The sequence below is a fragment of the Vigna angularis genome, chromosome 7, assembly GCF_016808095.1.
Source record: "Vigna angularis cultivar LongXiaoDou No.4 chromosome 7, ASM1680809v1, whole genome shotgun sequence".
Classification (NCBI taxonomy): Eukaryota; Viridiplantae; Streptophyta; class Magnoliopsida; order Fabales; family Fabaceae; genus Vigna; species Vigna angularis.
The window spans coordinates 10,358,747-10,502,925 of record NC_068976.1 but is presented as its reverse complement, the minus strand read 5'-3'; the positions used below and the strand labels follow the sequence as shown (position 1 = coordinate 10,502,925).

General features: G+C 33.0%; 10 protein-coding genes across 26 annotated transcripts in view; 5 read left to right on the top strand and 5 right to left on the bottom strand.

Moving 5' to 3' along the window:
• LOC108319293 (transcriptional corepressor LEUNIG) overlaps nucleotides 1–338 on the top strand; it is a 16,209-nt gene extending 15,871 nt beyond the window's left edge. For all 7 annotated transcript variants that reach the window (XM_052880300.1, XM_052880301.1, XM_052880299.1 and 4 more), the window contains one exon: nucleotides 1–338. This exon is cut by the window's left edge and continues 117 nt beyond it. In XM_052880300.1, the coding sequence (XP_052736260.1) occupies nucleotides 1–27 (27 nt within the window). In that variant the 3' untranslated portion in view covers nucleotides 28–338.
• Nucleotides 339–29,048: 28,710 nt separating this feature from the next.
• On the top strand, nucleotides 29,049–31,072 carry LOC108319278 (gibberellin 3-beta-dioxygenase 1). The gene is made up of 2 exons (XM_017550352.2): nucleotides 29,049–29,763; nucleotides 30,496–31,072. The coding sequence occupies exons 1-2, from the start codon at nucleotides 29,276–29,278 to the stop codon at nucleotides 31,055–31,057; spliced, it is 1,050 nt and encodes a 349-aa protein (XP_017405841.1). The 5' UTR covers nucleotides 29,049–29,275; the 3' UTR covers nucleotides 31,058–31,072.
• Nucleotides 31,073–39,450: 8,378 nt separating this feature from the next.
• Nucleotides 39,451–43,340, bottom strand: LOC108319287 (protein TIFY 8). Its single transcript, XM_017550361.2, has 6 exons — nucleotides 42,960–43,340; nucleotides 41,815–42,002; nucleotides 41,288–41,712; nucleotides 41,098–41,185; nucleotides 40,361–40,517; nucleotides 39,451–39,673 (listed from the first exon to the last, which is right to left on the bottom strand). Exons 1-6 carry the CDS (start codon nucleotides 43,174–43,176, stop codon nucleotides 39,633–39,635), a joined length of 1,116 nt encoding a protein of 371 aa, XP_017405850.1. The 5' UTR covers nucleotides 43,177–43,340; the 3' UTR covers nucleotides 39,451–39,632.
• A 9,438-nt stretch (nucleotides 43,341–52,778) lies between these two features.
• On the bottom strand, nucleotides 52,779–59,364 carry LOC108319299 (pentatricopeptide repeat-containing protein At5g11310, mitochondrial). Of its 8 annotated transcripts, none has more exons than XM_052880266.1 (6): nucleotides 58,680–59,364; nucleotides 56,798–58,269; nucleotides 56,576–56,643; nucleotides 55,813–56,053; nucleotides 54,657–55,055; nucleotides 52,779–53,021 (listed from the first exon to the last, which is right to left on the bottom strand). In XM_052880266.1, exons 1-2 carry the CDS (start codon nucleotides 59,308–59,310, stop codon nucleotides 57,053–57,055), a joined length of 1,848 nt encoding a protein of 615 aa, XP_052736226.1. In that variant the 5' UTR covers nucleotides 59,311–59,364; the 3' UTR covers nucleotides 52,779–53,021; nucleotides 54,657–55,055; nucleotides 55,813–56,053; nucleotides 56,576–56,643; nucleotides 56,798–57,052. The 8 variants fall into 8 exon arrangements, with proteins under 8 accessions (XP_052736226.1, XP_052736228.1, XP_052736222.1 ...); XM_052880268.1 differs by having other exon boundaries at nucleotides 56,851–58,269; XM_052880262.1 differs by having other exon boundaries at nucleotides 56,576–58,269.
• Nucleotides 59,365–62,068: 2,704 nt separating this feature from the next.
• LOC108319284 (photosynthetic NDH subunit of subcomplex B 3, chloroplastic) lies at nucleotides 62,069–65,656 on the top strand. The gene is made up of 6 exons (XM_017550357.2): nucleotides 62,069–62,362; nucleotides 62,519–62,632; nucleotides 64,079–64,132; nucleotides 64,384–64,446; nucleotides 64,835–64,897; nucleotides 65,306–65,656. Exons 1-6 carry the CDS (start codon nucleotides 62,213–62,215, stop codon nucleotides 65,339–65,341), a joined length of 480 nt encoding a protein of 159 aa, XP_017405846.1. The 5' UTR covers nucleotides 62,069–62,212; the 3' UTR covers nucleotides 65,342–65,656.
• A 6,941-nt stretch (nucleotides 65,657–72,597) lies between these two features.
• Nucleotides 72,598–79,114, top strand: LOC108319269 (cyclin-A2-2). Its single transcript, XM_017550344.2, has 12 exons — nucleotides 72,598–72,983; nucleotides 73,083–73,320; nucleotides 74,244–74,502; nucleotides 75,154–75,290; nucleotides 75,501–75,590; nucleotides 76,239–76,372; nucleotides 77,139–77,214; nucleotides 77,318–77,394; nucleotides 78,133–78,166; nucleotides 78,278–78,427; nucleotides 78,527–78,661; nucleotides 78,809–79,114. The coding sequence occupies exons 2-12, from the start codon at nucleotides 73,111–73,113 to the stop codon at nucleotides 78,899–78,901; spliced, it is 1,395 nt and encodes a 464-aa protein (XP_017405833.1). The 5' UTR covers nucleotides 72,598–72,983; nucleotides 73,083–73,110; the 3' UTR covers nucleotides 78,902–79,114.
• Nucleotides 79,115–79,457: 343 nt separating this feature from the next.
• Nucleotides 79,458–83,237, bottom strand: LOC108319303 (serine/threonine protein phosphatase 2A 57 kDa regulatory subunit B' kappa isoform). The gene is made up of 2 exons (XM_017550395.2): nucleotides 81,455–83,237; nucleotides 79,458–80,295 (listed from the first exon to the last, which is right to left on the bottom strand). The coding sequence occupies exons 1-2, from the start codon at nucleotides 82,595–82,597 to the stop codon at nucleotides 79,963–79,965; spliced, it is 1,476 nt and encodes a 491-aa protein (XP_017405884.1). The 5' UTR covers nucleotides 82,598–83,237; the 3' UTR covers nucleotides 79,458–79,962.
• A 6,954-nt stretch (nucleotides 83,238–90,191) lies between these two features.
• LOC108319292 (E3 ubiquitin-protein ligase At1g63170) lies at nucleotides 90,192–98,445 on the top strand. Of its 2 annotated transcripts, none has more exons than XM_017550369.2 (7): nucleotides 90,192–90,638; nucleotides 90,736–90,776; nucleotides 90,942–91,029; nucleotides 91,118–91,751; nucleotides 92,306–92,431; nucleotides 92,514–92,793; nucleotides 97,626–98,445. In XM_017550369.2, the coding sequence occupies exons 4-7, from the start codon at nucleotides 91,144–91,146 to the stop codon at nucleotides 97,857–97,859; spliced, it is 1,248 nt and encodes a 415-aa protein (XP_017405858.1). In that variant the 5' UTR covers nucleotides 90,192–90,638; nucleotides 90,736–90,776; nucleotides 90,942–91,029; nucleotides 91,118–91,143; the 3' UTR covers nucleotides 97,860–98,445. The 2 variants fall into 2 exon arrangements, with proteins under 2 accessions (XP_017405858.1, XP_017405860.1); XM_017550371.2 differs by having other exon boundaries at nucleotides 90,736–90,817.
• A 4,347-nt stretch (nucleotides 98,446–102,792) lies between these two features.
• LOC108319280 (polyadenylate-binding protein-interacting protein 5) lies at nucleotides 102,793–105,326 on the bottom strand. 3 transcript variants are annotated; one of them, XM_017550353.2, is made up of 3 exons: nucleotides 105,188–105,326; nucleotides 104,056–104,516; nucleotides 102,793–103,301 (listed from the first exon to the last, which is right to left on the bottom strand). In XM_017550353.2, exons 2-3 carry the CDS (start codon nucleotides 104,473–104,475, stop codon nucleotides 103,140–103,142), a joined length of 582 nt encoding a protein of 193 aa, XP_017405842.1. In that variant the 5' UTR covers nucleotides 104,476–104,516; nucleotides 105,188–105,326; the 3' UTR covers nucleotides 102,793–103,139. The 3 variants fall into 3 exon arrangements, with proteins under 3 accessions (XP_017405842.1, XP_017405844.1, XP_017405843.1); XM_017550355.2 differs by having other exon boundaries at nucleotides 104,056–104,520; nucleotides 105,188–105,324; XM_017550354.2 differs by having other exon boundaries at nucleotides 104,056–104,590; nucleotides 105,188–105,313.
• Nucleotides 105,327–114,470: 9,144 nt separating this feature from the next.
• Nucleotides 114,471–142,334, bottom strand: LOC108318769 (protein TIC236, chloroplastic). The gene is made up of 15 exons (XM_052880621.1): nucleotides 142,255–142,334; nucleotides 138,197–138,716; nucleotides 130,824–130,994; nucleotides 130,614–130,673; nucleotides 129,901–130,023; nucleotides 128,902–129,174; nucleotides 125,544–125,607; nucleotides 125,240–125,367; nucleotides 124,335–125,156; nucleotides 123,976–124,256; nucleotides 123,541–123,800; nucleotides 121,462–121,709; nucleotides 121,131–121,322; nucleotides 115,586–115,858; nucleotides 114,471–114,962 (listed from the first exon to the last, which is right to left on the bottom strand). Exons 1-15 carry the CDS (start codon nucleotides 142,332–142,334, stop codon nucleotides 114,816–114,818), a joined length of 3,642 nt encoding a protein of 1,213 aa, XP_052736581.1. The 3' UTR covers nucleotides 114,471–114,815.
• Nucleotides 142,335–144,179: the final 1,845 nt, after the last annotated feature.

Genomic DNA, 144,179 nt, shown 5'->3' with positions numbered 1-144,179 from the left:
GACAAGTTTGTGAAGCTATGGAAGTGACTTGGTTGTGTCTCATCAATACAGGTTGTTTTATCAGTGTTGATAATGAATGATGTTTGTAGTTTGTCCCCCTTTTTGTAGTTTGATCAACCAGCCCTCACAACATATTTGTAGTTTATGTTCCCTTATATAGCTTGATCATTAATTTATGTGCCCTTCTTTTATGATGTAGCTTGATCAGTCACCCTTCCTCTTTTGCCGTTTAATATAATCTGATTTTCTATGTAATCATAGATACTGACTTTGTAATATTGTCACCCCTGTTGTACTCTGTTTCATAATTGTTTTACTTGGAGATTTCTAATCTTGTTCATCCAGATTTGCTTTTATAATTATGACTGCTAACAGCACCTCACTTTTGATATTTCATTGTAATATACTTTATTATCGGTTAAAATTTTTAAGATGTATAAATTGAGTTGAAGTAATTAAAGTTATAATTTTTCGTTAAAAAATCTAATAATAAATAACATGTTTTTTTATAGTGGATTGCAAACATTTCTCTTATTATTAGACTAGAATGTTTTTGGTACCTGAAATATGACATGTTTTGTTTTTCATAATGTTTTTTCTTGACTTTCGCTCTTTGATTTTGCCTTGGTTTTGGTGTTTATAGTCCCTCTAAATATTTTGTTTGTCATTGTATAGATTATTTACTTTTTAGTTCTTATTGAATATTTTTATATGCACAATCTCAATAATCATAGTATTAGAAGGATTGAACCAAAGTAAATAATTTACTTGGTTTAAAACAAAATGACAGATTGAAAAGAAGTTTCACAGGAATCAATATTTAAGATTATTGCATACGAACCAAAAGCAAAATACAATTATAATTTAAGTATTGAAAACATATTGAAGTTTTATTATTTGGTACCCCTTTTTTCTTCTATTCATAATCCATATCTGCAGCAACTCAATGTTGATATGAAAAGGGAGCATTCAGAAATGCAAAGAGGCAATATGTACTGCATCTTTGTGCCAATTTAGATGTCAATAGTCATGTGTTGGTCACCATTAATGTTGAATGTATCATTGACAAGAAGTTAGCAATTTTAATTGTACTCTCATGTAGATATCAATGTTTTTCTTTCACATTTATCGAAAATTCTTAAAAACATTATTTTTAGATATCAAAATGTGTTGGGGTAGGTAGTATCAGAAGGGTTGTCAGAAGTTATGTCTTGAATATTATAATCTGTACTCTGTTGTGTCACAATCTCCTTGCATGTTTTGAGAAGAGATGAGATTTGTTGCCATGGAGTTTGAACCTTGATGTGTAGTTAATTAGGTGAGAAATGAATTTTGTTTCACAAGTGATTGAGGAAATGAATGCAATCAAGCAATGCATATAGTTAATATAAAACACTTGTGAGATAGTTGATCATTACTGAAGATTTTGATCACTTCACTGAATTGATTACCATTAGACATTTCAATTTACCATCATGTAACAATCCATATGTTTCTAATTGTATATGATCATGATCATTTTATCTATATTTAATCATCTGTGAAGATCAATAAATTTGTAACGTTATCAATCACTTTGGAGATATTTTTATAAGCTTACTTCTAAGTTTTAGATCCAAATTGTTATTACTTTTCCTTTCTCTGCCATCCTACACAAAACTAGAAGGGTAAAAGACAAATCAACAAACTCACGATAGTGGGTTAACCAGAAAATTTCTTGGATTCTTAGAGGTAGGTAGATGGAGGAACTGTTTATCTGTATTCCTTGGATTTTCAGAGGTAGATGAAAGAACTGTTTATCTGTATTCCAACATGAATAATAAGTTGAATTGGTTTCAATTTAGTTAATATGAATAAAGTTAAATAAATTTAGATTAAGCTTCATAACAAGCCAAAATTTAAAATATTAAAAAATAACGTAGATTATATGCTACAATAATGAAAGAATGAAAAGAACAACATTGAAACTAAGACAATAATTATATTCGAAAAATACACCTTTTGTAAGCATATCCATATTATATATAATGCCCCCAATGATTTTGGATTAATGAGTAAGCATATAAGTGAATAGTCCTATTTTAAAGTAACTTTCTTTTGAATAATTCATATCCACAATGTTTCTTTTTTATCTTTATTTAGTAATGATTAATGAGAAATCATGTTGTTTATACCAACTTTATTGGGTGCATATCATCATCTACTTTGTCTCACTATTTCATGTCATTTGTATCTCATGCCTACTTTTAGTAATTCTAAGGAAAAGCACGTGGCTTTAACATTTTACTTTTATGTTAACGAAGTTGTTCCTTAAATTTCACCATAGGATTACCATAATTCTAAATTTTTATCGATAAATTATATTTCATTGATCTTTAACATATTTTTTATTTTTATTTGAATATTTTCATTTAATTATTTTTGTTAAGGATTATTATTTTTATCTTCTTACTTTTAATTTATGGATTAATGTTTTTCTCAATCATAATTCATTGAGTTGATGGACGACATAAAAAATTTGAAAAAAAAGACACAAATTACCAACAAATTAATAGAAAAAAATAATAATTAACGACTATATCAACCTATTAATAATAATAAAAAAGAACATGGTATTTAAATAAAAGAAATATTTTGAACATTTCATAAAATAATTTTTTAATAAAAATATTTAAATTTACAAAACTGATTACAATTTGATTATTTTAATAATATTTATCCTTGTCATTGTTAATAGCTATTATTGTACGAAATATTTGTCTAATATTTCCATTTATTTTTCATCAAAAGTTTGTAGGTATTTAACACTTCCTTGGAAAAGAAAATTCAAACCTAATAATTTCCGAAAATTTCTTCAACTAGTTGTGTGATTTAATGAATGAAATGTTAAAGAACTAACATGATATGAGGTGAATTTGTTTTGTGTAATTGATTGGTTCACCATTTAGTTCAGTCTCAATAATTTGGTTTATTAGAGTCGGACAAAAAAAAGTTTAGTCTTTTCTCTTTTTGAGTCTACATATGTTATCTTCCTTTTGTTTCTTAACCTTTTTCGTTTTTTTCCATTTTGTTCATTCTTTGTCGTTTTATGAAAATATTGCAATTAAGTCCATTTCATGTGAAAAATTCAAGAGTGTGTGTCGGTCTACAATGTGAGTTTTGAATTTATTTCTACTTTTAGATTCTTTTTGTCCTTAGTTTGATTTTTGTACCTAAGTAAGTATGACTAAAACTATTGAAATCTAATTCTCTTAAATTCTTTCAAAGGAGTTTCAATTACTTATTTTATATTAGCTAGCCTTGCTTCTTGAAAAACACTTTAAAATAAAAAATTATTTTAATAAATTGGCATTTACTTATATATACAAGTTTAGACTCAAATTTTTAAAAATTAAAAACAAAATTACAAACTAAAGTATTCATAAAGTATCAATTGTCATAACTAATACACTTATTTATACAAAGTGACAACCTAAGTTATATATATAATCAATTAAAATAACTATGCTACATTAATGGTTGGGAATGAAGTAACTTGTAAATGATGTTTCAAACTTGTCGGAAATATTTTGTAATTTCAAATTCATAAATTAGAAAGCTATAGAACATTATTCAAAAGTATTAAACAAAGAGAAAAAATATATTATGTTTTTTGATAACGTAATATAGTTTGTCATTATTTTCCAATCATAAACTCTCATGTATGAGTTTGTTGACTTTTATGAGAATTCTCTTAAAAGTCATGTCAAGACTGATTTGTGATAAGATGCCAATGTAAAATAGTTCATGATCATTAAAGTCTTAAACAAACATTTATTAAGTTATGAAAAATAAATTATCTATGTAAAGGAAAAATCATGATAAACATATATGTCTCGTGACAAAATAATCACTCGTTATTGCATTTTATTACGATGTTATAGATGAACACAAAACAAACCAAGTTGAGAAAAAATAAAGGAAAAATAAAAATAAAAATAAAGGAAACAAGTGATTGAAAACTTGCATTTGGCCATAGCTATTTATTCGTCTTTGCCCCGTTTAAGTGCTTATTTGTAATCGTAGTTTAGTACGTAATTATATTTGATATGATCAAGTACATGTGTGGAAGAAGTTAGTGGAAAATTTCAAGAGAAGAATGTATTTTTTTAGATAAGATTTTCTAATGTTTTAGGTTTGAAAAGTTTATAAGTTGTATCACAATGATTTGTTATACGGGAATAATTTTGTTTTTATAATATTAGTGTTAGGAAACAATGATTGAGAGTCCATATCCCATTCTATATTTATCTTTTGACAATTTTGTGTATACGGATTGAGAGATATCTAATGTCTCAATTTTTTAATTTTATTATTAGTTATTATCAATAAAAAAAGTAAATGTAAAAATTATGTCATATATAAAAATAGTTCATATAAACATAAACAATACCTTTTTATCAATATTTTTATATTCTTTAAGGAATAATGGAATTGAGGGATAGGGGAGTGGAGATGGGAAAATAATAACAAAGAGACATAGGAAACTTTGTCAACACACGTAACCATGTTAACTTTCACTATGCAACATTGTTTGTCACATCCATCAAATGCTTAATTAATTGTTGGGTAACAAGGTCTTTATCTATTCATTAATAATGTATGGGGATCAAAATAATTATTTGAAACATTGACCAAATTTAATTTTGGATGAAAATTTTAAAAGTGAGAAACATATTTAGTCATATATTTTTATTATTATTAGAGTCACTAGTTTATCATAAGAATAATAATAGGTGTCGTATTTTAAGAATATGATGATAGATAACATCATATTAGATGAGATATATATTTTGTGAAATATATCTAGATGTAATATTTGATACCTCCATTTGGATAATAAATACAACAGAATTTTATTACATGAATATTAACTCAAATTTTGGTGAATTTGAAATTTCCAACGATACTTTTACTCACATTTTTCCTCGTAAAAAATAATGATGAATCATAAGTAGTGAGATTACATGAGTGAGATAATTGAATTTAGGGTTATGAGTTGAGATAATTGAATTTAGGATTATCAAAGTAGGCGACATGCATGAATATTGTGAATTAGGAAAAAAATATGTTAATACAAGTTATTTAAAAAATATTATATGGTCACACTTAGGAAACCCATTAAATTAACTAAACTTAAAATTATTCATTATCATCAAAATTGGGTGACCTTAAGGCAAACTTTTAGATGAAGACTTGACTCTAATCTTGAGAAAGCATTTTGTACCTTCAAAAAGATCATAATTGCATTATGCATATAATCATTATTCTATGATTGGACCTATATGTGAGGTTTCTGAACTAACACCCTCAACTTATTATGGACTTCATTGGAAATAGACAAACTTTAAGTCATTGATTGCTTTCTACTACAATGTTGTTAATTTGCATTTATTTGCCCTTTTCACTAGAAGAAAAAAAGGCTATTATGTACGGTCAAAATCCGTAGGTAAGAGCCAAAATCTGTAGGTAAGACAATGTTACCTATGGATAAAAATACGTAGGTAAAATGGTCGTAGGAAAGTTATTTATGAATTGAGAGTTTGATGCATCACTAGACCTAGAACTGCATAATAGTCATCTACAATAGTTTTAGTGGGAGAAATTGAAACTTCAGTTATAACTCTTACTCTAGCATACCTTCTTCGTTTACCACTTTTTGTCACAAGAGTGCAATGATTTGGAGTTTTTCAGTTGTATCCGCCATGAGCCTCTTGAACAAAAATTCAATGATGAGTTGTTGAGGCTTGTGGCTAACAAAGATAAATAGAGAAGAAATCCTAGGGTTTGAGTACAAAATAAACCGTATAGGTTTGAGTTATAGGATCTAGGGTTTCATACCTTCGGAAGCTTCGCTAGAGGTGAGAAGACATATAGGTGGTCAAACGTTGTAAAACCTGTGTGCCACCAATGTCCAAGAATTGCGAGTTCCAAACTAAAATCATAGCGTACCTTTGTTCCCACCATCAAAACCCTAATTGCGAATGAATACATCGCACCTCATCACCAAATGTAGATTTGAACAAATGAATCAACGCGAGAACCAGGACAATGATTGTTTTTTTATGGATTACCGACAACAAAAAATCCATTGATCACTATTGACAGATATCTCTCTCAATATCTATCAACAATAATTGTTGAGGGATATATTCATTTGTGATTTGCGTGACCTAATACAAAAAATCACATTACAAAAATTTATGAAATTACCAACGAAATTTTACTGACAGAAATAAATTTGCCAGTAAATTTGAATTAGCGACGAATTTTACTATAAATTTTGAAATTATAGTTACCGACAGATTTATTACTGACATAAAATTTTATCGGTAAATTTATCGATAACACATTTCATTTATCGATGAAAAAATTTATTGGAAAATTCGTCGGTAATACATATTTCATTTACTAACATAATAATACGTTAGTAAAACTTGCTGCAAAATTCCCACCTAAATCTTGCGTTTAGTGTCACCATAAAACAAAACACTCTCCAAATCAGAAACCCTTTTGCGTTTAAGTTAGATACTTGTTGCTGGATAATCCGTCGTACCTCTGATAGCCATACATCGTCACACCTCAGATAGCCAAACATTGTCGTGCCTCTCGAAGTCATCATCGATCCTAGTCGATTGTATCGACAATATCGTTGGCTCAAACGAGGAGCTTGTGACTTCTCTTCTCCCCGACTCCTCCTCCTTCCGTGGTTCCTTTGTTACTACTCATCTCATGGCCGCCTAAAAGCACCGCTGATGACATTTGTGGACCCCTCTTGACTTTCGTGATGGCATATCCCCTCTCGCACATGACAGAATCGTGTTACTCGAGCCCATCGGTCCGCCTCAACCTCCGTTTGAAACTTTGACTCACATGCGATATTTTGATTGAAATGTTACTTGAAACACCTTGGTTTTAAAGTGGTGATGGCTGAACAGACGAAGGGGAACTCAACGGGTGAAGGTGTGCGGAGGTGATCGTAAGTGAAGAGGAATATTGTAAATATTACCAATACAATTTTACCAATGGATTTGGATGTTGTTTCGGATGTGAGGGGCTGTGCTGGTCCCACGTCTCCACGTCACTCTCTTCTCGTATTCCGTACGTCGGATCCTCTGTACTCACTCCTAAGTTCGCCGGTGGGAGACCTGCAAAAGATTCTCCGATGCCAAAGTCAGTTGAGAGCTAAGGCGTTTTTCTCAGACAGTAATGAATGTGCAGTAAATGCAACCTATCTACCACTCACCCTGGATCTGTATTTATAGTTTTCGCTATGAGCTTGGGATTAGTGAAAAGTTAATCACAGCCCAATTCAGCCCAAATAGCTTTTAAACCCTACTTACCTTAAACTAAGATGATTAGTAACACGGCCGGCCGCCCTCGCGGGTCTTATCCTCGAGACCGGCCGGTCCTGACGGGTCCACGGCCTGGGCGACCGGCTTCGGGTGAGTTTTGAGTATGGGCGCACGGGTGTCCGCCCTGCCATACATAACCTTTCACAATAGTGTGATCACGGGGCACATGGGCGTCTGCCCTTCAATACCTAACCCTTCCCATCAGTAAGTAGAAGTGTAGTTTCCTGGGTCTCATACGCTAATGTGGGCGGCCGGTCCGTTTGGTAGTCCGATGACATGATGTCCTTCCGTACGGTGTCCGGTCCTTGGGTCTCATATGGTGATGTGGGCGGCCGGTCCGTTTGGCAGTCCAATGACGTGGATGTCCTTCCGTACGGCGTCCGGTCCCTGCTGGTACAGATGTTCTAACAGATTTTGACAGTTGCTAATACCTGTTTGTTTGTAGTGTTACTGACGGATTAATATACTTGTTTTACCACATAATGAAACCTGGACATAAGTGCAACCAATAACAACACTAAGAATGAACTCCAACATCTCATTAATATCGAGAGATGTTATAAAATATATGTTTATAAAGATAAAAAAAAAATCTAATAATCTACATAGTGAATAAAATTGTTTTGTTCTTGTTCATTATTCTGTTGTTGTTGTGAAGGTGACTGGACTGGTGTGGGATGGACTAGTGTGGGGTGGTTTAGGGTGGGCTTTGTTAGAGAGGGTCATTGTTGGGCCGGAGGGATGCTAGACTAAGGTTGTTGAATACCAAGAATGAGGTGATTGTGGCGTTGGGAATTATACTAAACCATTCCAATGTTTGTCATCCAAAGTTCTTGCAAATATCTTACAATGGATGGCACTAATACCCTTGTGATCAGCATCTATGCCCTAAAGGTCTTCAAGTGAACTTCTGGGTCATAATCTTTTGGGAAAGGAGGGACTATTGGAACCATGAAATTTTGGTATAATTGGTCGTCCATGATCTCTCTTGAAAAAGGATGACCATCCTTCAAATCTTGGTGAACAAGTCAGAAGTAGTGACGTCCCTCGAGATTAAAATCATCTTCCATCCACTATTGTAGCTCCTCATTGGTTCTTTGCAATTGCTCTTGCTAATTAAGAGCCATTTTAAGATGATGACGTAACTTCTTCATCTCCCTATGCAGTCGCTCACGCTCTTCCTCGGTTTCTTGCCGTTTGTGTTCACGTTCCTCCTCAACTTCCTGTTGTAGGTTTTTGTGTTCTTCCTCAACTTCTTGTTGTAGTTGTATACGCTACACTTCCACTCTGGTCCAATCTTCCTCCAAACATTGTTGTATCACATCATTCTCTCTTCTTAACTCCTTAATGTTATGCATGATCTACTATATGGACAGTCCCTTTCTGGTGGTCATTGATTCTTCGTCGAGTGGAGATGGGATCATTTTTTATTGAGACCCCACGGTGGCTGCCAATTTGTTTTGGTAAAAAAAGTTGAGAGCCTTAAGTCGAGGTGTTAATTTTTTGACTCAAAATGTTTAACTACCTTTAAACCAAAATCAATTCCATCCTTTAGCTATGGGAGTTTAGCATTTTATTTATAAGCAAATCAGTTACAAATTGTTCATTCCCCGAAATTGAAAAATATTTTAGTTACAAGATAAAAACTAAAGATTACAAAGATAATAACTTAAAATTACAAAGATAATAACTAAAAGATCTGCAGAGATCTTTGCTGAAATTCCTACCTTGACCCATAGATGATTTGTACCTTTACCAAACCTAGCCTAAACTTATGGTATATTCTTGAAGAACCTCGGCTATGATTAATCTATAATAAAGCTTGTTATTGAATGCTAACCTTCATTGACATATTATTTCCTTTTCATGCATAATTCTATTAAAATCCTTATTAAATCGATATTAATATAAATATAGTGAGATTAATCAACCTTACACGATATAATAACTAATAATTCAAACTTAATTTTAAATATTAATAATTTAAAGGCTTAATACCACTGTTGGTTCCAATTTTTGTCAGCTTTATTCGAAATGATCCTAATTTTTTTTACCTTCAATTTAGTCCTAAAGATCGTAATTTGTGTTCAATTTAGTCCTTTTTGCAAACGTCGTTTAAATAGTTAACGACCAAATGTCCAACTCAGCAATCAGTTAATGACATGTCATTTAACTGCTGACGTGGACAACACCTCACCACCATCAAACCCCACCTGACCCGCCGCCGTGAAGCTCAAATACGCCACCACTCTCCCTTCATTGCGGAGCACCACCGCGACACTACCTCACCACCATCAACACACACCTGTAGAGAGGAACCCAGAAACGTGACCCAACAACAACAACGATAAGCTATTTCTTCTTCATAGCATAAGCAGCGCCTACCTTGCAATCAATGCCTCAAGTCGCCGCCGCCATCAACACTGCAAGACCTTAGTGCCGCTACCACCATGCGAACCCTAAAATTGTAGAGTCGCAATCTCCTTCACAAAACCAGTTCAAAACCTGCACACAGAATTGCGACCACGCGAGAAGCATCAACATCGCGCCTTCAATCATCGCGCATCAAAACATCTTCGTCTTCTCCGTTCAATTGCAACCATGTCGCGACACCATGTGCAGCCGCAAGGATCACCGTCATCGACCTCTCCACCATCTCGCCAGCCACAACACCACCAAGCTTCTTCACATACCTTCAAATCCATCCCTAATTTGCACCGCAAGGAAGAAGAGAGAAGAGGCACATGAGATCCCTTTCCCCAATCTAAAACCCTAATTTTGGCTGGGTAAGAGGCTGACACGTGGGAATGCCTCATTAGCCACATCCACCTCACTATGCCTTAAATTGTCCACTCTAGCAGTTAAATGACATGTCATTCATTGATTGCATAGCTAAACATTTGGCTGTTAACTATTTAAACAATGTTTGAAAAAGGAATAAAATGAAAACAAATTACAATTTTTAGAACTACATTGAACGTAAAAAAAATTAAGATCATTTCGAATAAAAGTGACAAAAATTAGAATCAAAATTGATATTAAACCTAATTTAAATTAAACCCAATTTATTAGATTGAAATTTTCAATCCAATTGAGTTCATTTTGACAAACTTGACACACGTGGACAATATCCATTTTTACATATTAGGACAAATAAAAAAAGTTCTAATATATAATTTGGTCTCGAAATTAGACTTGAGATCCACCTAGGAAAAGAAATCCTTACTTTTGTCCATCTTACTTAGAAGACCTATCATCCCACTCTATCCAAACAATAGGATAAATATTAACGGTTTCTAGATGTATAAATATACGTGTATCCCCATCACTATAAGAAACTCACATTGAATGCTTTTTTTTTTTTTTTTCCGTAAATCACTATTTAACTTTTGCAGGAACATTGAACAAGGATTCATCTCAACCTTAAAGAAAAATATATAATAATTTGTCTTAGTAAAAATTATAAATGAGTGCCTTGAAAAAAATTATCCTAATATCACGATGAACGTAAAACATTCTTATTATAAAGCTTGACATTATGAAATAACTCTAATTTCGAATACTTTTATGCTGGTGGTACAAAATTAATATTTTCACAACTATATTTCAACAATAAATTATATTTAGTATTTTCTATACATGCTATCATCTTTGCGTAAGAGATATTATGTGACCATGCTCGTGAGTCAAGAGAGTCGGTACCGACTAGTTCTGGTGTTTGTAAGTAGGTTTAGTCAAATTGAAAGTGTAAAACTAAAAGTTATTTAGAAATAATAACACGATTTTCATTGAAAATTGAAATCATAAAAGTATAAATATGGAAAAAGTCGCATATACATACATAGTTGTGTTTCTAAGAGATGGACCAATGAGTAGAGACAGAGACAGAGCGTCGGTACCGACTTGCTTGCCGTCATTCTTATTATTTATTTATTAATTTATTAATGTATAAGGTTTGTTTAGATGAAGTATTCATAAACAAATAAGAAAACACAAAATAAAGGATGTATAATTTAAAACAATAGTTTATTTATGAGAGGACATTTAATCATACTCATAATAATTATTGGAATTTTTAAATATGTTCTTCGTAAAAAAAATTAAAAATGAAAAATGAAATAAGTTCACTATAAGATAAAATTAAATTATGCACAAATTATTTAATCCTTTAACATATAACATATCCTTAATCATAAATATATGTAGTGTCTTGAACACTCATTATCAAGACACTAGACAAAATCGTTTACAGAATAGACTGTCTAGCATCCTAAGTTTTGAATTTTAACAAACAACATTTAATAAAATATGGTTTAGAAAAGTATATTGTTTGGACAATGTTCACATAAAAACATTCTTATTAAACACTTATACACAGACCATGATGTATCAAGTATAAAATACTAAACAACATTTGTCAAAAACACGTCTAGAGAAAGAAGCCATAAAAGCTATATATATCTTATCAATTTATCAACTATCTCTACTTGAAAATCCTCAGACTTGCACTAAATACTTATTATACAAGACATGCTTCAACACTCTAACAATGTATAGATCATTAAATGAAATTATGCATTGTACCTTGTCTGCTCTGCTTTTCCTATCTTTATCTGTGCAAATATTGACGATACCAAAACACACAGACACAAATACAAACATACAAAGACACACACTCACACACACATGCACACACACACACATATGCACAAATACACACACACACACGCACACGTACACGCACATATACACCATGTACACACACATATATGAACACACACATACGCACACGCATATATGTATATATTTTCCTTACGTTTTATTAAAGTTATGTAAAACTAAAAATGATTTTGAATTAGAGTTTTCAAAATTTAGTCTAGATCCAATAAAATAGATGGGATTTAACAATATCAAGTAGATTTGCAATTTTTCTATATAATTTAAATTGGATTAAATATAGATTAAATTTACTATATCAATTAGATTAAAATTAGTTAGATAGATCTAATGTACCTTACTTTTAGGTCCCTTAGACACAGGTTAGACCGACTTAGTATGATATGAACTTAAATTGACTCTTGTCAACCAAGGTCTGGTTCCCTCAACTTAACTTGGGTTTAAGTCGCTTAACCTAATTAGCGTGATCGACTTGACTAACCTGGTCCTACTTCAACTTGCCTCCACTTAGGCCTTGGCAAACATGACTCAATTTGGGCCCGAGTCCAATCAGCTTGACCCTTTAATCTAGGTCAACTTACTTTGTCTTTCGGCTTAGACCAATTTACGTCGTCCTTTGGTTTAGATTAACTTAACTTGAACTTGAACTAAAACCGACTCAACCTGAATTTTGATTCGAAACCATGTCGGTCTATGTTGGCCTCATACATCTTAGCCTATGTTGGCTTGACACATCTCAATCTATGGTGGTATGGTACATCTTAGTCTATGATAGCCTAAAACATACGAGCCTATAATGACCTAGAACATTATGGCCTAAGATGGCTTGGAACATCTCGGCCTATGATGGCCATGTACATCTCGGTCTATGACAACCTAGAACATCTCAACCTATGATAGCCTAGAAGTTCTCAACCTAAGATGAGTGATATCATTTTGTTTAACTGGAAATATGACTTAGAGTTAAGGAGGAATACCCAAGTCGTTAATCAAGGTTAATTAAGGTAATTATTCTTAAGTCCAAGCTCAACCAGGTAAAGACCCATAAGTCTAGTATAAATAGCATTATTCACGAGGTAATTAGTTACGTACTCATTATTACAACATTTGCTGCTATCTAACGTACTTTACTAACTTGAACGTCAAAGTGTCTTCTACAAACACACCTACTCTCTGTCTTGAAGAGACATGGACTTAGAACATGTTGGGTTGAAGGCATGAAGTTGGAAGCACACTTTGTCTCGATCTAAGGCTACATCAAGGTCCTAGAACATTTCGGTTTGAAGGTGAGGAGTTTTTACTATAAAGAGTTTGTATGGTTTTCACATAGTGATTTTAGTCTTGTAAGAACAAAATCCTTGATTCACTTGTGGCATGAAAACTTAATGGCCAAACTAGGTTCTTTAAGTGCTAACTCGACCATAGAGTATTGCCCTCGTATAATTCTCCACCCTTAAATCATCCTTCCCAATGCCACTATTATTATCCTCAAATGTAACAACAATAATATATTCAAACTTAAATCAATTTCATAAAGTTTAGTTAAATTTAAATTTCAGTGCCTTATGTCAGGAGAGGTAAGTCAACATTCAAAATTTACTCATATAATCATAAATTTGGGAGACAATTTGTTATTCAAGTAGATAAAATGTGTTAGATTCATCAACTTTTAAAAATATAGTGTAAGTATAATGGAATCATACAAAGCTAAAATCAGTTAGGTAAGGAGATGTTTACATTTACTTGTATATTATGAGTTCTTAGTTAGATAAGGAGATGTTTACATTTACTTGTATATTATGAGTTCTTATTTTCAGTTGAGGTGGAATTTTTAACATATTTCTTTACATGGAAAGATATATATGTCTCAGATGTAGGACTATACATTAATGAATAGTTTGATAATTTTAATATAATAACAAATTTCACCAAAATAGTTTTCAAATAAATCTAATATCCTCTTAAAAATTTATACTTTTTTTTATACGTGAGATCTTCCATGCAAATGTAAAAAATTATATGTCATTATTGGTTGCAATCGTGGGAAGTTGTAACCACCAACCAGAAACAATTTATGTATACTTTTGAACAAATTGTACTTAATTAATTATATGAAGTTTATTTCCTCGTAGTGTTCTTCTTATTCTCGTTTACACACTTCACTATTGTAGTATCAACATCATTTAATTCAATATTGATTTCGAATGAAGAAATATATAATTACATTAATTATTTAGCTCATTTGTTTCAATTAAATAAAAAAAATATGTACCGTTAAATAATAATCTAATCCAAAATTTATACATATATATACATACATAATTTAATTTCTTTTTAAATAATCTTATTAAAAATGATTATAATATTCTTTTTTCTTAGCAGTCTATTTTTTTTCCAAATATTATATAATTTTTTTCTCAAAACTTCATTAGATTTGCATAACCAAACTTCAAAACTAATTATTGATTCAACTTTAAATCTCATCTTTCAATTAGATTTAATTTTTTATTCCATTATTTTAACATGATAATCAAATTTTTAACTCAAAATAAAATATTCGTTTAAAATATAAATGAAATTGTATCTTTTATTTTTTTTTTTAAAAAAAGTGTCCGATGAGAAATCCGTTTCCCAGTAACAAAAGATTTAAAAGAAAAGGTTGAGAAATAAATTTCTTCCAATTGATTTCTCAACATGAATTTAGTGGTTAATAAAAATGAGATGTGACATTAAGATAATTTTATGTTTTTAAATATTACTAAGAAGAAAATTTTTTAAATCTTATAAATAATTATATGATTAAAATAATATATATATATATATATATATTCAATTTTAAGAAGTTGAGTTAAATTTTAAATATATTTATCTAAAGTGGTACAGAAGTATATTGAAGATATTTTGTTTTTATCATGAATTGAGTTGTTTAGGATGGACCGAAAAATAATATAGCTGTTAAAGGTGGATTGAACAACAATAATCTTGTATTATATTTTATAATTGTTTTATGATCCGTGTATATTACTAATTATGTATATTAGTAATTTTATTTTTATAAATATTATAATGTTATTTAATAATATTTAAATAAGTTAAATATTTAATTTATTTTGTCAGTTATATAGATTGATATTTTGATTATCACTTATGTTATTTGATTGATGAAATATGTGAATATTTTGTTGTTATAATATGGAGTATCAATTTAATTCATGATTCATGGATCGATCAAATAGAGAGATTAAAGTTAGGTACCCCTAGTGGAGACAACATATCTTACAATGTGTTGATAAGGAGACCATGTTTGAACGCAATAGGTGCCATAGTCTCCACCCATCACTAATAAAGTTCCTGTCGGATATGCATAGTTTGTGCCAATTAAAAGACTGCAAGAGAATGTTATGTAACTGGACTCAAAATGATGTCATACTACCTACCTAGGAAAGAAAAACTATCGGAAGCAACAATGACTGACTCAGATCCAAGAATGAATATAGAGGACAAGATGAAGCCACAATACAAAACAAAAGAATGGAAGATAGATAGCAAAAAAGGGAAAAACACTTATATATGAGCTAATCTAAATCTCAAACTGGAGTAGTTAATAATGGTTTCCCTAGAAAGCATCAATGACTTGTTCACATGGACATCAATAGATATGCTTGGTATACACCCCTAGGTTATATCGCACAAGTTAGCCCTCTTCAAGAAAGTTAGGTCAGTCACTAGGAAGAATGAAACTTGGGGATGAAAGATGGAAGGCGGTCATGGCAGAAGTAAAGAATTTGCGAGAAGCTAGCTTCATACATGAGGTTGTGTAAACCACTTGGCTAGCAAATTTTGTACTCGTTAAAAAGCCGAATGGAAAATAGAAAATGTACACAAATTTCACTGACCTAAACAAAGCATACTCGAAGGATTCATTCATTTTTCCTAGCATCCATCGACTTGTCGATGTGGCGTTTAGTCACCATGTATTAAGCTTCTTGGATGCGTACTCCAAGTATAACCAGATACCCATGTACCACCCAAACAAAGACAAAATTGCTTTCATCACCAATTTGGCTAACTATTGTTATGAAGTCATGTCGTTTAGGTTGACAAACACTAGCGCTACATACCAAAGGCTCATGGAAAAGATCTTATAGCAAAAAATTAGCAAAAACCATGAGGTTTATGTAGCGGACATGATGTTGAAATCCAAAATAATTGGTAGTCAGGCTAGCGACTTTAAGGAGACATTTGATCAAATACGAAGATATAACATGCACTTAAACTCGATTAAATGCATTTTTGGTGTAGGAGGAGGAAAATTCCTGGGTTTCATGCTAACAACTAGGGACATTGAAGTCAATCCTGATAAGTGTCGAGCAATCATAAAAATAAGAAGTCTTGCTAACCTGAAGGAAGGGCAAAGACTAGTGGGAAGGTTAACCTCCCTGTTAAGATTTTTACCCCTATTAGTTGAAAAAATAAGGCCAATCGTTAGAAACATAAGAAAGCGAGCGAAAGTCAAGTGGGACGAGGAGTGTGAACATGCCTTTAGTAAGATTAAGACATCCTTGGGAACCTTGCCCATCTTAACCAAGTCGATTAAGTGCAAGGACATGAAACTATACTTGTTAGTTTCAGACGAGGCAATTAGTGTCACATTGATCCAAGAAACTCCTAAACAAAAGTCTATATATTTTATTAGTTGGACTTTGCAAGATGCAAAGACAAGGTATTAAATGATAGATAAGGTAGCCCTTGTATTGTTAATAGTGATAAGACAATTAAGAATGTACTTTCAAATCCATAAAGTGGTGGTGAGAAGCAATCACTTGATAGGCAAAATCTTAAGAAATCTTGACTTGGCAAGAAGGATGATAAGTTGGTCAGTTGAGTTGTCCGACTTTGACATATGATTCAAGCCATGAGGGACAATGAAGGCGCGACATCTTGCAAATTATGCGATCGAGTTATAAGGTGACCATCATCAAACGACTGAAAATTTTGACACTTTATGTCGACTAGTCATCAAACAAGAAAGAAGGAGGAGTAGGGATCGTCCTTGAATGTCTAGAAGGATAAAAAATGAGCAAGTGCTGATTTTCAAATTCAAGGTATCGAACAACCACGCAAAATACGAATCCCTAGCGAGTGGTCTTCACCTAGCAAAAGATATGTGAGCCACGAAAGTTTGTTGCAAAATCGACTCGCATTTGGTGGTCAGCCAAATCGAAGAAACATTCCAAGTGAAGGATGACTTGTTACTTCTATACTACCATAAAGTAAAGCAACTTATGAGCGAGTTTCAAGAAATGACCGTACGATACATCCAAAGAGTAGTGAATGCTAGAGCAGACATCTTGTCTAAGCTCGCCAATAATAATGAAAGAGGGTAGTTAAACTTCATAATACAACAGGTGATGACCAATCCATCAGTACGAGAATACACAAGTGTTGACACGATAGGTGAACATAACTGGAGCGAAGACATTCAAGCATTAATGAGACAAGTAAACGACAAATAAAAGGTGGTGCCAACGGTAGCACGAAAGGTCACTCAGGTCATTATGATTGAGGATGACCAATACAAAAGAGCATTCTCAACTTCTCTCCTAAATTGTATCTCAAAAGATGAAGTAGCTACGTTATGAACGAGCTACACAATGGTGTGTGTGACATGAATTTCAGACGACGTTTGATAAGGGCATGAATCCTAAGGACCAAATAATTCTAGCAAACAATAGAGGTTGATTGTAAAAGTTTTGTCAATAAGTGCATCTAGTGCCAAGAGCATGGTAATGATGTATGAGCGGCCACAACCATGTTGCATAACATACCCTCACCCTGATCATTTTCACAATGGGGTCGTTCCTAGTAGCCTAAACACAAAAATAGTTCTTCTTGGTGGCATTAGATGAAGGCTAAGAGAAGCAAAAGGAGCATGGTGGACAAGCTACCAGAGGTGTTATGGGAATATCAATGCTCACCACACTGCCAAACTATAGAAATCATGTTCAACTTCACCTGCAAGACAAATGTGATGATACTCGTTGAACTAGGAGAGCCCACCCTAAGGCAAATGCAGAATATGGACATCCATGTCGATCATAGGTGAGTTGAACTAGATAGCTTGGCTGAACGAAAGGAAAGTATATTTGTACTAGTAGAAGTCTGCAAAAAAATGATTGATCAAAGATACAACAACAAGGTCAAGTTGAGAAGTTTTGCTGAAGGAGACTTAGTGTGGAGGAAGACAAACGAAGCATAAAAGAAGACAACATAAGGCAAAGTCACACCTAACTGGGAAGGACCATTCAAAGTTACAAAAGACTTGAAAAAAATTATTCATACCAACTTGAGCACCTCGATGGAAAAGATACACCCAACACTTGGAACACTCTTCACCTCAAATTTTATTTCAGTTAATGTTGAATGTACTGAATTCCTACCACTAACATTTTTTTCCTATGGAGGGTTTTGGCTGGTGATAATTGTATTAAGACATGATATGACCCTAATTAGGTTGGTGATAAGTAAAATCTCATTATAAATAGTATAAATAGGAGGTCCAGGTAAGGTAGTTCGTTAAATTAATTACTGCATTAATACATATATATATATATGCTCAGACACCTACTCATTTAAATATTGGAGTGTCTTTTGTAGGTACCACTCAAACGGTTCAAGATGATTGAAACATTCTTCACAATGGATTAATAGAAGATAAGACTTATCCGAAGACTAAGACATTAAGGAGTTAAAAATATTCGTCAATCCTGTAAAATATATAAGATTTGAATAAAAAATACTATATAAAATTAGAAAATATTATAATTTTATTAATTAAATTTCGATTTTAAGTTTGAAATTTGTTTAAATGATTAACCTTAAAAGGATTCCTCTTAAAACAGTATACAAGCCATGAAATAGAACACGGCTACTTCGATTTTAAAAACATGAAACATTTGGTGAATAAAATAAAATAGTATTTCGAAATTAGCACATTATGAGGTTTAGTGACGGTCCTTGTACTAAGATATCAATATCTTTTCTCGTGATAATACTAAAGATTAAACAAAAAGTAACTTTTCTATTATTATTTTACGTTCATAGATTCTATTAAAGTATAGCACACACTCCACAATAAGTGATTAATTATCTCAATTGAATATAATATTAAAAGTGATGAAATATGGTCCACAATCCAATAATTCTCTTAATTTTTTGTTTACTCACAAATAATATGATACGATGTTTAGGTAAATATAATTATTATTTTGATAATCAAATATTTTTTTAGCTTTAAGTCTACTTTAATTAAGATATTTTTTTACAAGCAAAATTTCTAAATAAAGATGTTACATACTTTTGGTTCTTTTTTCAAAATTTTTATAATTATTTACAAAAGAAGTTACAATTCACGGTTTTATAATTTTATAAATATAAAATATAATAAATAATAGAAATTTTATAAATATAAAATATTTGTTTATGAGAATTTAAATATTAATATAAACGCCGAATAAATTTTAATTTATATAGAAAATAATTACTGTACCATTACAATTTTAATAGATATACAAGGTGATTGCCAACAAATTAAAAATGGCCACTTCTTTTACATTTTTTTATCTTCTCTCGCAAAGAGGAAGAGTTTGATATTCTCACTTTTATTGTATAGGAAACTTTTGTCCCATTTATATTCCTATCAGACAGTGGATATATTTGTAATTTTGTTAGTAGTCGTTTCTTTATTATTTTAAGTGTTAATTAAATATTTTCTATAAAAAAAATAAGAACTTTAACAAAGAAAATAAGATATTATTAAACTTTTATTGTCAAAAGAAGACACATTTTCTTTAGTATCAAATGTTAAAAAAGAAATAATAATTGTATAAACATCAAAATAGAGTATCAAATATTTGAACACTTAAAATTGAGATGCCACATACTCTCTCATATATGAAAAAAATAAATACTAAATACAAATATTAAAAAGGAGTAGATTTAATTAAATATATCTTAGAAGTTATTTGATTTAGTGAAATTATAGTTTGTATTTTCTTATATGCAATACATCATTTAAAAATAATTGTAGAAAGAAAGAAATGTATGATAAATGTTGTGATAAGAGAAAAAATAATTTAAGGAATTAGGTGAGCTTTGGATATTGATCAAACTAAACATTTGAGAGAGAGAATGAAAATTTGAGTAAGAAAAAAGAAATGAGGTTTTTTAAATGAAAAGAAACAATGACCCAAGAGTATAATGAAGATAAGTTACCTAATAAACAGACAGTTTACAAATTTAAAACGAAGATTAGTATGAGGACCAAGAGGAGAATAGAGACGAGATTAAAGCAGATGTATCCATATTCATCTAATAATTCTCAATCAAAACTAGAATTCAAGTATTCACGAAAATTCTACATAGAATAATATGAAAAAGAGAAATGTGTGAAAAATAACTATAAAAAGTGAAAAATTGATTTGAGAATTGTCACCACAAATGTATATGGAAAACTTTGATATTATGTATCATTGAAGTGTTTGTAATTTTTGTTAGAAAATTTTCATAAAAGGGTTTGTAACTTTGTTTAGAAAATTTGTACAAAAGGATTTGTCATTTTTATCAGGAAAATTGTAAACAAGTTTGTAGTTTTTGCTATAAAAATTGTATGATAAGCTTCATGGTTTTTGTCAGAAAAATTGTATTTTGAGTAATAATGTTTTGTGGAGAATTGATAAATATAGGTCTTGAGGTGTCAAAAGAAATAAATTTATTATGTTTTTTTTAAAATTTTTTGTGGACACGTGTTTTCACTTGAAAATATTGCTTTGTTATTATATGATTTCCAACAATAATATCATAGTTAAGGTTGTAATCAAGATAGCAAGAGTAGCAATATGGCATGACAGGAGCATGATCAATGTTGTATGTTGCATTTTTAAAAGAAGATTAGTGTTGATAATTTTTAGTATAAATGTCAAAACGGATAATCCGGCTCGACCCGGTCCGGCCCACCACGAGCTGGTCATTTAGCCAATCAATCCAACCCAGCTCACTTAATAGCAAGCTACAAAAATTCGAACCCAACTCGATCCATCACGGGTTGGGGGGTTAAACAGGTGGGTGTTGCTTCCTCCACCACCCCAAGTGCTCCTGCACTTCTCCACTATTTTTTTTATTCCAAAAATACTCTACACCTCCCCACTATTTTCTTTTATTCCAAAAATACCCTACACCTCCCCATTATATTCAACAATCTTTCTCTTTCTCTCTTCACATTAATGGAGCATTCACATGGCTCAGATTTAAACTTGTGATATATTGCAAAATTTTATTTACACTTTTCCTTAAATAAGTTTGATTCAATCTTATTTTTACTGTTTAATATTTTTTTTCTTCTTCAAATTACTTAATAAATGGTAAAATTTTGTTCTAGATTTCTAGAAAAATGTTTATATATATATATATATATATGTGTGTGTGTGTGTGTGTGTGTGTTTTTACATTTAATATCTATAATTTTTAATATTATATTATGTTTTAACTCATCGACATGTTTGACTCAAATAACTTGAATAAAATATTTAATTTATTAGATAAATAATATAAAAATATTATTAAATACTTAAAATATAAAAGAAAAGTTATTTGTTAAAGATTTAGAATTTATTTAGTTCTTTCATCATTATAAAGTTAGTATATAATAATAATAATAATAATAATAATAATATATTATTTACTATTAATATTATTATGGAAGTGGTAGAAGCACTAATATTGAAGTTTCCTCTAAATTTTATATTTTGCAATATATCACAAGTTTAGATCTAAGCCATATGAATGCTGCATTAATGCGGAGAGAGAAAGAGAAAGATTGTTGAGGATAGTTGGGAGATGTAGGGTATTTTTGAAATAAAAGAAAATAGTGGGGAAGTGTAGAGTATTTTTGGAATAAAAGAAAATAGTAGGGAGGTGCAGAAACACTTTGGGATGGTGGAAGGAGTAACACCTTAAACAGGTTGGCTCACTTAATTATAAGTTTTTTTTAAAATAAAAAAATTATAATTTTTTAAAATTCAAATCTAAATAAATTTCACTCTAAAATGATGTTAAACTTCAAAGATAATTAAAAATAAAAAGATATCATACAATTCAAGCGTAATCTAAAAACAAATACAAAAAAGCGAACAAATAAGTTTTTAATATTGATAATTTTTGTATCAGTTGTCTATCTATAATATTAGGGTCTTGAATAAATAAGTATGTAATATTTTTCTCTTTTGAAATATTTTTTTATCCCATCTACAATATAATAAAAAAATGTTAACTAATAATATTGAAACAAAAAATAATAAATAATTAAATTAAATTAGGTGGGTTGGTAAGCCAATCCGATTCACCATGGGTTCAACCCGAGTGATTCGGATTGAAAACTAACCCGTATAAAAAAATTATATTTTTTTCAAACCTAACTCGATTCAAACTCATAGTGAGTCAGATTGGCTCGCGGATTATAATCCATTTTCACAACACTAATTTTTGCAATGACCTCGTTGACACGTAAAATTTACTCTAATTACAATATATTTCACCTTTAAATATCAATGAATTACTAGCAACCAGAATGAAACTTGTCAACAATATAATAAGCAAAGCTAGATAAAATTAAAAATATAAATAAACATAAAGGTTTTAACATGTATAATATAAAATGTATAAAATATTATATAAAAATGTCTTATAACATACTTGATCGTGATCATGACCAAATTTTTATATATCTTTGTATTATATTTTTCTTTTCCATACATTAATAATAAATCATTTTCATCACTTTTAATTTATTTATTTTCTTGAAACATTTTTCTTAAATATTCAGCTTAATTAATTATTTTTTAAGTTGACTAAATATTTCTTCTAAATAGCAATTTTTGTAAGACCCATGAAAAAAAAATATTTATAGTACTAAATTTTAGCATTTTATTAGTAATAATAATTTTAATGGATAGAAAAATGAAAATTTTGGATATAAAATTATAGTAATTTAGAAAGAAAGGTTCAAATTTTGATAACTTATTTAGAAAATTCTTTTAAGAAAATTGAATAGTAAAAAGTGAATAGTGAATAGTAAAAAAAAAAGTGAAAAAAAAAGAAGATAAGAATTTCTTAGCATGGAAGGAATTAAGATAAGATTTGAAGACATTATTAAGGAATCCATTATGAATCCATTAAGTAAAGTAGTGATTAAGAAATTAATATAATAAAATAATATTAAAAAAATTAATGAATAGTAAATTTTTTACCTATAAATAGCCATGGGAGGGAAGGGCATTTTGCACCAAGAGAAGAGGAATCAAGTGAGAGCTTGAGAAATAGAGAAGAAAGAGTTAGGGAAAAAATTTTAATTGCAAGAAGAGTAGAGGTTCTGAAGAGTTTTCGGGGAAACAAATTCGGAGCAGGAGATTAAGTTTGGAATAGAGGTAGGGGAGCTAACCTTTCTATGCTTTTATAATATGATTTAGTATTGTTTTTATTACTATTCATGTCTTGAAATTCTGTGTGAATAGTGTTAATGCTTACTGTATATCTATCTATGTGGAATTTCGGTGTTAATATTATATGTTGCTGTTTTGAATCTGTAAATAAGAAATTTGTTAAAAACTAGTTGAGGAACACTTTGGCTAAGGAAAGACTTGGTACTTAAGTTGTCCATTTGTGACGCACCTCTCTTTCCTGGAAGTCTACTCGATATGTTTTTAACTTAAATCCTATTGAACAGATTATGTACTGTTAATTTATTTTGTGATATATTCAGTTTGTATAATTTCTAAAATGATTGGATTTTATTGCATTTGAATTATGCATCTGAACATGGTTGTGAACTATAATGATGTGATTTATGTGGAAAGTATGTTAATGCATGAGATATGTTGGATTCACTGTGATAATATGATAGTATCTAGTTATTCATGTCTTGGGTTAAGTTTCAAAGTGATAGTATGGTTCATATACGTAATTCCATGATCCTCAAGGAGAGGATACATGGTGGTGATTTGGGGGTGTATAGAATGATTGCATGGTAGCTCAGTTTTGGGGGTCATCCTGAAACTCCAATGGTCTTTCTTCTCATGTAGAGAGGATTGAACCATGTGGTGAGGAGTAGCAGGAGGTCCTAGTCTTGGGTGCTTCCATATGATCCAAGGTGAGTGATGACGGATTAACCTCGTGACTGTGGCCGGGCGGTAGTGCCCAAGTTTTATAAGGCGGTAGTGCCAGGCGGTAGTGCCCAAGTTTTATAAAGCCACCACGAGTGCAAGACCCGCCATAGCTCGGTAATCATTCTAGTCCGGACGAGTCGGGGTATAAAGTAACAAGTCTTGTGATGTCATTTTATCATGTATATCAAAGTAATAGATGAATATGTATATTGTGATTGTTGTATGATGGTATGAGTATGTCTGACATAATTATTATATGAGGTTTGCATGCATGTTTTATAAATGATTGGTTGCATGTTAGCTCACCCTACTTGTTTGTGTTTTTGTGTTTGGGTATGTGCGATGATCGTATAATTCGTTATACGGGAGCAGATGAAGGAATGTCGTCTCACACAGTGCCAAGGAAAGGGAGGAGTAGAAGAACTATAATTAGAACCTTTTTACATGTATAGACTTATATCAACTAGGAAATTTTAAAGGGTGAGATTACGGGATGTTACCGTAAATGTAATCTTAATTATCAAGTGTGAAAAATTGGGATGTTACATTAATGTGAGAATTTGGGATGTTACAATTTTCAGAAATGAAATAATTAAAATTTTGTAAGAAGATAAAGTTATTCATTATTCAATGATAAGTTCTAATAATTATAGAAGTACAATTTGATCTTTTCAAATACTGAATTACATAATAATGTCAATTATTCTATGTAAATTTATATATTTTTTTCATTTGAATTTGAATTGAAAATTTCATAAATTACCAGAATAAATAAGAAAAACTTAAGAAAATGAGTATAGTTTCTTTAAATAAATTCCCGGTTCGTTAACTTAGATACTTTTCATAAATTCTTTAGGATATTGATGTATTTAGGAATATAAAATGATTAAATATGTTTTTAATCTCTAAATTTAAAGTGGAATTAAAATTTATTCATATAAAAACTTTTAATATATTTTAATTTACAAATTTTAAAAATAAATAGTTATAATCTATGTTGGTCTTTTTTACGTGTTAAATGATACTAAAGATTGTTAATTGAATTAAAATATATCAAAGAACGTAAATAACTTAAATATTAATATGAATTTTTGCTTAACAAAATTTAAAATAATTGGATTAAAATGATAAGATCTATTTATTTTAAAGGTTAGGATTTTTAGAACAATGAATTTCAATTTCTCGATAAAATTTAACTGCTAAAAATATATTTCATCTTGTGTAAAATATGATGATTTGGAAAAGAAATTTCAACTCATTGAAATTAAAAAATTTAACTACAAAATTAGATGAAAATACTTCTACTTTTAGGAACTCAAACAACAGTGTAATTTGAACTAAAATTTATTATGATTACGTTAATACTAATTTTGTAAACTAATGCATCAAATAAGCAATAACACTAATATGTGTCAATCCCCTCTTTTAAAATTACAAGCACCGGTCAAAGTTGGTAGTTAGCTTTCTAACCTTGAAATTAAGGATGGAAATAGATAGACTTGAATTTGACTATCTCATATTTATCTTTAAAGTAAGAATTTATCTTTATTTTTACTATCTTTTTAGTATTGAGTAGTGAGTATAACCGTTACATGTCTTTATATTATTTTAAATATTAATTTAATAATATTATTTACAAAAAAGTTATATTATAAGTATTTAATATAAAAAAGTTCTATATTTTTTCTTCAACATCAAATATCAACAAATATAGGTATAATACTAAATAAGAGTATTAAATAATAATAAATAAAAATAAATAATTATAGAAAATAAAAAAATTAAGTATGTGATTTACAAGCTAGAAATTCAAGACAAAAACTTTAAGATAAATCTTTTAGATTACGTAATAAATAAAATGTATTTTGATAAATTAAAATGAAGAAAAATATAAAAACGAAAATGAATATTGAGAAGGACATAGAAACGAAAATGAGATGAATATCTTACCCGTATCCAATTTAAAAATTAAGTCTTAACCATATACATATATATACATTAATTTCCGATCAAAATCAATAAGTACAAAAATGCCCACATAAATGTTATTTCTAGTTCAACTTAACCCACCACTATATTTGATAATTTTATAAATAAAATTTATTGTAGCTTTGTATAAATTTATTAATATATATATATATATATATATATATATATATATATATTTGTTTGGTCAACCTTTTCGTACACCACTTAACTATTAATAATATTTTTATTGTTGCCCCAAAAATAATCTTTCCATTATCACAATTAATATGATTAGTATCAACATCACGTCTGTTATACCATCATTATTAATTATCGATAATCCTAATCACCACTATTATATTTAATTATCACCATCAAGTATTATCATTGTTTTTAGTGTCTTTTTTAGTACTACAACGGTTATTATTATTAGGCATTCCCTTTTTAAGTATTCACCATCATCAACCTTTTGCTAACCCTCCATCATAATTACCTTTCAAAAGTTTATTTTTTTTTACTATAATATAATTTCTATTACTAAGCTAAATTATTTTATGTTTGTCAATGGTTGAATACGATAAGATCATACTTTATCTTTTTCCACTCTTATGTTATATTCTTATCTTGATATACTATTATCTTCACCAAAGCAGTTTATCCTAAAAGTATTAAATATTTATAATTGAATGATTAGATCAATAATTTTTCTTTAAATGTTGAAGATAAAAAATAGAATTTAGATTCTCTGTTAAGTTTTTTCATGTTATTTATTTGATGTGCCTTCAGAATATATTGTTTGACATTTATTTTAATGTTTTAAAATATATTAAAAAAAAGTTTTAAATATCAACACGTGTATTTTTAATGCTCAGCAGAATAACACTAAAAAATCAGCAAAGAATTTAGACTCAAATAAATATCTATAAATAACCATATATCAACACTAAAAATCAGCAAAGAATTTAGACTCAATAAATATCTATAAATAACCATATATAAGATTGGTCCATTTAAACTATATATTTATTAATTACTTCTATTAAACAAATTTATTTTGAACTAATATTTTTTGTAGGACTTACATGCAATTAACATTGAATTCAAATATCAAAGTTTTGTGTTGACATAAATGTACAATGAAGAAAAACTCCAACGTGAAAAAACATTTCTAAAACTATAAAATTCATAGTGCGCACGAGAGACACACTTTTGAAATCAAACATTTCACCTCTTAATTGGTGAATGAAAGTGAGTAGACATAGATATGATTCCTCTTTATATAATTTCATCTCTAAAAAAAATTAAAATTTTTATTCATACCATTATGTGACATTTTTATTGTCTCAGTCTCCCAAAAATTGAAAAAAATCAACAAATTTGAGAAGAAAGTATAGAGAAATATTTTTTATAGAAAAGAATTAATTTTATGGAGACCAAAGTCATTTAAATAAATATAAGAAGTTATGTATAGTTATATGAATATAAAAAGATATTCAGAAATGTAATTATGGTAACACCCCTAAAGTCTTGTCTATAGAGTCTAATTGGCACCTTTTTCTTCATTCAAATGTCCGAGTCAATGTCTACACTATAAAATCTAAAAACGCTACATTTCTACACCATTAAACGTTAGAACATAGAAAGGTCAAGTTTGAAAGCTAGCTTAGTTTTTGTTTTTTTGTTTTTTTGTTTTTCCACTGAATTCATTTTGAATATATGAATTTGAATTATTTTGTCCTCATGATGTTCTTATTGGCTTCATCGTATTTTCCGTCAGATTACTCAGCATTCAAATGATTTCACTTTACTGAGCCTTTGAAAATGTTGTCAACTTCAGACACAAACAACAAATGGAAATGTCTTATTATGTATGTACTAATGTATGCATAATGATCTGAAATACAACCTCAAAAGTATTCCCATCTTAACTTGTATGTTTTGAACCCCATGTCATGCAAATGGGAATCATCCTTTCTTTTCAGGCAAAGGCTTATGTTGTAGTACAAAAGTTCTCCTTTGTGCTCCGCCAGTGGCTGCAGCCTTCAATAATATAAATAAGTATCAACATGGAGCACTTTCCATAGTTTTCCAAGATTTACTCAATCAATGAGATCTTTCATGCATGACATGGGGTTCAAAATATACCAATCATCAATTTCATTACTCACTATTTTCATACATTCAATAATATTAAAAAAAAAATTAAATACACGTTTCTCTTTTAATCCTCCAAAACACTCTGTAAAATCAGAGTTTTTAGTTTTAAAATGAATATATAATATTTTAAATGTAATGATTGACCCTAATAATAATACATTATAATATTAAAAAAAATCATTCATAGAATATTTTACAAATGAAAGAGGTAGGTTTTTATAAAAAAGTTGACTAATAATTTTTTTATAAAACTAGTGTGTTTCACACTTAAAAAAACAATATTATTGGTATACCGGCCATTTGCAATGGAAGAATTAAGAGATATATAGTTTGAACTATATATCATATTGCATGAAAATGAAATTGATTGCATATTTGAGTTTATCAAATTAGCAAATTAGCATGGAGCACATGTAAACTCTTTATTTGGTGGAACAAGACAACCTTGTTCATTTGGTTTTCGAACTAGAAGACAAAGCGTGTCCTATTTTTGTCCACAAAAGCTAAAGGGAAACAAAAAGGATCCTCTATCAAAATTTTCTGTTTCTTTTCTCCCTTTGCCGCATGAGTGAAACTTTATCATGGAATAAAGAAAAAGGTTTCTTTCTCCCATTCTTATTTTAATATTTAAGATCTTGAGATTCCACACTCACAAATTGTTTGTTCCTTCTTTTGTCTTACTCAAACCATATTCCTTCTTCATAACCCAAAATCCGACACAACATAGTCCAATAGCCAACCTCACCCAACTGTATAAGGTTTTAACCTAATCTCAAACATGTTCTTGCAACATTCTTTTTATATATTAAGGTTGTGAAAATCAATCCAACCAAATCCAACTTGCTTCCTTGCACTTTTGAAATGGCCTCTACTCTCTCTGAAGCCTACAGAGACTACCCTCTCCACCTCCATCATATTATCCCCTTAGACTTTTCTTCACTTAGGACCTTGCCTGAAACCCATGCATGGCCTCAATCTGAAGATGGTCATCATCACGATGATGATGATGATGGGGGTGGATCATGCATACCCATCATTGACCTCATGGATCCTAATGCCATGGAACTCATAGGCCTTGCTTGTGAGAAGTGGGGTGCCTTCCAATTGAAGAACCATGGCATACCCTTAAGTGTTGTTGAAGAGGTTGAAGAAGAAGCTAAGAGGCTCTTTGCCCTCCCCGCCGACAGGAAATTGAAGGCCCTACGATCCGCCGCCGGGGCCACCGGCTACGGCCGGGCACGGATATCATCATTCTTCCCCAAGCACATGTGGCATGAAGGATTCACCATCATGGGGTCTCCATGCGATGATGCCAAAAAGATTTGGCCTAATGACCATACACGGTTTTGGTAAGTACAGATGTTATGTATAGAATCTCATGCACTTCCATGCAACGTGGACATTCATATGCTAATAGCTACTCTCTTTTTGCTAACATCAAATTTTAATTTCAACATAATGGAATCCTTTACAACATCATCATCATCTTGGATTCGAGTTTGTCCTTGAGATTTGAAAGAGTCTCATCGAATATTAGTTTATGTTTTGGACAATTCTTCTTTGAAAAACGCATATTCAGCATTTCTCTTTCCAAGATACAATAATAAACGAAAGAATAAAGAAAAATAGATGTTTTTGTCCTCATTTGCTATATGATTACATTTTTTTTATGCCATCACATGAACATGATAAAATCAAATAACTTTTCCACAAAATGTTGGCATGATAAGTTTTTTCTAATATTAAATAACCTCTATAACCCATTGGAATCAACGGGTAAAAAATTCAGATAATTTAGTAGAAACCTTATTAAATTCAAACTCTATCTTCATAGCATTAAAAAATATCAAAGAACACGTATTATTATTATATATATATATAAACATGATCTGATTAAACTTGTCCATTACAAAACGTCTTTATATATACATACAAAGAATACAACTTAGGTGCAGCTTATATTATACGTGTACCATTATAAAAAATTATACTATAAAAAGTGGATATGAGTAATTTCAATTAGAAAACTAACACCAAAATACTTGATAAAGTAAAATGAAAGTATGTTTGTGTTTATGCAGCAACATAATGGAGAATTACCAGAAGCAAATGAAGCTGCTAGCAGAGAAGCTAACCCAGATGATATTGACATTGTTGAAGATTTCTGAAGATGGAAAGGGGTGGATTGGTTCAAGTGACCTGTGTGAAGCTGTTCAGCTGAACTTCTACCCTTGTTGCCCTGAGCCAAACCGAGCCATGGGTCTAGCCCCTCACACGGACACTTCGCTCTTCACAATCCTCCACCAGAGCCAAACGAATGGCCTGCAAATCTTCAAGGAGGGTGCAGGGTGGGTCTCCGTGCACCCTCACCCCGACACCCTTGTTGTTCACACCGGTGACATTCTTCACATCTTGTCCAACTCAAGGTTCCGTTGTGCATTGCATCGTGTCATGGTCAACAGTGCAAGACAAAGATACTCTGTGGCCTATTTCTATGGCCCCCCTTTGGATTATGTACTCTCTCCATTGCTTCTTCTCACTCCTTTCCCTCGTTTTCGTTCTTTGTCTATCAAGGAGTACATTGGCATCAAGGCCAAGAACCTTGGTGAAGCATTGTCTTTGATTAGTACCATTCAAAACTAATTAATCTTCATTACTTCTTTAACCTAAATATTCATATCTAACCTCTTGTTAACTTTATTATTGTTATATACTGATTACAAACTTATTCTAAAATTTGTTATTTCGATAAATTTATTAGTTAATTTATTAATTATGGGACAAACTATTAATATTTAATTTCTTTCTCAAAATAATAATACCTTGAATGTGTTGAAAGTTTCGTATCTATTAAATATAAAGTTAATTTATAATATATTAAATAAGTGAAAACCTTTTTTTAATCAAAAATAGACATTCGTGGAGATGTTTTAAAGATATTCAATTTAAACAAGTTAATATGATTAAGAATTATTTTTTAATCAAGATATATAAGGGTGTTGTTAACTTGTTACCCTAATAATTAATATCAACTATAATTAATGATTTTGTTGAGTATCTATTTCACATGGAAATAGATCACTACGGCCTATTTTGAATGAATTTAATCGTTACTTAGAAAATTAAAATTATTTTTACACAAGTTGAAAATAAAAATAAAAATAGAAAAATTAGATAAGAAAACTCAAATTAACTTAAACATGTTAATTGTAATTAATTTAATTTTCTTTTATGAAAACCTCGTTCAATGTCTGTAGAGAGATGGATCTTTTAAAAAAAAATCACGTTTCAAAAATTAAGTCTCGATTCTCATTGAGATATACTTGGTATCTGAAAATATAAATAATGCATTTTCTTAGTTGAAAGAAATACATTCTGAAAATTAGAAATTACTGACACTTTCCAATAAAATTCTCCACTATTGGACTTTGGTCAGCATATGTTTTAAAGGAAATCATTCTTCAATGTTAACCTTTAATTAGAATACTAATAGGGGAAATAAAAAAACAATAATAGAGGCAGGTCAATTGAGTCATTTTCAAATTATTGTTTCTTTTAGAATTTTTTTTCTTTGGTTAATTGGAAAACTAGGATGTTGAAAAGTCTAACGTGCTTCTCATTGTTTTTATATTTGTGGCTTAAATAGAAACATGGGAAAAGTTAATTCAATCATTAAAAATTTAAAAGCTTGAAAGTTTTTTTTTTATTCTTGAAATATATACTTTTAATAGTGATTATTGTTCGGAGGAAGAAAGAACTCAAAGCTCATTATTTTTAACTAAAATTAAAAATTGATTTTGATAAGATTAATTAATACAAAGTTAATGCCTCATGTTTGACTTTTGTTCTGAATTATTCTTTTAGTTTTTTAAGTATAAAGCAAACAATTTAATTTCAACATATACTCACATTATTTTTATTTTATTTTAATCACAATAATTGTTTCTAATTTTTTTGTCTTTACTATTTTATTATATTCTTTATCAATATTTGTTTTTTTCCCGTGGTATATATATATATATATATATATATATATATATATATATATATATATATATATATATATTGAAAGGATTAATACAAAATGACATGAATCGATAATTTTGTTTAGATTGGAAAAGTCAACTAATTTTTAAATATAAAATAAAACACTACTATATTTCAGCAAAATAAAATTAAATAAATAACACTTAACATGTTTTTTATTTTAGGTAAGTTTGGGTAATGATTTCGAGTATGTACTCAAAATAGTACATGTCACGACTCAATATAAAACTTTAAAGAAAATAAAAGATAAATTTTGAAATTAAAATTAATTTACAAAACTCTATATCTAAATTTTCAAACATAAGTTTTAAATTATACATACTTTTAATTTATATAAAAAATAATTCTTAATTTTCCAAAAACATTTATAGAAAAACTGGTGCAATATTATCCATACGTAATAAATTCACATAATATGAGTAGTTTGTGTCAAACATGACTTTAAAGGCGGTTCATACGAAACCTTTTACATGGTTATGTCTTTGAGTTCTCTGCAAACATCAATGCCTAATCCCTACACGTATGTGCTTCCTCAATAGTTGACATTCTTGGCACTTGAATGAGACTTTTGCTCTACTATTTGGTTTCTTAATAGTTTCTTAGTTTTTCTTTATAAAAGACAACTTTTTATTTCTTTTATCTAATACTTATTTTCAAAATTACAATATGGGATTTGCTAATCAAATTTTAGTTAACGAAAATATATTTATACATCATGGATTCTAAGTTTTAAGATTAAGAATATTTGAAGAATTTTTTATTTTTATTTTAAATGGAATTTTTTTATTAAAATATGTATTTAAAGTATCATTAGTACAAAAATCGCATACAACGTCGAATATTTTGGGTTTTTAACGGCGAAATCGCGAATGCGTTATATTAGGAGACGTTAAATTTATGTTTAAACTTAACGTCGAATTTTGTCAATATTCGACATTAAACTTAACTCGAATTTTGTCAATATTCGATGTTAATTAATTTTTTTTGTTTTTTTTAATTAATTGTGATCATTTTTTACAACTCTACGAGACCTGAAAAACAGAAAAACAATTTTAATCTTTAGTATTTTATAAAGCATGAACTATGAACGTGTAGTATCAACAACAAACAACAATAACCAACAACAAACAAGTTCAATCAAACAACAACAACAAATAAATTCAAAAAGAAAAAAATAACAAACAAGTTCTTCAAAACGAAAACGAAAACTAATCTTCAAAAGGTGGGTTCATCGTAATAAAGTTTCGTCACAGTGAGAGAGAAAGCAGAATGTGCCTATGAAGAACAAGAACACGAAAATAATCAGTTCAAACAAACAAAAATCATACATAAAGTAATTAATTAACATGTGATGCTCATAAACTTCGTTCGAGAAAAGTTTGAGAAGAGAAGAGGGTATCGCGCGCTAAGATAAAGTGAATGAATTTTCAATTTCCCGCTCAAATTTTTATTGAATTCACTAACCTTTTGACGTCGAATTTAAAAGTCATTCGACGTTTTATATCATTTTACGTAGAATTACAATTCTAAACGACGTTTAATAATTGCATTTATTTACAAAAATGTCACCGCTCATTTTTAACGTTGGTAATTCAGTGGTTAGACGTTAAACGCCTGATGTTATAAAATAATGTATGTCTTCTTTTATGAATATGGATTTTTTTGTCAACTAAAATTTGATACACTTTAATAGGTCACGTAAGTTAGCAAACATATATATATATATATATATATATATATATATATATATATATATATATATGTGTGTGTGTTTAATATTATATTATAGTTATAGGTTAGATGAAAATGTCGTTGTAATTTAAGAATTATTACACTGATTTATCCAAAATCAGTGAGAATTCTGTTTTTAACAATTGATCATGTATATTTGAATTTTGATAGGATTTTATTCTCTAAAATTACATATTATTTTACAGGAGATGGTATGCAATTGATCTGTTTTTTTATGTGAACTATACAACAAAGTTCATAAAAGAAAAGATGGTCAACATGTCTCCAATAAAGCAAAAGAAATTCATTGTACATATACATGTTTTAAAGATAAGATTTATTTAGTTATTTAATCTTATCTTACAAAATGATTGATTTATTACATAGGAATCATATATGAAAGTTCTATGGTAGAAAAACATGGAGAAAATGTACTAAAGCATCTTAACGTTGATCAAGATGTATGAGATCGGATGGTAAAATAAGAAAGGTAGAATTCATGGTATTGACCATAGCTTAGATCTTCTCATCATCAATATGAATGGTTCATTTTGATTAGTTATAGGTCCTTCCACAAATTCAAATAATGTAAAACAAAAGAAATCATTACAATAGCTCTACAAATGTCTCAAATGCAACAACAAATGCAAACAGAATTACATTTACAAACAGAATCTCAAAAGCAATTACGGATAGAATTACGAGCACAAATAGAGGTGCAAAGACATATAAAATGACATTTTAGAAGTGATAGTGATTTAAAAATAGTGAGACTCAATTATTTTAAAATTAAATGGTTTTAATATAAATAGTTTTGTTATAAACGAGTTTCATTATTTTAAAAGCTCTAGAAATCACTTTTCTAAAGCTCTCTCCGATTTTTCTATAAGGGTTCTTCCTCCCTATTCGTCTAATTGAATAATCGAGACCATAAGATTGATCTCTATGATGAGCTCTTCAATATAGACTGATTAGTTTCTCCATTTAAGTAAGTTGAGTTTTCAACATTTTTCTTAGTATTTTTTTTTTTGTATCTATTGCATATAGGTCTGCTCAGTTTGCATGTGTCCTTTGAATCTTTGATTTGAGTCTTTGTTGATCAATGATTCTAAAAGTGTATCCTGATAATGTTTATGTTGTTCGTATGAGCAAATAGAGCCTCCAGAGCTTATGGAGTTGTGTTAGAACTCCTAAAGTCGTTAGGTCATTTGTCAGGTACGGAGAGCTAGTTTCTTTGATTTTAATTGATAGAAAAGTTGTATTTAATGTTTGTATGATGATATGGTGGTTGATTTGTGAAATTGAATTGATTCGTGAGATTTGGTATATTGAGTTGCTTGTTAGAGTTGGGTATGTTGAGTTGAATTTCATGAATTAAGCTTACGTTAAGTTAAGTAGAGTTTAATCAATTGAGAAAATTAATGAGTGGTTGTATAGTAAGAACGAAATAGAATAAATTCATAGTTTAATCCTATGATATTGAGAATTTAGGACTATTAGAAGATATTTTTAAGGTAATGATAAATCATTCAAAGGAAGAACGTTGAGAGGAAGTAAGTGGAGAGGGTAAAGGGTTATGTTATGGAGTATTTTCGTGTTGTTGTGTTCATATATCTGAGCTTAGGTTATGTGGGATGGGCATCACATGAATAATGTTTTATGTGATGTATTATTTCATTGAGTAGCAATTGTGCATTTGATGTTATTTAGTGTGATTGTGAAGACGTGCAAATGTATGATTGGGTGGTGATAACTCAACAAAAAATGGACAGTTTGTCAATTTATGTGAGAGTAGTGGGGAGTGGTCTTTGCCCGTAAGTCTCTCAAGAAGAGTAGTGGGAAGGGTAACTTTGTGTACTAGAGATGAACTTCGTTAAGGAAGCTCTCGAGAAGAGTAATGAAAAGTTGCACCTGTGTATTTCATCGGGGAAGTTCTCAAGAAGAGTGGCGAAAAATGGACCATGTTTGTGAGGCTGGATACGGGTGATTGCTCTAGTGGTGAGCGATTGTTGGTAAACTGCATGCAAGAATTACGAATTGATTCCTAACATTGAGATCACTAGTGGTTATATTAATTGTTGTGATGACAAGTTTTGAACCTATTATGATGTGTTTAAACTATTGTTTGAGACAATAAACTTTGTGAATGGTTGTTGAGACAAATGATGAAATTGAATGGTGTTGCGAGACACCAGATTTATGAAAGATTTCGATGAGTTGTTATATGATTATTAATGTATATTATTGTTTATGATGTTTGATGTTCTTGTTAGTTCACCCTTATTTATGTGTGTTTGATTGTGATGATCGTATATATTTTTCAATATATATATATATATTTCAATATATGATTGTAGATGTTAATATGAATGCATAACATTGAGGAGCTTTGAATTTGCTCAAGTGAAAAACTTGTTTTTGTAAATGATTTTCTTTTAAGTAAATATTATTGTAAAGTAATGTACACCTTGATTTAGTTATAAATTATTATGGCTTACTTTTAAGTTGTTACAATTAAATAATTTAGTTAATCTTGCGATATTAAATTACAAAATAATTTTTCTTTTAAATTTACGAATTAATTTAACTTTATCTAGTCAGGTTGTTAAAAACAATACTTCTAAAACCAAAATATATTTTTTATATAATTTAAGATCTTTAAAATCTTAAATATTAGAATTTATGTTCTGCGGGGATACTTTAATATAAACATTTTACAAAAATTTAAATATTAAATCTATAATCCTGAAATTACTCCATCAATAGAAATTTCCTAACAAGATTATAAGTTCATTCCCTAACACATAAGTTTGCGTATTCATTCTAATATCATGCATGGAATCTTTCCACCACCTAAAATGCCGAACTTACTTGTTAAAATTAACTTGTTCTTTGACCATATATATATATATATATATATATATATATATATATATATATATATATATATATATATATATATATATATATATATATATATATATATATATATATATGATTATCACATCCAATATCAAAGCATATAATCTATAGAAGTAACTCTTACAAGACTCAATCCAAAATTTGTATTTTTTTTAACAAAAGCATTCTTAATTATAGGCCATTTTATTTTCAATTTACTAAATATTTAGAGAAATGTATTAATGTATTTGACCTTTGACTAGTTTAGTTTTGTTTTATACAAAGAGTTTGAAAATTTTAATTTTGGCTATCCTTATGTTTAATTTAAGACAATAATTGTATTGATGATAAAAAAACCTAAAAGAAGTAAAAATAAAATATTACTCTAAAATAGAATAAAAATATGCTAGATATAAATATTGAGAATTACTTTAACTACACAAAATTTAAGGTAAGTTTATTAATATCAATTATATTAATAAATTCTTCAATACGATAAATTAGTTGATTGAATTAGATGGAATATAAAAGATTTAATCCTTTTGAACATCCTTATTTGTGGAGGTTTGTCTCAAATAGCTTCTTGTATTCTAAATGGTCTCAATTAGGTTCTTTATTGTATAAAATTGAATCAATTTAGATCTCGCCGTTAATTAGGCTGGACGACGTTCAAAATTTTGATGCGTGGCTTGGAGACATGAGCAAGTTGTTCTGACGTGGCATACATTGGTCGTTGAGTTGGCTTTCTTTTAAATAAGTTAGTGGTCGACCACTCGGCCTAGTGGTCGACCACTCGGCCTAGTGGTCGGTCACTCAGCTTGGTGGGTGGTGGTCGGCCACCACCAGGCCGAGTAGTCGACCACCAAGCCAAGTGGTCGACCACCAACTTATTTAAAAGAAAGCCAACTCAGCAACCTATGTACCAGAACAACTTGCTTATGTCACCAAGCCACACATCAAAATTTTTAACGTCGTCCGACCTAATTAACGGCGATGTCTAAATTGATTCAATTTTATACAATAAAAAACCTAATTGAGACCATTTAGAATATGAAAAGATATTTGAGACAAACCTCCACAAATAGAAATGTTCAAAAAGATTAAACCAATATAGAATTAAGATGAATATATTTAAATTTTGTTCAACTTATTTCGCGATTAAACTAGTTGTTCTTTAACCTCTCAACGACTGTAATTTGGATTTATTTTTATCACATCAAACAATAAAACAATTTTTACATTGATTTTTTTAAAAATAAAAGTACAAAATAAATGAAACTGTTGTAATCTTAATCTCTTCAATTTGATCTTATTAGAGATAAAGCCAAAAGTAGGAGTATAATGATATGTGGATTATGCAGTTTGAATGCGTGTTTTTATTAAATTAGTTTGTTAGTAATTAAGTTAATTAATTATAATAAAATCATTTTCAATGATACTAAATCCATTTAACTAAGGACAAATTTTAGAATAGGATGAAATTAAACTTTTATATTGGGTGCACTTGAGGCACAAGATACCTATCTGTGTTTTTGAAGTTGGTCATTCAACTCATTAAGATATTAATATATGGTTAATAATGGTAGAATAACATTCAAACTACTATTAATAAAGCTATTTGAATAATTAAAAAAATATACACAGTAAGAAAATAATTAAATAATAATTAATTATTAAAAACAATTAGGTATTTATGATTAATTTAGATATCATTTTATAAATTTAAAATTAATTAATTATATTTAAAATAATTTTTATTATGAATGAAAAATTATAATTAATTTGTGAATTATAACTTTGATTTCTAATATTAACTATTAAATTAGGGTATAAATAATTTATAAAAAAGGTATCCAATTTAATTAGTATTGTAATTAATTATTTTGATTTTTAAAATTGAATGTTATTTAATGATTTTTTTAAAGACAATGATAATATAATATAATTATTTTAAAAATATAAATAAAATATAGAATGTATAAACTATTGACATTTGAAAGATTTTGAAAAAGATTTGTCTTTTATGTAACCCTTGTAACATTTAAACGATTAGATTGTCTGGTGTTCTGTTTTATGTGTAAAGTTCTGTTTGAAGAGAAATATATCTAACCACCATAGTAAAGATGTTATATGGTAGTTTTTTTTATCAAGGTTTCAGTAAAAACACAATAAAAGTGGTAATGGAGGTAGAAGGATGTCACAAAAATCGTGTTTTAAAACATAATCTTAACGTTCAAAATTATGTTTCTCAAACTATTTACCCATTTATTTATATATTTTAAATCTATCCATTTCTGTAAATTTGAAAAATATGTAAATTTTCCTTTGAAAGACCTTCATGCATTATATGATAAATATCCAATAGGCCCCCTTTAGGCAATAAACACTAAAAAAACATTGAAAACTCAACAAAATTACACAAAAGGAGAGGATTATTATACACAGTAATCATCAGAATTGTAGAAAGGTCTAAAGCATTCTAATAAATACAGAAAACCTTGTACACGAACTATATATCATTGTGTTCTTGTCTTCAGAACTAGGATTTGCAGCTTGAACCAGAATTTCTTGTATCTTCAGCTGAAAAGAAATCAAACTTCGATGTCAAAGAACAAAAGCTTATTTTAATGAAGGGTCATGCTAACTTGGACAGGATAGGAACACAAAAACAACAAAAAACAAATAGTGTTAAAAAAAAGTAATCTCTCCATTTTCACTTCATTTATCATCAAAGCTTTTTGATAATTTTTCAGAGACTGTCTTTATTTTTTTCAATCTAGTATTACTCAAATACATACTCACACAACAGTTCAACAATCATACGTATATCATGTATTTGCACAAAAACATGTGTTGTCAAGTATACTGATAGACAAATATAATCATTAAATACAATAGAAGTTTTACTTTTCAATGAAAAAGCTGATTTTAGTTCCTTAATAAGTGACTTCAGTGTTTGAGTTTAAGGAATCATGCCACAACAAAAATCATGAAATTTCAACCAGACTTTTAACCAATAAGAAATAAGACTTTGTATTCTGTCAACACCATTCCATTAAGTATAACATGAGTTCAAATTCTCTGCTGAGTTTTGGTATTGTTTTTCTACCGAGCCTTCAAAATACATTGATCTTGATATATTAAAAAAGTTTTTAATATATTTTAAAACATCAAAATCAGTATTTTGAAGGCACGGCAGAAGAATAGCACCGAAATCTCAACAGAGAATCCAAATTCATAATATGATATGATGCAATGCATGCATACCTGTTGTGGAAGTCAGTTGACCACCTGGTTCAGTGGCATGATGACTTGAATTTCTTTCCAAGTTACTATCATGGTGTAGCTTTACAGAAGATTTGGACGAGAATGCTGTGGTCCAAGATCCACCATTAGAGCCAGCTAAAGCCATTATAACATCAGCCTGCATTCATCAGAGAGCATGCAGAAGTTACAAAGCATAAAACATGCATAGATAACACTCTACACACTGCTAGTGTAAAAGATTACACTGTAATCCAATCAGAAACCACCACCATGCATAGTAAACTTATTGACTTTCATACTAATGACCTTAAATATCTTATAAACAATGATTTGATTGATCAACATACACAATGCATAAATATTAAACTCTATCAGAATTAGCCCTGCTTCATATTACAACCTTGCTATTTTCAATACTTATACACTCTTCATGGTTTACAACACAAGCCTGTTTAACAGCTGTTTAAGTGCGTGACAAACATCATCAAGTCTCCTCTATTGTCAAGGCAATGGTTGGTTACACAGATACAAAGAAGCAACACAAATACAACTGGCTTAACGAATTTGTCCTCCTAAAAACCTGCTATGACAAAATCGTTACATTGAAGTTAACAATAGTATTCCAAGATACAAGTTTTCATTCCCAGATGATTATAAATTATAAACAAAAACTAATCTCAGTCCACATTTCACTAAATTCAGAAAACAGATAAGCCTCACTAACATAAAAAGCTGACCTTATTAGGCTGTACATCATCAAACACATGAGCTTGACCTCCATAAAAGATAGTCATCTGACAGGTGGCAGATGATGAGCCACGTTGACTGCAGCCAAACCAAAATGTATAAAATCCATTTCCAAGGTAAAATCATAAAGGGCATGTAAAAAACACAAGGAAAATTGGGAAATTATATTAATAGATTTACTTCAGAATTGTGGAAGATTCAGGGTCTACTATGTTTGTCACAGGCTTTGCTCTGCTGCCACCAAGCATGGAAGAAGTCTTATCAGTGACTGCATTGATTGTGTTAATGGAACTGAAAAGCCCAGGACCCTTGATTCTGGTTCTAGACCCTTCATCAGCAGCTAACTGAGAGATAAATGAAGGAGCAGCACTAGTATCACCCATCTTGTTTGAAGTTCTTTGGTCCATAAGAGGAGCTAACTGCATGAAAGGACCAAAATTCATGAGAATTGATCTTTCCAATTTATTTGCATCAGACTTAGTTCCAGTGGGAGTCTGCAATATCTGAGAGCCACTGGTTGTTGGCTTCAGTGACTGCATAGGAAGAAACACATCATCACCATTAGACCTTCTAAGGCAATCAGAAGTAGCTGCATTCCGAAGCATCTGTATCAAAACCAGGTTCAAGAATTAACCAACAGAATGCAAAAGCAAAACGTGTTTCCATTTTGGTCATATGAATGAAACAGATGAAGAATTATGTGAGACCTTCATGGAATGTGAGTTTTGAAGGGAATGAGGGACCATTTGGAAGGAATCTCTGGAAGAAAAGATAAAAGTGGTATCAGAATTACTTCTCTTCTTTCTCACTACTCTGTTAGCTATCTCAATGCCACAAAATTCACTCTTCGGACCATAGAATGGAACTCCCTCAAGATGATTCCCAATCTGTTTTTCTATCAAATTGATGAAGAACAAACAGCATTACACTCAAAATTAAAAGTGGGAAACACTTCAAACTTTCATTTTTAATTTTCCTCAATACAGTTTAAATATTTTAAAAAGTACTAAAAACACCTATGTATTCAACGAAAAATCCAAGAATCAAAACAAAAAAAAAACAATAGAAATCGGCATCAGCATTATGAAAAGAAAACTAAAAGTTGATATCATCAGTTTTTATTATCCAGTGCACAAGCTCAAACAACAGAAACTCCTAGAGTAGATTCAAATATCTTGCTCAACTTTAGGTCAAAAGATTTTAATAGAAGCATGAACTATGATGCATAAAATATAACCAACATACACCCACTAAAAACTTAAAATAAGATAACAAAAAAGGTAAAAACCTACAAAAAGTTACCAGAAAATGATTCTACCAAATAAATACACACTGGGTGAATGGTTAACAGTGGAGAAGGAAATTTTCTAAATAAAAACAAATCCTCCCACACTCAAACAACTTTGTTGAGAAAAGAAAGAGCAACACAACCTGACAAATCCATCCAATTCATAAACTTCTCAATAACTCCGGGAGAAAAGAAAATAAGAATGTAAACAAAAACTAAATTACTTCAATGGATAAATTAATTTACGGAATCTCCACTATTTAGTTTTTTCCAAAAAAAACATTTTAATTTATGTATTGTGAAAGAAATTTAACGAAATTTAGTTTTGACATTCCCCTTCCCTCAAATAAATCCTTGCAAAAAAATATATATATATTTTTCCAAACTGAGGGTAGAGAACAACAAAAGTGTACAATGAAGACAGACACGTGAAACTAAAGTCACAAGTGAACAAGTGCCTTCCACTGAGAAATCCGAACTCGACCCTCGAAAATGCAGCACATGGGGTTTGCGGGGAGAAGAAAAGATGGAGTTTTGAAGCAAATGGGGGTGGAACCGGCTCACCGGAAGCGAGGTGGGAGGTGGCAGCGCCGCTGAACACGGTGGCGGAAGATAGGGAGGAGCGGGTGACGTAAAGATGAGAGGTTTGGGGGGCATAGAGCACATTGGAGTGAATGGGGTTGGTGCTCTTAGTGCCAAGAAAGTCATGGAACATGGGGTTCACAAGCTGTTGATGTTGTTGCTGGGTAACGTTGTTGTCGGCATTGTTTTGCTGAGCCATTCTCTCAATGAGGCCATTGCATATTCGTGTTGGTCTTCTTCATGGCTGCCTCTGGTTCTACTGTGCACTGAAGAGGGAGAAAGAAAAACAGAACAAAGAGAAGAACAGAAGAAAAGGAGAATGAGCGTGTGAGAGAGAGAGAGAAAGGAAGGGAAAAGAAGGGAGTACTTCGGTTCAGTGGAGAGCATGTCTTCTCTCGTTTTTATTTTTCTTACTTTTTTCATTAGTAAAATATAGGTATTGTATTTTGTAATGTTATAATTCTCCATTAAATTTGGAACAGTATAATTCATATTTAATTTTAATTTAATAAAATAATTTAAATTAAAGATGCTCTCATCTTTTAAATTTGTTATACGAATTTAAAATTTGTTTATAAAATTTTACATTAACTTATAACCTTAAAAATAAAAATAAATAATCATTCTAACTTAATTAAATTAGGTTTTCTTTTTTAAGTATTAATTGTGAATGTAAAATGAAATTTAAGAGATAAAAGAATTAATATTAAGTTTAATACATCATTTCGTCCTACCTTTTAAAAAAGTCCACTATTGTCCCATATTTCGTTCAAAACGGTTCAAGTTGGTCTTTTTGGCTTACGATGTTAAATAACGGTGCAATGATGTGAAAGTTGTGATCTGTCTAACTTTTTATTGACGTGGCAACTGCGATCCATTGATGTGGCAATGTTAATGTAAAAGGATAGGAGGACATCGTGAAACCCTAATTTTCCTATGATCACAAACATTTGTGCCACCATTGTGAAACCCTAGCCGTCGCTGCTGCCGCAGAACGAAACGCGCCACCAACAAACCCTTAGGCCATCATGCTATCGTCACCACCATTAACACATACATATAATTCGAAGCAGAGAAAAGCAATAGAAAAACCAGAAATCAAACCCTATCCATAATGAAACCCTAACCCGCGTCGCCAGTAATTAGGGCAAAATCTCCACCATGCGTCGCGCCTCGCCACCATTAAGCAAGAACCGAATCGAAATCCCTAACCTGCAAACCAGAAATTCCAACCCAAATATGAAAAAGAAAATCGCAATCGCGACACTTAGAAACCCAATTCACACCTGCAGCAAACCATAAACATACATAATCGCTACCCAAATCATAGAAACCCTAGTTCGCAAGCAGCATCCATGGGCACTAACATGCAAATTTTGTAAGATATGACAATTTTCTAAATATAGCTTTAAAACGCAAGTATTTCATTTAACGTAGGGATGGCAAAAAAATTCGTGCCCACGGATATCCGTGGATAAAACCCGCAACGGATAGTTAATATCCGTGGATATTTACTACTCACGGGTTGCATGTAGCGGATATTTTAGTACCCGCTTATAAACGGGTCGGGTGCGGGTATTATACTAACCGTACTTGCAGATATCCGCTACCCGCAAAAAATAAAAATAAAAATTTAATTTATATTTTATTAAGTTAAATTTAATTAAAATTAACATTAATTTATATTTTATAAGGTTAAATTTAATTAAAATTTAATTTTAATTTTATATTTAATTTATATTATATTTTATATATTTTTTGTAATTTTATTTAAATTTAATTTTAATATATTATAAAAATATTTTTTTTTAAATATTTGAAGGTATCCGCGGGTATCCACAGGTATCTGCGGGTTTTAAAATATTCGTGGATATTTTTTAAACGGGTATCCGTGAAGGTAATGGATCGGGTAGCGGGTCGATTTTTTTATCGGGTCGGGTTGCGGGTAGGAACTATCCGTACCCGACCTGTTGTCATCCCTAAATGTATACCTTTGTCTTTTGTCTTATTTGATAAACGAAGTTTAATCAAATAATACACACACGATCTTAAGTTAATGTTGTACTTTACAAAATTTTCCAAAATTTTCTGAATTTATTTTTATGTTGTAGAAAATATTTTTAGTTTCGTATATATCAAGTAGATATTGTAAAGCTCCTATCTACATCAAATAACTTTTGTAAGACGAGCTAAAGTTATTTTATGTCAACAAGCATCTTAGCACACCTTTTGTTAATCTTGAAAAGGTTATTTTTCATGTATGATCTTTAATTTTACTCTAATTTGGGTGAAAGTTATTTGACATTTAATTTTACTCTAATTTGGGTGAAAGTTATTTGTCCTTCGTAGGGCGAGGTGAGTGCAAAACTTAAATTATAATTATTATTGTTTATTTTGAATACAATTTATATTAAATAATACTGTTTAGAATCGAACGAAGATCAAGTTGATCTACCACGACAAAAAATTAAATAAATTAGGACCCTGCCACGAGGAAATTCAACAAACTGTGTTGAATTCGACTTTGGTGCCTGTCACGCACATTTCTTATGACAACACCCATAAGGGCTTATTGCTCGAATTCATTGAGAGATGACATTTTGAGACGAGTAGTTTTCATCTCCTTGTAAATGAGATGTTTGTTACTCTTGATGATGTCTCGACGTTCCTTCACCTCTCGGTCCTTTGACAATTCTATGATTTGGTGGAGTTGGACTTTAAAGATGCTCGTTCAGCCCTTGTCGAGCTTCTTAGCATTGATTGTGGCAGGACTGGTGCGGAGATGGAAGAATCACACGGGTTGAAAGTCAGGCTCGGCTGGCTTAGAGAGATTTATCATGAGTGGTGTGAGGCGCAATAATGGGAGTAGGTTGCTAGAGCATATATATTGCTTATAGTTAGATGCACAATATTCGCAAATAAGAGTGTCACTTTTATTCATGTGTCTTACTGTTGTTTAGAGACATACACGCATGTGACAGATATGCTTGGGGTGTTGCTGCACTCGCCCATTTATACGTGCATCTTGGGGATACGAGTCTGGCTTCCACCAAGCAGATGGCCGGATATTTGACTCTGTTACAAGTACACATATATCTTCCACTTTGATTTGATGTACTTGTTTCCATGTTCAAAGATGAAAGATGTTTTATTGAATATTTTTTTTTTTAGAATTGGGTATATGAGCATTTCCCTGACATAGGAAGAAGGTAGCTGGTGTCTTCTTATGATGATACCACACCACGTGCTATTAGGTGGCAGATCTCGACGCAAGGTTGCACTCTTCCAGAAATTCAATCACAGTTGCATGCCCTCACATACACTAGAGTTATATGGCACCCGTGTGAGGGGACATCAGGGCATTCGTCCTTTCTTCGGCATTTGTATGTATTCCGAATGGATTTGGATTGGTGACGTCCTTTGTCATATCTGCCTGAATGTGTGCTGAGGTAGTTTAGGTTTCAGTAGGTCATTCCACGATCGTCCACTACCGTTGCAGATGCGGATATAGTCACCATTGATTATGTCTGGTTGCACTTCACAGATCACACTGAGGGATGTGAGACTTGCAGCATCCCCTTCTGATCGTGTTAATGGATACATAAAGTGCTTCAGGAGGATTTCATATTCATATATTATTGTTGTTGTAGATTAGGAGCAACCAAGTGTTGATCCTAGAGGAAAAATAATATATGGATGTGAAACCCTCCTGAACCACTCTATGTATCCATCAACACAATCAGAAGGGAGTGTTGTGAGTCTCATATCCCTTAGAACGTGATATGTGAAATGCAACCAGACATAATCGATGGTGTCCGCATCTACAACGATAGTGGGCGATCGTGAAATGACCTGTTGAAACTCAAACTGCCTCAAAACAAGCTCAAATAGATGTTAGCAAAAGACGTCACCAATATGAATCCATCTGGAATACATACAAATGTCGAAGAAAGCACAGATGTCCCGATGTCCCTCACACGGGTGCCATATAACTCCAGTGTAAGTTAGGGCATCTAACTGTGACCGAATCTCTAGAAGAGTGCAACACCTGGCAGCACGTGATGTGGTATCATCGTAAGAAGACATCAACCACCTCCTTCCCATTCTAGGGAAATGCTTGTATATCCAAATAAAAAAAATTATTCAATGAAACATCTTTCATCTTCAAACATTAAAACAAGTACATCAAATCAAAGTGGAAGGTATATGTGTACCTGTAACAAAGTCAAATATTTGTCCATCTACTTGGTGGAAGTCGGGCTCGCATCCCCAAGTTGCTTGTATAAATGGGCAGGTGCAGCAACACCCCAAACATATTTGTCACATGCGTGTATGTCTTTAAAAAACAGTAAGTAAGACACGCGAATAGAAGTGACACTCTTATTTGCGAATATTGTGCATCTAACTAGATACAATAGATATGTTCTAGCAGCATACTCCCACTGTTGTGCTTCACACCATTCAAGATAAATCTCTCTAAGTCAACTAAGTCTGACTTTTGACCCTCGTGATTCTTCCCTCTACGCATCAACCCTGCCACGATCAACGCCAAGAAGCACAACAAAGCTGAACAAGCGTCTTTAAAGTCCAACTCCACTAAATCACAAAATTGTCCCAAAACTAGGAGGTGAAGCAATGTCGAGACATCATCAAGAGTAACAAATATCTCACCTACAGGGAGATGGAAACTAATCGTCTCAAAATATCATCTCTCATGAATCTGAGCAATAAACTCGTATCAGTGTAGCCATAAGAAATGCGTGTGAGAGGCATCAAAGCCGAATTCAATACAATATGTGGAATTCTCTCGTGATAGGGTCATAATTTACTTAATTTTTTGTCGTGGAAGATCAACTTGATCTCCTCCTCATTTTGTATTCAAAATAAACAATAATAATTATAATTTACGTTTTCCACTTACCTAGTCCTGGGAAATAGTATACGCAACATGCTAAACATAGTTCGTCAATAGCGAACAATCACGTGGACCTATAAAAAATCCACCAACATCCTCATCTATGTAAGGACCATCCTCATGCTCTTCCTCTTCAACATGGACCTTAAATACCTCCTCTCAATAACCTACTCCTCAACTACAAGGTCATCCTCTGCATGAGCATCAATAACAGCTTGGCGCCTTCTTCGAGTTGAAGTTGTAGGTCTACTTGCTTCACTTTGGAAAAACTCTCTCTTCGATAACTAGATGATACACCACGTGTTCTTATCATTTCTTACAAAAATTAAATTATTAAATAAACCAAATTAAATAATTAAACAACACAATAAATAAAAAAATGACTACAAAAGTAAGCAAATATCTTAAAAAACATATGTAAAGAAAAACAAAACAAACTTATTTTTTTTTTAAAAAAAGTTTACCTAAACAAATTACAAACATATCTAAAAAATAAATAAAATATTATATTAAATATAATTTAATTATATAAATTAAAAAACTGTAAAAACAAACACAATTATTTAAAAAAAATTAATTACAAATATATTTCATAAATTAATTAATTAACTATAAATAAAATAAAAACAATTTGAATTAACTATAATTAAATTAATAAAAATTAATTCATTAACTATAAATAAATAAAACAATTACATAATTAATTATAAATAAAATAATTAAAAATAATTTCAATTAACTATAATTAAATTAATAATAATTAATTCATTAACTATGAATAAATTAAAGGTTTAATACCTATTTTGATCCCTCGGTTTGTAAGGTGTGTTCAAAATTGTCCTCATTTTTTTAAAAGTTCACAAACATCCTATATTTTGCAAAAACGGTTCAAGTTGATCCTTTTTTCTTACGGCGTTAAAAACGCTAATGACCGAGTTGCTCCCCTGGCCAAAATGACCAATCAAGTTAGTTATTACGTGGCAAGCTCAACCATTAAGGGACTGCCATGTGGCAGTCTCTTCCCACTCAAAACTAGAAGCTTTATCACACTTCTCCTTCTTCTGTAATCACTCATTGTTAACCAGTCACTGTAATTCAGTTGCAAAGAAACAAAAAATTAAAGTGACAAAGAAACACCTTCAGAAGGTGAGGACTAGCTTTTGAGTACACGAGATTGTCATTCTTCGGTTTCTTTATTGCTTGAATCAAGTGCTAACGCCAATTGAGAAGAAGAATATAACGTTTGATGAGCGTTTTTAGGGTTATTAGCGTTGTTGTTCTCTGATTCCTTCTTCTTCGCTGTGAAATCCATAATCGCACGCTGCTTCCCAAACCCTAATCCCCTTTTCCCCTTTCTGAGATCAGAGAAATGAACTTCACTTTGGTTTTTTAAGCTTTTTATGTAACTTTAGTTCAAAAATAATTTAACTATTTTTTTATTTATGCTCACTCAATTTGTTTTACTGGGATAAAAAACAACACCCTCTCAAACCCCCTATTCCTCCTCTCATCGTGTGCCCCCTCTCAAACCCCCTTACACCATGTGCCACCCTTGCTGTAAACCAACATCGTCGTCACCCTGTGAACCTCCGCTCTCTCCACAACTACATTGTGCCCATCTCCCCGCCCTTCCGAACGATCACCACACATGCGCTGAGAGGGAGTGAACTGGGAAAGAGAGGAGTGTGGTATTGGTTATGGGTCTTGAGTCCTAATGAAGTGAAGTGATTGAGGACATAGCTAGTGACATTGGAGTCGAGTTTGGTTCTGGCGAGGTAAGGGTGTGGAGGTAAGAAGAAATTGTGGAGTTTGAGGAAGTGGAGAGAAAAAGATTTCAACCAGAGTTAGGTTTTCAGAGGAGGAGGAGGAAGGTGTCGAAGAGTGAGGGAAATGCAGAGCGTAGAAACTGAGAATGTCACGTAATGATAAATTAGACAACTCATTCAAGTTTTGCACGGAGGGCAACTCTACTGCTAATATTTTAACACCGTAAGCATAAAGGACTAACGTGAACTGTTTTTGCAAAATATATGACGGTTGTGAACTTTTGAAAAAAAAGATGACAACTTTGAACACACTCTACAAATCGAGAGACCAAAATAGATATTAAACCTAAATTAAATTAATAAAACAATTACGTAATTAATTATAAATGAAACAATTAAAAATAATTTCAATTAACTATAATTAAATTAATAATAATTAATTCATTAACTATAAATAAATAAAAGGTTTAATACTTTTTTTATCCCAAGTTTCGTTCGAAAATGTCAAATTAGTCCATCATTTAAAAAGTGCGTCAATTATGTCCTCACTTAATAAAATTTGCATCAATGAAATCTCTCCCGTTAAATCCGTACAAACGGCATTAACTATTTTTCTCTTTCTTCTACTTTTCTTCTATTTTTATGTGCAATGCAGGTTTTTATCAGCTTTTTTTTTCTCTTCTACTTTAAATACTCTCTTCTACTTTTTTTTCATACTCTTGTAATTATTTTGTATAAAAAATTAATGTGACTGACTAAGTTTGACTAACAAATACTAAGATCTGAATTGCAAATAATCATTTTTGCACTGTTTTTTCTTCTTTTACGAATCCATGGGACCACACAAATATATATTAAATGAAATAATATTTAGGAGACGTTTGAGTTAAGTTAATTTAATGCTATTAAATGTTTTGAAAGAAAATATAATTTTTTTAAATAAATATAAGTTGAAGTTAGAATTCATCATTTAATTTCATATTTAAAAAATTGAATTTACATTACTAGATGTATTTAATGAAGACTTAAATAATTAAAATTAATTTTATTTATAATCATTAGTATTACTTTTTTTATGACTTTATTATTAAGTAATATTTTACCAACTTATTTTATGTGTAATTAAAAGTTGTTTTTATAAATATAATAAAAAACCATTCCAATAAAATAGTATATTTTTTCTCTTACACATTTTTCTTCTTCTAATACATTAAATACATGTCTAAATTAAATAAATAAAGTTATTATAAGGGTAACAGGAAAAAAAAAAAGTAACAAATATATTAGAAAAGAGAAAGAACAATTTAAAATCAAGAACAGGAATAATAAACAAAATTTTCTTTTTTATCTGATTTTAATAACATTCATTATCTTTTTTATTATTAATTAAAATAATATATATTTACAAAAAGATAAAATTATTTAAATTTATGAACGATAAATATTTAATAAAAGTAAAAGTTATTAGAGAAATGAGTTATTGGGAAGTGAAATTAGAAATAGTATGAGAAGTATAAATGGTCTAGAGTGGCACACTATTCCACGCACCTAGGAATTTGTATTAAGAGAAAAAAATATATTTATAAAATAATATGTTAGTACTGTTTTCTGCCAAATCATCAAATCCTTAACGTCGTTCATTTATATTTAACGGAAAGGACTAATATGACTCAAAATTTTAAAAGTAAGATTCTATTTCAAACACTTTTAAAACGAGGGACTAAATTGAGATTTATCAACGAAACTAAGAACAAAATTGGCTATTAAACCTAAATAAAAAAATTACGTAATTAATTATAAATAAAACCCTTAATTTAAAAACTTTCAATAAATAAATTTATAAAACAATAAATTAATAAACTAAAAAATTAAAAACAAAATCGTTAAAGACATAAATAAAAATGGGTGATTCGTTGGACCTTCATCGTATATTGACATATATCGATATCCGTTCAATTACGAATATCAAGATTTGTTGAATAGATTTTCCATTTGTGTTTACACCTTCAACGATTTCTTTTTATTTCTTATAACAAAACAATTTTTATTATTGTAAATTTACAAAAATTATTAAATTAACTACATATAAAACAATTATATATTCTAAATAAATAAATCTAAAAAAAATTAATTAATAAACTAAAACTTTAAAAGAAATTCATTAGGCCTTCAATGGATCTCCATATCCGTTGAAAACTTGATAAATTTCTCATTTCCATTGAAGACTTAATAGATTTCTCATTTCCATTGAAGTCTTGCAGGTTTTCTTTTTCATTTCATTTTCACATAGCAGCACACCAAATTATACATATTTACCAACACGTGTTCACAAAGATTAATAGAACTTAAATATACATACAAATCAAACTAACAGGCAAACAAACATCCAAAACAAAGAGGAAAGAAAACCAACCTGGAACAAAACGAACCCACTCCTCCACAGCACGAACCAAGGACCAAACTCAATGGAAACAACGGAAATGGAAAAAGGAAAGAGAGAAGACGGAAATGAAAGAGAAAGAGAGAAAACAGAAATGGAAGAGGCGAGATGGGGAATTGAGATACTGAGATTGTGGTGATGGGGTGAGGTGTGCGGGTGAATAATAGGGGGAAAGCATTTAAGAGTTTAAATAAAAGTAGAAAAAGTAAATGTAAAAGTAACAATTTTTACCTAAGGTTATTTTAAAAAAATAAATTGGAGAGATGCATGGAGAAAGTATGGGATGATGAAAAGTCTGGGATAGTACAGGGAGAAATAGGACTGGGCAAAGTGTACTAAACTGAACTATAAATAAATAATTCCAGTTGACTATAAAACAATTCAAGTAAACTAAATTGAGCTAAAAAATAGTTAAAAAAAATTGAAGTGAACTATTTTTTAGTTCAATTAAACCGCAATAGTTCAGTTAACTATTTTTAGAACTATAATGCATTTTCGAAACTGCAATAGATCCATTTACAACTGAAATATCCATTTAAAACAATTCCAGAACAACGAGAACGCAATTGAGACCATTTATCAGCAAGGTAATTATAATTAAAAGATTTGGAAATTACAGAAATACAATCATTTGCAAATAAAGCTTCTGCAATTCCATAACAACATTGATAAAAGATATCTGATTCAAAAACATATAGATATAAAAAAAACAATACCATTAAAATGTATTGTCACTCTATTTATGAAGCTAAGATTAGTAATAAACAAAATAGTCAGTTCATCAAATTATCAATCTTGCCTGAACACCACAAGTTAATATCTGATAATGTTGGGTCAAAATTGCCTAATAATATTCTTTCTATTTGTTGCTCAACTCATCATGTATTTAGGAAGTGATTCCTTCATGACATATTTCTTCACTCCTGCAGGGATATTAAAGATTTGAATTTAGAAGTTGGGAATTCACACTCTCTACATTAGAATACGTACTCTCTACATGGAAAAATAATTATAGTGGAAAAATAATCCAACACAATCATATGCTCGGAAAATTTTCTTCGGTCAATTCTAACCCTAAACAACACCTAGCAATCAAGTAAAAATGCATTACATAAGTCACCAAAGAAAAACAAATAAAAACAAATTGTTACTCCCGCACAAATCCCGATTTCCCATGCAACAAATATTTCAGAACACAACAAAATACAATTTTCAACTACATTGCAAAAGCAGCACAAAAAAGCAATTTTATTTCTAAAGCAACTCCACACCACACAATTGTTGAATTGAAACAAGCTACACAGCAACGCAGTTTTCCGAGTAATCTATAAATTTTGTCAAAGATAGTTATTATGAGAGAAAAAAAAAACCAAAAAATTGATGAAAAGTAAAAGAAATTGAAGGATTGGAATTGATTGTATGAATCAGGCAAAATGATTTACAGTTTACAGAAAAGTCAATTTTTATTTATTTGAACTCAAACAGACATGATATTTGACACCACATAAAATGGTGGCCACCCTTTAGGTTACAGAGTCCAAACATCTAAATATTCCAATATAAGAACCTAACATTGACTTATGAAGAACAGAAAGAACATTTGTTTTTCTTGCATTCTCACTATTGTAGGTTCTCCATGGAAGAAGTCAGGAACCACCACAAAATACCCATGGTTTGCAACTTTGTCTGCAATTTTCCTATGCAACATAACAAACAATTCAATTTTCCTATGACACATATACTCTCTATGTTGGAACATCCCAATTAAGACAAAGAAACATGACTCATTTAGTTAAAACAATAAGGTTCACGTTGAATATACTCTTTTTATGCCTATCAACCATTATTCAATTAATTAACACCACATAGATGCAAATTCAAGATTTAAAACAATCGAAGATTATCCTCTGCGCAGATATATCCTCAAACTTTCGAACAAACATTTGAACCCATTTTTACTACACATCATACATCATTAACATTGTAGTTCAGCCACAACCATAACAACCTACACATGTTGATCTAAACAAAGGTTACAAGTTATTAACCACAACACAACTATTATCCACATGCATTTAATAGTTTATATCATCTAGTTCATTACATACCCAAAGTCTAACCATTTATATCACATTCTACTCTTCACAGCATCTGCTTTTTATCATCACCCAACTAGCACATACATAACAGTTTAATTTGCATATAACTAGATAACCAAAGCAACATCAATTATCAGGCTTATCAGTACCTAGTTAACATCCGATATTTAAATCAATAAGTTCAATAGATAATTACTAAGATGGAAAACAGAACGCGACCACTGAAAATGGCTTCTTCAGTTAATAAAAAATAAATCCTAAACATTCCAAAAAGAGCATATACCAGTTATCAAATTTCAGAACTCATTTTTACTCCAATGTAGAAACAAAATGCAGCTTAAATCACCGAATAATATTACAACTCGATAATGCTCAAATCAATGAATTTTCATTCTACATTGTATCAACAAATCCTGTTAACCATTCCAATATACCACAGAGTGAGAAAAGCATTCATACCACAAAATTCAGCTTTCATCCCAGCATCTCCCCTTTCCTTGCAGCTCTGACTTGGAGGTCAAACTGAACTCGTTTCTGAGGCCTGGACTCCCCAGAGTTATCCTTACTCTTCAAAAATGAACAAGGGTTAGTAGCATCTCTGCCACTGCCTACATCTGGTGTGGATTTCTCAGAGACATGTAGAGCATCAATCTTTTTAGCGGCTTCATCATCCTACTTCAGCCTAATCCTCGCAGCCAAATGATTTGCACATGGATCTCGCACAAAATCTCTAAACGAGGTATGGAAAACACTGCTAGAACTAATCTCAACTCCATCGTCCTTTACATCCTTCATGTACACACGATCACCTGAATCGTCTTTCCCAATAGCCTGCTCGTCATATTGGTCTTCCTCTTCCTACATAAAGTGTGATTCACTCAATTTTCTTTTCCAATCCAAACTTTGACAGTGAAAAACTGGTAACAAAAGCTGACAACAACAACAAGAATCACAGAGAAAAAACAGAGAGACCTTCCTTCTCAAGTTCAATTATATATTTGCTTAAACAAATGATAACAACAACAATAAAAGGAATTTGGTGCAGACTGCAAGTATCCTCTACAGTTGCTTGAACCGGGTAGGACTACTCTACAGGCAGGCATACCATGGGTTCAAACACAAAACCATTTGACTAAAATGAAACAACCCCATCCGATTCGATCCATGTGTTTCATTATATATGAAATTTAAGTATACAATCTTAGTCCATCACCTTCATAGTATACTCTTCAATAAACTCTTCAATAAACTCATATTCCTACACAATTTTTCACATTAAACCAAAAAAACCCTCAAATTTAGAGACCACTAGTTAAGGTGGAACAACAGTAAACCCATGGGGGGACTAAGTGGTAACAGTAACATACTCTTCAATATATTTAAATCTTTTTCCTACACAATTTCCTCACAAAAAAGAGGGGTAGTAAGACCAAATTAAAAGGAAAAAGCTTTCCTTCATCGCAGGTCTAAATGACTTTTTTTTTTTTCAAAAGGGAAAAAAAGAAGCAATTTTCATCATCAAATTGGTTGAATTAAAATTACAACTGCATAATGTGAGTTCATGATAACATATTATTGGGGGAAAAGAATAAAGAGGTACGAGCGGTATATATACCTCGTAATCGAGGATGCAATCTTGACCAATACCAGACCTAATTTGCCACTGTTCATCATCGTAATCAGGCGGTTTAGAAGGTCCACGTGGTGCTTCTTCTTTGTCGTCTTCAAGATCGTTGAGGTCCTCCAGTTGAACCCGCGAACTGGAAAAAGGGTAGGGTTGGGGTTGGAGGGTTCGCGCCCCTCAATCAACCCCTTTTGCAGTTTCAATCCTTTGTAGGCAGTTTGATCCACTAAATCTGCATTTTCACAAAGCAACAATGAAATTCTCTTCATTTCTCTCAACCCTCTCGAACCCTTTCAATTTGGAATGAAATTATCAATTAGAAGAAAAATTTGTGGTTCCAGTTAACTGTACTAAAACCTTGGAAAGTTCAATTTCTTTTAACTGAACTATACACTAGTTTAATTAGTTTTCAGTTAAAACAAATTTAGTTATTTTTAGTACAATATAGTATGGTTAATTGCAACTTATTGTTTTCCATTTCTTTTAGCAATTAGTTATTTTTAATACAATATAGTATGGTTAACTGCTGCTTATTGTTTTCCATTTCTTTTAGTTCAATTTCTTTTAGCAACAATGTAGTTTTAGTACAGTTTATTGAACTATGCCCAAGCCTAGGGACAAACCCTCCAATAATAGACTCTACAATATTGGGTAAAAGCATACATAATACATCGAACTTCATCCTAAATAAAATATTTTTGATAAATAAATCTAATATATCTATTCTGGATTGAAGCTTTTGAAGTCCGATGACCTTCTTCTGAGCAGACCCAGAGAGAGGCAGAGGAAAGCAATTGTCTGACTCAACAATTTGACACTTTCCTGCACAGAATAAAATAACCACAATTGCGAATTCTTAAAGCCATCAATTATCCTTCTTAAATAGTGTGTAATTGGGATAAGTCAAGTTCTTCCAAGAAACAATAATTTATGATATGTTAGCATTCAGTTGATGCCATCTCCATTGATAAATTACCCTCAATGTGGCTCCCAAGAAGTTATTTTCTGTATAACTAACTCAGATTGCACCTGTTAATGTAGTCATGACAGCAGTAAATCAGTTCACTGATCCCCGTATTAACCTCGTTGTCATGCCTGCAAATTGCATAGCGAAGCACAGCAGAACTTTTTGAACATGAATAAATGCAAACTGAATCCCATGTGTTTCAAACTTTCCATAATTGATCCCTGCTGAGTGATAAGCACTAATCATAGAAGTTTCTACTGAATTTCATTTTCCCTCAATCTCCACTATCATAGATTTTGCGCTTGAGACAGCATTTTCTGATGAATTTCTATACTGACGAAGTTCACTGGGATCCTTACAGTCCTTCAGCATATCAGAAAATGCTTTAGCTTTCCGAATTATAGATTTTCTCCGTGTAAGAGCATCTTCTCTGTCTCCACCATAAGTATTTGGCAAGTTCCCAGAATAGGGAACAGAAGACATTAATTTGCAAAGCTTTTGAGCCATTTCAGTCATACCTTGTCTCTTTAACTCAGCTTTCATTCTCTGGAAAGTGAGATACTGAGGAACTATACCCCTTCTTATCATGTCCTCAAATTCAGCAAAAGCCTCTTCCAACCTCTGCATTTTGCAGAGCAAATGAATTAACATGGTGCTGGTAGCCAAGTCCATATCATATCCATTATGCCTCATTTCCTTGCTAACTTGAACTGCCATGTCTAACTTCCCCTCTTCACATAACATCTTCACCAAAAGATGGTAAGTTAAGCGGTCTGGGGTATAACCAGACTCAATCAACTTTGCATACAGGTTCATCCCCTCCTCAACTTTTCCACATCTTGAAAAGTACCTAAAAAAGTAGTTATAGGTAGTGGGACTTGGGACGAAGCCCCTGCTTATCATCATTTTAAGAATCTTACTAGCACCAACAAGATCTGCAGCCTTGCAAAACCCCTTTATGAGAGAATTATATGTTGAATCAGTAGGGCCAATTTCCAAAACATGAAATCGTTCCAACATACCCAAAGCCTCTTTGAATCTTCCAGCTTCTGCTAGTGCATCAATTATTGGGTTGTATACAATTGCATTTGGTGCAATTCCTTCTCTGGTCATATCACCAACCGTTTCGAGTGCTTTTTCTACACGTCGCATCCGGCAATATCCTTCCACAAGGGTACCATATGTCACAACACTTGGTCTCACGTTCTCCTTCTTCATCTCTGCCCAAAGTCTCTCGCCCTGCTTAAGTTTCCTCGATCGAAACCATCCATTCAACATTATGTTATAAACCCGAATAGAAGGAACCCAACTTAAGTCCAACTCCTTTTTCCAAAGGAAATACTCTGAAGCTTCCCTCACCGACCCTTCTTTACAAAGTGAATCCATCAATATCTCAAACAAACTCATTTCTGAGCCAGAATCCACAATGGACTTGTTATCTTTAGCGAATTCATAAGTTCTGATTGCAAGTTTGGACATACCTGATTTTTTTTTTCAGAAAGAAAAAGCATCCATCGTTAGAGAAAGAAACAGAATACTTTTGAAAAAAACTACACACATAATTTGAGTTATGAAAATTCGTAAACAGATTGGCTGTAGTAGTATACCAACTTAAGATTCAACAATTTTAAACAAATTACAAAGATTCCGATCCCTTTTAAACAATTTTTTCTTTTACAGCAAATTCACTTTCTAAATTAAAAATTAAGAAGTTTATAAACCCATTTCTCAACTCATGAAAACCAACTTCAATAAACCCTACTTCGCAAATCCAACCCCAAACACACACAATGCACTCAATTTGAGTTCTGAAAACTCTCAAACACATTGGCAAAACCGAAACTGAAATTGAACAATCCGAAACGCTAAATCGCAGAACATAATCCGTTACCTGCACGAGCATAGCGTCGAATCATGATGGCAAAGGTCTTAACGGAAACCAAGCTTTCGTTTTCTTCTTCCCCATCTCCACCGACGTGATCGAGAACGAGTTTCCATGCGACGTCAAATTCCCTTGCCTTTGCGAGTGCATTGACGACGGCGTCAAAGAGGTTCGGGTCGGGCCTGAAGCCGGGTCGCGTCTGGGCCCAGAGGAAGAGCGAGTGTAGGAGCTTGGGGGACGAGCCAAAGTGGTCGAAGACGGCGAGCAGGGAAGCCGGGTCCGGTTCGATGGCGGAGCGGTCGAGTTGGGCGTGGAGGACCGGACCGGGCGAGACGGAGGGGTCCGTGAAGAGGTTGGAAATGAGGGAGAAGGCGTTTAGGTTTGGAGAGGTAGGGTCGGGTGCGGGGTTAGGGTTGGGGTTGGAATTTGGAGGAGGGTTTGGTTTGGGTAGTGAGGGCCATTGGATGATTGGATTTCCCGGTTCGGATAGCCATGAAGAAGAGAAGAGACGGTGTGGGGAGGGTCGGAAGGAAGGGTTTAGGTTAGGAATAGGGTTTGGGGTTGAGATTGGGTTTGGAGTACAGGGTAATGAACGGAGGGAGAAGAGGGAATGAGGGGATTTCAGAGAACGAGAGAGCATTGGGTTCAGTTTGGAAGATGGAATGATGGTCGAAGTGGTAACTGAAGTTCACAACTTTTAAGTAGTACTTTTATACACTTTCACACTCTTGTCTACAATAGGAAATAATTTTTTGAAACTCATTTTTTAAGTTAAAACTCATATTTTTAAAGTTAAAATAGTATTAAATAACTGTAAAATCAACTATATCAGAAAATAGTACTCTAGGAAGAAAATTCCAAAATTTCTCATATAAAATAATTATATATATATATATATATGGGTTTTATTGTTATTTCCATGATTGGTTGGCTTCCTCTTGGTTTGACGAGAGTATTATATAGAAAGGAGAGTAAGTTCTTTTTATTTTCTAAAGGATTTATTTAATGTGTTTATTTTTTTATAATTTTTAGGGTATTCTTAACTTTGTTTCTTTTTCTTCCTTCATCTTTCATAAGGTGAAGTATTGTCTTTCTTTTTCCTTGTATTTTTTCTTTTTAATATATTGTCAGTTTTGTTATTATGATTTTCCTTATTTCTTTTTTTTTCCTTCTGGTATATATACTTATTGTTTAGTTGTGATGTACTTTTCAATTATCTTTTTTAGGCAATATTTACTGATTTTATTTTTTTCAATTACTTTTATTGTGTATATAGTTATTTACAAAAGGTTAAGAAGTTCAACAATATAAAAGAGATCGATGGTAAAAGGAAAACACTTAAACTTGAAAGTAAAATCAATGACTAGTGGTATGTTAAGAATGGGGATGAAAACAAGCATAAGTAAATGATTTTTATGGATGATAAGGTACACATGTTTTTCCAATCTTTTTATTGTTAGGGATAGCAACACGAGTCAATCAAGGTCGTTTAAGCCCGATCTGATATTGGTTCGCCAATTTTGGTTTGGGATGGCATGCCAATTTACAACCTAACCCACAAGTTGTCAGGTTGCCGACCTGACCCGTCAAATCAGTCCCTTTTCTCTAATCTTATTTATTGTAGATCAAAGTTTTTGTCACTTTAGTTATGTATACTTTATTGAAATTTTTTCACATGATTGTATGTGTTGTAAGGTGACTTTATATTGTCTATGGTTAACAAAGAAAATCTAGTTGTGTGAGAGGTAGATTAGTAAAGAATGAGACTTATGTCATACATAATTTTAAAATTCTAAAGAATAAGATACAATATCAGGTGTGTGATAATGTTTGTAAGTTATTGTTTATTGGTGCTATTGTCATTAAAGAACAACCATTTCTCAATATTCCTAGGAAAGCATTCAATTTTAAAAGCTAAGGATGGTGACTTTTATACTGATATCTTGGTATGTGAAATTTGTTTTTTTATGTTGTTATTTTCCATAAATCTTATGTCAACGTTTGTGTAGCTTATCTATTTAAATGTAATTCAAATTGTGCACAATGTGGAAAACAATCCAAACCTAATGTTTTCTTTGATATCTCTTATATAAGGTGAGTAAGATAATTTGTTTGAATTACATTATTTAATGTGTGTTTAGTTATGTTAATACAATGTAGTGGTTCTCTAATTGGTTGCACTTTGTAGAATTTCTACGCAACAAAGTTTATGGATCATTGGGATAGAATAGAAAAATCTGGAGATTTTTGTGATAATCTTGACACAAGTCAAAATCAAGTATGCTTCTAGTAAAAAACAATTATGTATTTCTATATTGCCTTACATATAATTTAACTAAGTAATTAACTTTCTCAAGATCATGATCGGTGTCTATATCCAACTCTTGGCATGTTGGTACCAAGTTATTTGATGGATCAAGATTTTCCACAAATAAATAAAGTGGAGTTAACGAAGCAGTACATATTTTTTGGTTATTTTTGCTATTAAGTTATTTTTATTGTTTTACTTTTTTTTCAATTTTTGAATTGTATAAATGAGTTGAACTTGAGTCAAGACCTGAGTCAACAACTCATCACAATATAAAAGAAAGATTTATATATAAAGCATATGTAAAACAAGTTTGTGAGTTTTCAACCATGGAAGATGAAGTTACTGTTTATGAAAGGTATTTTTATTGCATTATATTATTAAACTTAGAAAATTAAATATTTTTTTATATGTTATTATTGATCATAGGAAAAGCATGTTGTATCACTGTTCCAATCATTATGAAATTTATTTTGGAGAATGATACTATTACAAAAGAAGAACGGAAGAAATTAATAGTTTTAAGTGTGTTAAATGTAAGGCATCTAATAAAAACATGTAGACATTTTTTATATCAACAATCTGTTTATATATTCAATTTTGGTGATTATATTATTTTTATTTTCAAGTCATAGATATTATAGGTACAAATTGAATATTCAAGTTTATTATGAAAATTGGATATGGTAAGTACTCCAATGGGTCGATGAATAGATTATCCAAACACAAAGAGAACCTTATTAGAATACATTATCAAAAAATTATTTTAAGTGAATAGTACACTTGAAACAAAATTCAATATTCATTCAACCCAGTAAACATTCTTGTTAAAATTTTATAATATTTTTTATCTCGTGAAACAATAAAAGTAAAAACTACTTTTTTTTTTTTCATTATAAGTAAACAACAGTAACATTATTAAGTGAATAATAATACTTTGAAAATATTTTTTTAACAATATTTTAATATTATTTACGTATTATTTTGTAATTGATTGATATTAATGTTTAAAAGAAATGTTCTCAAAATATCATTACTGTGATGAACTTCAACTTAGGAATTCATACATATATTCACTTAGCTATGTAGGAAGGAGCGAGTTCTAGAGCGTCACATATAAATACAAAACGGAGCATAAAGTACGAAATCACACACACACAAACACCACCACATTGCCCATTGCACTTTACGTCACAAAACCAGTTTTCGCGAACCATCGATAAAAGAAAACAGAATGGCTTCCATGAATTTATTCACCACCATTTCCCTCGCCCCAGACAGCCGGAATTCCACCGCCTATTTTCCCCGGAGGCGGGCCAACTTCGTCGCTCTGGCCGCCACTTCGCCGGAATCTCCTCCGGAAATAGAGCTCGAGTTCATCGGGGTAACGTTCAACTAATTCCATTTCTACCTAATTTCAATTCAATTACATACATTCGATTTGTCTTCTCACTTTGTTCTTGATAATTTAGCATATGCGAATCGAGTTAATTTGGGTTAGTGAATTTGAAATGAAAAATGTGGAAACGGTTTGTTGCAGCCGAAAGCGGGGAGTGATGGGAAGTATCCGGTGGAAAAAGCAAAAGCGATAAGCGGAGAGAAGCTGTTGAGGAATATCATGACGGATAACAAGATCGAGCTTTACGCCACCTATGTATGTCCTCATACCACATGATTTTCAGTCCACCACAACCACTAACTCCTTTTGCACCACATTTTCAATGGCTATGCACTACTTTTTCTTAGTTATTAGTATATTTAATTACTCTTACTATAGTTATATAATTTATGTTATGGTTTCCATATTTAAAAATATTAAATTAACTTTATGTTATAAGTTTGGTTATTGTTAATTAAGTTTTTATAAAAAGAAAATGTTTTATTTAAGGTTCAAACTATTTCTTATTTTTATTTAAGTTTATGTTCTTTTATTTTGTTATAAAAGAGATAATTTATTATTGTTTTCATCTTTTTATCTTTAATTTACTAATCAGAGGTCTTGTTCTATAACAATCCGATTAAATAATCACCATTGTATATTTATTTGTAAAAGTACTAAAATAATTTGTAAAAGTACTAAAATAAATTATTTTAAAATAAAGAGACAAAGATAAAATTGGTATAACAATCCGATTGAATAATCATCATTATATATACATGTGAAAAAACGTTCTTTAAAGAATGCAAGATGTGTTGTATACCAAAAAAAAAAACGTAGTGTTAATAATCGCGAAGGAAAAATTAGTATTTAGCAAGAAACTTCTTTTATCGTATCAAAAATTTAAAAATTATGTATTGTTCATAATTTTAAGTAATCAAAAGTATATTAAAGTTTGCTAATAAGTATTTTTCAAAAGGACAATTTAGATGTAATATTTTAGTCTTTTTGTTATTCTTTAATTAAAATTTTAGTTACACAGATAATTCTTATAATAAATATTTACAAAGACTACGACTAAAGTAAAATTTTCTGATTAAAAAGTAACAAGAAAAGTATTAAAACAACTAATTTTAAATAGTTGCAGCGCAATTTTTTTATGCTGATAATACCTTTTATCAAACCCTTAATTTATGTAACTAATGGTTATCCTGCCTTTAGTTTTTTCATTATTTTTTATTTTTTTTATTTGAAATGAAGTAAATTTTGTATAAACTGTGTGTTGATTTTTAAGAAATCTACTTTTATTTTAATACTCGTTTAAGATATCTACTCCGTTTTTATAGATTGATAAGTAGTAAGGTGTAGAAAGATTTTCAACTCATTATTAAATGACAACATGGCCTTTAACTAAATTTAGAATATTAAATTAAAATTAAATTTTTTAATAATTATTGTTATAAAAATAGGAAAATGATTTATTAAAAATATACAATCTAATGTTATCAACGCATTTTTGTTATTATTTTTAATAAAAAAATCCTTCACATATAAATTGCTTATCCATTGTTTTTAACAATATCGTTTAAAAAAAAATAAGAAACGTAAATTTAGAACTCAAACTTTATATGAATTAACTCAAATTCAATACAGCAAAAATGATCAAGTACTCATTTAAATAATATTTATGTAGCTGTTAAATTTTAACTTCATGAAGAGCAGGGGAAACTGATGAACTGCGGAGGAGGAGGTAGCTGTGGAACTTGCATCGTAGAGGTAAATAATTTTATTGTTGTCATGATAACATTTTCCTACGTACGTTTCCATTATTAAGCCGATGCTTCAAAATTCAATTATTTCAGAAATCACATCGTGTGTAAATTGTCTGATTATTGATCATTCGATTGAATATTAACTTTCTCTCTGACTTTTTCACTTGACATAATATAGTCAAAGGTTTTTCACAAGGTATATACTATATACTCATTAATCTCTAAATGCAAGTGATATTGATTCTTTTGTTGCAGATTATTGAAGGAAAAGATCTTTTAAATGAAAGAACCAATACGGAACTCAGATATCTCAAGAAGGCATGTTTGCTCTCCCTCTCAAATTCATTACACAAGAACGTTTTGTTCGAGTCATGGTTCAATTTTAACTGGTTAAATCTATAGTTGAATTGAATATAATTAGAAAGAATGAAATAAGCTATTTAAGTTTTAACTGATTGGAAATCTCCTATCCTAAGCCAGTGAAGAAATTTCATATTTTGAGAAAGTGATTTGATATTATGGTCATTGAATTGAATGCACTTCCATCTTATCCAATGGAACAGTGAATTACTGATGATTTATAGCCCCTTTTTTTTATTGTAATTCCAATTTCTTAGAAAGGTCATCTTACTCTTTGAGGTGATATGATGGTAAGTTTTGAATTTTCTGGATCTTCTAATTCTAAGCTTTGGAGCATTTTAAACAGAAACCTGAATCTTGGAGGCTGGCTTGTCAAACTATTGTTGGAAACAAAGAAAACTCTGGCAAGGTATCTTTCAAATTCAAGCTTCACTTTAAATAGCTATCTTTTCTTTTTTCTGTGCTATGATTAGTTGTTCTGTGGATCGAGAGTGGTGTCACTTGAGCACGGCATATACCATGATCATGATCTACTTTTATTGGATATTTTAAGTAAAAAGTTATTTTATTTTATAATAATTTAATCTGATTGGATGTCATATTTCATAAAGTTTCAATATCTGCTATCAAGTTGATCCCAATTCACTACAAGCACCATTAAAAGGCCTATTCCTATATGAAGTCTACAATAGGACCCTCAATGATGAAGACAATTATAGCATGTAGAAAATATGATGTGCTTGTCTACAATACGATTGGTTTCGTTCATGTGCAGTAGATCTGGTGGATTGATATATTTGCTATGATGGCATTTTAGGTTGTTGTTCAAAGGATTCCTCAGCGGAAGAAGTAATAGACCATACCAAGCAGGATTTCCATATGTTCCTCCTCGATTTAACAGGGTCAGAAGCACCAGTACAAACCAGTGATGCCTGCATCATAACTTTATTTAAACTTTTGGTTTGGTTCTTAATGTAAGCTGGCAGATACCTATAATGTATAATTTCCCTTCATGTTTTTTAATGCTTGTCACTTGGTTTCAATTCTTTAGGTTAGTGTACAAACCTTTGGTGTACAATAACATTGTATGCTTTATCCAAAACAACGATCCAATATGCAGAATATGTAATGTTGCAGAAAAGAGAAATAACATTGTATACTTAATCCATGGCATGTCTTATCTAAGTAAGAAGCTCAATTAGATTGCAAATGGCATATGATCTTTGATGTGTAATTCCCAAATGTAATGTATTCTTTTTCTTCACACAAATTGCTGAAGGAATTCCTTTACCGCAGCAGCTTTCTCATGGCTACAGTGAGCTAGATCTTCATCCGAGTAGCGAGCTAAGTATGTTTAGATAATTTCAATTCTTATTTCTCCTCTGCAGGTCTTTTTGCTCAATGAAATTTCAGAATTTGATGGTATTTGAAATTTCCTTTTACAAATCATAGTAGAGAACGCTAAACTAGTCCCTTAAGAGTTCAATTATTCGTGACACAGTAGAAACTCGTGATCCTTGAAAGATTATTCTGCCACTAAATAAATTTGTTATCACTAACAGAGTGAATTGCCTTGAATTTAATTGCAAAAATGGTGCACCGACAAGGCGGGAGTGTGCTAATATGCTTGATAATGCCATTGAATAAGATGACACATCATTGTTTTTATAGTTAGAATAGTGGACACAGACAGATGGTAGACACGGATGGATAAGCAGTAATAATATTTATCAAAGAAACAAACATTATCAAAAAAATTCACAAAAAATAAATCCTATTTCTTATTCGAAAATGATATTAATTTTTCATTATTTGAGATTGGTTGAATTAGTTATAAAATTTGTTATTACTCGTTTATTTTTGGTATTATTAATGTTTTCAACGGATTGGAATTTGATATCCCAAGAAGATTTTCAAGTATGTGGATAATAAGATATTTGTATTTTAATAAATTAAAATCTTTATATAAATGATTTTTTTATTTTTTAAATTACCTTAAATTTGATTTTTACTACTTGTGTGTTGTATATTTTGTTTGCAGGTAATGAAGACTTACTGAAGAAAAAAAAAAGAACGTTTGATGTTTGCATTGTGAATTTGTTTATTAGATAACTTGTTGGATAAACCTCATTAGTCAATGAGTTTAGTAGATCTCTACGTGTAAGAATTTTGTTGACTTTTTAATTAGTTTTTATTCATATTTGGATGAAATGTATTATTTTGTGAGAAAAAGTCATTCAAAGTTATTATTATCAATTATCTATTCTTATCTTTAAATTACAATCTTGATTACTGTATTTTATTTCTGTCATATCTCCTTTCACATTTTTGTTGAATTTGTAAAATACTATTTGTTTTTCCCAATATGTAATAAGACATTCATCAAATTCTTCTCTATTAGTTTATCCAAAATTAACTTTTTTTAAAATAGGCATAAACTAATTTAATTTGTGAAAAGAATATTTATTTTTATATCATAAGCTTTTGTGAAACATTTCCTTGATAGTGTTAAGTGGAGTATAAAGGAGACAATAGTAAATAGTGATAACACATGGTCAAAGTAGAGACTTCTACTAAATGGTATCCAACAACATTGTTATTTATTTTTCTTTGTGTCTTTGCCAAACTTTGAAACTTGGTTTCTCTTCAATTACAATCTTCTTCTTTCTTTTTCAACATCTTCAAAAGACTTGCCACAAGCACAAAACGTGTCACATCATTCTCAATCACTAATTTTCCATTCATTATGGAAAGTGTTAATATATATAACATTTTTAAAAAAAATTGTTGCATAGAATAAAATACTAAATTTAGATGGTTATATGGTACCTTTGAATAATAAACTTTTTTTAGTGTAGATGGAATTTGAGTTTAATTAATTGTCAAACTAATATAAACAATCGTAAGCTTCACTTTTTTGCAACTTTTTTTAAAACCTAAATCGTAATAAAATTAGATACTTTAATGGGTTGTGTATAAAATACTAAAGTTTCAATTTTTATTTTTTTTAAGTTATGGATTTCCTATCCAAAGTTCATTTTTTTAAGCAATTTGTATAGTTATTATTTAGTAATGACATCTCATGCATATAAAGATTGAATGTCGGTGCCATTTTAAGACCACAAGTGATATAAGATACTTAAATAGTAATACTTTTAATAAGATTATAACGAAATCTAACAACTTTTTTTGAAAACGAGATCTAAATTTTATAGTGTTTAGAAATATGAAAAAGACGTCAAATCCTATTTGAATTTAGGGATTGAATTATTGAAGAGAAAGTGCAACATTCACATGACATGGTAAGTGAAAAGAAGGGAAAGTGTAGTCTTTTCTTTGGAAAGATAGTTGTAGTGTTGTAGAGGGTATAGTTGAAACTCCCAAATTTGATGGTTGGTTTTGAAATTTAAATGTTGAGTGTAGAAAGAGAGAAATAAAAGATCCAAAATTGGTTGTACTCAACAACCATAGAGAGCCAAAAAAGTGGGTACCCTCAAATTCTTGGGCTTTTGTTGTGTAGGGATATGCATTTGTACCTTTTCTCTAAAACACACACAACCTGCCAATGATTTCCTTTGCACATAGGGAATCATGTATCTTATAGGGGACCTTAGCATTTCAATGCTTCAAATTACCTTTTTGTGTATGTATATGTATCATGTGCTTAAATGTGTATAAAAAAGTGTATTTTTTTTTTAATTTTCATTCATTTTGAAGTACACCATTTTTTTTCCTCCAAGTAGTTTGGATAGGTTTTACATATGGACAAAGGTGGTTTAGATAGAACTTGAAACATAAAAAGAAGTGTACATTTCAAAATTGGGGAGATGAAACAATAATTAAGATTTAAAAAAAAAGATTAAACTTAAGAGATTTGAGAAAAATAGAAGGAGAGTTCATACTTATTATTAACAATTTTTTTTTGTTGATTAGTGATAGATTTGTACTATGAATAAATATTTTAAGAGGAAAAGAAGTTAAATAAAAAATTATTTACAAAAGATTAATTGATCTTACATCTAATTGATATGAAATTTTTAATATATTTCAAACACTAAAATATTAATAGTCTATTAAAAAATGATTACTAAAGAAAAATAATATTAATGAAATATTAACTTAATTTATATATATAAGAGATTAACACTATTTCTAATCTTAAAATTTTACAAAAATAAATTTGAGTTTTATTTTTTATAATGTTCAATTTTTCCATATTTAATTAATGTGAACATAAATTTATATTTTGATTTTTTATCAGAAATATATATCAAGAATATGAGATAAAATAATTATAAATAATTTAACAATAGGTAACACAATAGATTTATCAAATCTCATTATTTTAAATTCTAATACAATACTAGTAAATAAATTTGAGTTTAACTTATTTTCAGCAACCGATTTATAAGATGAACATTGCTCCAGCTAATCTGAAATTGACCTTATCTGATATTTGCAACCGTTATCGATAAAAAAGTCTTGTGAAATAAATTGGTATAATGAAGTGATGATTAAGATGTAATTAGAGTGTTAAGATATAATTAAAGAAAAAGGAGAGAAGTTAATGATAAGGAGGAGATGGCCCTGAAGTTGAGGGGATGGTGGACAATAAGCATATGAGATTGTTTATGGTTGGAGGGTTGAGAAATGCATATAGGACATAAGGGGAGCGGGGAATGAAGGAGACTCCTACAGTGCTGTGGGTCATATTATCATATACTTCTCTTATTTTTCCAACAATTTTAAACTAAATCTATTGCTGCACAGTTGGGGTAGTTGAATCCACCCTTTTTCCAATCTCCTTCTCACTACTTTCACACTTCAATAATTGCACGACCCAACATTTAATACCCAAATCTCAATTACATTACTTTAACTCTCACAACTAAATACTAAAAACTCCTTTAATACATTTTTCTCCTTATATTCAATCTCATTTTTTTTTAATTTCTTTTCTTATTTTAGTATCATTTTATTTAATTGATGTGGTCCTTTTATTAAATTGGTGAACATTCTTTCAAAAATTATCCAGTATAAATTTTTTAGACCAATTTATAATATATAAGTGAGTGCAAATCTCATATTACAAGCCGGTTTTGTACGGGTTGAGTTAGATTTAAAGTTCATTTCTTAACATGGTATCAGAATCATGGTTAGAGTATATCCTAACGATATTTGTTGTTTGCTGGACATATTGTTTCATCCCCTATTAGGCCGCTATCGGACCATCCATTAATGTCTAGTCTTACTCTCGAGATGATGTTTATACATCGGTGTGAGAAGATGTGTTGAAAATGTTTTGCAAGATTGAATTAGATTTAAATTTTACTTCTTAACACTACGACAAATAATTTTTTAAAAGAGAGAATATTTCAAATATGTGGAGATTAACATTAATATAATATTTATAAAAGATAATTTATTTCTGATGGTAAGTTAATGTATTAGTTATTGATGCAACTGGGGTTAATTTACGGGGAAGTGAGTTTTGAAATTTTTAAGCTAAGAATAGTACTTAGTAAGTGAGTTTTGAATTCAGATCTCACCCACTTCTAATTAGTCAATGGTTTTGAGATTGGTCAATAAAACTTACTTTGTTTGTTTAGAAGGAGAAGATAGTTTTGCACACACGCAACAACACTTGAATAAATTGTCATTATAAAAGATAGTAGTTAAACCATTCCCTTCACTATCAAAAAAATCTGCACTTGCTTCACATCTCACTTGATGTGTTGATTTGACCATTTCTTATTAGACTTCAAAATTCCAGCTTATTATTTTACCACAATTGCTGCTTCTTCAAGTTTACTAAAAGGTGGTCATTATAAAATTATCTATGGTTAGTATAAAACCACAATGTTTGATTTTGTACATTAAAATGAATTTAAAATTTTATTTACTGGATTTGATAGAATTTATATATTTTTTTAATTTTCTTTATCTTTCTACTTTGTTTCTAAGATATATCTACTTATTGTGATATTTTAGAATATACTAGTTTTCTTAATATATTTATTGAATTTAATATATTTTAAAGTACACTGTATAACAATATCAATAATTTCCTAGAGTTTAGATTTTGAATCCATAAACTTCCTTACTATAAGAATATATTTTCTATTATAAAATTAATGTCAAATATATTTATAATTTTTAAACTTAGATGTGAATTTGAAGTTCATCTCTTATTAAACTTTGATATATTTTATTGTTACATTTTTTTTTACAAATAAATAAATATAATTATCTTAATATAATATTATTTATTTATTTTTAAATATTAAGTAATAATTTATACTGATATTTAAATATTAAGTAATAATTTATACTGATATTTAAATTAGAAAATGTTAAATATATAGTTAGATTAAATAAATTTAATATAGTTAGATTAAATATTATTTTTATTAATTTTAAAATTTAAAAACTATATGTATTAAAGGTACATAAATAAATTTTAATTTTACATCAAAATTTAAGAACTATAAGTATATTTAATCTTGAAATTATTATTGAAGCATATTATAATAATTAAAAATAATATAAAATTTAAAATTTGATATTTAAAATAAAACTCAAGACTATAAAATAGAAAAGTAAGTTTCTATTAAAAAATATATCTTTCACAAATAAATAACTTATACATTAATCACATTAAATATCTTATAATATCGTTATATTAAAATAAAAATTCAAAAATATCTTAACAGTGACATATGCATTAAATCCAAAAAGATTAAATTAAGACTTATATAGAGATAAAGCTTTAATGATTTTTTTTGTAACTTACTTCCTTGGTTACTATTATATATTTTAATAAAAAACACGGTAAATTAAAAAAAAACAGTTATTTTCTAGTTTACTGATTTGTTATCTCCAATTTAAGTACATGCACTTGAGTTTTAGTTAATATAATAATTCATTCCTTAAATATTTAAACAATTACAACTATATTTGAGTTAATCTCATTAATTTTTTTTTCTTCTGCAGTATAAATAATTTACTTTCCTTATTCACATATTCAATTGACAAAAATGGATATAAATAAACAAAATGTATCATGTTGCCTAATGGGTATTCAATTTGAGAACAAGGAAAATAATCTAAAAATTGGACATTTTATTTATTTTGTCAAATTTGTTCAAATTAATACATTTTCATTCATTTTCTAAAAGTGGAAATACATTATTAATACGACCAAAAAAGTTACATAATTAGCATGTTTTATAAGGAAAGACAATATCTATGTCATGAATAAAGTGACAAAGACTGGTACTTTTTTATAAGAAAATATTTTTGTAATGTACATAAAAAGAGGAAACCTTTTTTTTTTTAAAATCTTAATCATCAATTCAATTGAATTTCTCAACTTATACCATATATATAACACGACTAAAATTCTTACCGATGAAAAATTCTCCCCATACTATAATGTAAAAAGAAAAGGAAAAAAATGTGATTAAAAGAATAAGATAAATTTTAAGTATAATTTTTTAAATGAAAATTTTATGACTATTATAAAGCTAAACCTACTTACATGAATAGAACAAATTCTAAATAACCTAAGTAAACTTCTAAAATTAAATATTATGACAAAAAAAATATCAAAAAAACTCTATGGAAGACTATAATATAATTTTGTTTAAAAATTATTGAAAAATAATAATAAATCAATAAATTAACAAATATTAGTTATTATTGAGAAAAAAAAAATCAATCAAGTTGTATATATTTTTTAGGAATATCACTTAATAAAATTATAAAAAAAAATATTTTCCTCATTAACACATTAAAAAAAAACTCTCCCATACATCATTATAAAAACATTTAATGGAGGAATCAACACAAAACTCTGATTTTTAATGGAAGAAAAACTCTTAATAAAAAATGTATTTGAATAATTTTAAATTTTAAATATTTATAAATTTATAAATGATCAATATAATAACAAAATCATAAGATACATTTTATTTATATCATATCTCATTTATTTCTATGTAAACTTTATAATATATATTAGAATTTTCATTTATATGTTTTTTTATTTTAGTCAATGTGGTACTTGGAAGACACTCTAGAAAATCTAATTAAATGATACTGTAGGTCTTAAGAGTTTGCAGAGTTTGTGACTCCCGCTCTCACTGACGCTCTGCTTTTATTACTACTCTAATGTTATTATCTCCCTCTCTCACTCTCTTTTCAATTTCCTGCTTTCTCTCTCACTCTCTCCATCTTTCAATCTCATGAGAGAGTAAGCATACCTTCCAACTCTGTAACAAACTTCTTCCAGAACCTTCTTTCACTCTTCTCCATTCCACCACTGTTTCTCACTATTCTCATGCACAGATCTAACCACCATTGCCATCGCTGCGTCTCTTTGTTACAATTTAACCTATCATTTCAAATTCCACGCAATTTTCACTCGCATATAGAATCATCACACTCCGCCGCCTAAATTTCTAGTAATAGATTAGAGCTAGGCTTTTCACCAGGTTTACCAACATCTGTTGTTCTGTTTCTTTTTTTTTTGTTTAAATTATTGGCTTATTTTGATGTTTGTTACGGTGATTTGATTGTGGTTGATTTTTCAGACTGGTGTTGATCTTCGAGGCATGAAAGATGGATAGAGAGAATGCTGTAATCGGTGTGAGAGACAGTGTTCGAGTGACGCGAGCAATGGCGAGAGCTTTGAGAGAGGTCTCTGCCTCTTCAAGACCATGCTTTAAGAAACAGCGAAGAGTGGAAAAGAGCAGCAGAGCAGCGCTGACAGATGTAACCAATGAATACAGAAAACCGCAGCTCAATAAGTGCGCTGTGCCCAGTTTTCAGGTATACTGAATTGTGGTTTTGGAGTTGCAATTTTGTTTTGTGTGGTCACAGTTGAGGCGGCATACACCCTAAAAGCCTTGGCATTGTTCGCAGTCCCTGATCGTATATTTAAAACCTATGATCCACTGTTTTTTTTTATCCTAATTCACATGGACTTTTACAATCGTGCAAAGTCATCCATTGCAACATAAATTCAAATCACATGAACTCTGAAGCGTGCATAATTGGCAGCATTAAAACCACAGCTGGGCCCAACTGCCACTCTTTTTTTTTTAAAATAAATAAATAAAGACTCAAAGTTTGATTTTTCTACTCTTATCTCTTGGTGGGTGAGTGAATGGATAATGTGAGATATTTTAAAGGGCACGGGAAGCATCTGGTGAAGCGGAAAACTATACCTGTCTTAAAACAAATAAATACCTATCCAACTTTATAAAGAAAAGGTGCAAGTAAGTGGAATAACTATGTGATTATTTTCTGCATTCACCCATGGTCTAATGCTTTTGAGTTTTATCCTTGTCGAAAATAGTCATTGGAATATTTATTAGAAATATTCTATTTACTTCTGACGAGGTCAGATTAGTTTGAAGTGAACCCTTCAGATATTTGTGGACTGTATTCATGGACCTAAAGAATATAATAATTTCATACCACAATACTTGTAACCACAATGGTTGCGGTTGAAACTGCCATTTTTATAACTATTGATTGTGCACAAGATAGTTTTGAATTTGTAATGCTCCAGTTCTTCTATTTGAAACTATTAATTGTGCATGTGATAGTTTTGAAATTGTAATGTTCCAACACTTTGATTCTTATAAAAACAAATAGCTCAGCGGGGATTGTATGAATTTAAGAATCACTAGATTATAAAAAAATAAACTCTTGGGAAGGTTAATTTTGAGTTGCCTGACACTATATAGACAAGAGGAGGTTATAAGAAGCGAAACACAATGGGAACTTCCAATGTCTCCGTACAAGTTTGGTCAACTCAAGATGTTAGAGCAAAGTCAGCAAAAGATTTATCAACAATATCGATGGTACAGTCACATGAACCTGTTGGTGCTGAAAGGCTGGAAGACAGAGAGCTAGTGCCACCTTCTATGTCTGTCATAGATGGTCCCCAGCTTTCAATGCAGGACTCTATGCAGTCTGATGAACTCCTTAGCTCTCCGAACAAAGGTTTTTTTCTATAATTTCCTGTCACTGCTTGTATGCATTTCTGCTGCATTAGACTATAGTTAACTGATTTATGAGATAATGATTGTAAAATTGACATTTATAATGGTACTTGTCTTGTTGGAATGAGGTAACTGTTTCTTGTAACAGTTTCTAGACTTTTCTTCTGTATGTCTTCATTTTTAATTGTTACTCTCATCTATAACTTTTTTTGCAATCTACTAAAGTATCATCTTAAATATTCCACCATATCTATTATTACCTAGAAGCACTGAATGCTATCTGATTACAGGCCTTAATAGAGAAGCTATTTATCACTTTACCTGACGGCTATTTATGTATTTTATGCTTATAATATGGATTTAATTTGAATATAAATGGCATTCACTCATAGACTGTCATGCATGGCTATATTGTTGACTATTGTAACAACTACTTTAAGCGTCATACCTAGTGTATTTTTTAATTGGTTGACATCGTAAAAATTTTATACACAGACACCATAAAAAAATTAAACTCTATAGAAGGAACTTCAAGTTCTGAAGAGTTACAATTTATGTGATTGCCCTCATTAAAATTTTTATAAGATAACATGCAAGTTAGCTTTCCATAAATTCCTGATTTCATTAATTGTAAGTTGATTGGATTATGCAGATATTGATATGATTTCAGAGAAACTAAAGCATTCGGATGGTTTGGGCATTGTGGACATTGATTCAGTTGAGTTAAAGGATCCTCAAGTTTGGAGTTCATATGCCCCTGATATATACAATAATATATGTGTCAGAGAGGTTAGTGTGTAGACATGCCTTTGGATTGTTTCTCCTAGTTTGGTGGTGACATTGTAAATAGCTTCTCTTTATCATCTCTGTTTTTCTTCTATTTCACCAGTGACCGCCGCGGCTTATATTCTTAACAATATAGAGTATATGGAACTTCGGAAAAACTGGATAAGTTTCACTGTAAAAAATTGATAATAAATTTTGGTTAAATATTTCCAGTTTGAAAGGAGACTAACCAATTACATGGGCGAGCTGCAGAAAGACATCACTCCAAGCATGCGCGCAATTCTGATTGATTGGCTTGTGGAGGTTAGTCTAGTAGCACTTTTTAAATATTTACTACTTGAAAACTTTAGCTCTTTTCTCTTGTTGTCACTTGTTGCAAATTTCTGTTTGTGTTGCTCAACTGCCTGAATGTAATGTTTGGTCTTTGTATAATTTTGACGGTTGAACTTCTTTAATTGTGCCTCTAGTTTATTGCAGAGAAGCTTTTAAAATAATCAAACAGTACCAACCCATGTTTTTTTCCTTCACAGTTAAACTTTTCAACACTCTTCAACCGTGTTAGTTTTTCAGTTAACCTCAAATTTATAACCCAAGTTTCCTTTTCGTATACATGTAATAGTTTTATAACCTGGTGTTACATTTCTGCACTCAACTTCAATGTCATCTCAAGCATTATCAATTTATCACCGTGCCTTTGGCAATTATGAACATAAAAAAATTGCTAATGCATTCTCATGGGAATCTTTCAATGGAAACAGTTGAATATACAGAGAAGAGCTGAAATTTTATATCTTATTAATTATCCGTGATAAAGGCACATTAGATATAAATTAAAAATATATATATATATATATATATATATATATATATTTAAATGCTGTTAGCTGAGTTGCGTGAATCTTTGGCTGCTGAATGGGTTATAGCTGAAGCTTTGTTATATCCTCTTTTCAGGTTTCTGAGGAATATAAGCTAGTTCCAGATACTCTTTACCTTACTGTGAATCTCATTGATCGGTTTCTTTCTCAAAGTTTGATTCAGAAACAAGGACTACAGTTGCTGGGTGTTACTTGCATGCTGATTGCATCGTAAGTACAATACTTTATAAATGTCCAGTTGGACCTGATTAAGTAATATGAAAGTGCTACGTGCTCTTATTTAATCTTTTTTATGCTTCGCTGAACTAGGAACTATTAATACTGAGACACTTTATAATGAGTTTGGCTTCGCAATATACTTTACATCCTCAATTCAGTGTGACGATGAGTTGATGATTATTACTTATTTGTATATCTTTGAATTTTATTTGTTTTTTCATTAACAGGTTTCACATGGTCTAAATTTTATTCTTGTTATTCTCTGATAATGTTAACAAGGTTGTATGTAAATTGTGGTTGGATTTTCGTTAATAAATCTGCAAATCACAGCGAATGTGTAAGGTGTGCTTGTGCTGGGATTGAGTCCTACAATGAAAATATAGAATTATAGTGAGGTATATAGAGCCTTGCCTTGAGTCCCAATTGGAAAGGTAGAACTCTAGAGTGCGGTTTATTATGTATTTGGGCTCTAAGAAAAAAAATCGATATTTGGTATGTGATTCTCGCTGGGATTATAATCATTTTGGAAAGAGGTGCCATTTGTCTTGCTTTACTTTGCTATTTTTACATTGCAGTGGAGAGTTTGAATGTAGTAAAATTACTGTATTATAATTTATTCTAGACGATGTTGATCTTGAATGCTGTTGATGAATCTGACTGGGACAACCGATAATATAAGATATGATCTCAAATTTTTCGGAAGTTATGAGGAAATTCTAAATTGCTTGTCGTGTTCTTTTTTTCATGGCTTTTCAAGAAAGTATGAAGAGATTTGTGCTCCTCGAGTGGAAGAATTTTGCTTCATCACAGATAATACGTACTCAAAAGCAGAGGTATAAATAACACTTGGTAGTATTTTTGTGACCTTCGTCTTTTCAATTTGTATTAATTACGGCTGATAGTGACATAAAACACCTAATCGTTGGCACTTGATAGGTATTGAAAATGGAGAGTGAGGTTCTAAATCTGTTGCATTTTCAATTATCTGTTCCCACCAGTAAAACATTTCTCAGGTGCGTATTATATGTGCAATTCCGATCAAATGCTCACTAAGCATATCTCAAGAGCCGATGTCATGATGCATGCATTTAGCAGATGATATAGTATGGGTTTTCTTTTCACGTTTCTCACTTTTCTAGCTATGTTGCATGTCAATTATACTCTCACGTTAGTAATTGAATGGACTCGAACACACTAATACTTGTGGTTGAAGAGTTTAGAGAAAATATATGGGAAGTTAGAAATGTGAAGATAAGCTTTGGAAGTACATGATATTGTTAAATAGAAATAAAACAGTAGTCAAGCTTAATGGGAAATTTTAATGCAAGGTGATGAGTTCTAATAAAAACACCCTTGATGTATGTAACAAAAATTTGGGTAGTAAAAGCCAACGAGGATGAACTCGATGGTAGAATTGAAAATGTTGCTTGGATGAACATATGTACTAAACAAGATATGGTAAAGAATGAAACATTATAAAGTTGGGTTAGCATTGAAGAGGTATATCTTGTGGAGGATGACTCAATCACAATAGCAAACGGAGACAAAAATATATGAAAAATCATTAAGAAACACTTTACAGGAGATAAATAATTTGTCTATAAATATGATTTATAATAGAACATGAAGTCATTTGATTCACATAGCCGACCCCGCGCCATGGAGGTGGCTTAGTTATTATTGTTGTGTACTTGCGTTGTTTGTCATTTAGTTAAAGTTTAACTGCCATGATCATCTTGTCTGGCTTTCAGGAGGTTCATCCTAGCAGCACAATATTCTTTTAAGGTACCGTAGACTGCAGTTGCAATTAAACATCCACAATTTAACTTTTTATTATGCTTAAAAGAAGGGTAACAAACAAAACCCATTGTGTTGTGAATTTTCCATGTTATACAGGTTTCTTACGTTGAAGTGGAATTTCTGGCAAATTATTTAGCAGAACTCACTCTTGTTGAATACAGCTTCTCGCAGTTTCGACCATCCATGATAGCTGCGTCTGCTGTTTTACTAGCCAGATGGACCCTCAACCAGTCAGAATATCCATGGGTCTGTACTTTAATATGACTATTTGATGTTGCAAATTTACCTTATTGTTTGGATGTAAATAAATCTAAATTAAAGACTCACCTTGGCATCTACTTTCAGAATTCAACTATGGAACACTATACGAATTACAAAGTGTCAGAACTTAAAACTACTGTCCTTGCACTGGCAGATTTGCAACTTAATACCAAAGGCTGTCCTCTGAATGCTATACGTGAAAAATATAAACAGCAGAAGGTAGATATACGAAGGCAAAAGATGAACTTGTCACGTTCTTTACATTTATTTGTTTTACTTTCTTTTAACCCACTCCTTCTGATTAAAAAACAAGTGAGTATTAGCCCAATGAAGATCCTGACAGTGAATCTTGCTTTCCTTTGACAGTTCATGAATGTGGCAAATTTGTCTCCAAAACCAGTGCAGACACTTTTTGAGACTAAGTATAAAGTTGTAAATGATGGCATCTGCGAAGACTAAATATTGACTTTTGGAATTTCATATGTGTATTACCTTTGGTTGTAATTATTTGTTTGATCATCTAATTCCCAATTGCAGTCTGATTGATAGCTGTAACTTGTAGGAAGGTACCCAACTCTGGTACTTGCATATTGTTATTGTACTGAAAAATTGTTACATCAGGATACAATTAAAACAGAGAATCATAGTTAGAGGCATCAATTTTAAACTTCATTTTCAGGCAACAAGCTTTGTAAGTACTTCATTATCAGGCAACAAGCTTTGCAATTGCTTCATGCGTAGTTTTGTTTGTCTTTGCAAGTGTTTCATGCGTAGTTTTGTGTCTTTGCAAGTGCTTCATGCGTAGTTTTGTGTCGTACCAACCGTCTGCCGTAACAAAAATTGTCTAAAACTGGTTTACGTTTATTTTACACGACAGAATCCTTTTTGAAAGTGCATCAAAATCTTACTAAAGATATAAGATCAGACTCACTAAATCTTATTAGATCATTTATGTTCTTTAAACAATTACGAAAATATTTTTCTAATTAAGGATATAATAAATTTATTATCTAAATTGGATAATAAAATTTTGCTTAATTGAATAGTACTCGGGACTGTTCTGGTGAAAGTAACCATCCATCAATTTGCATTTTCAAAAAGAAAATTACAGAATCCAAGGACGGAACTGTTCAATTTTTGTTATTATAACTAGCTAATACTTAATCTCGGGTGTGCTTGTTGGCCATGATAGTTAATACAGGAGAGCTTGAGTCCTTGATTTGGGATCAAGACTTGTGCCTGGTGACTGTAATGTAAAGTACAAGCACGACATACACAGAAGCTTCTGGAAATAAAGTTACACAGAAAATGAGTTAATTCACTGCATGGTCCTCGTCATGTACCACAGTCCCAATGAAAACCCTCTCACTTCTTCATCTGGTACCAGAAGCATCATAGAACATAGGATTCAAAAACAAAATGCTAATCCCAATACCAGCTATTCCACATTTCTTATAGTTTTCCACCATAACATGAGACAAGTGAAAAGAGGATTGAGAATGTGCAGTATGCAATACAAGTCAGGACACTAACACTGCAGTATTTCCAGTAACAGGCCTGAGACTGGCGGCATGCTCTAGTTGTTTCCATGCCTCCTTCCGCTTCTCTGCTGCAGAGGTCAAGATTGTTTCTTCCTCCTTAAAGTGATTATGACAATAAATGAAGAGCTTTTCATCCATCTCCAAGAACATCTTTCTAATATTGTGAGTTAGGTTGACAACTGCCGGGTTCCAATGGCCTTGAACATTCCTATCTAAAGCTGGAAAGACGATGGGCAGGATCACTTGCCGGTTATGTGCAATCAAGTTGACAATGTGATCATTGTTCCATAAGAAAAGGGCCCTTTCAGCTACCTGCAACAATCAATGTTCGATAGACACAGAAAAATGTATCATTCAGCAATTAACAAGCTGGTTAATGGCAACAAGCGCCAAAAAAGTTACAAGTTCATTAAGGAACAAAAATAGCTTCATTTCCTCAGGGGTTTAAAAAAACAAAGGAATTTATGGAAAATATAACGCCCAGTACAGACAAGAGTGTTGTTTATCCTCAATCCCATGAACGTTTGAGGTCCAACTAGAAATTTCAAACTAACTATGGATGACAACACAAATTGCTTTCATATCTTCCTTAGCCACAAACTTGTCCAAACAAGATCTCTGTTTTATCTTTTAACACCAAAGTAAAACCCATTTAGACTATCTCCCTATTAATCTTTTATGCTTACACTCCCGATCCACAGTGAACATTTGTTAAAACATAAAATAAATGTGCACAAATAAACATAAATCTTGTGAGATGAAGCAAACTCCAAGTTGTTCCATCATCGAGTACAGTTCCTCTTTTAAAAATCAATAAAAAGACACATGACCTAGTGTCTCAGAAAAATCTAAGTTTAAACTTCCAATACGACCATCTAAGTTATTACTACTATAACATAATTCCACATCCGTAGCTGAGCTACCAGCTTACATCACATTCACAAACAACTGTTTTCTCAAAATCTTAAGCACGTGAAAACCTTTGTTGGGTAGACAACGTTGAAACTAAATACAGCTATTTAACTGGAATACCATTTACAGTACCATTAATATTTAATTAAATGTCATTAAATCTTACACAGAATTTGCTTCATAAAGAGGGTATTAGGACACAAATTCTACGGAAGCATTTTATTCAAATATGGAAAAAGAAGGAAGAAGTCCAAGAAAAAGTAAAAGAACTAATCCGACCACATTGCATGACAAATATGCTTGAGCTTTTCAAGCATTTGTCTACATTTCCATACTCAAAATATATTACAAAATAAGAAAGATATTAAAGTCTGTAAGAAAGATTGTACTGTACGTTAATAGAAATAAAAGCTGCCAGAACCAGTAAGTGAAAGAAAAAATATAGAAGCACGCAAAAGATGCAACAAGGATATATTTCTTTTAAGTTAAAAATTAACACAAAACTAGAAATGTGCAAATAATGAGGATTTACCAAATGAATTCAGTACAACAATTTTACCTGAAAGTGTAAGCTGTTTATGCAGCATCCAATCCGCCAAAACAAAGGAACCATGATCCTCTGGAACTCTACCATGTTAATTACTTCCAAAATTTCTTCCAGTTCACCCAGAAAGATCACCTCTTTCTGACTATTTGTTGCTGGCCAATATTTCAACAAGCCCCTTATGACAATGCTCGCTAACTTGGGCTCCTTTTCTATAAACTGCATAACACAGTAGGACAATTGCTGAAAGTAGACCGCAATTGATTTCGGCTTGTGCAAGGGGACCAAAACTCTCCACAAGAAGATTTTATGTTCCTCTTTCAAGGGTAAAGCAAACCCAGTAATCACACTCCCAAAAATTTCCAACAACTCACCAATCCCACTGTGCTTCTCAGTCTCAAACACAAACCGATAAAATATGTTGTTAATAGATTTCCGAATATAGGGTCTATGCACCATGAACTTCCCATAAATCCTATGCAGAATTGCCTTCAAGCAATCCCTTTCCCTAGGATCCTCCGAATCAAACAACTCAAGCAATCTGGCAATAAACGAATGATCAATATACTTTTTCGCCACCTTCGCATCGAGGCACGAAGAAGAGATAAACTTGAGCAGCAATTCATACACAAGTTGCAAATGTGGCCATGCAGGATCAAACATAGGTTCATCATCATCATTTTCACCACCACATGTCCTATAATTAGGAGGGAAAACTCTAAACAAATTGAAAGCGCACATTCTACACAAAGCAAGAATAGCAGGTTCACTAAACTTCATTGTCCCACAAGCCACAAAATCAACAAGCTCAACCAAAGTCTTTCTTTTCACATCTTTATCTGCAACGCTCTTACTAGGGTCACTGAAATCAAACGTTACACAACAAAGGCTCAACTTGCTCACGAACAGGTTCATCTTCTCAGCATTAGCAACATCCTTAAACGGCACCAAAGGTTCAAATCCGGACACCATGCTCGCCGGAAACACCGCCGATGACGAAGCTCGCTTCGCAGCGGTGGAACTGCCGCCATGTGGTCTTTGGCTTTTACCGGCAACGCGTGGCGAATCGGCTGAAAGCCCGGAGTCACCCCAAGACGACTCGTCCGAGTCGGGTTTCAACGACTTCCGAGGAAGCTTGCTGAGGATTTGCTTGAGCATTGCGACTCAGAAGCTGAAATCAACTGTTTACGAACCTATCAGACGAAAATCGAACCCATGAAGGAAGAATCGGAACCAGACGAACTGGAGAGTGCTGATTAATCAAAAGTTTTGAAAAGGGAAAGCAGAAACCCTAGATCTCGATCACAGGAAAATCCGAGCAATGGGGTGTGTCCCGTGAAATTGAGATCCGCAGTTGAAACGGGTTTGCGGAAATTTTCGATTTTGCATTACACATTGATGGAAAAACCAAATCTTAAAGGTTGGGGTTTGTTGGGAAAGAAGAACATCAACCAAAAGATGAGCCAGTAGAGAAAGAGAAAAGGTGAAACGTCGATAACAAAAAGAAGTGAAAGATAATAAAAATAACACTAATGAGAAGTTTAGCTTTGAACCAAAGAATCTCACATTCTCTGAACACAATTGCTTCAACTTTTGTTGGAATGCAGAGAGAGAAAGAGAAAAGAAAGATGAGGTTGATTGTGAGAAAGGTGATAGCTTATTAGGGTAAGCAAGATAGTGAGTGTGGTTGCAGTGACAATGGAAGCTATGCGGAGATTTTGAGTCACTGAGAGAAATCACTGTGAGCTGTTTCTAGATTCCTATTGTTACTGATCTATCTTGTGAAACTCAGGAAAACAACGGGAAAGGGGAATAGTAAAATAAACACGGTGGCAGTATTATTATTATTATTATTATTATTATTATTATCCCATACAAACCAACCTCACAATTTAACTATATTTATTTTATTTTTTTAATTTAAAATTTTAATACATATGTTACATTATTAAAATGGATTGTTTTTTAAGAGATTTTAAAATATTATTTTTCAATGAGTGAAATAGAATGAGCTTATATGTTTCTTTTAGTTGTAATAAATTTATAAAAGTTACTTTTGGTATATTTAATTTCTAGTTTTGAAAATTATTTTATATAGTAAAATTTTAAGAAAATTTTAGAAGTTAAAAAATAGTATCCGTGGAGAGCAGAAAAATATTTAATAAAACAAAATGTTTTGCTTTTTGTTTTTTAAATTTTACTATATTTGTTTGAAATAAAGTATATAGATAATAAAAATGAAATAAAATATGATAATAAAAATAATTATTTTAATGTTAAAAACTTTTATTTAAAAGTGAATACCACAGTTATTCTTTATGTATAAAAAATAAAAGTCAACTATCAAATATATATATATATATATATATATATATATATATATATATATATATATATATATATATATATATATATATAAATATAACATTGTTTGAGTTAAGTACATAAAATAAGAAGTGGTATTATTTCTTTCATTAATAATTTGTTTATTTTATTATTTATTATTTTAATTATTTATTGTATTAAAAAATAAAAATTGATGATCACCATCGATGACTTATCACAAGTGATTATAAATATTAAATATTAAATATTAATACAATTGATATTATATTTCCAGTTTTCTTTTTCTTTTTTTCTCATCTCACTTCTTTTAATTTTTTACCTTTTTCTTTTAAAATTAAATGACACAAACCATTATCATTTATTGAAATATTTCTTGTTAAGAATTTATAGCCAACATTATCCTTTTTATCATTTTTTAAAAATCTTTATAAACATTATATGTTTAAATATATTTTTATAAGCAATATTATCTTTTTTATTATTTATTTGAATACTTTAGTCAAATTAATACTTCTTATTATTTGTTTAAATATTTTCTCAAATCTTTACGAGCAATAGTAACCTTTTATCATTTATCTAAATATCTTTTAAGTTGTTATTACTATATTATCTTTTTCATAATTTATCCAAATATTTTTCTAAGTCTTTGTAATCAATACTACAAAATGTGTCTAATTCAATATCAAAGACTACATTAAGAAAAAGGATCTTAGAACCTTGAAAAATAGTTATATTTGAGAAAATATATATTTTTTAGAAAAATATGTATAGTGTTACAGTAACATTACAGTAAAATGTTATAATAAAATACATTTTATAGTAAATATGTACGATGTTATAATGAAAATATCTCGTGAAACATGTGTTGTTACAGTAACAATGTAGTACAGTTACAGTGCTACTACAGTAAAATGTAGTACAATTATAGTAATCCTACTTCAACTATAAATACGGCTGAATAAATGAAGTTTTTCATCGTTGGAATGAAAGTTGTGAAGAGATAGTAAGAATTTAGTAACAAATATTATTTGTGTAAATATTTTCTCAAATCTTTACCAGTAATAGTAACCTTTTATCATTTATCTAAATATCTTTTAATTTCTGATGTATTATATTATCTTTTTCATAATTTATCCAAATTTGTTTTAAGTCTTTATAATCAATACTACAAAATGTGTCTCATTCAATACCAAAGACTACATTAAGAAAAAGGATCTTAGAACCTTGAAAAATAGTTATATTTGAAAAAAGATGTATAGTGTTTAAGGTATTTTAGTCAAGTCCTCACAGATTTGCTTTTGGTATCACTCCAAAGGCCTCTTACCAATTGAGGTATTTTATGTGTATATAAACTCATGTCCATCTCTTATTTTATCTGATGTGGGACTTTGTTTGTACCCAACATATGATGTGTCTCTCTTTCCTGAATTAAATGTTTTGAATGTTGATAAGCGTTATACAGTCTAGCATGTTCAAAACATTTTATCATTTGTCATTTCATTAATAAATGCATCGTTTGGTAAGACAAATAACATGTATATTCATCAGATGATATAAACATAAGATGTTTTATCAAAGGCTAAAGCGTTTAATGGTCCTTCATTAGACGAAATTTTCTCTAGAAAGCTTTGCTTGATATAACACTACATTGAATGAAAAATTTCTTTCAACCTTAGTGTTATATAAGAGATAAACTTTTGTTTCCATAAGAAGCTAGCTTGTTTTGTTCATAGTTTATTGAGAGATTTCAATGAGAGATACTTTCTTTTAGATGGTTTATGTTTTTCTAGTTCATTTAAACAATTTGGTTTAGAAAACATTATTTATACTCTTAGCATTAGACGTTGTAAAATGCTTTTTCATTAGACGCTATTAGTTTAACCAACTTTTCGTATGTAGCAATATTTTGTTTAATGTTTTTTGTTAAACTTCAAAATCTGAATTGCTTAAATTATCTATTCTCTAAACAATTTTATCTTAATAAATAATATTTTTAGTCTTTATATTTATAATAATAATTTAAAATATTTTTTACTTGATATGATTTTTATATTTTTAGTCTTATAATAATAATTTATCCTATCACATTAAGTAAAAGATAAATAAAGAAAAAAAAATGATAAATCATCCTTACCAATAATAACGTAAACACGCATATGTGTATACATATTTTTAAATATTTACAAATTATTTAAATTTTTAAAATAGTAATTAAAAGAGTAAAATGAAAAAGAAATAAAAAATTATATAATTATAGATATAACTATAGATAAGATAAATTTTAGTTATTGAAATAAAAAATATTATAAGTAATATTGTATAAATAATTGTTTTGACTATAAGTAATTATTTAAATTTGAAAAAGTAGTTATTAAAATGATAAATAAGTAAATAATTATTTTGTAATAATAGTTATTTGAATTCAAAAAATAATTACATAAAATTGAAAACTAGTTTTTTATTAATTATCATTTAAATTTAAAAATAATAATTAAGAAAGGTGAAATTGAAAAAACAAAAATGAAGAACACGTGTATCTCTTTATGTATAGTTATAGATAAGAATTTAATAGGCTATTAAATCTAAAATTTATAAAGTTTTTATTAAAATTTTAGGTAGAAGTTGAAAAATTCTTATTTAGCTTTTAATGTATATTGTCAGAATCATTTAAAACGCATCCAAAATCTCTCTAAACGAATGTCAGGTGTCAAGTGAAGAGGATTCAGAAATCAGACAGTGGAAGACAGGTGTTGGCAGATGAGAGGACGCTCGTTTTGACGTGGGAAGGAAAACTTGATTTTCAGAAATTCACGTCACACTCTCTACATGCACCCTTCTTCCAGATTCTGAAAAATATCATTTTCTCGTCCTTCTCACTACATCTCCTTCATCTTCTCTCTAAGAAATCTCACCCTTTCTCTTCTCCGATCTCCATTTAGACATCGTAGAAGCACTTCCGGCGTCAAGAGCTTCCAGATAAACCGTTCGGTTTGTGAAGCTGGGTTGTTGAAAAGTTGTCGAGCGTTGAGGGTAGAAGAACTGGTAGTGGTGAACTGCATTCTTCCTCTGTGAACGTCCGGTCACGCTAGATGTAAGGGAAGCTTATCCAATTTAATTTGTATGTTGCTGTATTGCATGAACGTTCGTTGATTTGATGATTTAAAATGAAATATGATTGTGCTATGTTCTGATGTATGAAGTATGTGAAATTTCTATGATATGGATGTATGAAATATTGTAGATAAATGTTGAGAAGTTGAATTGAGATAAATGATTTCTAAGTATGAAATTCCCCTATGAAAGTGTACGTTCGTCACTAAACGGTCCTTGACCGTTCGGTTTTTCTAGTGAACTTGGTTGGAATTGGATTCTTTCCTTTGGGAAGAATCCTAGTTGAGGACGAGCGTCTTCGTTTCGAAATACTGTGCATGAGCGTTCGGCCAAACATAGTTGTTTCTTGGTATTCGGTTATAAACTTAAGTATATATATATATATATATGTATGTATGTATATATATATGTATTTGTATATTTTTGTTTGTTCTTAAACACTACTCCAAATGGTATCTTATTATATTTATCAAGCCTTCTACTATAAGTTTAGTTGTGCTCGGTCTTACACAAAGCGCTCGTACTGAGTAGTGTTCGGTCCTACATCAAGCGCTCGTACTGAGTAGTGTTCGGTCCTACACCAAGCGCTCGTACTGAGTAGTGCTCGGTCTTACACCAAGCGCTCATTCTCTTTTCTTTTATAATCTATCTTGATGAAAATAGCGTTCGTCCAGCTTCAATAGAGTTTTCTCTCTACCGTACTCGGTCATTGACTGACATTCGGTTTTCTTGATTTCTAAATTCAAATAAGCTAAGTATTTATAAGTGTACGGTTTCAGCATGTGAATTCTTCTAAGTATTATTCTTTGAAGTATCCGTATTCATTGGTTTCGGCCTAGAGTCTTAGCACTTGGAATGACCTTTGCGGTGTTCGGTTGAAGCTCTCAAGAGTCAGTTCATTTAATTGGCTCACTTTGTAAGTAACGTTCGTTCTAGTCGTTCTTGTGATATATGATTGTACTCGGTTTCTTTCTCAACCCGATAATAACCCCCTCGGTCTTAATCTGTTCTGGAACTGGAGACCTCTCGGTCTCGTTCCAAGTGTTCGTTCTCATTCTGAGTTAGGATTGAACGTTCGGTATTTGGTGTCCTTAATAATCTTTGTATGAAGGTGAAATTGAGATGATTAATAATGAAAGATGAAGAGAATATGATATGGATGAATTTTTTTGGATTATGGACGAGCGTTCCGGGGAGGAATGACTCATGAATGTATATTGGAATTGGTAAAGTATGAATGTGGGCATGCTAAGCTGGCGGTTCATCCTGATATTCCGTGATTACTCGTCCTCACGTAGAGGAGGATAAGTCATGTGTGGGAACGACAGGAGGTCCTAGTCCTTATGGTTAATTTGGACAGATAGGACTAACCTCGGGTGGCAGCTGTTGAGGGTATCCCAGTTACTACATCACCCGAGTGCACGAACGTCGTAGCTACGCAGATTTCATACAGTCCAGACAGTCAGTCTAGTATTAGGCTTTGCATGAACGAATGATGAATTATCTTGTTTGGTTGATTGTGTAAAATATATGTTTATACATGAATTAAATTACATAAGCTTACCCTATGTTTCCTGTCTTGTCTGTTTTGTACGTTCGGTTGTCCTTCTGTTGCAATGATCATCCATGTGGATGTGAGCAGAAGGAGACGAGCTGCTGGAAGAGACACTGGAAGAAGAAAACTTAGTAGAGGTTGAAGTTAAAACCGAACAGTAGAACCGTTCGGTCAGTAGTTTAGTTTGATAGTGAGGTGGTCGTTCGATCACCTTTTTCCTTTGTTTTGTATGACCGTCCGGTGTTGGTTTTTGTAAACTGTTCGGTTAGAATTGCTTATCTTGTACAATTTAAGTTTGTAGTTCTTTCTGTAAGGCCGTTCGGCCAGAAGCGTACGTTCTCTTTTAATGTAAGACTGAGCTGTAATATTATTAAATATGATTATTCTATTATATAGTTTTAAACTGTATTTTTGGGATGTTATATATATATAACCCAAAAAGAAGTACTCTTTAAAAAAAATCAAATCATTGAAATTATTTTAAAAACTCTTAAATTCTCTTATTTTAGCATATAAGAAAAATAAACACCAAAACATTAAGAATTAGTCAAACATTAAATTTCACAATATATCAAATCCTAACTGCACCAATGAATTTGAGTTCAAAATTCTAGACAAATATATAACAATGTATAATCATATTAACTCTTAGCCAAAATAATTTTAATTATGTTCAATGTAATCGAATATGATGAATATTTTATTAATTGATGGACTGCGAATATAAGTATGTACTACAATTTTCTTTTATATCAATTAAAGTAATTAAACACTCTTATCAAGATTTAATTAATTAACAACTCATTAAAATTAAAGAGGTTAATTAATGTATTTAATAATATTAAATGTGCCAATAAAAGAATCACTCGTTTCTTTAAAGATCACGCTTAATATTTATGACATATTCTACTTTTTAAACATTTAATTCTTTAATTTCTTTTCACTAATGCATTTATTTTCTGAATTTCAAATGTTGTGGTTAAATTATCAAACACTTGACATATCTATTCCATAATATTACAAACCAAAAGCATCAAATACTAATAAAATTTAGTGACTGTAAATAAATAATTATTATATTTTATAAAGATATTTACAATAATTCTATTATTAATAAAAAAATTATAACTAATTTGTATATTAAAGCCTAAATTAATCTATAATATAAGTTAAATTTTAATTATTTATTATTATTGATTTAAAATAAATATTAATTCAGAATAGTAAGTAATTGGAACCTTGATAACGAACGTTACAAACTAATTATAATTTTTTTACTAATAATTTCTTTTAATAAGTATAAAAACTATATTAGATATTAATAAATTTTAGTTTATAAAATGATATTTAACTTAGATATAATGATTAGTTAAATTTTTTATCGTTTTTATTTAATAATATTTTTATAGTGTATATCTTATATATTGCATTAAGAATATTTGTATATAATTATAATGAATACCCAAATATTTATAGAAATAACTTTAATACATTAAGTCACTTCTATTTCTATTACTTATACATCATATGTCATCCCTTATATAGTAATTTCTAAATAATAAATAAATCAAAAGATCAATATTTTTAACACTATTCAACATCTATTAAAAAATTAACAAGGAAAATACGCACAAATGAATTTACTTAGTTCTAAAAATACCGAACTAAACTTTTAATTTATTCTTATAAATAAAACAACAACGAAAGTTACTTCCTGCTTCTTCGTTTTATACCTTTTCCCTTGTCATCATTTTCGAAGAGGGAAAAAGGAAAAAAAAAAAGAAAAGATACTGCGAGGTAACACCGCAAGGAAGCAACGGAAATGTGCATGACAGCGTTTATCTGATTGTGACCTCCCTCCTTTGTTCCTCCTCCCCTCGGTCATCATCCCCAAACTCCATACGGCGCCGTTTCCCTTTAATCTCTTCTCTCTCCGATGCGTTTCCCCTTCTCATTCCGCTCTGTCGTTTTTCTCGCGCTTTACTTTGCGCCGCGACTCTTCCAGTCAACGCTACCGTTTCGCTCCTTCTAATCGTCGTTTTATCGGTTCATCCGCATAAAGCACTTTCCTCGCACGCTTTCCTTTTTCACTCTCTCACTCGGCGCCTCCATTTCATTCCGATTTTCTTTCAACTCTTCTCTAGAATTCGGCCGAATCCCGAACTGTTGTTTCGTTGACGATAACACGTATTCGATTTTTGTTTTTCTTTTCTTTCTTGAACTGTTTAGGTTTCCAATTTCATCGCTGTGAAATGATTGCTATTGTTATTTCCTTGTTTTGCAGCTTTCAATCGATGGTTTTTTATGCGTGATCGCGGGAATTAGGTTAGCTGATGTTCCTTTCTCGCTTTACAAGCAAAGCGACTGTATGCGTTGTATTTTTAACATTTTGTTTTTAATTTAGGTTAATTTTTTTTAACATATTTAGTAAAGGATGATAATTATGTATGGTTTTGGAAGTAAGCTTCGCTTCGCTTTGATTCTTCGCAGATTACCAATGGAAGTGGCAGACTCTAGAGCATCCTGATTTTGGCGTTGCAAGGAGGAGAATTTGTTTTCAGTCAAATTGTTTTTGAAGGTAGTGTATATATGTGTGTGTGTTTCTGTGGTGGTGGAGTTAGATTAGTTAGATGTTATTGTTATCTGACCAGAACGATGTCTTGAAGGTCCGGGCGACTGTCTGCCGTAGTTGATGGAGCGGCCTGGAAGCTTAAATGGCAGTCAGCATGTGATAGAAATAGGTGGGAGTTCCGATGCTTCTACTTCAACTGCGACACATCATGATAGCAATTTTAATGGCACACATGTTACGCTACACGAAGAAAGAGTTACCGGTGCAAGGTCGCCTCTATCTCAGCCTTCAGTTTCAGTCACTAGTTTATCAAATGGGTCTAATAGTCGGAATTCCTCGTTCATGAGACGCGGGGATACGCGTAGGAATAGGAGTCCGGTGCATTCGGGGTTGTGGATATCGATTGAGCTGGTCCTCTTAGTGAGCCAGATTGTTGCATCTATCGTTGTTTTATCTTTGTCAAGGCATGAACATCCTCATACTCCATTGTTTCAATGGATCATTGGTTATGCTTCCGGATGTGTTGCTACCCTCCCTCTGCTTTATTGGCGGTATTATCATCATAACCATGCGAGAGAGCAAGATTCATCTCAATCAAGGCAAACATCTCCTCGGATTAATGATCCTTCAGGGACACTCCTTTTCAGTTCCAGACCTAGTGGTGGAGAAGATGGTCAGGCTGTTGCATCCTCCAGAAGCAATCAAGCCTCTGTGTTGATGAATAGAAGGTAGTTAATTAATTATGATTCTCACCTTGTTTATACAATGTTAGAATGTCACCTTTTTCCTTTCATGCTGAATACAATTGTATCGAAAATTGCTGCTTTAGTCTTTAGAATTATATGAAGTTAATGTGCATTCATATGTTGAACAAAGTTTGTATGTTAGACTCATAATGCTGACATATTCGCTTGTATAAAGGTGTTCTTGAAGCATATAACAAAGAGTGTAGGTGTTTTTATTTTTAATTTGTGATGAAAGCGTGATACTGATTACTGGCTTAAAGAATTATTGAGATTGATTTTACCCATAATAGTTATGGAAGAAGTTAAAGTGTTTTTTATTTCCTGAAAACTAATATGAAGGAAATATCTATATCTAATATTTAAGTATTCTTTGGCCTATCCCATGCTAGTTGCCATGTTCCTCGACTTGCTCTAATTTCACTATTTATTCGTTAGATTTATAATTTCAATGTTTTATTTCATGGTTATAACTTGCAAGTATTTGAACTTGTAATAGCTTATGAAGCTGCTAAGTCCTTGTTATTCTTGCAACACAGAATGAAGACTCTAGTGGAATACTTCAAAATATCTTTAGATTGCTTTTTTGCTGTATGGTTTGTTGTTGGAAATGTATGGATCTTTGGGGGACATTCGTCTGCTGATGAAGCTCCTAACTTGTACAGGTATAGCCTTTAATTCACTCTTGCATTAATCTTTTTGTTTTTCAGAGTCATAAAATTATATCTGTTCCATTTCACTTGGCAGGTTATGTATAGTGTTTCTTGCATTTAGCTGTATTGGTTATGCTATGCCCTTCATTCTCTGTTCAACAATCTGCTGTTGTCTGCCATGTATAATTTCCATCCTCGGGGTTAGAGAGGACATGTCTCAAAACAGAGGGGCAACTTCTGAATCTATTAATGCTTTGCCAACTTACAAGTTCAAGATGAAGAAAAATAAAAGAAATGGAGAAGGCAACTCAACTGAAGGTGGAGTTGTGGCTGCAGGAACTGAAAAAGAGCGAGTAATATCTGGAGAAGATGCAGTAAGTACCATCTGATTTATATATATATGTGTGTGTGTGTGTGTTTGTGTGATTATACTTTACTCCATCTTAATATAATTGAATTTCTGAGAAGAGGTGCTTGTTTGTAAACCCTCGCTAATGTGTGTTTTAGGTGAATAGAGGTTAAGAAGAATATGCCCCAGATGGTTTCTGTTAGTGTTTTGAAGTAGTTAGGGACCTCAAACTGAATTAGGGGAGTTAAGAAGGGGAAATGAAACCTCCAATTCTGGTAGTTGGGAAAAGGAGGGAAACAGGAGAATGAAAAAGGGGGTGTAGTGTGCATTGTATGACAGGGTATGAGAAAAGGGGAGAGTGATTTGAGGGTTTCAACTTTCTGACAATTGGTACAATCTAGACCATGTTTGTAAAACATGCATTTCCATGTAATAGTGATGGAAGAGTGGGAAGGAAGGGGGAAATGATGAGATGCTGGATGAAGGAAAGATTATCATACGTGTAAATCATGCACGACAGCACTGTGATTTAAGGATAGTGGAGTGGAGATCTGAGAGGTATAAAGCTGTTATGTACTATTGCTCCATAGAAATGTATGCACTGCGATTTTAGGATAGTGGAGTACCCAAGAGGTATACCGATATATGTATAAAGCTGTGATGTACTATGTATGCACCATAGAAATGTATTATTTCTTTCTAAGATTGCTTGATCTGTGAGGTAGGTGCAATGATACATGTATAAGCTGATGGCTCTGCACAGAAGTAAATAATTGTTACCTTTAATAGTATCTATAACTGAATCCTAACAGATCAACAAGTGCCAACAAATCTACATGAGAGGACTGTACATATCCATCATCCCCCCTGCAAAGATAGGTTGAGTTGGAAGAAACCACTTGTCTCTTGGAAGTTGAAATCTAGGTCTTAGAGTGACTTGATGAGCTCTCATAAATTTGCTCTGCATCAAGGACCTTTTCATGAACAAACTGTATTTCTATTTCCATGTTCTTGGCGTGAGCATGTAGTATGACAATATTATGACATTAAATAACTGAAAGATGGAACTACTATAGTCCGAGTTCAATCTGTTAAGATTGAATCCAGAATGTATTCTACAATGGAACGCCATGTTCCTGAGTAAGTCTTGAGAATAGGATGATCTGCATTTTTGCAGCTTTGGAGATTGAAATCATTTAGCCAACATTAAGGTGGAAGGACAACATAATCTGAAGAAGGATGATGAACATCATGATCTAGCTTATTGCACAGTTGGTCTTAGACTTTGGGCTTGATTCAATGTTCTAAAACTATTTATATGGTGAGGATTGACAATTCCTCATATGCATTGCTCGACTATGTTTCTGAGCCATGTGAGACTGGACACTGCCTCAGACCTAGCAAAATGAAGGTGCTGGAATTTGCAATGAAATAGACCAAATAGACTTCAATTAATGTAGCTTTTCAAAGCAGCTCCTAACACCTGAGAATGTGGGTGGCCCAACAATAGATCTAAGATAGATTTTGATACCATTTTAAAATTCAGATTTTAAGACCTAATTCAAGTTCACAAAATTGACTTGTATGGTGGGGATTATACAAATCTTAGAAAGAAGTGCTACATAGGCTGTATCTCTAGGGTAAGAGGAACTAAACGTGGTACCTCAGCAAAATGAAGTGATGGAAGTTGCAATGAAAGAAAACCGAAGAAGCCACAATTAAAGTGGGCTAAGGGTGGATGCACATATGAAAGCTTTCCGACAGTTGACATTGATTAGAACTTCTGTGACCTCCATCGTGGCCTCCTTTATTTCTACCAGTTTGGTTTCCTTGGCCTGATCATCTTAAATTGTAGAAATTTGAGTATTGTTGGCCTTGAGAAGAATACAAGTGTGATGAGGTAGTGGCTGACATGTTCCTTTCCAATCGAACTACATTAGTGAGGCATAGATCCTAAGCCTCATCAGTTGTGCAAGGATCACTCATTCTTCATTGTGGTGGCAGTACTTGAATCCATTCAAAGGCCATCAAGAACGACTCTGAGAGACTCTCGAACAGAAACTGGACAACCAGCTGAGACAAGTGAATCTTTAGGAACTTTGATACTCAATAGATAGGCGCATATACTTCTCCCTTTGTATTTCTAAGTTTTCATCTTAACTCAAACCATGGTTAAAGTTTGAGTGTGGAAGAACTTTTTAATTTCTTCCCAAAGTTTCCCCAAGTGTATGTAGTCTACAACTCCTGTGGAAGCAAATCCAGAGATGAGAGGAGTCATTCTTCCATTTCGACATATATTTTAAAATTCAAGCATGCTGAGAAAATGATGTAAAAGCACAAAAGAGAGAACTGTTGGGCATAGAGAATGGGAGAGAAGAGTTTTTCATTTTAAGTTGTAATGTTTCTCACCAAAAAAATGTGAAATCTGGGAGGTACAATGATATATATGAGTTGACAGGCTTGATCTGGGGGCAACTAGTGCAACAACTGACGACAGATGCTCTGGCTTTACAAGAGAATTTAGATAGAGCTGTATATATCTCTGTAGAAGATGGTAATAAAATCTTGATGACCCCCAATTATTGGCTTTGCAGCTTAACCCGAAATCCTAATTTCATCCAAAAGGCTTGTTACAGTAAAGTAACGAATCCTAAGTTCTTAACAGTGCTACAACTGACGACAGATGCTACGGATTTACAAGAGACTTTAGATAGGGCTTTATATATCACTGTAGAAGATGGTAATGAAATCTTGATTACCCCAATTGTTGGCTTTGCAGCTTAACCCAAAATCGTAATTTCATCCAATAGGCTTGATTTGGGGGCAACAGATGCTGTTACAGTTAACTGTAAAGTAACTTAATCATATATTCTTAACAGTGCAACAACTCCCAACAGATACTATGGCTTTACGAGAGACTTTAGATAGGTTTGTATATAACTCTGTAGAAGACAGTAATAAAATCTTGATTACCCCAATTATTGGCTTTCCAGCTTAACCCAAAATCCTCATCCAAAAGGCTTGATCTGGGGGTAACTAATGCTGTTACAGTTAACAGTAAAGTAACTGAATTCTAAGTTCTTAACAGCGCAACCACTGCCAGCAGATTCTACGGCATTGCAGGAGACTTTAGATAGGGCTGTATATATCTCTATAGAAGATGGTAATAAAATCTTGATTATCCCAATTATTGGCTTTTCATCTTAACCCAAAATCCTTTCTATTGCTAGTGGTTCAAAATAACTGTTGATGTTACTGAGTTACAGGAAATATTGCCCTTAAGAGATTTTGTCATATTGAAATAGTGGCTTAGCACACAATCTCTTTGCGTTGACGGGGATTGTAATTATTCAAAATAGAGGGCAGAGTAATATATTTTTAAATATAACCTTGTGTTTTGATAGAAAATTTTACAATTTCCAAACAATTCAAATATGTTGAATTTGAATTGCTTTCATTTTAAATTGTTTTTAAGTTTTCAAATATTTTGTGTGGATAAAACAATTCAAATTTGTTGAATTTTAATTTTCTTGTTTGGAAAGTTTTCAATTACCATCAATTAAACTGGTGACATTGATCTACTAACAATTTCTTCAAACATTGACCCAAAAATAACCCTCAACTAAAAATAACTCCATTGACCAATGTCGATAAAATACTGACAAAAGTCAACAGAGAAAGGTCTACCTTGACAGATAAATTAGTCCAATAATGTCAATTGGAAAACAACTCCTATCAACGTCGACTAAAAAATTTGACTTACATCGGTTGGAAAATAGTCTCATTGCAGTTGACAAAAGAAAACAACATCCTTGTTGGCTTCGGTAGGAAAATAATTCTGCCATTGTTGGTCAAGAAGACCTAGATTAACATTGGTTGAAAAATAATTCTTACATTCTGAACGACATTGGTCCACAAGCTACCCTGAACCAACATCAACTGGAAATAATCCCAATTGATGTCAACAGAAAAATTGTTCGATATTAGTTGAAAAGCACCACTAATGTTGACAAACAAAACCTTGACTTGCGAAATATGAGGAGAAACAGCTTTGGTCCATGTAGGTGGAAAAAAACCTGTGGTGGCAACCAAGAAATAACCACAATCCACAATTGACTTTAATATGAAAGAAACCTCTGCGTTCATTAGTTGAAAAATTATGAGCTGAAATGTCCCAATCGAAGCTGCCTCGATGTTGTCCCGACCAAGGTTGGGCTGAAGAGAGAATATGAAGACAAAAGACATTGGTTTAAGACAAGAAAAAGTATGAAGAATTTCATAATTTGACTTTTTAGGCGGAATTTGAAATTTTCTAATGAGTAAAAAATTAATCTCAAATTATTTGAAATTCAATTTTTCTTAAATTCCCCCATCCAAGCAATATATTTGTCATAAAACATTTCAACTTTTCTATAAAAATGAATTGTCCTCTAAATGTTTCCCATCCAAACACACTATAAGGGAGAATAATATCATTTTAAAAAGTAGAGGGGAGAGTAATATAGTTTAAACATCTCTTGGGCAAGGATTTAATTTACAAACTAAATATCATCCTTAAATTGTCAGGTTACGCTGTTCAGTTATGTTAGATTTGCTATGATAGCACTTGTATCTAATCAAACTTTTTATCTGGGCTATGGACAAACAGATTTAGGCTAGTAGGCTTCTTGGTATGGTAGTGCTTATTTAGTTGCGGTAGCACCTTAAAGTTTTTATTAGACTATTATTTCATTGTTGCTACTGAATTTATAATAATGTAAAGTGTTTGAGCCTAAAACGACCTTGTATATAGAGATTGTTTTGTTTGTCAGCTGCTTATGATTGAAACTCCTATTATTCTTTTGTGGTTTTCGACAGGTATGCTGCATCTGTCTGGCAAAGTATGAAAATAACGATGAGTTGAGAGAATTGCCTTGTTCTCATCTTTTCCACAAAGATTGTGTGGATAAATGGTTGAAGATAAATTCATTATGCCCTCTTTGCAAGAATGATGTTGGTGAGAACCTAACAGGATTGGTCTCAAGTGAAGATGCCAACCAACATCGGAATGAGAGCAGGATTGAGAATGGCCTTGCGAATACATCACTTTAGTTGAGAGTTATATACAAATATACAATTGGATCCACCCTCTCATTTTCCTTGAGAATTGGATAATGTCCTCTGGCAAGTTACTAGAGAGAAAGAACTAGTCACCTTTGGTAATGGTGGGTAACTAATCACCTATTTATGATACTGTGAACTTTGCACAGGGAATGGTGAGTTCCTACACAATAAACTGCATTTCTCTCATAACAAGATGGCCTTCTCGATGAAAAGGAAATAATCGGAAGCCCCTTTTGGGCATGCACACCTTGTACTTTTGTAAAGTGTTTTCTATGCATTTCACCTGTTGGAAGGATGCTTGATTGAGGTCATCCATTCCATATCATTTTTGTTGATGCATTTTCCTTTTCTTGTTGAAACTTTACGATGGCCCCATACAAGGCATACCCGTCTGTAGTCCAGTGGTGCTACCAATTGTTCAAGGGATGCCCATCATGGCCATAAATCGTGTGGTATTGACTGGGAATTAAAGAGTATGATTTCATGTAAATGAGTTACAGGAATATATATAATATATATAACGTGAAGTATTTGCCATCTCCATCATTTGGCAATTGTGTCACGTCTTTGTAAATCTACTTGTTTTTTTTTATTAATTCGCGAGAGTTACTTAAAGGCATTTTACTGCAGACCACGTGATCTTTTGGCCACGTTGATTTATTTTTCAGTGGTAGTGTAATACATTTTCTGTTATTATTTAACAATACGAGTGAACACACAAGTCTTTTGCATCCTGTACCCCATAGTTGCAAACTGCTCCCCAATAACTTTTAAAATACCTATAAAGCTGATACTCCTTTCATGAGAGTTTTTTTATGCTGCTGGTTTTCTCTGTCGTGGTTCGAAGTACAACCATTCCGGTGAGCATGGATGTTGGTGGTTGTGATTTGAAGTTGGGTAGCCATATGTAGGTATGAATGAATACGATTTAAGTTTTGTTTTGTTGTAATGGTTGCACCAATGTTTTCTTGATCATCGAGTATGGAATAGAGGTTTCTGAAAAACAAATTTTGGAAGGTATTTATTGAAAAAAAAATTTGCTTTCTGGATTGATGTTTTTGGAAGGTTATTTTTTACTTTTGAAAAGCAAATTTTGGAACAATATATTAATGTTTTGAAATTATTAATCCATACACTTTTTTCAAAACAATCTTTTTAGAATATATTGTTTGTACATCATTTTGGAAAGTGTATTTTAGAACAAATTTTTTAAGTTCTGAAAGGCAAGGCGTAGTTTAGAAGATAAAAATATGTATTACATACAATACATTTTTTTACCTCTAGATTACATGTTTCAAAACATTAAAAATTTGTTCAATTTTGCTCTTTTGACACTTAAAATTTGATTTTGTTAGATTTATTATGAATGGAGACTTTTACATACATGTTCAAATGAATTATGTTTTGTCTTTTGATCTAATGCATAATGAATGGATGACATATGATTCTAGTGATCCTTTGGCAATAAATGAAGTAAATGTAACTATTATTATATAATTATGTTGATCGGTAAAGTTACTTAAAAAGTTTTTAAGGAACATAACATTGTAGTATATAGTAAACATACTTGTATGAAATAAGACTATATCGTAAAAGGATAATCATTTTCAAACGTTACAAGAAGAGTAACTTGTTTCATATTAGTTTATTCAAAACCTAAGTTATATCCAATTCTTCAATCTGAGAAGGATTATCCTAATAAACTAAATGATACAAACATGTCATGATAATCTCAACTTTAAAATAAATACCTAAGTATTCTTTAATGTTAAGTCACAGCCAACTTTCTACAAACAAATTTTATTATATAAATTTATAATCACAAAGTGAGGATATACAACGAATAACAAGTAATAACTTCGCTTCAAAAAAAGGACGAATTGCTCACAAAAATAACTTATTAATTTATTTATTTTGTGTTTTTTAGGCTCATGAAAATAGGATATGTTCTTTATTTTTCTTTGTAAAAATAGGTGTAAAACATACATTTTTAGCTTAGGTTGTGTTTAGGCCTACTAAGCCTAAAAGGAGTGTAAAGAAGTAAGAAATATGAGGTAAGACTATTGCTTAATATTAGGAAAAGACTTAAACACCCTTCACCATTGCACACAACACACCAAACCATCATTATTATAATTTCTACCACTACAGTTTTTCAGCAGCTGCTGCAAAGGAAGAAGAGAAGGAGAGCACTGCATGAGAAGAAGATAGAAAACGTAGAAAAAAACTCATTTAATATTTTTTCCAGAACATATTTCATGTGTTTTGAGAAACTTTTTCCAAAATACATTTCATATATAGATATTCTGGAAATATAATTTTGGAAGACAGTTTACGAGTTCTAGAAAGTTCTTTTCAAAAATTTCTTTCCGGAAAATTTATTCCAAAACACATTTTAGACATTTCAGAAATTTTGTTCCAAAATCATGTTCAGGAAATTTCGTTCAGAATATGTTAATTCAGAAATTTCGGAATGTTTGTTCTGGAAAGCTTATGGAATATATAATCCGGAAGTCGATTTTCCAGAACGCAAAATCATCATTTCAAACGTTGGAGCGAGTGGGCAAAGATATTTAGGGGTGCAGAAAATAAAAGCAGGTAAATCATCCAAGGTCAACTAAGGCCCATGCATTGTTTGGCCGAGTCCCTCCTCTTTTACCATTCTATTTTCAGCCACATTCTATTTTAATTAACAATACATGAGGAGATTAAATCTTATTTATAATACACATTCATATGCTGAAATAATCTGTAATCTTTTATGTAACCTATCATTATGTAATTTCATAATTTCGTTACAATTTCAATTTTAGTCGGTAAATTTTGTCACTAATTTGAATTTCCATTGTTAAATTACGTTGTTAAACTAAAAAACAAAGTAAAATAAAATAAAACATCGAATTGCCAATTAATTATACATGAATTTTAAGTCTAATTCAACTCTACAAAATCAGCTTATAAAATTTTATATATATATATATATATATATATATATTTTTTAAATTGATCTTATTTCTAGTTGATATATAGTTTTCAAAAATTCTAAATTTAAATATGATGTCAGTTGTTAATTCTTTTTTATAATGATAATTTAATTTTAATTCTTTGTTGTCTTAGTGTTTTTGGTACCGTAACTTTGAATTAAGATATTAGCTTTGTTTTGTTTGAGTGATTACAGTGGTAATTCTAATTTATCATCAAGTTATTATTTTTTCTAGTAAAGCTCTTTTATCTTTTGGTCTTGACAGTGTTGTTTTTATTAATAATTCGTCTATGGCTTAATCTTTTAAACTTCTTCTAAGTTTTGTCTTATGTTATACTTTTCGCTTATGTATGAATAATTGTAACCTTATGGGTGAAGGACACATGTATCATTGTTATTCAAGAGGAATAAATCTAACATAAATGATTCCAAATTTTATGGCATCAATGAAATGAACAAGTAAAAAGTGGATTAAACTTTAATTTATAGTTAAACCAAAATAAAATAAAAAAATATATAATTTGTAATAATTGTTTAAAAATTGTGTTCCTTCTCTTTGTTATGTCTACTAAGCTTAGGTTTTGTAATAGTTAATATGCCTCACTTTCCTTTTTGATATTGTGTCTATTATGTCTAACTAATAATGCCTTTCTTGATGCATTTTTGCCTTTTGAGTTCTCAACCATTTTTTATTTTTCATTCCTGCGTTGGCTTTATTTTAACTTCCTGTTTCGATTCCATAAGGATGATCCTTTTCTAAATCTTGTCCTCGATGTCTTAACTTCATTCTTTTTGATGTATTTACCTTCCACTCCTCTTCTATCTCTCAATTTTGATGTCCTCAAGAGACATTAGCTTCAAAATTAATCATATACACTAAAATTTAAGCATATAGCACTCCATGTTGCTCGATTATGCTCATTACCCTTAGATTGACATAATGTAGTATGTGTGACACCTTAAACCTAATGCATTGAACTTCATAAGATATTCACTTAAGGGTTGTTCAGACGAATCAATGAGCAGATGTGAGTTTGACAATTCTATCTTCGTTTTTCAAATATAAGTTCATTCTCAATTCTATCTTCAGCTTATATTGAATTTAAAAAATCAAATATTATTTCAATACTCTTGTTGCCCAAAGAGTGTTAAGATGTGAGCTGAATCCCTACCTCCCTTCTTTCTGTATTCATCCTCTTTTCTTCTCTCTTCTCTCTTCTCCCTCAATTCATTTTATATAACTCTCTTATTAATCCTCGTCAACCTATTTATTAAGAATCCAATTGCTCGATGCTTAAGACAACTTTATTTTAAAACTAAGTATATTTTTCATTTGTACTTTGATTTCAGTCTCCAACGTATTTTAATAGTAAAATTTCTATTTTTTAAATCTTGATATTTAATTAGATTAGTTTGGTGTGGCCATAATTTTGACAGATTGATAATTACATGCGTAGTCACTGATAATATTTACTCATATGTTTCAATCAACGATTATCTATCGTTTTCCAATAATAACGTCATGTTCCCTTATCCACACCTTTTCCTAATTTAAAACATCTTTAACGTTTGTTTGTTTAGAAAATTAGTATCAGGTGACGTACACGAGACAGTTTTTATAACATGAAATGAATAATCAGTATTTTGTTTTGCCACAATTATTAAAAATTAAAATACATTACCACGTAACTTTTACAATGTTGTATTCACTTTTTTAAGCAAAAAGTTACTTGAAGAAAATCAAAATTTTTATTTATTATATACGTAAAATAATTACTTTTGGAGGATAAATTGTTTTAGATATTGGTTTCTAAGTAAAATAATTACATAAAAAATTATATGATCTAAAAATTCATTTAACGCCAATTAATTTTATTTTCATAAGAGTAATAAGTAAAATTCAATTTATTTCAAATTTGGCATTCATAACAACTGAACTAATAAAAAAAGACAATAAATTTTTTATATATCTATAGCAGCAAAACCTCAAAGTTGGCTCACCATGGTACAATCCAGCAAGCAAGTCAATAAGACACCATGTTGTTTTTCTTTTACCTCTCTCACCCTCCAATTCATGTAATTGAATGGGATCCCAAATTACACAATTGCTCAAGCAACTCACCAAAAGAAAACATTTCAGACCATAATGACCAAAATAAGACAAAGCTGAAAACTATACAGAACCATTAAATCGATGATCGAGGGATCTCCACCTAATGTAAAATATTTTCATTTTTACACTTATTTTTATATCCAACAAAACCAATTATGAATGACAAACCAATTCATAAGACATCGCCTGATGCCATGTGACTAGACGAAGTGCTGGTTTCCTCTGCTACATTCTTCTGCTTTAAGGAAGTAGAATCAGCCGGTAATCCAGATTCTGAAACATCACCAATATCAAGTGTCTCTGGAAGAGTTCCCGAAGATTCATCTCCCTCTAACTGTAACACGAAAAAAAAATGCCTCAAAATTGATTTTCAACTTAATGGGTTTCGAAAGTGATCCATTAATACTTGATCTTAATACTAAAAGTATCTCCACCTAATGAATTGCCTTTAGATAATTAAATTATGATAATTCTATAAATTCATAATACCAGAAACTGTTAAACTAACATCAATTGGCACAGTATACCATTCATATCTGCAAGTAATATATAATAGTTCAGTAATCCTGCTCCCTAAAACAAAATCAAAACGAGAAAGCGGGTGCGGGGGTGGCTTGAAATCAAAGCACAATGTATGAAACTCCTTAAATTATTTATACATTTGGGAACAAAACAGAAGCAAACCAATTGTAAATAAAACTCAAAAACTATCAAACACATTGTACAGGAATGAGTAGAAGTTAAAAAAAGAAAAACTGACATAGAAATCTCATCACTTTAAGCTTCAACTTTCTGCTATCCATTGTCATCTGGAGAGACAATCTTCAGGAAGAACACGAATGGAAACAGAAAATGGATCAATTTATTATTTCATCAACACTTTATTAGGAACTTAACCCAAATTTCCAGTTCGTTATCACGGCATATTACCAGACTCAACATTTACATAGCATGAATAGAAGCTAATATTTGACTACTCTTACATAATGAAGACAGAAAAATGTTGTCAATTAATTAATTGAAAGAATAAAAATGAGGCACTGGATAAATCAATCTAAACCCAAAAGCTAACAGCTTAAAATCTATACCTCAAGTTGACTGAGCATGTCAATAGCAGCATCCAAGTCTCCACTGTTTACATTATAGACATCTACAAGGGACTGATAAGATATGCCAGGAAATGTAATCCTAAGATATTCCAAATCCATATCCAGTTCTTCGGCTAGCAGCTGATTTTCTGCCACCTCTGCAACATTCTGAGATGATGAAGTGTAAGAACTTGAGGCAGGCTGGCTTTTTGTCGGAAAAGCATCAGGTTTAAATAGCCTTTCTGAACTAGCAATGAGTTGCTGGTCATTTGTTGCATCCTGACGAGTCTGAAACCAAAAACTCCCATCATAACTCTTGGAATCTTTTTCTGTAAAAGTAGTTCTACCGTCTGCCCCCCTTTTAGAGAGAGGAACATATGAGGCTGCATATGGATTCAAAGACGACGATTGCGGCCTCATTGAGTTGAATCAGATGTAGATAAAGTAGTCTTGTTATGGATCTTCCTTTCCCCACACATACAAGAGAAAGAAACAGTCAACACGAAAATGAAGTCAATCAGAAGGTTGGGGGCATCTACACAATACAAAAAAGAATTCAAACCTATCTACATATGCAAAAATTAAGGAGAAAAGGAAAAACACACACACACACACAGAGTACAGCATGATTACACATAGAGTAAGTATGATTTAACGAGCTCTAAACAGAAAACTTCAGAGCAAAAAACACAAGATATCAACGGGGATTCGATCATTAAATTTTATTGTAAACCTTCTAATGAGTGCATGTGAAAGTAACTAGATTCAATAAAATATGTTTCATCATTCCTTGATCACTCATACAAAAATTTAGGAAATCAGATCAAGAATTTATTCAGGGAAGATCGAGAAGCAAGTAAAAACAAAACAAAAGCTTTAAAATTTCACTTTTCAGTGATCCCTTTTCAAACACCAACAAGATCAGGCTAAAGTAAAACTTCAATCAAATTTCGAAAGAATTTTACAGTCATGAAATTTGCAGCAACACATCGATCTAAAGTACTGACTGGAACCCAATAACACCAAACAACAATTTGATCATTTACCCTTTTCATCAGCAACAAATGGTAACTAATAAAATTGTGATTCGAATTGCACAAGAAGCAAAAGAAAATGAAAAATGGGAACAAACCAGCAAGAAGGAAATGACGAAACCCTAATTCCGGAGATCGCTGTGATTGGAAAGGAGAGAAACCTACAACGAAAAACAGAGAAGTTCAACTTTTTTTCTCTTCCCACAATTGCGATTTCGATAGAAATCCAAATCAATCACTATATTTATATAATAACTATAAAATATAAATAAATTATTTATTGTAAACGAATAAAATTAAGAAAAGAAAACTCTGACAACTTTTTTTTATAGCTTTGTTTATTTGCATTACTATTTAATCACTAAAATATGATTTTATTTTTATTAAAAATTAATAATATATATATATATATATATTAATTAATTTAAATTGAGTCGAATTATTCGATTATATGATTTATTAATTTTAGTATTATACATACATAAATATATATAAAATTGTAAATTTAAGAAATATATATAATTAAAATAAAGGTTTCTTTTATTATGTTTATTTTAAAATAATATTTTATACCGTAATATCGCAAGAAGTTATTCATAGAAAGAAATATATTATTAATTAAAGTTTATACTTTCTTAATACAGTAAATAATTTTATATCAAGTTGTTATATTGAAACTGTAATATAAAGATTTTAAATTACGTGTCCAAATTCTAAAATCTGAATCTATTAAAAATAAGTCTTAGTCTTATAATTACTCAACAAAAAGATTTTTATTTCTCTTGTTACGAAAATTATTTAATTATTGGAGAATTTCAACAATTTTTTTTCTCGTTTTTTATTTTTATTTTTTTGACATCACTATATCAGAAATACTGAGATGATAGGTGGATATTAGTTGATTTAAAAAGTTTTCGTACTTTAAACCAAGTACAACATATTTAGTCACTACATCAATCAATTAATTATTTAAATTAATTTAAATATAATATTATAAGTAAACGATTTTTTTAATGAAAATAAGAATGTGAAATAGTCAATAGACATATAGTCTTAATTTAGGTTGTAGTATAATCTATGTTAATTATTTCCAACATTTGTGATGGCATATAAAAAACCTTAAAATATGGAAATTTATATAATAATTATAAAAAAATAATGTTTAACCTTAAAATATAATAAAAAAATTATAAACAATACACATTTTTTATTTAATTAAATACTATATTTAATTTCACAAAACCAAAACGATAATGTTTGTATTTTCTTTTTCTTTTTCCATAATATTAAAAAGTTTTACTTTTACTTTTTTTTTTAACTTTTGACACAATTCTTGTAATTAAGGTTTTTAACTTTTCAATAAAAATTCAACATATATTAAAATTTTTATTTCAATAACAAAATATTTCGTTTACATAACAAAAGATGAACTAAAGTTAAAAAAAGGCTTAATACCCTATTTTATCCCCTGGTTCAAAAATGTCAAATTAGTCCATCCTTTAAAAAATGCGTCAATTACATCCTCACTTAATAAAATTTGCATCAATGAAATCCCTTCCGTTAAATCCGTACAAACGGCGTTAATTATTTAAGTAGAAGAGAGAGAAAAATAATTAACGCCGTTTGTACAGATTTAACGGAAAGGATTTCATTGATGCAAATTTTATTAAGTGACAACGTAATTGATGCATTTTTTAAAGGATGGACTAATTTGACATTTTCGAGCGAAACTGGAGACAAAATAGGGTATTAAGCCTTAAAAAAACAAGTCGAGCAGTATTATGTCAAATAGACCAAAGATAAACTAGAAGTTAAAAAAAAGAGTCAAGACTAGTATTGTGTAATTTATTTTATTTGGCATGGGTGGATTCTTTATTAAAGTTGTAATTTATGAACGCTTTCACGTTGACCGCAGTCAATGTTTTGAAAAGAATAAAAATTTCTTTAAATTTAAAGAACTGTTATCATTTATGGATCAATAATCATAAATTCATAAATTTTATAGATCAATAATTATAAATTTAAAGAACTATTAAAATATTATCATAAATTCAACATGTTTAACAAGTAAAAATAGGTAAAATATATTTATAGATTTTTAAGTTGTAATTGGATCAATCTTAATTAAAAGCTCACTTTGAAATCTATAAATACATAGATAAAGTAATGAAGTAAGTGATTACATTTATTTCAAATTTAAAACTTTACTATGATAACCGATCAAATTCGTTTAATTGACTTGAACATCATAGTACTTTTGACAAGTGCACCCGACTTAAAAATTGAAGGAGAAAGACTAAAGACTATTGTGATGGAAAACCCAAGACAACATTAAAAGACTAACAGAAAAGTGTATGTGAAGGAGTAGTTCTCGACCTCACCATCCGAAACATTTTAAAATCTTCGTTTGACTACTTGGTCAACGTTCCTTTGAATTTGGAGAAATCTTCGTTCTTTTAAGAACGTTGACCGCTCGATCACTATGGAATGTTGTCTGAACAATCATACAGTACAAAAGTAATATAATTTTTATTTAGATATATTTTGAAATATTATTTTTAGTGTTTGTTAATATATATATATATATATATATATATATATATATATATATATATATATATAGTTTTTATCGGATTTTGGTTGAATAGTTTTTAAAATGAAATATAATATCTTTAAGAATTAAGTTGTTTTTATTTTATTATGTCAATGTAATATGCTGTTGAAAATTGGAAAGAAACTTAAGTCATTAAGAGTTTATGAGTAATAATACAATTGATATGAAAATAGTGAATAATATTGAAGTAGTACTCCATGTATTGGAAACATATTTATTGGTCTTTTAAATCCATAAATATAGAAGATATATTAATAAATTATGTATATATCTTATTAAATAATAATTAAATTATATATCTTTTAAATTATTACTATAAGTGTTTCAGACGTAGCGTCAAGATGTCTACAAAACACTCATTCACATTTTTCTCTAAGTCAGTTTAGGTTATCTTGAACACTTTTAGTTAGAAATTTTTTATCTAAACTCCAAACCGTCTGAGTGTATATGTCAAAAGTACTCCGACGCTCAAGTTAATGATTAATCTGATCGGGATAAATGCAATCACTTAACTTCTTACATTTGACCTGCATTTATAGATTTCGGGATGAGCCTATGATTAACGGACTTCTAATCACGACCCATTGGCTAATAAACAAAGTTTATCGATAATCTTGATTGGATGATGCTTAATGGTATTGATCATTTGGGCCGGTCGGCCCTCTTAGTGATCTTGATCGTACGAACCTTCTTCACGCCCGTATGGTCATATGGTACACAAGTCCCCTAAGCCTTAGCCAATATCTAATGACGTATGGATTTGATATTAGAACCGCTTTGGAGCGTAGGCCCTGGAGATTTATCTTCTATTTTGATTGGCTCCTCATTGTTCAACCAGGTTTGAATTGAGGGTTGTGGCGGGAAAACGCGTTTCTACACCGTAGTCTGTGCATTGCGGGAGTGGTAGAGTCGTGCTATTTGGACCGTTGATCGTGCTCCAGATCAATGATGGAGGAGCATTGGCAGTTACTTAAGATTTTTCTATAAATAATGGTGGGAAATGACTATCATTTTCACCAATTTTTTTCACTTGCTTTGCCTACCTTCCGACTTTATTCTTGCTCTAAGGTAATAATAATGACTATCGTTCGTCTATTTTCATCTAAGGAGTCGTCGGGGAAGGGCAACTGAGGGTTCGCTGGTGACGGTGCTCGATCTTCATCTCCGAGCTCCGTGTCTTCGTCCTTCTTCGAGACAATCAAATGGGATAGCAACTCGGTTGATGTTTCGACCGGTATACATGGTGATAGGGCCTTTTTCGATACTGTGATTGGTCTCCATTATAGAACAGTGGAGGTAGATGGTGAAAATGAGGGGGACGAGTATGTGTAGACCTTGCCCGCGTTTCCTGGCTACGATTGGGCTCTCACGAAGTAGGGAGTATGTCACCCGCTTTCGCTTGAAGAAGGACATAGAAGAGTGGGTCGACCAGTCTTGTGTTGTGCGGGATGAGGAAGAAGCCGAGCTGATAAAACTAGCTCTTTGAAAGGAAACGAACGGGTATATGATGACAAAGGAGATAGTACCGAAGATTCGTGTACACCTACCTCTTCTCCCAAATGTTCGTTCGGATCCTTTTTATCAACTTCCGAGCTGTCGTTCTAAGGAAGTTGAATGTAGCTCCTACTCAGTTGCATTCGAACAGTTGGACCGATTGCTAAGCATGGTGATATGCTCTACTCTGGATCTAACTCCAACGCCCGCCATCTTCCTCCACTATTTATGTGTGCGACTGATTTCTAAGCGAGGTTGGGTGTCGCTTATTTCCATGGAGAAGAAGTTGTTATTTAAACAGTTCTCGAACTCTTCCAAAGGGTTCAAGACTAAATAATTTAAAGTGGTAATAAAAGAAACTAGGCGCTCGAAGTTTTTTGACGAAGTTGGGCGTCCAAAGTTTCCCCTCTACTGGACTAGAAGACCCCAAAAGGTGACTTTTTGGCCTACAACCTCCATGACACCAGCCGAGGTTGAAGCAATCGTGGTCATCGACGGTCTACCCCGCCGCCTTCCTACCCGTACACTAATGGAATGCCTTGGCCACAAGGAATTTGACGTTGAGCGTTCGATATGATATCTTTCTTTTGTGATTTTATTAAGTGATTGGTCTTAATTTGACTAAGTTTTTTATTTTATTTAGCCATAATGTTCAATCCTACGCCAAAAAAGAATTTTTTTTTCAAAGAAGTTGTCGCTATTGCCAAGCTTAAGATGGGTGTTGATGCCTCCAAGGCTTGGGAACCCCGCTCGGCTGCGTCTAGCCAGGCCGCCCAGGTGCCTCAGAAAAGCAGGTGTTCCCCACCTCTCCAAACGATTTCTCGCAATGGAACTCCTCGCTCTACGTTAGTGGTAGAGCTTGATCAGCCATCTCCGGTCGTCACTCTCCCTCCTCCTCCTCGTTGACAAGGGGAATAAACGATCTCACGGGGAGGGAGAGAAGTCATCCTCTCACAAGAGGAGCTGCTATGAAGGGGCCGCCCCCCGACCTATACATAGGGGGATTTTTGGTACAGAGTTGCGGATCGGCCGAAAGATTAACTTTCATATGAACATTGACGAGCTTAATCTTCTCGGTGTGATGACCGAGAAATAGATGGAGAACTTTGCTTTCGAGCTGGCCGACCGGGCGTCGATGTTGAATTGGTACTTGGCCAAATTTCACTGATAAGAGGTCAACAGAGGAAGTCCAAGTCGTACTGGCGAAAACTGAGAAGATCATCGTCGGCTTGCGTGACGAGCTGACGGAAGTTGCCTCAACAGACAAGGAGTGTGAGAAGATTCAATAGGATGCTGGGTTACTTTTGCACCAGGTCGGGAAGGAGGCCGGGGACAAGGCCGAGCTACTCCTGGCTAAGGGTGACAAGATTGCCGGGGAGTGTTGGAGGCTGAAGACCATTCTGAACGAAGTCTCTAGTCAAAACTCTAAGCTCCTTGGTGAAAAGGTTGAGCTAGTCAAGAAGAACCTGATAGTTAAAGCTCGAGTTAAAGGTTGGAGGGACGGATGAAGGAGATGAACACCACCATCATGACTGAGCATGAGGAGGGCTTAGATGAGGCCCTCCGGCAGGCAGCCCTGCTCGTTCAATATTGGCACTGCCACCGTGAGATTCGATATGATGAAGGGTGTCTTTTCGCTATTGACAATATCTTGGAAGAGGATATCGACGTGATCAACTTAGAGGGTGCAGTTGGGGGAGAGCGAGCGGGAGGAGATACCAACCGATGGTGGGGACGATCGGACCGCGGAGGAGTAGTAGTTTTGGTAGAATAAGGGGGGGGGGGGTATTCCTTTTACTTGTTTTTATTTTTTCTTCTTTTGATGGTAGCTAGACGACAAACACTAAGGCCTTTTGTAAGGTGTTTGCTTCACTGATCGCTCAAAACATTTTGTATACCCTCAGTTTAACATTAAATAGATTTGCTTCAGTTTGAATTCTAGGTTGCCCAATATTTATTACTTTTGCAAGTTACTTTCGTTCGACGTGGTTATTAACCATGCAATTTCGTTCCCACTAATTGATTTGTTGTTAGATTTATTTTCAAGTGCGAGTGTTTGTTTGGTAAGGCTGACATTGTGGGCCAATTGTAGTTGGTGCAGATTGCTCGGGCCTTGAGCGTGCGACGACCAATGTGGAATTCACAAACACCATTATGCAATTCGTCAAACATGTATTGAGCCTCTTCTCTTGAGAGGCACTTGAGGAGTGGGGATGAGAAGCCTCTTCGATCAGTTCCTCTCCCATGAGAACAAACCGTGCGATTTTCTTTGCCTCTATTGGGCGTATTGCCTCGCCACCATCTTGTTTTCTCATTCATTCCTTTATTTTCATCCTCTAGTCTTCTTCTGTGAGAGTGGTCGTCATCATGCATTCCATCGATGGCTTTAACAACACCTGCCTAATCACAGTGGACAACTGTCCTTTCTCCTTGTTGGACGTTAGTTTGAACAACGTGTCTGCCCGTGTATTCTCCTCCTTAGGGATGTGTTTGATTTCCACAAAGTTAAATGCCTTGACCAGGCCAATAGCTTTGTGAAAGTATTGCAGTAACTGGTCGTCCTTGACCTGAAACTTCCCATTCATTTGGCCTACAATCAATTGGGAGTCCATCCGACACACGATATACGTTGCTCCGGCATCTCTGGTGAGGTCTAGGCCAACCACCAAGGCCTCATACTCCGCTTGTTTATTTGAAACTTTAAACTTGAAAATGAGGGAGTGTTCGATTGTTAGACCATTCGGGCCTTCTAAGACCACATTAGCTCATCCCCCCTCTTATCGAATGATTCGTCAACAAATAACTTCCAAACGAAGTTCGAAAGGTCACTTAGTAAAGTCAGTTCAGCCGCGAACTCTGCTAGTTGTTGTCCTTTGACTGAGCCTCTTAGCTCGAATCGTAGACCGAACTCCGATAACGTTACTGCCCATCCCACCATCTGTTCGGTTAGGTCTGGCTTACGCAAGATTTTTGCGATGGGGTGGTCTGTGTAGACGACCACTTGATGACTTTGAAAGTATGGCCTTAGACGCCTGGCTACGGTGAGTAGCGCTAAGGCTAGCTTCTCCACTTATTGATACCTGGTCTTTGAACCTTGAAAAACTCTATTGATGACGTAAATAAGCTTAGGGTCTAGGTTTTCTTGGACTAAAGCTGTGTTGACGGCCTCTTCGGCTACCGCCAGGTAGAGCTATAACTCTTGATTCTTGACTGAGCAGACCATGACTGGTGGGCTAGCCAGGATGGCTTTGACCTCTACGAACAGAGCTTCACATTGGTCGTCCCACTTCTCCATAGAATCCTTCTTCATCTTATTCAAAATTGGCCCGATGCGTTCAGCCAACTTAGGAATGAATCGGGAGAGTGAAGTCATCCGTCTAACTAGACACTGGCTTCCTTCAAGGTTTGTAGGCTTCGCATCTCTTGAATGGTTGCGCACTTGTCCAGGTTTGCCTCGATTCCTCGGGAAGTTAGCATGAAACCCAAGAACTTACCCACTCCCACATCGAACGTGTACTTGGACGGGTTTAACTTGATGTTGTATCGTCTGAGTTGGCAGAATACCTCTTCTAAGTCCTTCACGTGGTCCTTGGTGGAATTAGAGCGTACTACCATATAGTCCACATATACCTCCATGAACTGCCCGATCTACTCGCGAAAGACTGTCCATAAGCCTCTAATATGTTGCTCCTGCATGTTTTAAGCTAAACGACATAACTTTGCAGCAGAAATTAGACCGCTCGGTGATAAAGACAGTCTTGGCCTGGTCCGACAGGTATATTGTGATTTGATTGTACCTTGACTAAACATCCAGAAAACTCAGGATTTTTTGTTCCGAGGCTCCGTCAACTAGACCGTCCATGCTGGGTAATGGGTAGGTGTCTTTGGGACTGGCTTGAATAAGATCTGTGTAATCGCTGCACATTTGCAATTGTCTGGCCAGTTTCTTTACCATAACCATGTTAGCCATCCATGTGGTATATGTGATCTCTCGCACAATTCCCGCTTCCTTTAGCTTGTTGAATTTTGCCTTTAAACTCTTCTACTTTTCTTCCCTTAGCCATCGCTTTTTCTGTGCGACCAGTGGTACCTCCTTGAAGAGTGCCAGTTTGTGAGACATGACAAAATGGTGAATTCACGGCATGTCCGCCGCAGTCTAGAGAAGAGGTCGCGGTTCTTTCTTAGTACCTCGATAAGCGATAACTCAGTTTCTAAGTATGGGTGGCGACACAGATTAACCTTGTTTAAGTCTGACTTGACTTTGATCTGTAGAAAGTGGGTTGAATTGGACTAGTCTGCCACTTAATAATGGATTTATGCCGAGCTGTCAGATGGGCTGTTGGGCTGATGTCATACTGCATTTGAATAATCTATCACTCTTTTTAATATAACATTCATGCATGCATTTGAATTTTTCATAATATCAAAATATATTCATACATTATATAATTTATCACTTATTTGAATATAACATTCCTGTGAGGCTGTGCGAGTTCTTTATATTTAACTTTTTTAATACTAACATGCTAGGTTAAGTGAGGACGAGTTCTTTACCTCAGTTTTTTTAATGATGCTGAATTGTCAAATTAGCCTGTTGAATTGACCGAGACAGACTGTGGTAGACTGTCAAGTTGAAGAAGTCGTCCCAACCCGCTTTTTTTTGACTGGATTGTTGAATTCAACCTTTTTTCCATCCCTATTTCTAAGTTACCAATTTCCCAATTTTATTTTTTCTTTCAATTCTACTTTTCTTCACTCATTTCCATAAAAGTAATTCTATTATCCCCACCCCGGTACAAAACGACATATTGCAAAACTATTTCTGACGCACTAACTTTCCATAAAAGATGTTATAACGAAAGTAACGGAAAATGTTTTTTTGACACCACTTGCACTAGTTAATAACTCATTTTTAAGAATCTTTTGGTCATTAGAAAAGTTAATTGTTGTATTTGTAAAGAAAGAGAGTTAAGAGGAAAAATAGTAGCTGTAAAGTGTGTTTAAAAATTTGTTAAGTATCCAAATAATAGTACCGAATCTTTTAATATTACTCTCCGATAGTAACAGTTTTTTACCTGTGTCTACCATTGAGACTAACAGCGATAATACTTGCATAGACTGACACTGCTTACACACTCTCAAACAAACTCATTGTGAAATTATCAAATCTACCAGCTAACGCAATCGAGAGAATAAATTGGACAATTAGGGATGCAAGTTAGTTTGATGATTCGGATACAGAAAGCAAAGCAAAAGCATGCTTCTTAGCTTCATGTGTCAAACAATATGCTATAATACTTTCACTGAAGTTGAATTTATGTACAAAACTACTGGCTGAAATATTCATGAATTAAGCATCTACATATAAACAGGCTCAATTTGAGCAAAAAATATGCATCTATACTACCTTTTTCACATTCAAAAAGCATCCCAAAGACCCCCTTCCCCCACATAATATGCAAGGGAAAAAATTTGAAGTGTGTTTAAGCTGTTCTTTTTAACAATAGTTTCAGAACACATTTCCTCTTTTCTACTATTAACAGTGATGCAGTTCTGTGGTTGGGTGGGTGGATGGGTTGGTGTGAGGGATGTAGTTGCAAATATTAATTGGATGCAGCTCAATCTTGGGATGTAGCAGAGTATTCAAAGAGAAGGCGTTTAGATGGAGCAGATTGGAGGAGCACTCGCAAACGACTTGTAAGAAGATAGCTCAGTGTCCATTGCATTGCCATCTCAGACTCCTTCATTTGCCTAACAATGGTGGCCTGAAAGAAAAATGATAGCAGGAACCTTCAGCTTTAACATTGGCACAGGTTCTTAGTGAAAATTAAAGTATTTAAGATTTCACCATAAAACAAATAATAGATGCTTCTATATGATGTAGAAACTAACAAATACATCTCCCTAATTTGAATGATATGCTTCTACTTTAGAATGTGTACTTAATGGAAATCAAACATCTCCCTAATCGAAATATTATTATATTTAGATTGTAAAAATAAATGTTACAAAAAGGTATTTAGTTTAGAAACAATAAAGTGAACAAGTGCAGAAACCACTTAGCATTAGCAATGTTCAGAGTGATTAACGAGTAACTAAGCATTTGTTATTCATAAAATGACATTTGTTGTTTTGTACTTATATTTTCATCACGGTTAGAAAAGAGTTGTCATCTGAAACCCATTTAAAGGTATCATCTATTGCTATATATATATATATATATATATATATATATACATATATATTAAAGAATGTCAAAGCTAATTTTCCCCCTCTATTGATATTTAATACAGATTTTCAATTGATTTACACAAGTAAATTATAATTAACTGTAAAAATGGTGATGGGAAGCAAGGATTTGAGAGTTAACTTGTTTTCTTATGATTACCTGAAGACGTTTACCAAGCTGAACTTCAACTTCTGTACCAAACGATATATTACTGGCAAGTGACTTGAGAGGATCTGCTGTAGGATCAACAGAAACTAAACTGGGTATCTGAGGTGCATATACTAGCCTCCACCTAGCCTGGCCAAACTCGCCCTTCCCTTCTATTCGTGGCATTAATTTTTCCAGAGTTGCAGTTGCAAGCTTTTCAAAAGCAAGCTGACCATTGCCTTCCAAAATGGATTCAGCCAACTGACTCTCAAACCTTCTGGCAGCCTGTATAGTTAAAAACAATTAATAGAACCAGTCTTCTTGAAAATCAAATCACAAAGATGCTGATTTTCACAGATGAAACAGTTGAAAATAAGACTGATTTATTATTCTCAATCATAAAAAATACATTCTAATACCCTCTATTTGTAATAATCTAATTCTCCTAAAAAGGGAAATAAGAAAACTAGGAAAATAAAATAAAATAAAAGATTATATATCTATTTCCTCTAATTAGGAAGATTCTAAAGATATTATCTCAAATTACAACATTCCTCCTCAAGCTGGATCATAAAAAATTGTATGAACCAAGCTTGGAATAGTAGTCAAACTCAATTGTAGAGAACGTCAATAAACCAAATTGGACAACAATGGACAAAAGCGAACTAGCACAATGAAACTTCAACTTGGACAACAATGGACGAGGGCAAACTAGCACCATGAAACTTCAACTTGGACAGCAATGGACGAGGGTGAACTAGCACCATGAAACTTCCACTTGGACAACAATGGACAAGAGAGATTTCCATCAAAAATGGATGATGACTTGCAGCAGCAAACAACAACAAACTACAAGAACAGATGAAGGGCCTCCAGTGGCGAACAACAACAAACTGGAGGGACTGAATTGCCATCAATAGTGGCGAACAACAACAAAACTTCAAGAACATGATTTCCATGAGTAACATATGGGAGGCCTTCAAAGGCTAACAACCACAAACCTGTAGGGACTTAACTACCCTAAACAGCAACAAACCTTCAGGGACTTAACTGCCCTGAACAACAACAAGCCTTTAGGAAACAACTGTCCTGCAAAGGCTAACAATAACAGACCTGCAGGGACTACACTACCCTGCAGCAGCTGGAACTAAAAGGCTAACAACCACAAACCTGTACGGACTTAACTACCCTAAATAACAACAAACCTTCAGGGACTTAACTGCCCTGAACAGCAAGAGGCCTTCAGAAAACATCTATCCTGCAGAGGCTAACAGCAACAGACCTGCAAGGACTACACTACCCTGCAGCGGTTGAAACTTTCTCCTCCTCACGACTGAACAACAGAACGTGTAGGTGGCACAACTGGTGAGAACCGATCCGTACGAGGAAAAAAATCTGAATCCCATAACTTCGAAAGAGCCAATTCAGCAGGCTGTTATAACAAAGCATTGACGGTGAAGAGAGCCTTTCACATTAGTGATGGTAGAAACCAAAAAACACCAAATATCGAAGAGACTTTGGAGGTCCTAAGTTCTCTACTGGACTACTCCCAAATGGTGATACTTACACTGTATCACAAAAGTACGAGCTAAACTCTAGCCCAATAAGAAAGTTCTCTGCACGGGCTGAAAAATATTTCCCCTCACGGCAAACAACAAAAACGACGGCTAATGCACTTCACGAGACACTCTTAATCTTGACTAAAGAAAATGCGGCAGCTTATTGAGGCAACAGCGACAAACTGCAAAGGTTACAACAATTGACTGCAGCAACATCGGCATTAAAGCACCCGCCAACAAGGCTGATGAATTGTTGACTGGAACATCACAGCTACAGAAATAGACTCCCCTTCATGCCACAGGCCAACAGGGACATCACACTTGCAAGAGAGAATCACAGAATGGTAACCAGATGGTGGAGACAGGCTTGGCCACAGGTGCCGGTGCATTCGGCGACACAAGCGGCGGAGACGTCGGCAAGAAGCACCAATCAGTGCCGCACAAGAAAGAGGAAGAAGAAACCCATTGGTGGTGGCAGAAAGCCCTTGAAGGCAAAGAACCCTTCTCAATGGAGAAGAAGATGACGAAAGCAGGAGAAGTAGTACTAGGAGCTGGCGCATCAGCAGCGGAGACGAAGCATTGTTGCTCGAGAAACAAAAAACGAATGAAGCTTGCGGCGAATAGTGAGAAGCAAAGAAGATGTAGATTCTACTATGGAAGGTCAAAACAGAGAGGAGGAGGTTCGGCGAGTCGACCGGAAGCGGCGCGGTGTGATTCCAACAACGGGACAGTGACATGGTGTGATTCCGACACCGGGACAGCGGTGCGTGACAAACACACACGAGATCTAACGGAGAGAGGAGGCGCGTGATGGCACATGCGGAGGAGTCTGAGACGTCAACCACCAGGGTTAGATCGCACTCGAAGAGACGATCCAGATTCGCTGGTCACCCGTCGGAACTGCGACGTTGATCGGCGGCGGACGGTAGCCGACGACGTACGGAGGACGACGGCGGATGGTGACCGCGGCAGAGAGCGGCGGTGCATAGCGGAGTAAGCAACAAAGGCAGTGGCCTTTCTTGGGTTCTTCGAAGAAGAGACTTTCGGTCAATAAGAATGCCAAAAGGAGCAAAAATTGATTGGGCATCAACAGATCTAAAGCACCAGTTTCAGCTACTGGTCCGAAAGGGAATGGGTTCGAATCCCATTCTGATCATACTCAAACAAACTCTGTATTTGGTAATACTTGAAAAAAGGCCAGAATTCTAAGGCAGAACTTGACTAGGGCAATTGGAGCCCATTAAAAACACATGTTAAAGAAGAGACTTTTAGGGGCCGTCGGCGGCCATGGCGGCCGGCTGCCGGCAGACAACAAAGACAGCAGAAGCAGATCAGACAAGCTCTGATACCAAGTTGAAAATAAGACTGATTTATTATTCTCAATCATAAAAAATACATTCTGATACCCTCTATTTGTAATAATCTAATTCTCCAAAAAAGGGAAATAGGGAAACTAGGAAAATAAAATAAAATAAAAGATTATATATCTATTTCCTCTAATTAGGAAGATTCTAAAGACATTATCTCAAATTGCAACAGAAACAATTCACATTAACACTCACAAATCTCTTACAATCCACATAACAATCCTAGGTTCCAAGTGTTCTCTACCAACAAAAGATTGAGACATAAATCAACTTAAGGACCTGATCTAATACTAACATAATACAAGTAAGGATATGAACTTTTAAGATTTCAAATTATGTATTTCTCTTAGATGATCAGATGTGAAATAGATTGAATATCCAAAAGTTAGTTCCTATATCATGAAAATGACCAACACATTACATGATTCCATTCTGTTAGTAATTGCTGATATAAATTAAATTGTTTTCTTATAGTTGAATATATTTGATTTACTAATATTTATGTTAAAGAAATATGAATTTGGAAAGTCAAATAATAATAACAATAATAAAAGAAACCACATTTTTATTTCAGAACTAATGATCAAGGATTCACTTAGAACAGAAAGAGTAAGGATTCGATATTGTAGGAGGAAGGAGTCTGACAAACTTCATAGGTGAATAAAACCATTTGAGGGGTAGGTTCCTCATGTTTTCATTTCATTTGTGGTTCTCAATTTTGTTTCTCTATTAATTATAGTTTCTCTATTATCCATTCTGATATCTAGGGACCTAGTTGTGTCTCATTTTGGTTTTAGGTATTTTGTTACGTTCATTGATGAATATTTGAGATGTACTTGGGTTTATCTTATGAAAGATTGTTTTGAATTGTTATCCATCTTCACATCTCTTTTTGAATGAAAAAAAAAAATAAAAAATCAAATTGGTCAAGTAATCAAAATCTTAAGTGACAATGCCAAAGAGTACTTCTCATCCACTTTTTCAATAGTTTTGAGTTCACATAGTATATTACATCAGTCCACTTGTCCTCATACACCATAACAAAAATGGTATAGCAAAAAGAAAAAATAGACACTTGACTAAAATTGCTCCTACCCTTTTGCTTGTTTCCCATATTCTTGTCCATCACTAGGGGATGCCATCTTAATTGCATGTTTTCTTCTTAATAGGATGTCATCCTCTCTCAATCATAACGTTCCTTTCTCCATTCTGTTTTCAAATGATCCTCTCTTTCACATTTCTCCTCGAGTTTTTGGTTGTGTATGCTTTGTTCATGACATGTCTCTAGGGTTAGACAAACTTTTTGCTCGTGTTATCAAATATGTCTTCTTAGGTTATTCATGACTTCAAAAAGGGTACCAGTGTTACTCTCTTGAAACAAATAAGTACTACACATTTGTCAATGTTACATTCTTTGAAAAAACTCCTTACTTCTCTCCATCTATTCAAGATGTTCAAGTCATACAAAAGGTTCTTCCTATTCCAATGGCTGAGTCTAATATTGGTGGACAGTCCTATGGACCCAAATCAGAGATTAATGACAGAAGGTGATTTATTCTGTGATCCAGAGAAATATGAAGGTAGGTTGGAAAATTGATCTATCTTTTGCAGTTGGAGTGGTTAGTCAAATTATGCAGGCTCCATGTGTTGGCCATTGAAATGTTATCATTCACATTCTAAGGTACCTCAAAAAGGCTGTCGAACAAGGGTTGTTATATGAAAATAGAGGAAGCATTAAGGTATTTGGGTATTATGATGCAAATTGGGCATGTTCGCCTATTGACAAATAGTCTACTATTAGATATTGTGTTTTCCTTAGAGGAAACATTATTTCATAGAAAAGTAAGCAACAAGGTGTAGTGGCCCAAATCGACAGCTGGAGCTGAATACAGGGCAATGGCATCACTAATGTATGAACTTATATGGGTGAAGCAGTTCATTCAAGAGCTTAACTTTTGTGAAATCCAAACTATGAAGAGGTATTACTATACTCAAGTTGCTCTCTCCATTGCATTAAATCCCTAGCAATTTAGGACAATCCCTTGATCTTCTATCTCCCTATTGTATCAACTCTTTATGAATATAAATAGAAGATATAAACCAAAGACGTAGAGGAGAATTTGTTTTCCAAAAGAATCAAGAAACTAAAATATACTCAAATCGAAGTCAAATGAAATGCTACTAGTCCTTGAAATGGGCTCAAGAGTCTGAACAACCCTATTTGTTGTGGGGGCAGCAAGTGGGCTTCATCAAAGTAAGGCACATGGGCCGCACACACCAACACTATTGGTGGTGTGGGACTTAGTGTGGCATTGTGATTGCCAATGTGGGTTGTACCTTTCTGGCACATCTATTACCACAACAGTGATGGCAAACAGCGTGCCTTCAAAGATTGAAGGCTCTGATACCAACTTTAACTATACAAGGAAACAATTAATTATTTTATAGAGAAAAATCACAACCAATTACATTCTCATCACATCAATCTGTCATAATCAATCTCTTTAAAATAAGGAAAAAAAAGAATGTTGAATGAATTGGAAGATTCTAAAGATATTTTCTCCTAACCACAATGGAGATATTGGGGATATTTTTACCCTAATAGTTTTCTATTTACAACAGCATGTTTACCTCAGTGGGTGAGAGTGCATCCTGTTCCATAGAACGAGTTGAGGTCACCACAAGTTTGTCCTGCCAATTGCTAGCTCTACCTTGAATTCTGAACTGCCACTCAGATCCCACCAAAGCTAAATCAAGCATTGGATCTAGTCCATACTCAGGCTCAAATTTTGCAATGTTTAAGTGCTCTCGATTTAGTCTCACCTACATTTCAAAAGGATAGTATGAACGTGAAGAATGTGTTAATAAATACCCAAGACAAACCAAAAGAAAACTAGCCTCAAAGAAACCACACCGAAGTGCACAATTTGCACGAGTTGCAAAAAGAAAATGTTACATATACCTGTGTTGCAACTAGATCGACTTCACCATTCTCAAATGTTAGTATGCCTCTAGGTTTTATCCATTTGGGATGGGCCCGACCATTTAACTCAAGCTCTCCACTTACACTGAAATTAAGAATCAAAGGATACACTATCTTCAACTCTGGTCCAAGAACAAGCTTCAAATCATTGAGACAGATTTCTACATTTGGTTTAATCTGCACTTGCTCCATCTGTTTTTCAACCTGAGTTGACTTGTTAGCCGTCACTGTTGTTTTTGAAGGAAAGAAAGGTATGAATCCATGTACTATCAGCCATTGTGAATAATATAACATAATGAACTGAACTAAAATTATGAATAGCATAAGCAAAAGTAGAAGATCAAGGAATCAAATTAATGATTGAGGTCTCTCCTGATACAAATTATGAAATATGTGAGATGGTAAAGTGTAAAATGCCATTTGTAAATTATTTAGCCCTTGTCATGATTCAGCTGACTCAGCAATACATATGATTAGCACATTTGATTTGTTGCAGCAATAGTGACTTTGTGCTGATTGATATTTTAGGTAGTTTTAGATTTGATTCTGTTGGAAGTCCTCATCGACTAAAGGCCAATTTATAGTATATAAAGTGAGTACAAACCTCACTGTACAAGCCAGTTTTCTGGGGTTGAGTTAGACTTAAAATCCAATTCTTAACATGGTACCAGAGTAAGTTAGAACATATCCTAGTGATATTTGTTGTTTGTTGGGTATATTATTCAACCCAATATTGAACTACTATCAGACCACTCACTAGTCTAGTTCCACTTCTTAACATATTCCTATTACTTTTAATTTCGTATATTGGTTGTATCTTGATTTTATTGCTAGAATTTCAATCCCACAATCTTTGGGATCTGTTACCTAGAATAGGCAATGCTTATTGTTGGAAGTCTCACATCGATTAGAGATAAGACCAATTTATAATATATAAGTGGGTGTAAACCTCACTTTACAAGCTGGTTTTGTGGGATTGAGTTAGGCTTAAAGTCCACTTCTTAACATAGTATCAAAGCTATGGTTAGAGCCTATCCTAGCGATATTTGTTGTTTGTTGGGCATGTTGTTCCACCCGTTATCGGACTACCCATTAATGTCTAATCTCACACTAGAGATGATGTATATACCTCGGCATGAGGGGAGTGTGTTGGAAGTTCCACATCGACTAGAGATAAGGCCAATTTATAATATATAAGTGGGTGCAAACCTTACCTTAGAAGTCGGTTTTGTGGGGTTGAGTTAGACTTAAAGTCAACTCCTTAACATGGTATCAGAGCTATGGTTAGAGCCTATCCTAGCGATATTTGTTGTTTGTTGGACATGTTGTTCCACTCGCTATCGGGCCGTTATCGGACTACCCATTAATGTCTAGTCTCACACTCAAGATGATGTCTACCTCGGCGTGAGGGGATGTGTTGGAAGTCTCACATCGACTAGAGATAAGGCCAATTTATAATAAATCTCACCTTACAAGCCAGTTTTATGGGGTTGAGTTAGGCTTAAAGTCTACTTCTTAACATTTATTTCCAAATTTATCCAATTAATGTATGTATATGTATATCAGACATATGTAATGAGATCGAATAAGAAAGAAATTATTTTCTTTTAAACTTCAGAAGATATTAGAGCTCTTGATCCTTGGGAGCCTCTAATTGTGTGATTTTTTTTACAGCCTTCATCGCTATGTAAGCCCTAAAATGCCTCTTGATTCTTGGGACACTTTAATTGTGAGATTTTTTTTACAGCCTTCATTGCTATGTAAGCCCTAAAATGCAACCTTCATTACCGTGTTAAGAAGTAAACTTTAAGCTTAAATCAACCCCACAAAACTAGTTTGTAAGATGAGATTTGCATTCACTTATATATTATAAATTGACCTTATATCTAGTCAATGTGGGACTTCCAACCCCCCCTCTCTCACAAGGTAAATATAATGATATAGAAATGGAAGCAAGACCCTCTCAGTTTGAATTAATAATAAGAGAATCCATTCTGATTTCAGAACATTCATCACCAAATGATTAGAAAAAACTCAGGCTAAACTGTATAATAATACCAGAGCCAGAGGACTGAGACACTGTCGTCCTTGAAGAAGCAGATTCTGAGTTGAGAAATCGTGATACATATCTTGAAGCAAACACACGACTGACACCAGCAGTAGGAAGCCCAGAATGATTGGACGGAAATCTATTAGAAGCAGGAGTACCACCTTTATCATGTGGCAAATATGCTTCTCCCTGACTTATTTTTATGTTCCCAGATATGTTCGGTTGCAATATTGAACCAGTTATTTGCAACTGAGAATCAACCTGACCACTGTCAAATGAATAGCATTGTGTTAAAAAGAGACTATATATAACAAGGCCGGAGGTGGAGGATGCAGTTCAAAAAATCAATAATATTTATGATTTAGTCGTCACTTGAGCCCCTCTGCATCCATTATCAAGTCTAGAAGTAAACTTAAGAAATTCAAAGAAGCTATGAAAGTAACCTTAATATTTTTTGTGCCCGTACTTCTAAAACTTCGCACTTCAATTCAATCTTGTCATCTGGGGCTGCTTCACTTGCTCTGAGTGGCAGATTCCCTTTTACAAGAAGCTTTCCTTTTCTGCTTACCCTACTCTCAAGTGAGGTGATGCATAACCTGTTTGATTGCACGTGAACATTTCCACCAAAGTTGGTAAGTGGTTTTCGTAGCACTGGTGAAGAAATAGATGCCCTGTGGAATGATGCGTGTCCATTAAGTACCGGTTGATCAACTGTACCTCTGACCTATTAAGTCAAGCCATGTGACAAGATTCAGAGAAGTAAATATCAATATTTGGGAAAAATTATATTCATTTTACCAACCTCAAGCTTCAAATCCGCATTTCCATGAAGCCAATTGGCATGTGGAGATAAAGCTGTAACCAATGTCATTCCCCCGTCTTTTATATCAGCATCAATCCTGACTTCTCCAACATCCAAAATTTGCCAATTTAGTCCTTTAAGGCTTTCTGCTAGTTGAGTATTCCAACTTTCTTCATTTCTATCTCTACTAACCTTCTTGTCACCAGCATCATCAGCGTTCCCTCTATTTTTCTCCTTCACCCAATCAGGAACCCAAGTAATCTGACTCTTATCTAATTCTACATCTTCCTGTAATGTGTTATTTTGTACAAACGCAACAGGAATGCTACCCTGAACAAGTACATGCCCATTTTGGGTTATAGGTTCAAATTTTGCATTGAAAAGAAAACGACTGGTTGAGGTTAGAGAGGCAACAACTTCAGCTCTTCCAAGATCAACACCACCAACAGAACCATCAAGTAGTCTTACTTGCACATCACATTCTGGTTTTGCTAAACTTCCTCTAAGATCTCCTTCCATGTGCAATATACCCTTAATGGGTGCCAATAACTGCCGTAGAGAATGAACAACATCCATTGCTGTAGATTCAATGATCTGAACTACAGTTGGAACAAGACTAACAGGAAAATTCAAGACTGCAAAATGGAGGTTGGTTTTAGGCCCTAGCAATGTTCCATCTGCATGGATGGTGGCATTATCCTTCTGGATAAGAATTTTCTCCAGGTGCATGCCGTCATCATTACTGTAAGCACCCACTGCCAACACACGCTGAGTTTTGTAGTCTCCCCACTCCCAATCCTCTCCATGAAAATCAAATTCTGCCTGAAATAAAAGAATAAGACTGTTAATATTCAAAATACACTATTTATACTACTAGAAGAATACAAAAAAACTGAACATTTTACCAGGGTGTCTCCATTTCCCCCACCGCTAGCATCAAGAGATCCATGCCAGTGACCTTTGAGTTCAGATAAACCAGGCAGACTTAAATCTTCAAGAACGACATCATTTGATGGAGCATGAAGCCCCCTCACTGTCTGAATGTCGTGTATATCATTGAAAATAGCCAGAAAAATTAACTTGTTCAATAAATTTTATTCGACTAATTATATTATCAATAAATAATAATTCAAAAGACATGGCAAAATCAGGAATCAAATATTGCATCTCTAGAAAGGAAAACAACATATGGCAATCTTTTGATAATACCAAGCAGTTGTTGAAGGCTTTCAGTGTATAATCCCACTGACTGCAAATTTTGAATGAAGAAATCCTGCATACACAATGTAGAAACATGCATAATCAGTTTTCCTTAAGAGAAGAAACAGAATATACAGATGAATAGTAAATTTCGGTGAAGGAGACAGTAAAGGAACCAGACTAGCTAAAAACATTCTCTACATGATTTGAGGTCAGAATGATGTAGCCCCTAGGCCCAAGATTAATTGAGTGTACGTAAGGAGAGTTAAAAGGTCTGCTGCACTGGAGCAGTTGAAGATAGAAGTGACTACTGCACCAGTTTTGGCCTTGCCTGATTTCACCCAGCAGTTTCATATTGAGTGTGATGCCTCTGGTGGAGGAGTGGGGGCTGTTTTCACCGAGAACAAGAGGCCGATTGCATTTTTTAGCAAGGCGTTATCAGAGGGAACACTGAGCAGGTCCATTTATGAGAAGGAGCTCATGGCCTTGGTATTAGCTATCCAGCATTGGAGACCCTATCTCCTTGGACAGCAGTTTGTGGTGCATACAGACCAGAGGAGTCTGAGATATCTGCTGGAGCAGAAGATTACTACGCAGAATCAACATAATTGGATAGCTAAACTCCTTGGGTATGATTTCGAAATAATGTATAAGGCAGCCTATCCAGAAAAGGGGAAGAAGCAAAGGAGGAGAAGGAGTTGAGGATAGTGGCTCGGCCCTATTGGCAGGATTTTCAGGAGGTTTTGGGGGAGGTAGAGGAGGACGATCAATTGAGGAAGATAGTGGAGAAATTGAAGGAGGATCCTGAGTCTAATTCAGCTTATACCCTGGAAAGAGGCAGGCTCCACTACAAGGGTAGATTGGTTATTTCAGCCAAGTCAGCATGGATACCTAAGATATTAGCTAAGTTCCATACTACTGCTACTGGGGGTCATTCGGGAGTATACCACACATACCGCAGGGCGCCCCAGTCATTATACTGGGTAGGGATGAAGAAGGCGGTTACAGATTTCGTGGCCTAATGTCCAATTTGCCAACAACACAAATATCTGGCCTCCTCACCTCAAGGGTTGCTGCAACCCTTACCGATTCCCCAAGCAATTTGGGAAGAGATTAGTATGGATTTCATAGTAAAGCTTCCCAAATCGCAGGGCCATGACGCTGTGTTGGTTGTGATAGATCGATTGAGTAAGTACGGGCACTTTATTCCCTTGAAACACCCCTACGCGGCTCGCACAATGGATAAAATCTTTGTGAAGGAAGTGGTGAGGTTACACGGCGTACCGATGACGATAGTGAGTGCAGGGATCCCCTATTTTTGAGCTTGTTCTGGAAGGAGTTGTTCAAAATACAAGGCACCCAACTCCAAATGAGTACAACATATCATCCAGAGTCAGATGGCCAAACAGAGGTTTTAAACAGGGTGTTAGAAGGATACTTAAGATGTTTCTGTTTAGAGAAGCCCAGGAGCTGGTGTTCCGTTCTTCCTTGGGCCGAATACTGGTACAACACCAGTTATCAAGGGGCAGCTAGGTGTACACCCTTTGAGATTGTATATGGACGAGCTCCCCTAACATTGACAAGGTTCATTCCAGGCGAAATGTTGGTGGAAGTTGTGGCACAGGAATTGCAAACCAGGGATGAGGCATTGCAGCAGCTCAGATTTCATTTGATGAGAGCTCAAGATTTGATGGCCAAGCATGCTAACCGCAAGAGAAAGCCAGCAGAGATCAAGGTTGATGACTGAGTCTACTTGAAGATTAGACCCCATAGGCAATCCTCCATGCCAGTGAGGTTACACCCTAAGCTTTCGGTCAGGTATTTCGGACCTTTTAAGGTGGTGCAGCAAGTGGGAAAGGTGGCTTAAAGGCTGTTATTACCAGATACAGCACGAATTCACCCTGTGTTTCATGTATCGCAGTTAAAATTGGTTGTGGAAACAAAGAAGGTGGAAAGGGAGTTACCCGAGGGCTTGTAGGCAGAAGGGCCCTCATTTTGGCCGAAGCGTGTGTTGGGCAGGAGACAGAAGCAACATGGCAAGAATTTAGTGGAATAGATATTGGTTGAGTGGCAGGAGGGTGGAGCCGATGGGGCTACTTGGGAGGACTCGGTGGCAATACAAGATCAATTTCCAGAATTTAACCTTGGGGGCAATGATAGGGGCTAGAAAATATATGAAAGAAGAAAGAAGAATAGAGTGGGATAAGGGGGAAAAAGGGGGATGTATCTGGTTAGGAAGCATAACTGTAATAACAGTTAGTTGGAGGGAAGAACACATTATAAATAGAATAATTGTTAGTTGGTTAAGGTGTGAATAGTTTACTTGTATAGTCAGGACATAAGCCTAAGGAGGGGGATTAGGCTCCCGCATTTACCCATAAGTGTACATTGATTCTTGACATTGTTAGTGTGCAAATAAAAAAATACGATTCATTCTTCTGTTTTGGTATTCCTGTTGTGAATTGTGAGAGGAGAGAATTAGGTTTCCAATTACAGAAACCTAACATATCTGGATCTCAAAAAGCCATGTTTTAGCTCACAAAATCCAAAAGGTTAATGCCTCAAGGTAACTGCAATGGTTCTGAGCAAATGCATTGAAAAACTCAAGGCACAATGGAGGTGAGGCCACATCTGAAGAGGGGATATAAAGGTGAGAGTAGTAAAGCTAGCAGCCAGACCACTACCATGTGCAACAGTAACAATGATACACTAGAGCTTGTTGTGTGGCACAGTGGCTGGGTCTCTAGTGAATGACAAAGAAAACAAAGGTATTGACAGTGGGCAGAGGTAGTTTTCTCGAAGCAACTGCTATTATTATTTCCTTATTTAGCAGATTAATATTAAAATGAAAAAGGAAAATATCCTGAATCATAGGGATTTGATTAAATTAGTGTTGCTATTGTATTTCCTAAATTAGCTTTCCAGCATTGTATGTGTGAAATCAATTTATTCTATCCTAATTTCTAAGACTATGCACTGGAAACGGATACATCATAGAGGTCAACAAACCAGTTGGTAATAAAAGTCAACAATGGGTCCATCAGCCATGCCTGGTTTTGATTTTCCTCTCTTTATGTGCAAGCCAATAGGCAGAGAGAAAATAAACAAGCACGTGTAGTAAACTACATGCAGAATGAAAATCATGAATTTGATAAATTTATTTACATGTATAGTGAGCACAGTAAATTCAAAATTAGTATATTTACACAACTAAAAAAAGCCTAGACACAAAATCTAGATATATGATATACATTTCCATAAGTTGCCAAAATTATGGCATTAGCAAAGCATATTAATATGCTATATTTAGAGGGCTGATAATGAATATATGTAACTTCCAATGCATAAATAATGATAGTGATGCAACCTTAGATCTTGAACGAACAGCAGGATCCAAACTTCGAGAAAGAAGCCTTGCAAGGGGAAGCATCTCGGCAACCTCTGCTCTAGGAACTTCAAGTTTCATTCTCCACCTGCCCATAGAGGATATAGCATTGCCAATATGACCAGACATTAACCTTTTTATAAGGCCACCTTCTCTGTCAACAGAACTACGATCTCGGGTACCAGGCAACACATATTCACCTTGAAGTTCATAATAACTGTAGTTTTGTTGCAAAACAGTTTTTTCAATAGTGATCTGAATAATAATGCACCAATTGGGGGATCAGTATTACAAAAAAGAATGAGTATTGGATTCAATAGATGATGCTCTTTGAATTCCAAGGTAACAAAATAGAATCTTTAGACTCCAATTGCTGGAGATGATATGATAGAATAGGATAGGATAACTATCCTAAATGTGATCGGTAATTTGTTTGTAGCAACATGATATGGTGGTGTTATCTTTTCACTAATAATATCCTGTCACTCTAATGTATTTCTTATTTCTTATATAGTAAGGGAGGAAGTGGGTTACATTAATCATATGACTTTTTTGTGGTCATGCAACAATTAAGTAACTTTTTAATCCTCATTGATGGATGGTGAATATGTGGTTGAAATTTGTTCATCACGCTCTCATAAAAATAGCCCTCACTCGACACATTGCCTATACACATTTTAATCAGATAATCAACTGAAAACCTGTATTTTTTATGTTAAAAGGATATTGATCTATTACTGACAATCACCAAGGGAAAGCATAAAGAGATACTACTTTAGATTTAACTTTGTGTAAGTCATATTTAAATTAAAAAAATGAACATAAACTAACAGAACCAAAGTAATGAGCATTACCCCGCATACTCAAAATTAACTTCGCCAGATATGATACGATTTTATTTTACCCAGATAGCAATAAGTAAACTAGCATGTAACAGAAATTTATGTGCAAACATATATGAAGATGGTTTAACGCACTCACAACGTCTCCACTCCACCTAGCTGCCACATCTAGGGCTTCACCAAGCACACCACTGAATTTTGGCCGAAGTACAGACAGGACTCCATGTCCTCTTCTCTTTTGAAGATTAAGCTGAATTTCTGCCTGATATCAAAGAAACAGACAATTCAAACTTGTTTCTGTGACATGACCATTAAATAATACCTCATGCAAGTTATCATTCAAGTAGAACTGGAAAAAAAATTGGCATGACAGATGAAGGAATAATACCTCATACTACTTGATTTTGGACTTACTTATCTCAAAATACCCAAGTTCCTATCAACTACTATACTATGTAGAATCAAGTTAGGTCTCAATTCCAAATTCTAAGAATGAGACACAACAAAAAGCATAGAAGAATAACAATTTTGGAAATCTTCGCAAACAGAGTCCCAATTTATGAAAAATTAACCAAAGTTGGAAATCATGGACAACCCTTGTTCAGGTATGGTAAATGATAAACCAAACAATAACTAAAATCAATAATCATATGCCATTTTTTTCATTAACAAAATTTGTTTCTCTAAAATTGGAATCAGGGTTCAAATGTCAGGATAGATTGTTCACGCAGATACTCTCCCTGGTATAATTGGATCAAATTTGAAAGGATCCAGATATGTCAAATAGAAGTACAACAAAGAGCAAGGAAGATGCTGAAAAATAAATCATAACATGCTGGTATGATGACTTACCCTCTGTATGGTTCCCCTAAGAGAAGCAAGCTCCAATTCATCAAGTGGAAAATGCCGTACCTACAAGTCAGCTCCAGCTAATTTGAAAAAATTCAAGCAAAAGTTTCAATACCAACTTTTGGTCTAATTACTAAGTGAACTAAATCTTTCAAGCAGACAAACAAACAGATCTAGAATCAAACAGCGGTCCTGAAATTTAAATTTAGTTACCTCCAAGTTGGCAGAATGAAATGGTTGAAAACAAATGTTAGCCCTCAATTGCCCTTTCTGAAGGGAAATGGACAATAATTTCCCACTTTGCAGACCATCTTCACTACTGGGCTGTAGCGGCCCAACAAACTCCACTGCAAGACTTTCATCTGGTCTACCAGATGCATCCAACTGTATTTCACAAATAATTGACTGTTACAACCACTATATATTAAATAGAGCTAGATAATCTGAATCTGTTAAATAAACTTTAAGTCTAACTCAATCCCATAAAATCGGTTTGTAAAATAAGGTTTGCACTTACTTATATACTATAAATTAATCTTATCTCTAATCAATGTGAGACTTTCAACACACTCCCTCACGCTCAGGTACACACATCTTGAACGTGAGATTAAACATTAATGGGTGATCCAATATAGGTCTGATAGCGGGTGGAACAATATGCCCAAAAAATAACAAATCTCACTAGGATAGACTCTAATAATGACTTTAATACCATGTTAAGAAGTGAACTTTAAGCCTAACTCAACCTCACAAAATCAGCTTGCAAAATGAGGTTTGTACCCACTTATATATAAATTGATGTTATCTAAGGATTTCCAACAGGAACCGTCAGATAAAAGCACAGCAAAATGACTGACAACATAAAGAAGCCTGTCTCACGTAAAAAAACTAAAATGAATAGTTAGTTATAATATATCCTGGTAGAGGGGGTCTATTCTACTGGTTTTGGATTGAACTATATATATTGTACAAAGGAGTGATGGTCATATAACAAGATCCACAAGTGGATGAATAAACTCAGTACTCAAGCAATGTCATAATGGGATGAACGGCCCACAAAAAATTAGAAGCTGTCTTCCCATGTGTTGTCCAGTGCAGATTATTGGCATAAAAGATATTCTAAGTATCTCCATAGTAATTAGGAAAAATTATATTTAGAAACTTCTTATTTATTTCAGCATATATTTATTACTTTTTCTAAAAGTTTTGGCTATTACAAATAGAGATGGTAAGAATTGTTGTAATTAGAGAAAATATCTTTAGAATCTTTCTAATTAGAGGAAATAGATATATAATCTTTTATTTTATTTTGTTTTCCTAGTTTTCCTATTTCTCTTTTTAGGAGAATTAGATTATTACAAATAGAGGATATGAGAATGTATTTTTCATGATTGAGAGAATAATAAATCAGTCTTATTTCCAACTAGAATGTAATTGGTGCGATTGATATCAATAAATAAGTCATTATTTTTCAAATCAGTTTTATATCGTGTTCTTGATTACTCATTCCTATGATGTTTGGGAGAAGATCCATGAATATTTTAGTCTTCAAACTAACTCTCCTGCTAGAAAGCTTCGAGCTTTCTATGAGAGCTGTCAAACTTGATTCCAAATCCATGGAAGACTACTTACTGAAATTCAAGAATTATGTGGATGAGCTTGTTGCAGTTGGAGTTCTTGTCCAACATGAAGAACATGTACATGCTATTATGGAAGGATTGCCATCAGATTATGCTCATGTTGTGTCTGTAACTGAAAGTAAGAAACACACACCTTCTATTGATGAGATTGAAGCTTTATTGTATGGTCATGAAACATTACTTGTTATGTGCAAGAGTCTCAAACCATGGTTCAACCTTCATTGAATTATATTCAAGGCTCTTCCTCTAGAGGTGTTACTCCAAGCGGAGGTTTCAAGGATCCCCTAGTGGTGGCGGTGGTTCTTTTAGAGGACGTGGTGGCAAGTTCACTAATTTTCAGTGCCCAATTTGCCAGGCAAATTGGGTCATACAGCTAATTTTGTTACTTCCGGTCTGATGTCTCATTTCAGCCACATAATCTGTGTTTCACTGATCCAGCCACACAACAATTAATTCCTTACTCAGCTGGCTCTTATAAGACTTCAAATACTTGGCTGAATCCAAACAACAAATCTAATACCACTGGTCAACCTAGTGCAATGATCATGAAGTCTGAAACACCAAGTAATGCCAATACTTCTTGGATACTAAAATTTTGGTGGCAGTTTTCATGTCACAAGTGAACCTCTAAACATTAAACAACTCCAACAGTTTGAAAGACCAAATCATGTTTTCATTGGAAATGGTGCAAGTTTGAGTATCTCTTGTGTTGGTTCATCTTCTTTTCTATCACCTTATGATTCCAGAGTCTTGTTTCAATTATAGCATTTGCTGCATGTTCCTTCTATTACTAAAAACTTGTTAAGTGTCAGTCAGTTTGCAATGGAGTTGTTGGAGCTAATGGATTGTATTCTTTCACCAATGCTCATCTTTTCAATCAACCATCTCAGCTGCAGTCCACTTTTGTGTCCACTCCTCATTCGGCTCCAGTTTCCTTTGTAATAAACACGGTTAATAAGTCTATTTCTGACACTAATAGGTTTGATTGGTGGAAAAAAGATTAGGTCATCTGTTAGGTTCCTGGGTTTGGAACCTAACAAGAAAACACTCAAAAGATAGAAACAGAAATGAAAGAATGAGTTTTTGCTATTATTCACCGTAAACGAATCTCTTTACAAGGATTGGGTTTGGGAGCATAACCTCCCTCTAGAGAGCCTAACCTCCCTCCTCAGGATGACAAACCCTGTTAGACTACAATCAAAACAATTCCCCCCACTACAATTGATTATTTGCTATTTATACAACCAATAACCCCGCTCTTCCTAACTGCTAAGGCAGTTAGGCATTTAATGTTTTATTCCTTCACTCGTAAACTCTCCATCCCTAACATTACACCTCGCTGCTGAACAACCTTGTCCTCAAGGTTGGAAACGGGAAACTTGTCCACTCGGTCTCTCATGCTGATACCGTTCGGCCGCTCGGTCTGTTATCTCTACCCCTTAACCGCTCGGTCTGTTATCGCTACCCATTAACCGCTCGGTCTGTTATTGCAACCGCTCGGTCTATCCTGTTGATACCGTTCGGTTGTCCCCCGTTACCGTTCGGCTTGATCAGGAGGCTTGGGTGGTGGCAACTCCTCCCCCACTATCTTCCATTCTTCCTCTTTCTTTCCTATCACCCTCAATATCGTTCGGGTTTGACCTCTACTAGTCAATACCGATCGGTTTCGTCCTATATTGGTCAATACCGATCGGTTTCGTCCTATACTGGTCAAAATCGTTCGGTCCCCTGTCGACCCGTGCAGCTTCATTGCTTTTGGCTGAATAGGGCCTCCAGCCGAGAGAGTGGACAACTCCGTCTGCTTTAGGTCTAATTCTGTCTCGGACCGTTCGGCAACCTCACCTGGGATATTGCATTCGACCTCGGACCGCTCGGCAACACTCGATCTACCGTTCGATTCCTTTCTGCTAACTTCAACCGTTCGGTCGGTGTTGGTTTTCTTCCTCTGCTCATCCCCCAAGCTCACATGGTACGGTTGGGTATCCTCCATGGGTAAACCCCGATCCCCGACCAGTCCCTTGCCTATGAAATTGTGGCTGGCTCCACTATCGGTCAAAACCATACTCGTTCGGCCCCCTATCAAACCGTTCGGCTTCATCATTTTTGGCTGAGTGAGGCCTCCAGCTGAGAAAACGGACATCTCCATCTGCTTCCGGTCTACTTCGGTCTCAGCTTCCTCAGTCTCCACCTCTTCATCCTCCCCCAAAATAACCGTCCCTCGACTCTTTCCTGGCCACTGATGGCATGGACCGAACGGTCGTCCTGGATTATGGCGATCGGCCTCTAACCGCTCGGTAACTTTCAATCGGCATGTGTTATAGCAATAGGTCTCGGACCGTGTCACTTCTTCGCTCGGTCGTCCCCAAGACGACTGGTCTTCAATCCCTCTCCCGTTCCCGACCTTTTCGCCTCCCTGAAATTCTTCAACATCCTTTGCAATCCGCATCGCCACCGTCCCCGTCTGTTTCGATGCTGCCAAATGCTCAACATAGGTTCCAAACCTTGTCACCAGGGCTTCCTTCAACCCATCCCACGAACAATTCTTAGCTTTATCCTTCCAGGCTCTGAACCAGTAGCCCGCGTTGCCCTCCATGCTTATGTCCGTGAACCGCACTTTCTCCTCCTCCGCTACTCCTTGAAGCTCGAAAACCCTCTCCGCCCTATTGATCCAGTTTAACGGGTCCAGCCCTTCGAAAGCGGTTAATTCAACCCTTTTCCGCCATTGATTCTGCACCTCCTGGTGATCGCCACCGTGATTGTGGGTTTGGGTCCCACCATGATCGCCACCCACTCTCCCTCCAATATCCTCCTCGCACCGTCGCTAGTTCCCTTTGACGGAAGCCTATCGCTGGTTCCCGTTTACGGAAGCCTGACTTCCACCTGATTGTTCGTCATTGTTGTGAGCCCGCGCCCCCATCATCCTCATTATTTCTTGCAAATCTTGGCGTATTGCTGCATAATCTGGTCGTAGCTCCCCTGTCTGCGTCTTCATTCTATCAACCGCAATTTCCTTCACCCGCACACGATTCCGGCAGCATCTCGATACGGCAGTTTCTCGAACTGGCACACCCCACTTTGAATCTGGCAGTTCTCCCTTGATGATTCGGTAATTTTTTGATTACTTTTGGATCCTTCACCCCCACTCCAATCCGGCAGTTTCTCGTTCCCGTTTCTCCTCGCTAGCTCTTCTTCCCTCCGAAACAGATCCGGCAGTTCGGACCAATTGTTAGGTTCCTGGGTTTGGAACCTAACAAGAAAATACTCAAAAGATAGAAACAGAAATGAAAGAATGAGTTTTTGCTATTATTCACCGTAAACGAATCTCTTTACAAGGACTGGGTTTGGGTGGGAACATAACCTCCCTCTAGAGAGCCTAACCTCCCTCCTCAGGATGACAAACCCTGTTAGACTACAATCAAAACAATTCCCCCCCCCCCCCCCCCACCCGCCCCCACTACAATTGATTATTTGCTATTTATACAACCAATAACCCCGCTCTTCCTAACTGCTAAGGCAGCTAGGCATTTAATGCTTTATTCCTTCACTCGTAAACTCTCCATCCCTAACATCATCCCAGTAATCATATTGTGAATATTGTCTTCAAACATTGTAATATTCCAGCGTACAACACAATTGACTCTGGTTTATGTAAATCCTGTTGTGCTGGAAAATCACATAGACTGCCCTTTCATGAATCTAATTCTGAGTATTCTCCACTAGAACTCAATTTTACTGATATGTGGGGCCCTGCACACATTACTTCTCATGCAGGATACAAGTATTGCGTTTCTTTTGTTGATGCCTTTTCTAGATATACTTGGATTTTGCCAACAAAAACTAAAGTCGAAACCTTAACTGTTTTTCAAAATTTTAAGAACATGGTTGAGATGCAAGTGAATTCGAAAATTAAAAATGTTCAGTCTGATTGGGGTGGTGAATAACGTCCTTTTACAAACTTTTTAGGTCATCATGGCATTGTTCATAGACTAATTTGTCTTCATACTCATCATCAAAATGGAGTTATTGAATGTAAACATTGACACATAAAAGTTATAAATGCTTATCTTCTAGTGGTCAAATATTTATTTCAAAGGATGTTTCATTTGATGAGCATCGGTTTCCTTATTCTGATTTATTTCCTAAATCACCAAATTCTATTAAAGATCTTAGTCATTACTTCACATTAAATTCAAAGTTTTCACCACCTCAACAGCCTGAAAATTCAGTACCTAGCACTTCCATGTCATGTGACAGTGATTCAACACCAAATGTTTCCCCTTCTGGTTCTAGTCCAGGTGTTTCATCATCTTCTGTGTCAGATTCTCCTTCTACACCTGTTCTGAACTATCATCCAATGCAAAATCGGTCCAATTCTGGCATCCTTCAACACAATTCATCCATCTCTATCGTCATCTCATTCTGAACATACTAGTGTTAAACAAGTTCTTGAGATAAAAACAGGCAGGCTACAATGCAGCAAGAGTATGAGGCCTTAATCAATCAAAAGACTTGGGATCTGGTTTCTTTACCTTCTAACAAAAAAGCTATTGGTAGTAAAGGGGTGTTTAGAATCAAGGAAAATGTTGATGGCTCAATCAATAAATGTAAAGCTTGTCTTGTCGCTAAAAGCTTTCCTCAAATTCAAGGTTTTGACTTTCATAAAACCTTTTCTCCAGTGGTGAAACCAGTTACAATTAGAGTTGTTCTTACTGTTGTTATTTCTCATGGGTGGAAAGTGTTTTAACTTGATGTTAATAATGCTTTTTTAAATGGTTTTCTGGATTAGACTGTATATATGCAGCAACCTCTTGGATTTGAGGTATCTGATAAGTCACTTGTTTGGAAGTTGAACAAGACACTTCATGGGCTGAAACAAGCCCCAAGACAGTGGTTTACTCGTCTGCAGACTACTCTTCATGAGCTTGGGTTTCTTACTAGTACTTTTGATACTTCTTTGTTCATATATAAAAAGGAAACTGAGGTTATTTTTTTTCTAGTTTATGTTGATGATATTATCATAACTAGCAGTTCTCCTAGTCTAATTCAGAGTGTTACTGAAAATCTTCATTCTACTTTCTCTCTGAAGCAGCTTGGTCAATTAGACTATTTTCTTGATCTTGAGATCAAATATTTACATGATAATTCTGTTCCTATGACTCAAACCAAGTACATACGTGATTTACTTCACAAAACTCACATGGTTGAAGCTCGTGCTATATCTTCTCCAATTGTTTCCAATAATAAACAGTCCAAACATGGTGCTGATGTTTTCTCAGATCCTACTCTGTACATGTCGATAGTTTTCTCAGATCTATCTATGTGTGTTTGTGTGGAAATAGATATATATTTACATACATATGTATATATAAGGATCAGTGGCTTAAGGAAAGAGAGAAAAACATAATAGAGTTTATCATAGGATTTGGAGGGTAACAGTTTACCCCTACAATTCTAGGTGACAGATAGATACAACACAAAACAGCTTTTGCTCAGAAGATAATATAAACTAGTCTAACACAATGAATTTTAACAGTTTGACCCTGGCTACAAAGAAATGCCAGCTATCAGGTGCTTAACACAAACATGACAACATTAAAAGATGTCATACGATAATAGTATAGTGGAAATTAGGAAAAGGATTTCATGAAATAAACAAATAAACCTGTTCAGGAGGTCAATTATGTAAATAAGTGATTGTTCAAAATCAATTCTTTGAAAACAACTACCAATTGAGTGATTAATTATCATTGAACAAGAAATATTTTACTAAGAATTCTTTTTTTGTGATTTTCAAACATTAAATTCAAACATCTTCACTAGAAACCATGTCCATGAACAATGATAACAATGTGATCCAATATGGCTGAGCAGTGAGAATAAACTTCAATAAATCCACAATAGCTCACAATTAAAACCATTTTTGGAAGAGAGAATTTTATGCATCACCTTAATACACTTGGGAGAAACTCTCAACAACCCAGACAACTGAGGGGCAAGCATAAGTTGATTCAGTTTGAGACCAGAGATTGAAACCTCGCCAACAAGACTATCTACAATTCCTTTATCTAACATTTGTACATTCTGCCTTGTCATCTCAAGATTTTGTTCTGTAATATTGCCAATTGGTTTTAAAACCTTTCCCTGAAACTTTATTCTTCCAGCCACTTTCAAATGCAAAGGCCTTGGGGTATCCATAGTGTATGCAGAAACCAAGCTGAAGAATTCAAACCCACGCATACGTAAATCCAACTCAACTCCATCAATTGTAAATGGGATGGCTCTTGGAATATTGAACTCTTTCTTATGATGAAAATCATCAGGATAAGATGTTTGAACTCGCGTATACAGATCAAATGCAGCTGAAGCAGAATTCACAGTAATAAAATCATGTGAGATTATGATGTCTCCTCGAGCATCACTGAAAGACCCTTCAGCTGTAGGTGCAGTCCACTTTATATCAAACCTTCTGCATTATTATTTTTTTAAAATTTAAGAGAAATTGTGTAAGAATAACAGAATTGGCACCAAGTGTTATTAATGGTGAATGCTAGCCCATTGAGGAAAGCAGAAAATCAGTGATAGAATTTGGTGAGAATAGCAAAACTAAATAACAAGCATAATTGAAACATTATATAATAATTATAAAAAAATAATGTTTAACCTTAAAATATAATAAAAAAATTATAAACAATACACATTTTTTATTTAATTAAATACTATATTTAATTTCACAAAACCAAAACGATAATGTTTGTATTTTCTTTTTCTTTTTCCATAATATTAAAAAGTTTTACTTTTACTTTTTTTTTTAACTTTTGACACAATTCTTGTAATTAAGGTTTTTAACTTTTCAATAAAAATTCAACATATATTAAAATTTTTATTTCAATAACAAAATATTTCGTTTACATAACAAAAGATGAACTAAAGTTAAAAAAAGGCTTAATACCCTATTTTATCCCCTGGTTCAAAAATGTCAAATTAGTCCATCCTTTAAAAAATGCGTCAATTACATCCTCACTTAATAAAATTTGCATCAATGAAATCCCTTCCGTTAAATCCGTACAAACGGCGTTAATTATTTAAGTAGAAGAGAGAGAAAAATAATTAACGCCGTTTGTACAGATTTAACGGAAAGGATTTCATTGATGCAAATTTTATTAAGTGACAACGTAATTGATGCATTTTTTAAAGGATGGACTAATTTGACATTTTCGAGCAAAACTGGAGACAAAATAGGGTATTAAGCCTTAAAAAAACAAGTCGAGCAGTATTATGTCAAATAGACCAAAGATAAACTAGAAGTTAAAAAAAAGAGTCAAGACTAGTATTGTGTAATTTATTTTATTTGGCATGGGTGGATTCTTTATTAAAGTTGTAATTTATGAACGCTTTCACGTTGACCGCAGTCAATGTTTTGAAAAGAATAAAAATTTCTTTAAATTTAAAGAACTGTTATCATTTATGGATCAATAATCATAAATTCATAAATTTTATAGATCAATAATTATAAATTTAAAGAACTATTAAAATATTATCATAAATTCAACATGTTTAACAAGTAAAAATAGGTAAAATATATTTATAGATTTTTAAGTTGTAATTGGATCAATCTTAATTAAAAGCTCACTTTGAAATCTATAAATACATAGATAAAGTAATGAAGTAAGTGATTACATTTATTTCAAATTTAAAACTTTACTATGATAACCGATCAAATTCGTTTAATTGACTTGAACATCATAGTACTTTTGACAAGTGCACCCGACTTAAAAATTGAAGGAGAAAGACTAAAGACTATTGTGATGGAAAACCCAAGACAACATTAAAAGACTAACAGAAAAGTGTATGTGAAGGAGTAGTTCTCGACCTCACCATCCGAAACATTTTAAAATCTTCGTTTGACTACTTGGTCAACGTTCCTTTGAATTTGGAGAAATCTTCGTTCTTTTAAGAACGTTGACCGCTCGATCACTATGGAATGTTGTCTGAACAATCATACAGTACAAAAGTAATATAATTTTTATTTAGATATATTTTGAAATATTATTTTTAGTGTTTGTTAATATATATATATATATATATATATATATATATATATATATAGTTTTTATCGGATTTTGGTTGAATAGTTTTTAAAATGAAATATAATATCTTTAAGAATTAAGTTGTTTTTATTTTATTATGTCAATGTAATATGCTGTTGAAAATTGGAAAGAAACTTAAGTCATTAAGAGTTTATGAGTAATAATACAATTGATATGAAAATAGTGAATAATATTGAAGTAGTACTCCATGTATTGGAAACATATTTATTGGTCTTTTAAATCCATAAATATAGAAGATATATTAATAAATTATGTATATATCTTATTAAATAATAATTAAATTATATATCTTTTAAATTATTACTATAAGTGTTTCAGACGTAGCGTCGAGATGTCTACAAAACACTCATTCACATTTTTCTCTAAGTCAGTTTAGGTTATCTTGAACACTTTTAGTTAGAAATTTTTTATCTAAACTCCAAACCGTCTGAGTGTATATGTCAAAAGTACTCCGACGCTCAAGTTAATGATTAATCTGATCGGGATAAATGCAATCACTTAACTTCTTACATTTGACCTGCATTTATAGATTTCGGGATGAGCCTATGATTAACGGACTTCTAATCACGACCCATTGGCTAATAAACAAAGTTTATCGATAATCTTGATTGGATGATGCTTAATGGTATTGATCATTTGGGCCGGTCGGCCCTCTTAGTGATCTTGATCGTACGAACCTTCTTCACGCCCGTATGGTCATATGGTACACAAGTCCCCTAAGCCTTAGCCAATATCTAATGACGTATGGATTTGATATTAGAACCGCTTTGGAGCGTAGGCCCTGGAGATTTATCTTCTATTTTGATTGGCTCCTCATTGTTCAACCAGGTTTGAATTGAGGGTTGTGGCGGGAAAACGCGTTTCTACACCGTAGTCTGTGCATTGCGGGAGTGGTAGAGTCGTGCTATTTGGACCGTTGATCGTGCTCCAGATCAATGATGGAGGAGCATTGGCAGTTACTTAAGATTTTTCTATAAATAATGGTGGGAAATGACTATCATTTTCACCAATTTTTTTCACTTGCTTTGCCTACCTTCCGACTTTATTCTTGCTCTAAGGTAATAATAATGACTATCGTTCGTCTATTTTCATCTAAGGAGTCGTCGGGGAAGGGCAACTGAGGGTTCGCTGGTGACGGTGCTCGATCTTCATCTCCGAGCTCCGTGTCTTCGTCCTTCTTCGAGACAATCAAATGGGATAGCAACTCGGTTGATGTTTCGACCGGTATACATGGTGATAGGGCCTTTTTCGATACTGTGATTGGTCTCCATTATAGAACAGTGGAGGTAGATGGTGAAAATGAGGGGGACGAGTATGTGTAGACCTTGCCCGCGTTTCCTGGCTACGATTGGGCTCTCACGAAGTAGGGAGTATGTCACCCGCTTTCGCTTGAAGAAGGACATAGAAGAGTGGGTCGACCAGTCTTGTGTTGTGCGGGATGAGGAAGAAGCCGAGCTGATAAAACTAGCTCTTTGAAAGGAAACGAACGGGTATATGATGACAAAGGAGATAGTACCGAAGATTCGTGTACACCTACCTCTTCTCCCAAATGTTCGTTCGGATCCTTTTTATCAACTTCCGAGCTGTCGTTCTAAGGAAGTTGAATGTAGCTCCTACTCAGTTGCATTCGAACAGTTGGACCGATTGCTAAGCATGGTGATATGCTCTACTCTGGATCTAACTCCAACGCCCGCCATCTTCCTCCACTATTTATGTGTGCGACTGATTTCTAAGCGAGGTTGGGTGTCGCTTATTTCCATGGAGAAGAAGTTGTTATTTAAACAGTTCTCGAACTCTTCCAAAGGGTTCAAGACTAAATAATTTAAAGTGGTAATAAAAGAAACTAGGCGCTCGAAGTTTTTTGACGAAGTTGGGCGTCCAAAGTTTCCCCTCTACTGGACTAGAAGACCCCAAAAGGTGACTTTTTGGCCTACAACCTCCATGACACCAGCCGAGGTTGAAGCAATCGTGGTCATCGACGGTCTACCCCGCCGCCTTCCTACCCGTACACTAATGGAATGCCTTGGCCACAAGGAATTTGACGTTGAGCGTTCGATATGATATCTTTCTTTTGTGATTTTATTAAGTGATTGGTCTTAATTTGACTAAGTTTTTTATTTTATTTAGCCATAATGTTCAATCCTACGCCAAAAAAGAATTTTTTTTTCAAAGAAGTTGTCGCTATTGCCAAGCTTAAGATGGGTGTTGATGCCTCCAAGGCTTGGGAACCCCGCTCGGCTGCGTCTAGCCAGGCCGCCCAGGTGCCTCAGAAAAGCAGGTGTTCCCCACCTCTCCAAACGATTTCTCGCAATGGAACTCCTCGCTCTACGTTAGTGGTAGAGCTTGATCAGCCATCTCCGGTCGTCACTCTCCCTCCTCCTCCTCGTTGACAAGGGGAATAAACGATCTCACGGGGAGGGAGAGAAGTCATCCTCTCACAAGAGGAGCTGCTATGAAGGGGCCGCCCCCCGACCTATACATAGGGGGATTTTTGGTACAGAGTTGCGGATCGGCCGAAAGATTAACTTTCATATGAACATTGACGAGCTTAATCTTCTCGGTGTGATGACCGAGAAATAGATGGAGAACTTTGCTTTCGAGCTGGCCGACCGGGCGTCGATGTTGAATTGGTACTTGGCCAAATTTCACTGATAAGAGGTCAACAGAGGAAGTCCAAGTCGTACTGGCGAAAACTGAGAAGATCATCGTCGGCTTGCGTGACGAGCTGACGGAAGTTGCCTCAACAGACAAGGAGTGTGAGAAGATTCAATAGGATGCTGGGTTACTTTTGCACCAGGTCGGGAAGGAGGCCGGGGACAAGGCCGAGCTACTCCTAGCTAAGGGTGACAAGATTGCCGGGGAGTGTTGGAGGCTGAAGACCATTCTGAACGAAGTCTCTAGTCAAAACTCTAAGCTCCTTGGTGAAAAGGTTGAGCTAGTCAAGAAGAACCTGATAGTTAAAGCTCGAGTTAAAGGTTGGAGGGACGGATGAAGGAGATGAACACCACCATCATGACTGAGCATGAGGAGGGCTTAGATGAGGCCCTCCGGCAGGCAGCCCTGCTCGTTCAATATTGGCACTGCCACCGTGAGATTCGATATGATGAAGGGTGTCTTTTCGCTATTGACAATATCTTGGAAGAGGATATCGACGTGATCAACTTAGAGGGTGCAGTTGGGGGAGAGCGAGCGGGAGGAGATACCAACCGATGGTGGGGATGATCGGACCGCGGAGGAGTAGTAGTTTTGGTAGAATAAGGGGGGGGGGGGGGTATTCCTTTTACTTGTTTTTATTTTTTCTTCTTTTGATGGTAGCTAGACGACAAACACTAAGGCCTTTTGTAAGGTGTTTGCTTCACTGATCGCTCAAAACATTTTGTATACCCTCAGTTTAACATTAAATAGATTTGCTTCAGTTTGAATTCTAGGTTGCCCAATATTTATTACTTTTGCAAGTTACTTTCGTTCGACGTGGTTATTAACCATGCAATTTCGTTCCCACTAATTGATTTGTTGTTAGATTTATTTTCAAGTGCGAGTGTTTGTTTGGTAAGGCTGACATTGTGGGCCAATTGTAGTTGGTGCAGATTGCTCGGGCCTTGAGCGTGCGACGACCAATGTGGAATTCACAAACACCATTATGCAATTCGTCAAACATGTATTGAGCCTCTTCTCTTGAGAGGCACTTGAGGAGTGGGGATGAGAAGCCTCTTCGATCAGTTCCTCTCCCATGAGAACAAACCGTGCGATTTTCTTTGCCTCTATTGGGCGTATTGCCTCGCCACCATCTTGTTTTCTCATTCATTCCTTTATTTTCATCC

What these genes read in the sequence shown, in the direction of transcription:
- LOC108319278 (XM_017550352.2), top strand. Translation starts at nt 29,276, where the DNA reads ATGGCCTCTACTCTCTCTGAAGCCTACAGAGACTACCCTCTCCACCTC. An exon ending in AATGACCATACACGGTTTTG is followed by an intron (nt 29,764 to 30,495) that starts GTAAGTACAGAT and finishes GTGTTTATGCAG; the next exon opens with CAACATAATGGAGAATTACC.
- LOC108319287 (XM_017550361.2), bottom strand. Translation starts at nt 43,176, where the DNA reads ATGGCTCAGCAAAACAATGCCGACAACAACGTTACCCAGCAACAACAT. An exon ending in CACCTCCCACCTCGCTTCCG is followed by an intron (nt 42,003 to 42,959) that starts GTGAGCCGGTTC and finishes TCAATTTGATAG; the next exon opens with AAAAACAGATTGGGAATCAT. An exon ending in ATGATGTACAGCCTAATAAG is followed by an intron (nt 40,518 to 41,097) that starts GTCAGCTTTTTA and finishes TGATGAATGCAG; the next exon opens with GCTGATGTTATAATGGCTTT.
- LOC108319299 (XM_052880261.1), bottom strand. Translation starts at nt 59,310, where the DNA reads ATGCTCTCTCGTTCTCTGAAATCCCCTCATTCCCTCTTCTCCCTCCGT. An exon ending in TCGACGCTATGCTCGTGCAG is followed by an intron (nt 58,270 to 58,679) that starts GTAACGGATTAT and finishes AAAAAAAATCAG; the next exon opens with GTATGTCCAAACTTGCAATC.
- LOC108319284 (XM_017550357.2), top strand. Translation starts at nt 62,213, where the DNA reads ATGGCTTCCATGAATTTATTCACCACCATTTCCCTCGCCCCAGACAGC. An exon ending in TCGAGCTTTACGCCACCTAT is followed by an intron (nt 62,633 to 64,078) that starts GTATGTCCTCAT and finishes CATGAAGAGCAG; the next exon opens with GGGAAACTGATGAACTGCGG. An exon ending in ACAAAGAAAACTCTGGCAAG is followed by an intron (nt 64,898 to 65,305) that starts GTATCTTTCAAA and finishes ATGGCATTTTAG; the next exon opens with GTTGTTGTTCAAAGGATTCC.
- LOC108319269 (XM_017550344.2), top strand. Translation starts at nt 73,111, where the DNA reads ATGGATAGAGAGAATGCTGTAATCGGTGTGAGAGACAGTGTTCGAGTG. An exon ending in ACTTGCATGCTGATTGCATC is followed by an intron (nt 76,373 to 77,138) that starts GTAAGTACAATA and finishes TGGCTTTTCAAG; the next exon opens with AAAGTATGAAGAGATTTGTG. An exon ending in CAGCACAATATTCTTTTAAG is followed by an intron (nt 78,167 to 78,277) that starts GTACCGTAGACT and finishes CATGTTATACAG; the next exon opens with GTTTCTTACGTTGAAGTGGA.
- LOC108319303 (XM_017550395.2), bottom strand. Translation starts at nt 82,597, where the DNA reads ATGCTCAAGCAAATCCTCAGCAAGCTTCCTCGGAAGTCGTTGAAACCC. An exon ending in TAAACAGCTTACACTTTCAG is followed by an intron (nt 80,296 to 81,454) that starts GTAAAATTGTTG and finishes TGATTGTTGCAG; the next exon opens with GTAGCTGAAAGGGCCCTTTT.
- LOC108319292 (XM_017550369.2), top strand. Translation starts at nt 91,144, where the DNA reads ATGGAGCGGCCTGGAAGCTTAAATGGCAGTCAGCATGTGATAGAAATA. An exon ending in GAAGCTCCTAACTTGTACAG is followed by an intron (nt 92,432 to 92,513) that starts GTATAGCCTTTA and finishes TTCACTTGGCAG; the next exon opens with GTTATGTATAGTGTTTCTTG. An exon ending in TAATATCTGGAGAAGATGCA is followed by an intron (nt 92,794 to 97,625) that starts GTAAGTACCATC and finishes GGTTTTCGACAG; the next exon opens with GTATGCTGCATCTGTCTGGC.
- LOC108319280 (XM_017550353.2), bottom strand. Translation starts at nt 104,475, where the DNA reads ATGAGGCCGCAATCGTCGTCTTTGAATCCATATGCAGCCTCATATGTT. An exon ending in ACATGCTCAGTCAACTTGAG is followed by an intron (nt 103,302 to 104,055) that starts GTATAGATTTTA and finishes TTCGTGTTACAG; the next exon opens with TTAGAGGGAGATGAATCTTC.
- LOC108318769 (XM_052880621.1), bottom strand. Translation starts at nt 142,334, where the DNA reads ATGACCACGATTGCTTCAACCTCGGCTGGTGTCATGGAGGTTGTAGGC. An exon ending in CTGTTCGTTCAAGATCTAAG is followed by an intron (nt 125,608 to 128,901) that starts GTTGCATCACTA and finishes TTGTGTATGCAG; the next exon opens with GATTTCTTCATTCAAAATTT. An exon ending in AAGCCTTCAACAACTGCTTG is followed by an intron (nt 125,368 to 125,543) that starts GTATTATCAAAA and finishes ACATTCAGACAG; the next exon opens with TGAGGGGGCTTCATGCTCCA.